The 144,179-nt window shown below is 48.9% G+C and overlaps 1 protein-coding gene across 1 annotated transcript; it reads right to left on the bottom strand.

Annotated features, from left to right (window-relative positions):
* Positions 1-49,515: 49,515 nt before the first annotated feature.
* On the bottom strand, positions 49,516-115,272 carry AJAP1 (adherens junctions associated protein 1). Its single transcript, XM_068985745.1, has 6 exons — positions 115,133-115,272; positions 112,664-112,801; positions 108,799-109,616; positions 53,769-53,856; positions 51,337-51,579; positions 49,516-49,588 (listed from the first exon to the last, which is right to left on the bottom strand). The coding sequence occupies exons 1-6, from the start codon at positions 115,270-115,272 to the stop codon at positions 49,516-49,518; spliced, it is 1,500 nt and encodes a 499-aa protein (XP_068841846.1).
* Positions 115,273-144,179: the final 28,907 nt, after the last annotated feature.

Consider the following 144,179-nt stretch of genomic DNA (forward strand, 5'->3'; position numbering starts at 1 on the left):
GAAAGAAATAGCAACCTACCCCAGTATTCTTGTCTGGAGGACCCCATGGACACAGGAACCTAGCGGGCTAGAGTCTATGGGGTCACAAAGAGTCAGACATGACTTAGTGACTAAACAACAACAGTGAATATAGTACATATGCTAGATGTGTTTAACTATATTGACTATATACAGATTCTTAAATATTTCACTTTGTTGATGCTATTATAAGCGACTATTTTTAAAATTTCATTTTCCATTTGTTTGTTGCTGAACTTTATTTTTGTGTGTTCACTTCAGATAACTTGCTAAATAGATTTAGCTACTTGTTGTGGTAATATTTTTGGAGTTTCCTTAGGATTTTTCTACATATTTACATGATCCTATCGTCTACAAATAAAGATGGTTTTATTGCTTCCTGTCTGATTTGTATGCCCTTTATTTCTTTTCCTTTGTTATTGCACTGGCTAGGAAGTTCTGTAAAATAGTGACTAAAAATAGTGAGAATAGACATTCTTGTCATGTTCCTATAAGTATGCAGGGTCTCATCATTAAGTGCTATTTTATCAATAAAAATTGCTTTTGCTTTTGTTTTGTTTTGGACTGTTTTGCTTCATTTTTTACCTGTCTTTTATCGATTGAGGATGTTTCCTCTATTTCTACTTTGCTAAGAGTTTTTAACGTTGGGGGCCTTTAATTTTGTCAGATGCTTTTTATTCATCCGTTGAAATAACTGTATGAATTTTTCCCTTTTATTCTCTTAATGTAATGTAATAGATAGTTGATTTTTGGAATATTTAACCTATTCATATTCCTGGGATAAGCATTAGTTATCTTTTTATATATCAATATACCTGAATTTGATTTGGTGAAATTGTATTGAGGATTTTTGCATCTAATTTAATAAGGAATGTTGGTCTGTATTTTTTTTTTTTAATTCTGTCTTGGTCTCAACTTACAAATGAGCTGAGAAGCATTTATTCTTTTATTTTGTGAAAGAAGTTGTGTAAGACTAGCATAATTTCTTCATCAGTATGAAGCCACATGGATCAGAATTTTCATTGTGGAAGGTCTTTAGTTGTGAATTCAATTGCTCTAATACATATGCAGCTATACCAAATTGCTTATTCTTGTATCGGTTTTAGTAACTTGCATCTTTTAAGCAATATGTGCATTTCATTTGAATTGCTGAACTTCTCATAAAGTTGTCCCTAACAACCTAGAGCATGCATGCTAAGTCACTTCAGTTGTGTCTGACCCTTTGCAACCCTATCAACAGTGGTCTGCCTGGCTCCTCTGTCCATGGGATTCTCCAGGCAAGAATACTGGAGTGGGTTGTCAAGCCCTCCTCCAGGGGGTATTCCTGATCCAGGAATCAAACCAGGGTCTCTTATGTCTCCTGCATTGTCAAGCAGGTTCTTTACCACTAGTGCCACCTGGGAAGCCCCAACAACCTAATATTTCCCTTTTATTGTCTGAATGATCCATATACCACCTTTATTTGTTGTCTGATTTGATGTTGTCTGATTTTGTTTTGTCTCCTTTTTATTAGTCTAGCTGGAGTTTATGCTTTTAATGGTTATTTCAAAGAATAGTTTTTTAAGCAATTTACTCTCTTTTGATATTTTATTCACTGGTATTTTCAATCCTGCCTTTAGTATTTCCTTAGTTTACTTGCTTTTTTAAAAATTTGCTTTTTTTCTTTCTAGATTCTTAAAGTGGAAAAAATAAATCAGTAATCTTGATCTTACAATTTTATTCTTTGTCATATAAACACTCACAGCTATAAATTTCACTCTAAGTGCTTTTAGCTATATCACCCAAAGTTTCATATGCTGTGTTTTCATTACCATTCAGTTTCAAACATGTTCTAATTTCTTTTGTGATTTCCTTCTTACATTCTTTTTATATTCAGCTTAAAATATGTTCCATTGTCTCTTGCAAACTTTTCTTAAGAATGTTTGTTGTTTGCTTTCTAAAGATTTGGATATAATCCAGATACCTTTTTGGATCTTTTATTTCTAATAAAATGTTACTATGGTCAGACACATGCTGTGTCTGACTTTAATATTTTAAATTTATTGACTTGTTTTATGGGACAACATAAGGCTTAAATTGATGAAGGTTACACATGCTCTTGAAAAGAAAATATATTCTTCTGTTGATTGGAATAACTTTCTATAAATGCCAAGTAGGTCAAAGTGATTGACAGTGTTGTTCAAGTCTTCTGTAGCACCCTGGTTTTCAATCCAATTGCCGTCCTGTCGATACAAAGAAGGGGCTATGGAAACTAATCTTGAATATATCTGTCTTTCAATTCTGTAGGTTTTGCTCAGTATGTTTTGAAGTTCTCTTATTCATTGCGTACATAGAATTGTCATTTCTTCTGGATGAAGAGATATTTTTATCATTATTAAATATTATTTTTTGTCCCTGGTAATATTTTTTGTCCTGAAATCTACTATGTCTGAAAATAATGTAGCCGTTTAAGTTTTCTTATGATTATTTTTCACATGGTATATGCCTTCCCCATTTTATTTTTCACTTTTAACCTGTCAGTTACCTTTTTTATCAGTCTTTACTTTGTGTATTGTGTCTCTTATAAACAGTACATAAAAAACACCTAGTTTTTTAACGAGTTTTTTAACCAGTGCTGGAATGAGCTCATACTAGTTCGTAAGAGTTGATGGTTAAGTTTATAAGAATTTTGCAAGCCAGTAGATGTCATGTCATAGCTTGAACTTGGCTATAGTGGGAGTATTTACGCCATGTAAATCAACAATTTATACAAATTAGGACTTGTATTCCTCCAGAGAGCTAGTGGTTAAACATTTTCCAGTAGACCACTGATTTTGCTTATTTCTATCCTGATTACATCTGCCCTTAATTTAACTACTTTGACTACTTACATTTATTGTAATTATTGACACAATTAAGTCCAAGTCTCTCATGTTTCAATTTGTGTCATATTCTCTCTGATCTCCTTTCCCCTTTCTTCCTGCCTTAACTTTAGATTATCTTTCACTATTTCATGATATCTCCATCCTGGGTTACACCTTTTCATTTTACCTTTTTTGATTTCTATATGTCTCATCATACACACGATAGTAAGGTTATGCTCAAAATCCTTCAAGCTAAGCTTCAGTATTATGTTAACTGAGAATTTCTAGATGTCCAATCTGGGTTTAGAAAAGGCAGAGGAACCAGAGATCAAATTACCAGCATTCACTGGATCATAGAGAAAACAAGGGAATTCCAGAAAAACATCTATGCCATTTCATTGACTATGTTAAAGTCTTTGACTGTGTTGATCATAATAAACTGTGGAAAACTCTTAAAGCGATGGGAATACCAGACCATCTTACTTGTCTCCTGAGATACCTGTATGCAGGTCAAGAAACAACATTTAGAATCTTGTTTGGAACAACAGACTGGTTCAAGATTGAGAAAGAAGTACAACAGGGTTGTTTATTATCACCCTGTTTATTTCACTTATATGCAGAGCACATCATGTGAAATGCTGGGCTGGATGAGTTACAAGCTGGAATCAAGATTTCCAGGAGAAATATCAACAACTTTAGATATGTGGCTGACACCAATTTAATGACAGAAAGCAAAGAGGATCTAAATAGCCTCTTGATGAAAGTGAGAGGAGAGTGAAAAAGCCAGCTTAAAAGTCAATATTAAAAAAAAAAAAAAAAAAAAACCACTAAGATCATGGCATCCGGTCCCACCACTTCATGGCAAATAGAAGGGAAAAGGTGGAAGTCGTGACAGATTTCCTCTTCTTGGACTCTAAAATCACTGTGGATGGTGAGTGCAGCCTTGAAATCAGATGATTGCTTCTTGGCAGGAGACCTGTGCTCGATCCCTGGGTTGGGAAGACACCCTGGAGAAGGGAACAGCTACCCACTCCAGTATTCTGGCCTGGAAAATTCCACTGGACTGTATAGTTTGTGGATCACAAAGAGTCAGACATGATTGAGCATATTTCACTTTTAACTTTCTTGGCAGGAAAGTCATGACAAACCTAGACAGTGTGGTGAAAAGCAAAGACATCAGTTTGCTGACACAGGTTGGTATAGTCAAGGCTATGATCTTTCCAGTAGTCATGTATGGATGTGAGAATTGGACCATAAAGAAGACTGAGCACCGAAGAACTGATGCTTTCAAACTGTGATGCTGAAGAAGACTCTTGAGAGTCCATTGGATAACAAGAAGATTAAACTAGTCAACCTTTAGAGGAAATCAACCCTAAATACTCATTGGAAGGACTGATGCTAAAGCTGAAGCTACAGTAATTTGGCCACCTGATGTGAACAGACGACTCATTGGAAAAGACTCTGATGCTGGGAAAGACTGAAGACAGAAGGAGAAGAGGGCAACAGAGGATGAGACGGTTGGATGGTGTCACCAATTTAATAGACATGAACTTGGACAAACTTTGGGAGATGGTGAGGGACTGAGAAGCCTGGTGTGCTTCAGTCCATGGGGTTGTGAAAAGTCAGACATTACTTGGTGACAGAAAAACAACAACATCATACTCATTTTAACTGAGGACAGTCTAACTTCAACTAAGATTATGCCCTTATGTCTACTATGTAGACTTTTTGTGACCCCATGGATTATAGTCCACCAGGTTCCTCTGCCCATGGAATTCTCTAGGCAAGAATACTGGGAGTGGGTAGCCATTCCATTCCCCAGGGATCTTCCTTCCTGACCCAAGTATCACCTGAGTCTCCTACATTGAAGATAGATTCCTTATCATCTAAGCCACCAGGGAAGCCCACATCTCCTATAGCCACTTTATAGTAGTAATTTTCCATCTCTCCTTTTCACCTTTGTATTAATATTGTCAGATATTTTACTTCTTTAAATTCCACAGAACACTGTAATTTTTTGCTTTAAACAGTAATTTATCTTTTTAAAAGTCAAGATGAAAAGAACCTATTTTAAATTGACCCACATATTTACCATTATTGAAGGCCTTCATTGCTTTGAGTAGATCTGAGTTTTCTTTGATATCATTGTCCTTCAGAATGAAAAACTTGAACATTTCTCAGTACAGGTCTGCTGACCAGATTCTCTCAGCTTTTGTTGCTTTTAAAAGTCTTTATTTTGGGAGGAATAGGACAGGGAGACCACTTTCTCCCCCACAAATTCATCAAAAGAACATTTGAATGCTGAGTAAATTCCACAAAACAACTTCTGAATGCTGGCAGAGGACATCAGGCACCCGGAAAAGCAGCCCATTGTCTTTGAAAGGAGGTAGGAAAAAATACAAAAGATAAAAAGAGAGACAAAAGAGGTAGGGAAAGAACTCCATCCCGGGAAAGGAGTTTTAAAAAAGAGAAGTTTCCAAACACCAGGAAACACCAGTGAGACTGACGAGTCTGTGGCAAGCCTTGGAACCACAGAGGGCAACATAACCAGGAGAAAAATTAATAGATAATTAAAACCCACAGATTACGTGCCCAGTGGTAACTCCCCCAGCAAAGAAGCAGCACAGATGCCTGCATCACCAGTAGCAAGTGGGGGCTGGGCAGGGAGGCACGGGCTGCATTGCTTAGAATAAGGACCAGGTCTGAATGCCCCGAGGGCAATCTGAGGGAACTAACTTGGGACAGCAAACCAGACTGTGGGATAGCTACCATGCGAAAAGCCCTAACTCAAGACACCAGCAGGCCCACTCATAGAACAAAGGACTGAGCAGAGCTAGCCAGCTGCAGGCCGGCCCATCCCCCTCCGGTGACAGGCAGGTGATGGTAGCCAGAGCCTGAAGGGGGCAATCGCGGCCCCAGAGAGGCATTATCTACCAAACTGCAAGCTGGCTTCATTGCTAACCAAGACTTCTTGGGATTCTGGATGGTCAACATCCACCTGAGAAGGTACACCGGTTGTGCACCCAGAAAATCGAGCAGCAGGGACGGGAGAGGTGATAAGTCGCAGCGACCGTGCTTGCCAAACACCTGGTCACCTGAACTGCTCTGACCTGGGAAGGGCACAAAATGCAGGCCCAGTCAAGTCTGCGCCTTTGAGGACTACCCAAGAACCTGAACCTGAGTGGCTTAGACTTGGAAAGTGCATACAACCCAGGGCCAGCCTCAGACAGTTCCCGGCAGAGCAACCTAGAGCCTAAGCAGTGTAGATAGGGAAAGCACACATGCCGTGAGCAGAGGCAAACCCAATGTGGCCGAGACACTGAGAGCACATGCCAGTGTTATTTGTTTGCAGCATCTCTCCCTCCCCACAGCACAACTGAACAAGTGAGCCTTAAAAAGTGTCCACCACTGCCTGGTTGCATCAGGGCAGAAATTAGACACTGAAGAGACCAGCAAACAGAAGAAGCTAAAACAGAGGGAACCTCCTTGGAAGTGACAGGTGCAATAGATTAAAACCCTGTAGTTAGTACCAACTACATAGGAAGGGGCCTACAGATCTTGAGAAATATAAGCTGGATCAAAGAACTATCCAAAAATGAACTGACCCCACACTGCCCAGAACAACACCAGAGAAAGTCCTAGATATATTTTTACTATTTTTACTATCGTTCTTCATTTAAAAATTTTTTTTAAATTTTTAAGTCCTTTATTATTCCTTTAATTTTCATTTTTATAACCTACTATTACTTTGAAAAAAAAAGAGACAGACCCTATTTTTAAAGCAAACTTGATATATATATATATATATATATTATAATTTTTGTGACTTCGTTTTTTTTCTTTAATATTGAATTTTTGAAAATCCAACCTCTGCTCTAGATTTTTAATCTTTGCTTTTTGGTATTTGTTATCAATTTTGTACCTTTAAGAACCCAATCTTCAGTACTCATTTTTACTTGGGAGCTAGATTACTGGCTTGACTACTCTCTCTCCCTTTGGACTCTCCTTTTTCTCCACCAGGTCACCTATATCTCCGTCCTCCCCCTTCTCTTCTCTACCCAACTCTGTTAATCTCTTTGTGTGTTCCGGATGGTGGAGAACACTTAGGGAACTGATTACTGGCTTGATCTGTTTCTCTCCTTTTGATTCCCCCCTTTATCCTCCTGGCCACGTCTGTCTCCTTCCTCCCTCTTCTCTTCTCTGTATAACTCCATGAGCATCTCTGAGCAGTCCAGACTGTGGAGCACACATAAGGAAGTGATTACTGGCTAGCCTGCTCTCTCCTCTTTTGATTCCACCTCATCTCATCCTGGTCACCTCTCTCTCCCTCCTTTTTATTCTCTTCTCTTCTCCATGTAACTCTGTGAATTTCGCTGGGTGTCCCTTACTGTGGAGAAACTTTTCATCTTTAACCTAGATGTTTTACCAATGGTGCTGTATAGATGGAGAAGTCTTGAGGCTACTGTAAAAATAGGACTGAAAACTAGAAGCAGGAGGCTTAAGTCCAAATCCTGAGAACACCAGAGAACTCCTGATTCCAGGGAACATAAATCAACAGGAGCTCATCAAACACCTCCATACCTACACGGAAACTAAGCACCACCCAATGGCCAACAAGTTCCAGAGCAAGACATACCATGCAAATTCTCCAGCAACACAGGAATATAACCCTGAGCTTCAATATACAGGCTGCACAAAGTCACTCCAAACCCATTGACATCTCATAACTCATTACCGGACATTTCGTTGCACTCCAGAGAGAACAAATCCAGCTCCACCCACCAGAACACCGACACAAGATTCCCTAACCAGGAAACCTTGACAAGCCACCCGTACAACCGCACCAACAGTGAGGAAACTCCACAATAAAGAGAACTCCACAAACTGCCAGGATACAGTAATTCAGTTCAATCACTCATTTGTGTCCAACTCTTTGCTACCTCAAGAATCACAGCATGCCAGGCCTACCTGTCCATCACCAACTCCCGGAGTTTACTCAAACTTATGTCCATCGAGTCAGTGATGCCATCCAGCCATCTCATCCTCTGTCATCCCCTTTTCCTCCTGCCCCCAATCCCTCTCAACATCAGTCTTTTCCAATGAGTCAACTCTTCTCATGAGGTGGCCAAAGTACTGGAGTTTCAGCTTTAGCATCATTCCTTCCAAAGAACACCCAGGACTGATCTCCTTCAGAATAAACTGGTTGGATCTCCTTGCAGTCCAAGGGACTATCAAGAGTCTTCTCCAACACCACAGTTTAAAAGCATCAATTCTTCAGGGCTCAGCTTTCTTCACAGTCCAACTCTCACATCTATACATGACCACTGGAAAAACCATAGCCAGACTAGACAGACCTGTATTGGCAAATTAATGTCTCTTCTTTTCAATATGCTATCTAGGTTGGTCATAATTTTCCTTCCAAAGAGTAAGCATCTTTTAATTTCATGGCTGCAGTCACCATCTGCAGTGATTTTGGAGCCCGTAAAAATAAAGTCTGACACTGTTTCCACTGTTTCCCCATGGATTTCCCATGAAGTGCTGGGACCAGATGCCATGATCTTAGTTTTCTGAATGTTGAGCTTTAAGCCAACCTTTTCACTCTTATCTTTCACTTTCATCAAAAGGCTTTTTAGTTCCCCTTCACTTTCTGCCATAAGGGTGGTGTCATCTGCATATCTGAGGTTATTGATATTTCTCCCGGCAATCTTGATTCCAGCTTGTGCTTCTTCCAGCGTTTCTCATGATGTACTCTCCATAGAAGTTAAATAAGCAGGGTGACAGTATACAGCCTTGACGTACTTCTTTGCCAATTTGGAACCAGTCTGTTGTTCCATGTCCAGTTCTAACTGTTGCTTCCTGACCTGCATATAAGTTTCTCAAGAGGCAGGTCAGGTGGTCTGGAATATTCCCATCTCATTCAGAATTTTCCACAGTTTATTGTGATCCACACAGTCAAAGGCTTTGGCATAGTCAATAAAGCAGAAGAGGATGTTTTTCTGGAACTCTCTTGCTTTTTCCATGATCCAGCAGATGTTGGCAATTTGATCTCTCGCTACTCTGCCTTTTCTAAAACCAGCTTGAACATCTGGAAGTTCATGTTTCACTTATTGCTGAGGTCTGGCTTGGAGAATTTTGAGCATTACTTTACTAGCATGTGAGATGAGTGCAATTGTGCCGTCATTTGAGCATTCTTTAGCATTGCCTTTCTTTGGGATTGGAATGAAAACTGACCTTTTCCAGTCCTATGGCCACTGTTGAGTTTTCCAAATTTGCTGGCATATCGAGTGCAGCACTTTCACACCATCATCTTTCAAGATTTGAAATAGCTCCACTGGAATTCCACCACCTCCACTAGCTTTGTTTGTAGTGATACTTTCTAAGGCCCACTTGACTTCACATTCCAGGATGTCTTGCTCTAGGTGAGTGATCATACCATTGTGATTATCTTGATTGTGAAGATCTTTTTTGTACAGTTCTTCTGTGTATTCTTGCCACCTCTTCTTAATATCTTCTGCTTCTGTTAGGTCCATACCATTTCTATCCTTTATCAAGCCCATCTTTGCATGAAATGTTCCCTTGGTATCTCTAATTTTCTTGAAGAGATCTCTAGTCTTTCCCATTCTGTTCTTTTCCTCTATTTCTTTGCATTGATCGCTGAGGAAGGCTTTCTTATCTCTTCTTGCTATTCTTTGGAACTCTGCATTCAGATGCTTATATCTTTCCTTTTCTCCTTTGCTTTTCACTTCTCTTCTTTTCACAGCTATTTGTAATGCCTCCCCAGACAGCCATTTTGCTTTTTTCCATTTCTTTTCCATGGGGATGGTCTTGATCCCTGTCTCAGGAACAATGTCACAAACCTCCATCCATAGATCATCAGGCACTCTGTCTATCAGATCTAGTCCCTTAAATCTATTTCTCACTTCCACTGTATAATCATAAGGTATTTGATTTAGGTCACACCTGAATGGTCTAGTGGTTTTCCCTACTTTCTTCAATTTAAGTCTGAATTTGGCAATAAATAGCTCATGATCTGAGCCACAGTCAGCTCCTGGTCTTGTTTTTGCTGACTATATAGAGCTTCTCTATCTTTGGCTGCAAAGAATATAATCAATCTGATTTTGGTGTTGACCATCTGGTGATGTCCATGTGTAGAGTCTTCTCTTATATTGTTGGAAGAGGGTGTTTGCTATGACCAGTGCATTCTCTTGGCAAAACTCTATTAGCCTTTGCCTTGCTTCATTCTGCATTCCAAGGCCAAATTTGCCTGTTGCTCCAGGTGTTTCTTGACATCCTACTTTTGCGTTCCAGTCCTCTATAACGAAAAGGACATCTTTTTTGTGTATTAGTTCTAAAAGGTCTTGTACATCTTCATAGAACCGTTCAACTTCAGCTTCTTCAGCATTACTGGTTGGGGCATAGACTTGGACTACTGTGAGATTGAATGGTTTGCCTTGGAAATGAACAGAGATCAATTTGTCATTTTTGAGGTTGCATCCAAGTACTGCATTTCAGACTCTTTTGTTGACCATGATGGCTACTCCATTTCTTCTAAGCGATTCCTGCCCACAGTAGTAGATATAATGGTCATCTGAGTTAAATTCACCCATTCCAGTCCGTTTCAGTTTGCTGATTCCTAGAATGTTGACATTCACTCTTGCCATCTCCTGTTTGACCACTTCCAATTTGCCTTGATTCATGGACCGAACATTCCAGGTTCCTATGTAATATTGCTCTTTACAGCATCAGATCTTGCTTCTATCACCCGTCACATCCACAGTTGGGTAATGTTTTTGCTTTGGCTCCATCCCTTTATTCTTTCTGGAGTTATTTCTCCACTGATCTCTAGTAGCATATTGGGCACCTACTGACCTGGGGAGTTCCTCTTTCAGTATCCTATCATTTTGCCTTTTCATACTGTTCATGGGGTTCTCAAGGCAAGAATACTAAAGTGACTTGCCATTCCCTTCTCCAGTGGCCCACATTCTGTCAGACCTCTCCACCATAACCCGCCCATCTTGGGTGGCCCCATGGGCATGGCTTAGTTTCATTTAGTTAGACAAGGCTGTGGTTCGTGTGATTAGATTGACTAGTTTTCTGTGATTATGATTTCAGTGTGTCTGCCCTCTGATGCCCTCCTGTAACACCTACCATTTTATTTGGGTTTCTCTTACCTTGGATGTGGGGTATCTCTTCACGGCTGCTCCAGTAAAGCACAGCCACTGCTCCTTACCTTGGATGAAGGGTATCTCCTCACAGCCACCCCTCCTGACCTTGAACATGGAGTAGCTCCTCTAGGCCCTCCTGCGCCAGCACAGCCAGCACTCCTTGGACATGGGGTAGCTCCTCCCGGCCGCCCCCCTTGACCTCGATTGAGGGGTAGCTCCTCCCAGCCACCGCCCCTGACCTTGGACTGCCTGCACTTATCCACACAACCCCAAACACAGCAATATAAACAAGATGAAGAGACAGAGCAATATCCAGTAGGTAAAGGAACAGGATAAATGCCCACCAAACCAAACAAAAGAGGAAGAGATAGGGAATCTACCTGATAAATAATTCTGAATAATGATAGTGAAAATGATGCAAAATCCTGAAAACAAAATGGAATCACAGATAAATCGTCTGGAGAAAAGGATTGAGAAAATGCAAGAAAGGTTTAACAAAGACCTAGAAGAAATAAAAAAGAGTCAATATATAATGAATAATGCAATAAATTATATCAAAAACACTCTGGAGGGAACAAATAGTAGAAAAACGGAGGCAGAAGATAGGATTAGTGAGGTAGAAGATAGAATGGTAGAAATAAATGAATCAGAGAGGAAAAAAGAAAAATGAATTAAAAAAAATGAGGACAATCACAGAGACCTCTGGGACAATGTTAAACACCCCAACATTTGAATCATAGGAGTCCCAGAAGAAGAAGACAAAAAAAGAAAGACCATGAGAAAATACTTGAGGAGATAATAGTTGAAAACTTCCCTAAAATGGGGAAGGAAATAATCACCCAAGTCCAAGAAATCCAGAGAGTCCCAAATAGGATAAACCCAAGGCAAAACACCCCAAGACACATATTAATCAAATTAACAAGAACAAATATTAAAGGCAGCAGGGGAAAACAACAAATAATACACAAGGGGATTCCCATAAGGATAACAGCTGATCTTTCAATAGAAACTCTTCAGGCCAGGAGGGAATGGCAGGACATACTTAAAGTGATGAAAGAAAACAACCTGTAGCCCAGATTACTGTGTGCAGGAAGGATCTCATTCAAATATGAAGGAGAAATCAAAAGCTTTACAGACAAGCAAAAGCTGAGAGAATTCAGCACCACCAAACCAGCTCTCCAACAAATGCTAAAGGATCTTCTCTAGACAGGAAACACAATAATGTAAATGGTAACGGGATCATACTTATCAATAATTACCTTAAACGTAAATGGGTTGAATGCCCCAACCAAAAGACAAAGACTGGCTGAATGGATAAAAAAACAAGACCCCTATATATATTGTCTATAAGAGACCCACCTCAAAACAAGGGACACATACAGACTGAAAGTGAAGGGCTGGAAAAAGATATTCCACACAAACAGAGACCAAAAGAAAGCAGGAGTAGCAATATTCATATCAGATAAAATAGACTTTAAAACAAAGGCTGTGAAAAGAGACAAAGAAGGACACTACATAATGATCAAAGGCTCAATCCAAGAAGATATAACAATTATAAATATATATGCACCCAACATAGGAGCACCACAATATGTAAGACAAATGCTAACAAGTATGGAAGGGGAAATAACAATAACACAATAATAGTGGGAGACTTTAATACCCCACTCAGACCTATGGATAGATCAACTAAACAGAAAATTAACAAGGAAACACAAACTTTAAATGATACAATAGACCAGTTAGACCTAATTGATATCTATAGGACATTTCACCCCCAAACAATGAATTTCACCTTTCTCTCAAGAGCACACGGAACCTTCTCCAGGATAGATCACATCTTGGGCTATAAATCTAGCCTTAGTAAATTAAAAAAAATTGAAATCATTCCAATCATCTTTTCTGACCACAATGCAGTAAGATTAGATCTCAATTACAGGAGAAAAACTATTAAAAATTCCAACATATGGAGGCTGAACAACATGCTGCTGAATAACCAACAAATCACAGAAGAAATCAAAAAAGAAATCAAAATATGCATAGAAACAAATGAAAATGAAAATACAACAACCCAAAACCTGTGGGACACTGTAAAAGCAGTGCTAAAGGGAAGGTTCATAGCAATAAAGACATACCTCAAGAAACAAAAAAGTCAAATAAATAACCTAACTCTACACCTAAAGCAATTAGAAAAGGAAGAAATGAAGAACCCCAGGGTTAGTAGAAGGAAAGAAATCTTAAAAATTAGGGCAGAAATAAATTCAAAAGAAACAAAAGAGACCATAGAAAAAATCAACAATGCCAAAAGCTGGTTCTTTGAGAGGATAAATAAAACTGACAAACCATTAGCCAGACTCATCAAGAAACAAAGGGAGAAAAATTAAATCAATAAAATTAGAAATGAAAATGGAGAGATCACAACAGACAACACAGAAATACAAAGGCTCATAAGAGACTACTATCAGCAATTATATGCCAATAAAATGGACAACATGGAAGAAATGGACAAATTCTTAGAAAAGTACAACTTTCCAAAACTGAACCAGGAAAAAATAGAAAATCTTAACAGACCCATCACAAGCACGGAAATTGAAACTATAATCAGAAATCTTCCAGCAAACAAAAGCCCAGGTCCAGACAGCTTCACAGCTGAATTCTACCAAAAATTTAGAGAAGAGCTAACACCTATCCTACTCAAACTCTTCCAGAAAATTGCAAAGGAAGGTAAACTTCCAAACTCATTCTATGAGGCCACCATCACGCTAATACCAAAACCCGACAAAGATGCCACCAAAAAAAAGAAAACTACAGGCCAATATCTCTGATGAACATAGATGCAAAAATCCTTAACAAAATTCTAGCAACCAGAATCCAACAACACATTAAAACGATCATACATCATGACCAAGTGGGCTTTGTCCCAGGGATGCAAAGATTCTTCAATATCCACAAATCAATCAATGTAATACACCACATTAACAAATTGAAAAATAAAAGCCATATGATTATCTCAATAGACGCAGAGAAAGCCTTTGACAAAATTCAACATCAATTTATGATAAAAACTCTCCAGAAAGCAGGAATAGAAGGAACATACCTCAACATAATAAAAGCTGCATATGACAAACCCACAGCAAACATTATCCTCAATGGTGAAAAACTGAAAGCATTTCCCCAAACTTCAGGAACAAGACAAGGGTGCCCACTTTCACCGCTACTGTTCAACATAGTTTGGGAAGTTTGGGTCACAGCAATCAGAACAGAAAAAGAAATAAAAGGAATCCAAATTGGAAAAGAAGAAGTAAAACTCTCACTGTTTGCAGATGATATGATCCTCTACAGAGAAAACCCTAAAGACTCCACCAGAAAATTACTACAGCTAATCAATGAATATAGTAAAGTTGCAGGATATAAAATCAATACACAGATATCCCTTGCATTCCTATACACTAATAATGAGAAAATAGAAAGAGAAATTAAGCAAACAATTCCATTCACCATTGCAATGAAAAGAATAAAATACTTAGGAATATATCTACCTAAAGAAACAAAAAACCTATAAATAGAAAACACTGGTGAAAGAAATCAAAGAGGACACTAATAGATGGAGAAATATACCGTGTTCATGGATTGGAAGAATCAGTATAGTGAAAATGAGTATGCTACCCAAAGCAATCTATAGATTCAATGCAATCCCTATCAAGCTACCAATGGTATTTTTCAGAGAACTAGAACAAATAATTTCAAAATTTGTATGGAAATGCAAAAAAACTCGAATAGCCAAAGCAATCTTGAGAAAGAAGAATGGAACTGGAGGAATCAACCTGCCTGACTTCAGGCTCTACTACAAAGCCACAATCATGAAGACAGTATGGTACTGGCACAAAGACAGAAACATCGATCAGTGGAACAAAACAGAAAGCCCAGAGATAAATCCATGCGCCTATGGACACCTTATCTTTGACAAAGGAGGCAAGAATATACGATGGATTAAAGACAATTTCTTTAACAAGTGGTGCTGGGAAAACTGGTCAACCACTTGTAAAAGAATGAAACTAGAACACTTTCTAACACCATACACAAAAATAAACTCAAAATGGATTAAAGATCTAAACATAAGACCAGAAACTATAAAACTCCAAGAGGAGAACATAGAAAAAACACTCTCCAACATAAATCACAGCAGGATCCTCTATGACCCATCTCTCAGAATATGGAAATAAAAGCAAAAATAAACAAATGGGACCTAATTAAAATTAAAAGCGTCTGCACAACAAAGGAAACTATAAGCAAGGTGAAAAGAGAGCCTCCTGAATGGGAGAAATAATAGCAAATGAAGCAACTGACAAACAACTAATCTCAAAAATATACAAGCAACTCCTGCAGCTCAATTCAAGAAAAATAAACGACCCAATCAAAAAATGGGCCAAAGAACTAAACAGACATTTCTCCAAAGAAGACATACAGATGGCTAACAAACGCACAAAAAGATGCTCAACATCACTCATTATCAGAGAAATGCAAATCAAAACCACAATGAGGTACCATTTCATGCCAGTCAGAATGGCAGTGATCCAAAAGTCTACAAGCTGGAGAGGGTGTGGAGAAAAGGGAACACTCTTACACCGTTGGTGGGAATGCAAACTAGTACAGCCACTATGGAGAACAGTGTGGAGAGTCCTTAAAAAACTGCAAATAGAACTGCCTTATGACCCAGCAATCCCACTGCTGGGCATACACACCGAGGAAACCAGAATTGAAAGAGACACGTGTACCCCCATGTTCATCACAGCACTGTTTATAATAGCCAGGACATGGAAGCAACCTAGATGTCCATCAGCAGACAAATGGATAAGAAAGCTGTAGTACATATACACAATGGAGTATTACTCAGCCATTAAAAAGAATACATTTGAATCAGTTCTAATGAGATGGATGAAACTGGAGCCTATTATACTGAGTGAAGTAAGCCAGAAAGAAAAACACCAATACAGTATACTAATACATATATATGGAATTTAGAAAGATGGTAAAGATAACCCTGTATGTGAGACAGCAAAAGAGACACAGATATATAGAACAATATTTTGGACTCTGTGGGAGAGGGAGAGGGTGGGATGATTTGGGAGAATGGCATTGAAACCTGTATAATACCATATGTGAAACAAATCGCCAGTCCAGGTTCGATGCATGATACACAATGCTCGGGGCTGGTGCACTGGAATGACCCAGAGGGATGGTGTGGGGAGGGATGTGGGAGGGGGGTTCAGGATGGGGAACACGTGTACACCCGTGGTGGATTCATGTTGATGTATGGCAAAATCAATACAATATTGTAAAGTTTAAAAAAAAAGTCTTTATTTCTGCCCCCCACCCTTTAAGGTGTTTTTCTACCATTTTCTATCTTGCATTATTTTTTGAGAATAGCAAAGATAAGTCCTATCTGTTCCCCTGAATAGACAGTGTCTTTTCTTTGAATATTTTTTTAAGATTTTCCCTATTATTAGTTTTCAAGAATTGGGTGGTAATGTGGCTTTTTGTGGTTTTCTTTATGTTTGTTCTCTTAGAGTCTCTGAGGCTTCTTGGATCTGTGAGCTATAGTTCTATCAGATTGGAGAAATTTCAACCATTATTTCTTCAAATGTTTTTCTGACCCCATTTCATTTTCTCTTTCTGGAACTCCAATTATAAATATGTTACACTGCTTGATTTTGTCCTCAGATTGTTAAAGCTTTGTTTATTTATCTTTTTTATTTCTATGTTTCAATTGGATAACTTATATTTCTGTATTTCAGGTTCATTGATCTTTTCTTCTTAAGCATTTAATCTGTTAAACTGATTCAGGGAATTTTTCATTTCATATATTTTATTTTTAAGATTTATATGCTTTTTAATATCTTTTTCTCCTAATTTTTATATCTCCCAGTAAGCTCTTAAGTATATTTATAATTACTGCTTTAAGGACTTTGGATTTAATGCCACCCATCTCTTGATATCTGGGTCTGTTTCTATTAAATGTTTTCTCCATGTAATTGGTCACTTAGTCTACTTTCTCATGTCTACTAATTTTTATTTGATGCTAACAGTTTGAATATTACAATGTTGAGTGCATGCATTTTGTTAACCTTTAGAATACTGTGAATTTTGTTTTGGGTGCAATTTAGTTGCTCGTCAATCAGTTTGATCCTTTTGAGACTTTTTTTTCATTTTTTTAAGGACAAGTGTAGAGTAGACTTTAATCAATGGTAGTTTAGCCCTATTAATAAGGCATAACTCTCTAAGGTTTCTCTGAGTGTCACACATGTTAAACACTGTAGCTGTTCAGACCTCATGATTCCAGAAACCCTGTGTGGATTTCAAGAGTTGCTTACTTTAAAACTCATTGGTAGTTCCTAACCAAGCCTTATGAAGTTTCATTCTATGCTACTCAGCATTTAGCAAGGTTCCTGAGAAACTCTATGTAGGTTTCTGGAGCTCTTTTTTTTTTTCACCATGATTCTCTCCTCTCCACTGTTGACTGCTATCCAAGAATATTGGAGTGGGTAGCCGTTCCCTTTTCCAACCCGGATCAAACCCTGGTCTCCCACTTTGCAGGAAGATTTTTAACTGTCTAAGCCAACAGGGAAGCCTAATTCCAACCTCAGAATCCCCAAATTCCCATCTCTTCTCTTCAAATCAATGACACTACCCTCATCTACCTATGTTCCCTCACCTTATACCATAGCATGAAAAGTACCTCCAGAAACAAGGCAATCACCTCATTTATTCTCCGTCACATGTTACAGTCCTATACTGCCAAGTCTCCAATGCTTCATCCAGTTTTCTAGTTGCTTAGATAGGAACATAGATCTGGTACCATTTTATCCAAGTTGATAGAAGAAGAGATGTATCCTCCTGTGACTTTCAAGTCAATAAATCCAACCCAGTCTTTCACTCAGTGTTCAGCCTCTCATCTCTAATTACCTAGAATACATCCTGCCCTGCCATTATCTCTGAGTCACTATGTTCCAAAGTAAACTCTTTATCTTCACTTTCCATCAACTCTTCCTTCCCAGTGCCCCTGTGTTTGCTAAGCTCAAAATTTTGGTCATCTTTAAACATTAGCTCAATTATCCATATCCTCTTGAAAATCAGTGCCAATTTCAAGGCATGCCACTTTTTCCTCAAGGACCTTTTAAATCGACTCCCTTGTCTCTCTTTCTACTGCAACCTTATTGGGACAGATCCTCATCAACTAAATAATAGCTTTCTAAATGACAGACTGAGGGAGGAAGCTGGATGGTGCCATAAATCCTGGAAGAACAAGAATACGTCTCAATGATCAACAGGGTTTTTCAGTCACATCCTGTCTACTCCATTTCCTGTGCCCTGGTTACCTGAAGAGATTTATTAATGCCCTCCATCATGCTCTCTCTCATCTCTGAATCTCCCCATACAACTTTTCCTTTTCTTGGTCCACTCTTCTTTACCACCTCTTCTTCTTCTTCTTCTTCTTTTTTTTTTTTGTCTAATTAAAATATATACATATATCTATCTCTTACTTCTAACCATATTTTGTCTCCATGCTTCTACCCATCCTTCAGTTCTCAAAGCAAACATTCCTCCCTTCACAAAAGTTTCCCTTCTCTACTTTTCCACAGATGAAGTTTGGTGGCCTGGGCTTCTTTCTCAATAGAACATTTCTCTTATTACATGGTTATATTTCACAAACTGTCTGTATCTTCCACTAGATTCTGGGATGAGGCTCATGAAACCCATGTATTCATGGTGCTGCTATAATCACCATCCTATGTTCCTGTATTTAGCATAGGACGTGGCATATGTGGGATGTTCACTCCCTTGGATGGCAAGAAGTTCAAACCAGTCAATCCTAAAGGAAATCAACCCTGAATATTCATTGGAAGGACTGATGCTGAAACTGAAGCACTAATACTTTGGCCACTAGATGGAAAGAGCAGACTCATTGGAAAAGACCCTGATGCTGGGGAAGATTGAAGGCAGGAGGAGAAGAGGACGACAGAGGATCAGATGGTTACATGGCATCACTGACTCAATGGACATGAATTTGTGCAAACTCCAGGAGACAGTGAAGGAGAGGGAACCCTAGTGTGCTGCATGCAGTCCATGGGGTTGCAGAGAGTCAGACATGACTTAGTGACTAAACAGCAGCAATAAATATTGGTTGCATACATGAATGTCCAGATGAAGAAATAAGGGTGATACTTACATTGTATGCTCTTGGCTCTATCAATGGAAACGACAGAATCAGAAAATTACAGGAAATCTGAGTTAGAATAGTCCTGAACAAACTTTGTCTAATTTTCCATTTGGTGCAACCATCCCCTTGCCATTCTCTAGTAAATGGTCAGCTAGGCTGTGTTGATCCAGTTTGATAGTGGGAACTTACTCTTTGTCGTGGCAGCCTGTTCCATTTCTGAACTATTTTACTGTTAGAAACTGCACCTGAATCTTCTGCATAGCTTCCATCCGTTGGCCTTGTTCTTCCCTCAGAATCTGTGTAGAGAAGAGTCCTACATTCCAGTGATAGCTGTTAACCATTCAAAGAGTTCCTGCAGGTCCCAAGTCTTCTTGATAATAATGCTGCTAAGCTGCTAAGTCGCTTCAGTAGTGTCTGACTCTGTATGACCCCACAGACGGCAGCCCACCAGGCTCCCCCATCCCTGGGATTCTCCAGCAAGAACACTGGAGTGGGTTGCCATTTCCTTCTCCAATGCATGAGAGTGAAAAGTGAGAGTGAAGTTGCTCAGTCGTGTCCGACTCTTTGTGACCCCATGGACTGCAGCCCACCAGGCTCCTCCGTCCATGGGCTTTTCCAGGCAAGAGTACTGGAGTGGGGTGCCACTGCCTTCTCCGATAATAATGATTGCCACTATATCACCTGATGTTTCTCAAGGATTTACCAGCTTATTTGAATTTGACAACAATTCCCTGAGATAGTTTATATCATCAGTACCATTTTAGAGACAAGGAAATTGGTGCACACAGGGAGATTTCATATAGAAAGAGGCAGAAGTCCCAGATGTTTGAGTTCCCCCAGTTCAGGCTCCAGACTCATGAGTGATAGAGCCTGCAGAGGGTTCCAGCCCCAAGTGCCCTCTGATTGCCACTGGGTGAGAGACTTGGAGGGAGAGCTGCCCAGCTGAGTCCAATCAACCACAGAAGTGTTTATACTCAGTCATGTCTGATTCTTTGCAAACCTATGGATATGCCCAAAGAGGGTAGCCCATCAGACTCCTCTGTCCATGGAATGTTCCAGGCAAGAATACTGGAGTAGGTTTCCCTTTACTCCTCAAGGGGATCTTTCCAATCCAGGGGTCAAACCTGCATCTCTTGCATCTCCTGCACTGGCAGATGGATTCTTTACCACTGTACCACCAAGACAAGAAATAAAATGACAATGCTTATTTTAAGCCACTAACTTTGAGGTGGCTTGTTATATAGCCAAAGACAATCAGACGACTGACCTCACCCCACACCAGCCAGAGTTGCTGCTGCTGCTGCTAAGTCACTTCAGTCATGTCTGACTCTGTGTGACCCCATAGATGGCAGCCCACCAGGCTCTCCCGTCCCTGGGATTCTCCAGGCAAGAACACTGGAGTGGGTTGCCATTTCCTTTTCCAATGCTGCTGCTGCTAAGTCTCTTCATTTGTGTCTGACTCTGTGTGACCCATAGACAGCAGCCCACCAGGCTCCCCTGTCCCTGGGATTCTCCAGGCAAGAACACTGGAGTGGGTTGCCATTTCCTTCTCCAATGCATGAAAGTCAAAAGTGAAAGTGAAGTCGCTCAGTCGTGTCTGACTCTTCGTGACCCCATGGACTGCAGCCTACTAGGCTCCTCCATCCATGGGATTTTCCAGGCAAGAGTACTGGAGTAGGGTGCCATCGCCTTCTCCGAGCCAAAGTTAGGGAAGATCAAGTGTGCACAAGCTGTATGCTCAGTAGATGTTGCCTGTTGCTCTACCATGGCCTCCAGTTCATCTCTTAGAGTGATAAGCCCTACACTTCAGACCAAACATGGTAGGAACACAGGGCAGGGGTGGACCAATCCCCAGTCAGGGTGTGTGACAATGTGAGGAGTTGGAGATAAGAACACTGAATGAGGAGAAATGAGAGTATTTTGAATGGAGAAATTTAAAGCATTTTTTCTGGGAGAAGGTCAATTTAGGGCTAAGCAGACTACTTAACCAAGGACTTCAAAGAATTAGCCATACCAGGGGACAAATGCTTTGGTCCCTGGGGTTGAAGCATAGGACAAATTGGGAGCAGGCCAAAAAGACTGGGAAGGGGAGGAGGAGTCCTTACAATCTGATGCCTTTTGAAGGACAAGTACAGCTTCCCACTGGCAGGATATATCCAGGTTTGGACCTTTCTTCATTTCATTCTCCTGTGGTTTATCTTACCCAAGTGTCAGAAACAAGAGGAATGGCCCTACCGTCTTATCTCAAGAATGAACTAGCATCATTTATGAGATGCCAGCGGAAGGGCTACAGCAGTGAAAGATAAAGCCTTGCTTTGATCATTGTGCCACCATATTTCCTAAAGTTGACATTGTAACATCTTACTTGGGCAGATGCTCCTTCTGGCTCCTTCTGTGCTCAGCTCAGCATTCCAAACTGCAGGTGGGGTACCGTGGGGTGCATGCCTGTACTTCTGGAACACAGCCAGAAAAGAATAAAAAGGAGGCAGACTGTCTCTCCCAGGTGCCCAGCAAAGGCCCACAAGTACCCAGCAGTTCGATCTGCATGCTTTCTGTGATGTTTGATCTTCTTACACTTATCACTGGTCAGAGTTCAAACCTTAATCCAAGGAAAAGAAAGAAATCTCCTTTGTGGGGAAGGGTTCACCTTGATCAACTTTCAAATGGGGCACAGATAACAGTAAACACCTGTTAATCACTAGTCTACCTGTAAAGTAAAGTTGACTGGATGCAACTGAGACTAAGAACCCACCTTCAAGGGAAAGTAAAATGTCCACTTAAGAGAATGAGGATTTGTTTTCCATTGAATTAAATAAACCTTCCTCTGGGTGTCAGTTTCCAAAGGTCTGCTTTTTTCTAGACCAAGAATAAATTCAAGGGCGTCTATCCTCTGGGTGGACAGATAGAATGAAAAGCCAGCCCTCCCTCCAGGACAATCACAAACGCAGACAACATACAAGTTTGGGAGCTCTGTGAAAGCACTGGAGCCAGTGGAGATTTTGTGCAGAAGATATCTGTGGTCAGATTTGTGATGGACAGTAAGAAGAGGTGAGAGGGTGGACAGAAGGTGATGCAAGTGGATGAAGGAAAAGGCAGTAAGTCATGACCAGAATTACATGGGAAGGATGGTCAGAGGGAGGGCTCTGAGCCATTGCTGAAGAAACACAGAAGAACTGTGGGGAGACTGGCTTCCCTAGTGATGGGGGCATGATTCTTCTGTGTCAGTTGCCTTCCTCAGCACTGGACAGCTCCCAGACTCTGCTCAGGCCTGCTATCTTCCTCCACCAGAACCCATCCAAAGTCCCTTCTTCATTCATGGTGTGTGTCTCTCTGGCCACCCTCCCATGGACAGAGACCAGCATCAGAGTGGGCAGGGGCTAGAGCTGAAGAGAGCTTAGGAGAGTGGTGCCCTCTGGTGTTGGCTTGGGTCCTGGTGTCTGCTTTCTCCTGGACCACAGCGTAAGACCATCCACCCCTGCCTAGGCACCTTTGGGACTTGTGCCTACAGCAGCCCTGTGTGTGGACATCTTCCAGCAAAGACATCTTCCTGGTGGGCCACCCCAGATGGTCGTGGAGGCAGCTCTGTGTTCTCTTCCTCCCATGGATTCACCCCGTGGATCACCTTGGTCAGCTCTGGTGGCCTCATGCCCTGGCTGTCAAGTCTCCTCTCTGACCACTGACTCGGGTCCCATTTCCCTCCAGCCCACATCCTGTGCTCTCTTTCTTCAAACTCTGATTGTTTCACATCATGCCTCTGCTCAGAAGTATCCATGGCTCTTCATCACCTGAGAAAATGTATCTGCTCCAGTGGAATACATAAGGTTCACTTGGGACACTTTCAAAACCAAACCCATCTCAGTCTGAACGTTAGCCTCTTGTCCAGCACTGAGATGCTCTGGACCCAACAGGACCCAATGGGGAAGACTGGAGTCTGGCTTGGGCAGGTCTTTTTCATATTTCTCTGGCCATATGCATCCCCACATGGATTGCAGGAGACAAGTCCTTTTGACTGTTGATGTTCAGAGAAAGAGCCCCAGGTTTGACATTTCTACCCCACCAAAACCCTTGGGTCTCCTCACTTTACAACCCTCGAAGCCTGCCTAGAACTGGCTGCTGGTTGGGCAGAACTCCATGTTCCCTATTATCTTCTCCCCCAGGCCACCTCCTGAGCTTGTTTCCTGTATCATTGATTGCAGAATGAGATGTTCATTTGCACTTTGAAAACAACATTCAGAATGGTTGAACAAGCCCCTTCGGCTCAGATAAATCACAGAGGACAGAATGCGAGCTCAGGGCTGTATTTCATTTACAGGAGGCCCACTCTCCCAGAAAGTACCCAGGGCTTCCCAATTGAAATGCAGCTTCCCCCTTAATTTCATTTCACAAACCCCCTGCCCACTGCCAGCTTGATTTAAACGGTAATTCAATTCCAAAGTGAGCAGCATCTTTCAACGGTTCTCATTATTTTTCTGCATAATGTTATCATATATAAGGACCTGGCTGAGGGATGTTCACACCCCAGCCATTACTCACCACAGTGCAAGGTCTCAAAGCCCAGTCAGAGTCTGGGCTACAGAATCAGGTGTCTGCTGCATCCCTGGAGTGATTGTGGTGTGATTTCTTTGATCCTAGGAAGAACAAAGTTAAGCAAGATGCCCATGACAATGCTTCATTATTATTTCTCCATGAATCAAAGCGATCTAGCATAATGGTGAGGGTGGAGGAACTTGCCGATATGGGGAGGAAAAAATCCAGGTCATAGACTGATCCACCTTGATGCATAACTTCAAGAGGAAAAAGGTGAAGTGTTCTCAGAACACTTATGTCCTCTCCTGACTCAGCTGTCTTTGGTGATGACAGCCTCAGGGAGTCTGCTGGTATGAACAAGACACACGGGAAGTGGTTTGGGATCCTAGGAAGGTCTAGCCCATGTCATAGCTCATTTGGTGCCATTATCTCCCCAAAAAGGAAAAAAGGAAAGCTATGACAAACCTAGACAGCATATTAAAAAGCAGAGACATCACTTTGCTGGCAAAGGTCCGTATCGTCAAAGCTGTTCTTTTGTCCAGTAGCCATGTATGGATGTGAGAGTTGGACCATTAAGAAGGCTGAGAGCCGAAGAACTGACGCTTTCAAACTGTGATGCTAGAGAAGACTCTTGAGAGTCCCTAGGACACCAAGGAGATCACACCAGTCAATCCTGAAGGAAATTAACCCTAGATAGTCACTGGAAGGGCTGATGCTGAAGCTCCAATACTTTGGCCACCTGATGTGAAGAGGTAACTCATTGGAAAAGATCCTGATGCTGGGAAAGATTGAGGGCAGAAAGAGAAGGGGGCAACAGAGGATGAGATGGTTGGATGGCATCATTGACTCAATGGACATGAGTTTGCGAATTGCCAAAGCAATCTTGAGAAAGAAGAATGGAACTGGAGGAATCAACCTGCTTGACTTCAGGCTCTACTACAAAGCCACAGTCATCAAGACAGTATGGTACTGGCACAAAGACAGAAACGTAGATCAATGGAACAAAATAGAAAGCCTAGAGATAAATCCACTCACCTATGGACACCTTATCTTCAACAAAGGAGGCAAGAATATACAATGGATCAAAGACAATCTCTTTAACAAGTGGTGCTGGGAAAATTGGCCAATCACTTGTAAAAGAATAAAACTAGATCACTTTATAACACCATACACAAAAATAAACTCAAAATGGATTAAAGATCTAAACATAAGACCAGAAAATATAAAACTCCTAGAGGAGAACATAGGCAAAACACTCTCCGACATAAATCACAGCAGGATCCTCTATGATCCACCTCCCAGAATACTGGAAATAAAAGCAAAAATAAACAAATGGGATCTAATTAAAATTAAAAGCTTCTGCACAACAAAGCAAACTATAAGCAAGGTGAAAAGACAGCCTTCTGAATGGGAGAAAATAATAGCAAATTAAGCAACTGACAAACAACTAATCTCAAAAATATACAAGCAACTCCTGCAGCTCAATTCAAGAAAAATAAATGACCCAATCAAAAAATGGGCCAAAGAACTAAACAGACATTTCTCCAAAGAAGACATACGGATACATGAAAAGATACTCAACATTATTCATTATCAGAGAAATGCAAATCAAAACCACAATGAGGTACCATTTCACACCAGTCAGAATGGCAGTGATCCAAAAGTCTACAAGCAATAAATGCTGGAGAGGGTGTGGAGAAAAGGGAACACTCTTACACCGTTGGTGGGAATGCAAACTAGTACAGCCACTATGGAGAACAGTGTGGAGAGTACTTAAAAAATTGCAAATAGAACTACGTTATAACCCAGCAATCCCACTGCTGGGCATACACACTGAGGAAACCAGAATTGAAAGAGACTCGTGTACCCCAATGTTCATCGCAGCACTGTTTATAATAGCCAGGACATGGAAGCAACCTAGATGTCCATCATCAGATGAATGGATAAGAAAGCTGTGGTACATATACACAATGGAGTATTATTCAGCCATTAAAAAGAATACATTTGAATCAGTTCTAATGAGATGGATGAAACTGGAGCCGATTATACAAAGTGAAGTAAGCCAGAAAGAAAAACACCAATACAGTACACTAACACATATATATGGAGTTTAGAAAAATGGTAATGATAACCCTGTATGCAAGACAGCAAAAGAGACACAAATGTATAGAACGGACTTTTGGATTCTGAGGGAGAGGGAGAGGGTGGGATGATTTGGGAGAATGGCATTGAAACATGTATACTATCAGGTAAGTAATGAATCGCCAGTCTATGTTCAATACAGGATACAGGATGCTTGGGGCTGGTGCACAGGGATGATCCAGAGAAATGATATGGGGTGGGAGGTGGGAGAGGGGTTCAGGATTGGGAACTCATGTACACCTGTGGCTGATTCATGTCAATGTATGGCAAAACCAATACAGTATTGTAGAGCAAAATAAAGTTTTAAAAAAAATGAACATGAGTTTGAGCAAACTCTGGAAGACAGTGAAGGATAGGGAAGCCTGGCATGCTACAGTTCACAAGAGTTGCAAAAAGTTGGACAAACTTAGCAACTGAACAACAATCCCCTCAAAAAGTGCAATATCTCACAGTTTTCCAGTGTTAGTTTGTGTTGAATGTTCTCAGCCACAGTGTTCTGGGGGATTGTCTTTAAAACCATCACGAGGATGTCTACACACTGGTTCTTCTCAAGATGTGTCTTCAAGACATTGAGAACAAGTAAACTGACCTAGCATCTCCAGCACCAAGTAGAGCTCCAGGGACCTTCTGGGCTGGGGTTTCAGTGAAGTTGTGAACACCAGCCTAGGACCACTACAGATTTGCCCTGCATCTCTGCATGTCTGCATTTTCTCACCTTGCCTCCTGCTTTAGCACCTTTGATCTCACTCCCAGGAAGTCTGACTGGAAACCGCAGCCTCAAAGATTGGAGGCTTTGCTGCCTCATTTCTGCCAAGTTCAAAGCTGAATATTTAGGAAACATGGAGAGAGCTGTGGGGAAGGGAGATCGTAAAGTGCTGGCTGCAAGGAGATCAGAAGGGAGAAGTGTCCTTTCCAGTCCAGACCCTCCTGCCAAGGGTAAGTTTGGAGAGACAAGCTGGGAAGAGCTGACTGGATCACAAGGCAAAGTCGCATAATGACTTTCTCACCGACAACAGCTGCCCAATTTCCTTTATCCATGCAGCAGACCCTAATGGGGACCCCACAGATGCTCCAGGCTGGAGGCACGGGGCTTCAGGAAAGACATGAAACAGAAATAAGGAATCACAAGAGGGAAAAAGGGCAAAAGATGAAAAAAAGAGGAAAAAATGGCAAATCTCTGCCTTTGCAGCTGCTCTCTGTGTAGGGAGTAATGTATTCTGAGTTCCCCTTTCTTCCAAGCTTTATTACCACGTAATCCTGACAGCTGCTTCACCTTTATCTGGCAAACCAAAACCAAAACAAAACACTATTCTGAGGACAGTCACTTTAAAAGGAAGTCACTTTTCCTTCCTAAGCCCAGCTGGGCCTCTAACTAGAAATCAGATGTCTCCGAATTAAAAGGTGATGCTCCCACCACTTCTATCATTTCCTGACCAGATCTTTCAGCTTCCATAAGGGGAGGAAAAACCTGAACCTTCCTTCTGGACTCACTCTTCCCTGACCCTAGATCCTCGCTTTTCTTTTGGCAGATATAGGACTGGGAAAAATGAGGTTGGCTTCTGTCTTAGTAAGGGTGTCTCTCTCTGATTCCCCAGTGCTCTTGACACAGACCGAGTGAAGGGATAAAGTAGGTGATTAAGCGTTTATTCCACTAGTGAATTGTAAGTAGAAAAAATATGGGAGACTCCTGTAAGTTAATGGTAACTCATGAAAGTAGATTTCAAAGTATGTGTACTTAGTCGCGTCCGATTCTTTGCCACCCTTTAGACTGTAGCCCGCCAGGCTCCTCTGTCTATGTGATTTTCCAGGCAAGAATATGGAAGTGGATTTCAAATTTTCATTCTCCAGAGGATCTTCCCAATCCAAGGACTGAACTGGTGTCTCCTGTGTCTCCTGAATTGCAGGCAGATTCTTTATCTGCTAAGCCATTGGAGAAGACGAAAAGCAGGTTTGCTTAACCACAAAACCAAGCAGATTTACTTAGCAAAAGAACCCATGCAGCAGAAGCACGAGATATGCCCCCAAAGAATAAAACAGTGGTGGTGTGAGACCCATAACCTGCCCAGTAAGTTAATGACCCCTAAGACATACTCTCTACACACATAAAAAAACAATAATTTGTGGACCTACCTTGACCATATAGAGGCAAGGAAATTCCCCTGCTCAACCTGGAGGAAGAACTGATGATTGAAGTATGACATCTACTTAAGACAAAGAATTTCTTCTCTCCCTGCCCACTTTTCCTTTGATTATAAAACTGTAGCCCAGTAAGTTCTCATGCTGCGGTACCCCCTTTTCCATCTACTTGTAAGCCTCACAAACATCTCAGCCTAATAATAACTTACCTATCACTCTGCTCTGGTTGAATTCTCTTCTGCACTGAGACATAAAGGACAGTGGTACTGGAGCGCTTCAGAGCCCCCAGTGAAGTGAAGTGAAGTTGCTCAGTTGTGTCCGACTCTTTGTGATCCCACGGACTGTAGCCTACCAGGCTCCTCTGTCCATGGAACTTTCCAGGCAAAAGTAGTGGACTGGGTTGCCATTTCCTTCTCCAGGGGATCTTCCTGACTCAGGGATTGAACCCAGGTCTCCTGCATTGCAGGAGGGAAGCCCAATACCACACTAATTGGTTTTACTCTGGGCTGAATTGTGTCTCCCAAATTAGCATGCTGTAGTTCTAAGTAACCTCCAAGACCACACCCCCAGACAATACCTTATTGGAAAATATGGTTGCTGAAACCATGATAAGTTAAAATGATGTCATCCTGGAAATGCACATGGCCCAATGTGATAGGACTTGTGTCCTTATAAAAAGGGGCAATTTGGACACAGAATCATACTCAAGGATTGGGGTGATGCTGCCCAAACCAAGGAGCCATCATAAGTCAGGACACAGGCCTGGGATGTCCTTCCCCAGAGCCTTCAGAAGGACCATGGCCCTGACCACAGCTTAATTTTAGACTTTCAACCTCCAGAGTGGTGAGACAATACATTTCTTTTGTTCTGGGCCACTCCTTTTGTGATACTTTGTTCCAGCAGCAAATAGTTGTTCATTCCCTAAAACATATCTGACTCTTTGCCACCCCATTAGCTTCAGTATGCCAGGCTTCCCTGTCCTTTTGGCAATCCACTTCAGTACACTTGTCTGGAAAATCCCATGGACTGAGTAGCCTGGTGGGCTGCAGTCCATGGGGTCTCGAAGAGTTGGACACGACTGAGCAACTTCACATTCAATTTTCACTTTCATGCTTTGGAGAAGGAAATGGCAACCCACTCCAGTGTTCTTGCCTGAAGAATCCCAGGGACAGGGGAGCCTGGTGAGCTGCCGTCTATGGGGTCGCACAGAGTCGGACACGACTGAAGCGCCTTAGCAGCAGCAGCAGAGCTTGCTCAACCACTTGTCCATTGAGTAGATAATGTCGTCCAACCATCTCATCCTCTGTTGCTCTCTTCTCCTCTTGCCCTCAATCTTTCCTAGCATCAGAGTCTTTTCCAATGAGTCAGTTCTTTGAGTCAGGTGGTCAAATTATTGGAGCTTCAGCTTCAGCATCAGTCCTTCCAGTGAATATTCAGAGTTGATTTCCTTTAGGATTGACTGGTTTGATCTCCTTGCAGTCCAAGGGACTCTCAAGAGTCGTTTCCAGCACCACAATTTAGAAGTATCAGTTCTTCAGTGCTCAGCATTCTTTATAGTCAAACTCTCACATTCCTACATGACTACTAGAAAAATCATAGCTTTGACTCTATGGACCTTTGTTGGCAAAGTGAGACAAAGCATTTCTTTTCTTCCAGGCCACTTTGTTTGTGATACTTTGTTCCAGCAGCCAATAATCCAGGTTAAGAAGCAAAAGCCAAATATATATATATATGTGTGTGTGTGTGTGTATGTGTGTGTGTGTGTATAAAAGAAAAATAATACAGCAGGGAAAGGGAGCCCACACCTTGCTATCTGGAATGCTGCTGGAGCACACCTTCTGTGTCTTTACACAGTTGATGTTTTAGGGGAGATTCTACAGTCAGTCCTGGGAACAAACCAGTGGCAGCCAGGATGGGTTTGGGGACCAACACCTGGTCTATTAGAAATTACTCTCCATGGAAAGAAGGTCAACTTTTAACTTCCCTAAAGCAGAGTTTTTCCATGCTGGCACTGTCAACATTTGTGTGCTCAGTCCCTTATTTGTGTCCGACTCTTTGCTAGGCCATGCAATGTAGCCTGCCAGGCTCCTTTTTTCATGGAATTCTCCAGGTAAGAATACTGGAGTGGGTTGGCATGCCCTCCTCCAGAGGATCTTCCCGGCCCAGGCACTGAACCCATGTCTTCTGCATCTCCTGCATTGCAGGTGGATTCTTTACCTATTGTCATTTGGGTCGGATCATTCTTTGTTGTGGGGGGCTGTCTTGTGCAAACCAGAAGTATGTTAGCATCCCTGACCTCCACGTGCCAGTGGCGCCCGTCCTTAACCATGATAGTCAGGCGGTGCTCCTGTAGATGGGGAGACCCATAGGATCTGGAATCCTGCGGTCTTTCCCAGCCTGGGTGGTCTGTGAGTCGCTTTTGTGATGGACCGGTGTGCATCTTTGGTGGCTAGACTGCTGACCTGACTTCCTCTTGAGGGAAGTGATGTAGATCCTCAGTTCCTTCCAAGCTCTTCCCCTGCGTCCTCTCCCCTCTCCACTGGAGGGACTGAAGAAACCCCGTGTCACAGGCCACACCCCTACAATAAGCTCAGGGATGGGGACATTCCTCCAGCCACCCTCCAGAGCCAAAAGCTTTCTGCTGGGCTTGCAGATTCGGACACACATCACGGTCAGCTCTGCCAAATGTATCCAGCCATCCTAGGCCCCCATATTTATGTTCTTGGCTTCAGTTCAGAGGCAAGGGCTCTATGCGGTAGCAAATGGATCCTAGAATCTCTCACTGGTGAGCAAATTGAGTTTATTTTAATGGCATCCAGGCTGTTGATTTGTTTAAATTAGTTAAATGACCAAAGTGGTATTGTTTTTTTGTTTTTTCTGCTTGTTAAAGACAGTTATGTATCCCATTCATCAATGTGTCTCAGGGCATTAAACCCCTCACTGATTGAGGAGAGGCTCTCCCTGGGGAGCCAGTGGTCACTGCAGCCATCTGCCGGCTCACAGCCTCAGACACCAGTGGGGGCTCCTGGGTACTGAGGAGCTGAGACCAAGGCAGTGCTCCAGGCTAAGAGGGAACAGAAGAGTGTCTCTCTGCATGGGTCCTGTGCTGAACTAGGTGATATGTACATACCCTGTGGGTCCTGCAGGGGTATGGGGTGAGGGCTGGGCAGGGGTGAGGGCTGGGCAGGGTGCCACCTCCTCTCCTGAGCTATTTAAGGGTGAGGAATACTCATTCAGACTTAAAAAGAATCCTCTACCCCCCTGCTTCCAGTTGTTGTCATCTCTGGACTTCCCTGGTGGTTCAGACTTTAAAGTGTCTGCCTACAACTCGGGAGACCTGGGTTCAATCCCTGGGTCGGGAAGATCCCCTGGAGAAGGAAATGGCAACCCACTCCAATACTCTGGCCTGGAAAACCCCATGGATGGAGGTGCCTGGTAGGCTACAGTCCATGGGGTTGCAGAGAGTTGGACATGACTGAGCGACTTCACTTTCACTTTTCACCTCTCTGCATTCTTAAACCCATTCTCCTTTTAGGGAAAGATGGTGAACACTTCATGTCTCTAACTCTGCAGATCTTCATTGGGATCCCGGGGTGTAAGTCAGCTCTTGTGTGTTGCCTGATCCCTGAGACCACAGTTCCCTGCCCCCTTCCTCCCTGTCTTTCTGATGCTAGTCAATGGCCTTGGCAATGGATGCACCCCTTGTACAGCAAGGAGATAAACCAGTCAATCCTAAAGGAAATCAATCCTGAATATCATTGGAGGACTGATGCTGAAGGTGAAGCTCCAATACCTTGGCCACCTGATTTGAAGAGCCAACTCATTGGAAAAGAACCTGATACAGGGAAAAGTTGAGGGCAGGAGGAGAAGCAGACAACAGAGGATGAGATGGTTGGACGGTATCACTGCCTCAACGGGCATGAGTTTGAACATACTCTGGGAGATAGCAAAGGACAGGGAAGCCTGGCATGCTGCCATCCATGGGATCGCAAAGAGTCAGACAGACAGATCTTAGCTACTGAGCCACAAAGAGGGTCCAGGAAACTTGGCAGCAGGTGAATTGTGCTGCAGAGACTTTTCTGGAGGCCTGTGAGGCTGTGGTTGGAAGTGGGAGGATGGAGTGAGGTTATGGGTCCACTCCGTGGGCTAGGGGCCCTTCAGAAGCCAGGGATGCTCACAGTAGCTTGGGCAGCTGATGATGTGCAGGACTTTTGCAGTCAAGGGATCCCCAACACGGGAGACCACAGCAGGTATGTGGACAGGCACTAACAAACAGAAGAGCAATTCACTGGGCTGAGGGCTAAGGACCAAGGGAGTGACTTTGCTGAAAAAGAAGACAGCCTTAGGGTCCTTGCTGTCTCAGACCTGACCAGAGAGCCCACTGGCCTGGGGGCCGGGAAACTTCCTCTGAGGCAAAGGCATTCGCGTTAAATCCACATCAGGGGAGCAAGACCCCTGCCTGCCACCAGGGCAGAGTTCAGCCTACATCCCTGAAGATAAGGGCAGGCTTTGCTCTCTGGGCGCTGTCGACATCTGGGTCTGACCATTGCTTTGGGGGCCATCGTGTGCATTTTATGATGCTTACAGCATCCCAGCTTCTACCCACCAGTGGCCAGGAGCAACACCTCCCAGTGTGACTCCCCTCAAATGTCTCCAGACAAGGCCAGATGCTCCCTGAGGAGTAAAACTGTCCCTGGTTAAGAACCGCTGGGCTGGGGGCAGGGCCACTCACACACCAGTGGCCTGCCCTGAGCCCATCTTCTGCCTCTGTAAACTCTGCCTATTCCATGAGTCCATCAACTCCAAGGAAGGGGGCCCTTTGGAATATCCCACCTCGGCACAGACAAAGAAGATTTGGATCTCTGTTCCTCCCGGGGGCAGTTTCCTCTGCAGGGAAATCTCCACAGATGTGACCTAGACTCAGATGGTCCACAAAACATCCTCCCAGGAAGCCCCCAGCCTGCTCTTGTGGGCCCTCGTGGTCTCAGCTAAAGTATTATGGGACCGTCCCAGTTAGCACAGACTTGGCTGCAAACAACCCTGGGACCCACACCAGAGACCTGGAAATATTTTCTTCATGGTTGAACTGGGAAAGAATTGGTTTGGAAACAATGAAGATCCAGGAGGAAATCTTAGAATCTGTGAACCATGACACAGACGTGCACATAGTCTTCGAGGAGGTTTCAGATAATGCTGGTAAAGGAAATAAATATACAAATAACATTTTGAAAAAGTCATGTTGAGGTCATGACCTGAACTAACGGTGATTCTTTTGTCTCTTTTTTTCATATTATGTTTTTTTTTTTTAATAGCAACATCAGAGTACTAAATATACAGCAAAGTTGATATAGCTGCTGCATTGACAATAATTTTTCAAATTACATAGCTTTGAAATACAGAAACAACTTAAAAAAAATCTGGAATAAAATTTCACCTGTATAGAAATCACACCCAGCCCCCCACCCCTACCCCCCGTAGCTCATGTCATGTCTGTTTATTAACATGATTATGAGATGCATTCAAAGAAAAACACAACAATAAACTACAATAATTGAGCTCTTTCAGGAAGATGATATATCCATATGTCTGTAAGGACAGCTGTGGCATAGATATATATGCATAACACGTAAACAGAGAAGCTTCTGTTTTTCTATGGAAAAATAACCACTGCTCCATGTAAAAGTATAAATAAACAGTAAACAGTTTATTGTATCAGAAAATAATTTAGAAAAATCAAAATAAACCCATTGTTGCTATACATGAGTTGGGGAGGGGAGAAAAATAAAGTTCTGAAATGGGCCTGTGTGGCCATCACCTTTGACCTTCTTGTCCTGTGGTTCAGGTTCATGATTTGTGAGTTTCCTAGTTCCACGGGTGAGCTGGGGAGAGGAGGGGGGAATGGGTCTGTGTTTAAACGTATGTGGTTAGACCTGGTAAATTCAGATGTGATTCAAGTACATGAGGGTCACACAAGGGCATGGAGCCTTCTGGTTATCAGATCTGTGACCCTCAGATAGATGCCCCATGTGAAAAACTCAGCCAAGAATTTGGATGTTTCTCTGAGTATCCTGTGTACCCCTGCTGCCCCCCACAACACCCAGATGTGCCCACGTGTGATGATGGATGTGAAAGCAAAACATCCAAATGATTGACTGCCTTTTTCACTTAGTCATGGAGACACTCTCATGATTAGTGAAGACTGTAGTTCACAACAAGGATGCCTTCAAGCATTAGTTAGACTAACTTTTTAGAAAACGTATGTTGGAAACAGATGGGTGTTTCCAACATGGGTAAGCAACCATGCTTACCATGGAGAGATCTCTGACCTGTCCTCACTCCCCAGACCTTAATGAACAGTTACCACTGAATTAAATAAGAACTGAAGGGTTTCCAATTTTGCCCTTCTTTCTGGTTCTATTTATGTTCTAAATATTTTGCGGTAAACATTTACTCCTTTTGAAAAAAAATGTAAAAGACTTGGAAAATACAGTCAGTGTGTGGTCTTCTGTTTCCTCCAATGTCCAGTTTAATACTTTCTGGATCTAACTCATGTTCAAGGGTTTAACTCATGTTCAGTAACACACATATAGAGAGACAGAAAATCAATAAATCTCTTGATCCAAATATGAATCATGAGTTAAGTAAAACTTAATCAGTAAAGTCATTCATGGTCAGGTGAGGCTTGGTTATTGTTCTGCTTTTCCTTTAAATAATTTTTACTGAAGAATAACTGTGTTCTGGGCTCCATCACCTGCCATCTTTTTTCTCCAAGTGAGACAAGAGGAAGGATTCCAATGGGGCTGCCAGAAAAAAAGGAAATTAGAAAACCCCACAAACTCTCTAGTTTTTAAGAAAACAATGATCTGGAACCCAAAACTGACTACAGTCTTTCCCTCAGTCTCAATGTTTTATTCCCAGACTATGCTAAGTCCCCACATCCTCTCTCCCCATGATAGGAGAATGTTTCAGGGAGAGGCAAATGCTTCAGATGGTGCCCATCTTACAGCCAAGGAAAACACGTAAGTGTCTTTGAAAGCTCTGCTGAATCTCAAGTCATTCCATGTCATCTTATGCCGAGGATTCATCTTTAAAGATCAAATTCATGGTGAGTCAATTTAGAACCAATTTTGGTCAAGTCCTTTCACACTTCTGGCTTCAGAGGAAGCAACCCAAATGCACGTGAAGAACAAACAAACAAAAATGATAAAACCAAATGTTTTCTGTAGGTCACAGCAGTTCGACTCAAGGAGTCTGTGGCTGTAGGTGGGTTCTGTAACTCCTGCTGACTTTTCAAAACCAACTATCCATCTTCATCTTTAAGGCCCTTGACTGGCCATCCAGTTGTGCTTATGTGCAGAAGTAGCACAATATTTAACAGCACCTTAGAAATCTCTCCTTTCCAGAACCTTCCTGTCGGTTCAGGTCTGCTGGCTGTAAGTCCATGAAGAAAACACTCATGTTGCCTTGTAGACCTTGAGTTGTCGGCAGTCACAACACTTGATGCTAGAAATCCGTACACATAAGGAGAGATGACACAGAGTGGAGTGTCCAGCCCCAAACAGACATTGGAGGCAGAGGGAGAGACTTCCTACTGGTGGTAACTGCTGTCACAAAAACCTTGTCAGGAACGACATTATTGGTTCACTATTCTACCACCATGTGAATTCCTACGACCTGAGACTTCAGTGAAGCCTGTCTCTCCTACTCCATTTAGTCCCCCAAAGGTTGGAAATTGAGTTTAGAGTGTCATAATGGCTTTGAAAGTGTCCCTTCTGGCCTGGCATGATTGCAGAGTGGAGAAGGATGACGTGGTTCTCTTGGGAGTTGAATCATTGGTCTAGAAGGTCAATACAACAGTCTTTGCTCTTATAGTTTCCTGCATAATTATTAGACACAAATGTACTGGGGGTCTTCCAAGGGTCTCCCACCATTGTAGCAACAAGTCTTCGTGGTACAAGATGATGTCAAAAAGTAGAACTTAGGGCTGTGTTTCTCCTGTGAAAAAAGTTCTCCTCACTTCTCTGGAAGCAATAGCTTGTTACATTCAGGAAGACTGGCATGAACTGCCAGTTCACCAATCCAAAATCTATAAATATCAACACTAAAGAATTTATTGCAGAATTTCAGAAATCCAAGAAAACCTAACCAGTGTGGACAGCTGAGTTTGGGTTCACACACGAATGAAGTTTCTGAGGAGTTATTTGGTGCTGCAAGTATCTAGGTGTTGACAAAAACCTAGGTCTCCAGGGGATTCTATTTTTAAGAGAGACTACAAGGGACAAAACTGATTAACTTTATAAAGAAGGATTTCCTACAACCTGATTCTCTCTGCATCCATTTCTGTATATATGATCAGCAGTTGTGTTACTTTGAAATTCAAGATTTGAGCAAGTTAATTCAGCCCCAGGGGATGTCTTAGCAACTCTCCTGGCTTATTCTATGAACCTATTTCATTTAGACTCTCCATGGTACATGTGTGTTCTGGTTTCAACCTACACAGAAGAGACAGCAGGGCCATTGGTAGGTTCACTGGCTCCTTCCCCTACTGCTCACTCTCTGTTTACCCTACCCCTGTCTATGTGCTTATAAACCTCTGTTGTCCCAGAGGGCAGGGCTGCCCCAGTTTATACTAGCCTCTTAAGCTCAGGCTGTTCCATATATGACTTAGATTTATGGATTCATTCAAAACTGCTCTGATTCTCTCTTGATTCTATGCTGCGTAACTCTTGGAGCATCTAGCAGGGAATCTATCAAGTGGGAAATGGAATGGGGCTTCTGGAAGGATGGATTTTAGCCTTCCAGTTCCAACACAGACGCACTTTATAACTTAGCTGACCACTCTCTTCAGCTGCCTTTACACTTGGGTGTGGGCTGTGTGTCTGTTAAATGTGGACTGTGGACCTGTTGCTGCTGCAGTGTCTGGGAACCCATGGAGAGAAGCCCCTTGCCCACATCGCTACCCTATCCCCCTCCAAGCACTACTGCCTTCAAGAGCCCACATAGCATCTTGCTTGCCTCTTCCTTCTCCTTGTCCTTTTCTATTCTTGGCCCCGTGTGTTCACGGCTTTCTCATCAGTACAGCCTAGGTGCTGAACCTCCCTAACCAAAGTGAAGTAGAATGGAGTGGGTACGTGCAAGCCCCACCCACCAGAGGCTGGTTGCTCTGGTAACACTGCTCCCTTGACAAAGGGCAAATGCTACAGCTGGCCCTTTGGCATAAAGAGAGACTGTGCCCAGAGTTAAATTTCTGACTTGCTCACGTGGTGACTGTTTTGAACTCTGGAGTTTGGCTACTGTGGGCTTGCTGGCTGTGCTCTTCCTAAAATCATTGGAAGTCCAAAGAAATTCAAATTTCCTGTTTGTTTAATGTCATGCTAAGTTGCTTTAGTCATGTCCAACTTTTTGCAATCCCATGGACTGTAGTCCACCAGGCTTCTCTGTCCAAAGGATTCTTCTGGCAAGAATATTGGAATGGGTTGCTGTTTCCTACTCCAGGGGACCTTCCCCATCCAGGGATCACCTGTGTCTCTTATGTCTCCTGCACTGGCAGGCAGATTCTTTACCACGAGGGCCACCTGGGAACCCCTTGTTCATTGGGTGGGGTGATATAAAAAGATTGATCCTCTGCCTTCGCCTCTGTTTATCCCATTCTTTACATTTAAGTGCGAACTCAAAACCTAGAAATGCAAAACTGCCCACCCAGCCTCACACTTTTTGAAATGAAGGGCTGGGAGCATATTTCAAAACATCAACCGATCATTTGAGACCTGGATGGGAGCCCCAGGAATAGTGCTCAGTGCAGCTAACACACACATCTTGGCTCAGAGCAGGCGAAGAAGAACAAGTTGGGAAGAATAATCAAAGATTCTCAGATGGCGAGAGTCTGGCTCGTTTATGTGGGCTGTGCTATTTACATCGGAAAACAAACAAACGATCAAAAAACAGTATGGCATAGCAAATTGACAAACTGTACCAAAGTAGCCACTCCAGAATTACATGAATCACAGCATGTTTTGGAATAAAAGCAGATGTTGTTTAAGAAGTACGTTACTGAGCATGATCTGTGTTGAGGTTGCGCATTGGGAAAGGCAGCTGACTTCTCTTCTGAGGGGGGATGGCTCTCCCTGGGGCCCCCGGTGTCCTGTGGGCTTCCTATCTCTCCTTGAGTTTCTTTGTCCTCCTTGAGATCTGGTTGACCTAGTGGTGACTTGACAACCTAGGGATGTGAGTAGGGAGGGGACCCGGGTTGGGGGGAGACAGCACCCCAGCAAAGATCAAGTCCATCATCAGGGTGATATGCCTCTTCTTGGTCCCATCTCTCTGCTTCCTTGGGTGTTTCTCCTAGCTAGAATGATTGGGTCAGGGGAGGGGGAGGGGTAGAAGGGTTGTAATGACTGGAACATCTTATTTCTTATTTCTTGGCACTTCACTTTTATCCTTCATTCCCAGACCAACCTTCAGGAAGCAAGTGGAGACGACTTCCCAGTTGGAGATGATGGCCAGATGAAGAAGCCCAGACAGCTCCCCCTTTTCTCTTTCCTGTCATCCTACTCTGTTGCTTTCCTACCATCTCTCTCTGAAATTTATTTTTTTATTTATAATTTATTTAAAAAATTTTTCCTTCATCCTTCTCTCTGAAAATTATTTTGTTCGCATCTGTGTTGTTTGCCTCTGCCTGTCACAGAAAGTTAAACCCATGAGGGCAGTACCTCACCAAACAACAAGATGAAGGTTTCCTTTGAGTACCTTTTTTGAAGAAGATAAAAAAGTTAAAGGAAATGTAAGAACTGGGGCCGTGTGACCTAAGAAGATACAACTGGGTCACTGGTGGACTCTGAAATCCAAAGAGCTGAGAAGAGGGATCACTGACTGACCCAGAGCATCACCCTAGGTCTGTGCAAGCATGGCCAGGCCAAACTCATCACACACAGATACATACAATGTCCAGACAAATGTACACATGTGCATTAGAAGGACTGATGCTAAAGCTGAAGCTCCAATACTTTGGCCACCTGAAGCGGAGAACTGACTTTTTTTTTTTTTTTTGAGAAAAGACTCTGATGCTCGTAAAGATTGAGGGCAGGAGGAGAAGGGGGTGGCAGAGGGTGAGATGGTTGGAGAATATGATGGATGGCATCACAGACTAAATGTACATGAATCTGAGCAGACTCAGGGAGATACTGGAGGACAGGGAAGACTGGCATGCTGCAGCCCGTGGGGTCTCAAAGAGTCAAACACAACTTGGCAACTGAACGACAATATGGGGCCTGAGTCAGAAAAAACCCGTGCTGTATCATTTCATAGACTTGACTGTGGAAGGAGCTTAATTTCGTAAGCCTACTCACTTTCATCTCCCTGTATAGAGATGATGTTTCCAGGTAACCATTTAAAAAATAAAGCATCTCTACACACATTCCCATCACCGTGATATGGTAGCCTTCCTCAAAGTGGATTTGTTTGGACAGATGTCAGTATACAGCTAGAATTCCCAGTGGGGAACATGCAGGCATGGCTCGTCTGGGGGTGGTAGACACATCTCCCAGCCCTGTCCTGAACTTGTGCCAAAGGGGTTTGTGTGTGTGTTGGAGGCAGAGGAAGTGGCTGTTATTTGAAGCTTCCTTTGAAAGCTCTGTGTCACCCAGTGGTCAGGCAGCCTGAGGTCCAGGGGAGAGGATTGAGCTACAGTTAGAGGTGATACACTGGCCACTGAGCCGCATCCCCGTCAGGAACCCTAGGCTCTGCTACCAGTGTTACAACAGACACCCTTGCCATCACCTTCATCTCACCCGACACACAGTGGGGGCTCCCATAGCCCTCACCTGTCGTTCACACTGCACAGTGCTCACCTGAGTCACAAAGGCCCCCAGGGCCACCCTCCAGTCAGGGAGAGTGACTGGAGGATGAACTGACTGTGCTGGGTGCCGGGCCGAGAGCAGTGTGGCAGGGAGCACCATGCGGGCGAGTCGGGAGCCTGGAGATGATGTGGACATTAGTGGCATCTTGTTTACGTACCAGAACTTTGGAAGGTAAGGGGATGACAAAATAAAAACCAAAAAACACAGTTTTCCCACTCTTGGAGGGGGGTATCCCCAAAACAGATCTTAACGGGCATTGTGACAAAATGACATTTTTCCCTCTGCTGGCATTGTCTGACTCTCCAATATATTAAAAGGTACCAAAGCCAAGTTTCCAAGTACATTTCAAGGTGTTGCGGAGGGAGCCTGGTGAAAGGATTGGGTTGCCTGCCTGGTCAGTGAGTGAGTAGGAGGGGTGAGCTTCCTGCTTGATGACCTTTAACCCATCAACTTAACCTGTCGCATTTCATGCCATACTGGTGACATCACTCACTGGAGACAGGCCCTGTGCATAGAATCTGGGGTCCCTGGGAGGAGGACATGCCCTCTGTCTGAGGCCTAGATGGATCCCCATCTTTTACAGCGCTCCCCTTGACAGTAGGAGGAACAACAGGGCGCCTTCATAAAGTGGGGGGTGTGAAGAGCGGGGTCTTCACTGAAGTGTGTGGTCGGGGTTCAGAGAGGCCCCGAGGTGGAATTCTTAACAGCAAAGCTCACAGGCTGGCCAACGGGAGCCGATAAGAGACAGCATCTTTGCCACCATCTCCACCAAGCTTCAAAGTCACTCTCAGGCTCAAGAAAGAGAGGGTGACCTTTGAGTGCCACTGTGTGGGAAGAGACACAGAGCATGCTGGCCTGGGACCCAGTGCTCCTGGCCAGATGAATGGGGCGCTCACGTATTTCTGAGTTATGCTCTGACATATGCGCACACACACTACGAGGATATATTCCTTTAATTCTGGGAACTGGAAAATTCCTTTAATTCGGTCTATGCTTGTATAACACAAGGATGGCCAAGAATCCACCAGCCAACCCCCCCTCCCCCAATCTGACGCTCAGGCCTGTTTGTAAGTGGCCGGCCACACACGTGTGCACATGGCTATTAGGTAGCTTCTCCAAACAACTCAATGAAAAAAGGTCGTATTTATATGTATAGAGATTATATATATATATGTATGTATGTATGTGGATAAAACCATGGCAATCTTCATTCTGGCCCAACAGAAGAAATCACACACCCAGTGCCACTCACCAAATACCCAGCAAATGCAGGACATGCCATTCGAGGGTGTTGTCTGCTCATCGTGGCCGCCCCAGGCTGGACAGTGATGGGACACCAGGTCACCAGAAGAATATGCTCACGCGTGGAACTGCATTTCCAGTGTATGCATATATATGTGCAGACGTGTGTGTATGCGCGTGTGTGCCTGTGTGTGAGCCTGCAAAGTAGAAAACACCAGTTCATCCTGTTCGTACTAAGCGTGTTAAAGAAATCAGATTTTGTAACCGAGAACACATTTTTTTTTAAAAAGGAACATTGAAGGTCTTCAAAAATTGCTACGGTACAAAAAAGGGGTGTGTGTGTGTGTGTGTGTGTGTGTGTGTGTGTGTGTGTATCTGTGTGTCTTTATATATTTATATATGTATATTAACCAGAAATAGCGACTCTACAGAAGAGATGCCCACTCCTGTTTTCTGTAAGTTTACTCCTTGTGGTTCGCTTGGCTTCGGCTTTGTCACCAAGTCTCTCGGGTCAGTACATGGCACATAATGGTATTATTGGCACAGGTTCAGAATCGAAGTACAAACTCCAGCTTCTGGTGCGTCCTCCTGCCTTTTTTCTGTCTCCGGTTCCTTCTGTTGGCTCTTCTTTCTGTTTCCCAAAGGAGCTCTGGGAGAAGGCAGTCCCCCATAGGCGTCAGCATTTTTATAAAAATATATTTGGCCTATAGCGTTCTGCTCTGAGAGTCCCCCACCAGCAAACAGAAGTGGTAGGGGTGGGGACCCTCCCCTTAGATAGTTTAGTTTTAGGTTTTGTGTGTTTTTTGTAATTTTTAATTTTTTTTTACAGGTTCACCAACGGAATCCTGTGTGGAAAGAAAACAAGAGATTAAATGGCAGCAGGCCAAATGTAGAAGGTGTCTATGAGGCCCCTCTGAGCCTCTGTCACCGGGACCTGGGTACACAGCTGCCTAGCTAAACGACACGCAAGTGTCACCCTAGGGGCACCAAAGCTATCTTGCTGGACCTGTCACCAAGGACTGCTACAAACTCTAGGAATCCCGAGGGGACCTCATGTTTATTACAGTAATTGACAGAGTGGTCCTCCTGCCTTTGAGGGAGGGGCTTGGGCTTCCCAAGAGGAGGCTGGGACTACCCCGACACTAACTCATGAGCAGGCATGGCACTCCAGGCCCGCAGGTGACTGAATGTATCCAGCGTCCTGCTCGCTCCCCTTCCAGCTCCTGATGCCAAGGGCAGAGGGGCTGCCAGCTATAGTCCTGGGCTGCAGGAAGCAATGGAATCCATTTCAATCCTGCTCAGCTGGAGGGGGCTGGGACCTGGGGAGGCTAATGGACTGCACCAGAATAACCACCCCTTGGTCTCCTTAAGAAGTGATCTCACTGGAGAGAGGAAGAACCTGAACTGCCCCGCATGCCAGCCAGGTCAGATGGCTACAAAGAAGCAGCTGGCTTTTACCCAGTTTGGGGATGCTGCCTCAGAAAGTTGGGACCCCAAAGTCATCCTGCCTCAGTGACAAACCCTGAGGTCAGCATCCCCCAGGGAGACAGAGCTACAGCCATCCTGGGCATGGCCAGGTAAGTCAGAATGCCCCATAGCTCAGCCCCGGGTTGGGGGAGGGAGGTTGGCTCAAAGCTGCTGTTGTTACAAGGGTGGGGTGGTGTGTCTCTCTGCTGTCACTCAGAGTCCTCATCTGCACTCCCACAATGACAGGAAATCGGACCCTCAAATGATACAAAGGGGATACCATGGCACCCTTCTTCTAAATGGACTCTGGGGTAAGGTTCTTTCTCCTGCATCAGTTAAGCCCCCCAGGGGAACCTCCACAGGATGGAGGGCTGAAGGGCGTCCAGGTGCAGGGACACACCTGCAGCCCTGAGGAGAGCATCTGGTCAGCACTGCATCTGTCATCTTCTCCGAGGGCCTCAGCACATGAAAGTCTACTCCATCAAGGTGGGGTGGCAGTGCCTGCTCCCTCTTCGGGACCCCTCCTGGTTTGGATAAGAAAGGCAGGGCATCGCCTTGCCCAAACAAATGACACCTGTTTGGGCAACCCCAGGAGGCCCAAATGGGGCGTCTACTCATCTCCTGTGGGATGGCCTGCCCTGCTGTGAGCAGGAGTGTGATGAAATGGACATCTGGTCAACTGTGTGCTGGACCACCCTCGGCCAGGTTACTCCAGCTATCTGCCCCCTCCCGCCCGCCCCCGACCTGCCGACACCTAGGCTCTCTAGGATTTGCACGGAGGGAGGGAGTGTGGTTTAAAAAGTGAAATCATTAAAGCAGAATGTCCCTCCTTGATGTCTACCTTGTTTTTAATCTTTAGAAAGTTAAAAAATGTGGAGACAAATCCTTGATGATGCCACTTATAAGAAGTCCTCAGAGTTGTCAAGTTCCTGGGGACAGAGAGTAGAATGCTGGATGCCAGGGGTGGGTGGGGGGAGTTAGTGTCTAAGGGGGGCATAATACCAGCTCAGGAAAAACAACAAGAGTTGTGGAGGTGGACAGTGGGGGCGGCTGCACAATTGTGGATCTACTTCAGGCCACAGAACTGTTCCATTAAAAACAGTTCAAAGTAAAATGGTCAGTTTTATGTTCTATATATTTTACTACAATTTTAAGAACTTAAGAAATATTTTGGAGAACTTCCCTGGTGGTCCAAGGGTTAAGATTTTGCCTTCCAGTGTCGGGGGTGTGGGTTTGGTCCCTGATCGGGGAACTAAGATCATACATGCCTCATAGCCAAGAAAACAAAACATAAAACAGAAGCAATATGGTAACAAATTCAACAAAAGACTTTTAAACAATGGTCCATATCAAAACATCTTTAAATATATATACATATTGAAAAAATATTGTTGCTATTGTTTAGTCACTAAGTTGCGCCCGACTCTCTGCAACCCCATGGACTGCAGCATGCCAGTCTTCCCTGTCCTTCACCATCTCCCAGAGTTTGCTCAAACTCATGTCCACTGACCATTGTGTTGGTGATGCTATCTAACCATCTCATTCTGTCACCTATGAAAAAATATGGGGACAGTAAAAGCCAGGCCTAGTGACCATCTGCCCAGATCTGGGGCAGTCTCTGGTTTGAGTTGCTGCCCACTGGCCCAGCAGGTTGACCACCAGGCCCTTGCCCACTCTCAGATGCATCCAGGTTGGGCCCTGGAGTCATAGGGCTTCCTTTCCTAAGAAGGGAGAACTGCAGCCTGGGGCTGCTCTCAGATCCTTCCTGGCAACCTTAACCAGACAGATGAGGGAGACACTGCTACTGCTTCTTCCCTGGGGCCAGCCGTCTCCTGAGGTTTTTTCAAACAGACATTATCTGCTAAAAGGCTGAAAAGTCTTCAGTGTTTCTGACAGTGGCTCCTTGGATCCTTGAGGACAAGGGCCCGGCCCCTCTTGCCCCATCTCTCCCTCCCCTCTTTCCGGGCGGTTGCCTGGCTTCAATAGCAAATCTCTGACGTGAAAACCCCCAGGTTTCTGCTGACTGTTACCTTCCTGGGGAGACCTTCATGGATACCCCTTCCTTTCCTAAGCGTGTTGTTTCATCTCTGTTAGAGCATCTGTTTCTGTGACTCCTTGGGCACTGCTTTGTACCTGAGTGTGTGTACATCACACGTCATCCAGGTGTCACGGGTGCCTGCCAGGTCTACCAAGGTTTGCCTGGGTACCAGCTCTGAGCCTGGCCCTTTGGAGGGAGATCAACACTGGATGAAATTCAGAGAAGAGGTATCTGTGTGAAAGAAGTGTTGTCCTCAGCCCTTATCTGTCTGGAATGACCTTCATATACTGCCTGCCTGGGAGGATGGCTGGAGGGGCTCTTGGGCCACTGAGGGGGCCAAGTGTCTTCCAAACTTACCAATATCTGCTTCTATCAGCATCTCAGGCACTTTCTTGTGACTGAGTCATTAAAGAATCTGCCTGCAATGCAAGAGACCCCGGCTCAATCCCTGGGTAGAGAAGATCCCCTGGAGAAGGGAATGGTGACCCACTTCAATATTCTTGCCTGAAAATCCTAGGAACAGAGGAACCTGGCAAGCTAAAGTTCATGGGGTAGGAAAGAATCAGACACAAATGACTAACACTTTCACTTTTTCAGAATGAAAAAGAGCTGGTATAGAGAAGGAGTGATGGCTCCAACTCTGCACCTTGAGTAGCTGTTGGAACAGCAGTGCTGGCTTCCTGAAGAGATGATGGTCCCCTGCAAGAAGGAGAGGTCTCAGCTGCCAGGCCACCTTCCAGGCTTGCCCCAGTTCCTGCTGAAACACTGCTGCTTGCAATCAACTTGAGGGGAAGGGCTGGTTTTTTTCTGATCCAAAGGCTCAGAGCAAGAGCCTCTCAGCCTGGCATTCACCCAGGGAGAAGCAGAGAGGGAGAGGCATCCTTTCTGGAGAAGGTCACTGGCGAGGTTGTATAGCCAGTGAGGGCAGGCAGGGGAGACTCTGAGCCAAAAGGAAAAGCTGTGGCTGGAGAGAGATCTGAGCGATCAGGGATCTAGAATGAATCCTGACTTGGGAGAAACCAGTGCCCTCTGCTGCCTGGAAGGGGATGCTCCGGCTCTGTAGCCCCCAGAGCTGCAAACCACACGGGCGTCCTGGGCTTCAAGATCCGCATCAGCTTCTGAGGAACAAAGAGAGCAGGCAGTTGGCAGCAAGGCCTCCTGGAGAGTGAGCCTCTAGTTAGTTTCTCCACATACCGAAAAAGCTTCTTGCACACCGGTTTCCTTGGTGCTGGCTCTCAGCTTCGGGAGAAAAACGGCTTCCAGAAGGGTCTGGATGTTGCTTTGAAGAAAATGTTCCTTTGAATTACAGAAGCTGGATATTCTGTTAATGCATTTTTCAGAACAAAGCAGGAAGGCTCAGGTGCACTTCTTGTTTTTTTTATTAGTTATCTCTTCAGTGCGTTTTTTGAAAATAATAATAACGCATGATTTATTTCTCACTTGCTTCGGATGCAAGAGCTTTTATGAGTTCTCAGGCTGGAATGAAGTGGCCTCGGCAAACGGGAAGATCTGAACACTGATGAGGTTTTTCTGAAGTTTACTTGCTGCATGAAAAATGACAGGAAATTAGCCAAGAGCCAATGACAGGCCTGTGTTCAAGGTCTCTTTCCTCGGAGCAGGAAAGGCCACCTCGTTTTGTCTTGCCCAGCATTCCATCAGGCTCCACTGAGGAGGAGGGTCCAGGTAGAGAGTTTGCTCGAATTTATCACAGAGGCTGAATCTAGGTAAACGGGACAAATTTCTGCCCAGGTGGGGTCACCTGTGTCCACGAGCCCTAGAATCACCATCCAGCTGCCCGCAGGGAAACGGGGTGGGCGGGGCTTGGGTCCCAGACATGCGTGTGGGTTAGCGTGAGCACACAAGACGGTGCTGTAACAAACTGCGGTAGCATCATTAAAAATGCATTTGGAGAGGCCTAACAGTTATGCAAGAGATAAATATCTTGCTGGCTCTTAAAGCTTAATTAAATGTTCCAGTATTAATTGCTATTTATTTAAGGGACAATAAGAATCCCAATAAATCTGAGCCGTCTTCCTGGCTCTCCACCGCTCCATCCTCACATCCAGGCATTAACTGTAGACATCAGGGACACTTCGAATGCGCATGCTTTCCTCCCAGTGAGTGATAAACAGCCCTTCTGACTCACGGCGAAGGGATGTGTAAGCATTTATCAAGGACTAACAAGGCTGCTCACATGGACCTCCTGGTCTGTATCTCCCGGAGGAGTCGGCTGGAGGGAGCCACTGCCCTGAGTCCATAGGTGCTGTGGCTGAGCATGGCCAGGCTCCGCTGAGTCCTGTCGCCTCTTCTCACCTCCCCAAAATGCCCACCTGAGATCCATGGTGGGAGGGTCGAGCTCTCCAGACACAGAGATGTCTTCCTGTAGATGGGGATGGTCCTGAAATTGATCCTCACGCAGAGTTGGGAAGTGGGGTCTGGAAACCTAGTGGAGAACATGGTCCCTGGGGCCTATCTGGGGTGGCACACTGGCAGAACCCACCTTTTAGCTTGTGCGGTCCTTCTATGTCCCAGGCTGCTAGAGAGAACTGGGCAAAAGGGACGGGAATGTCTTCTGGACCAGAGACGTGGATAAAAAGCACTTTTTCCTCCCCACCTGGTTTTCTTTTAAAGTCAGGTCTGCGGCTCCCTGGTTCAATCCTCGGCCCAGACTTTTGGAGGCTCTGGGGCTGGTCTCCCAACTGCAATGCCCCCTGCTCTGCAGAGTCAGGCTGGGTGTCCCCTGCAGGGATGCCAAATCAGCTGGAAACCCCTCCCTCCTCTCCCACTACCTGACTCCCTTCCCACTTAGGGTGCTGTCAGGGATGGAAAGGGGCACAGAGGCATTCCACTGGGGATAGCAGTTGAGGAAGTCTGACTGGTGGGCAGAGTGTGGCCCCAGAGTCAGGTGGCCTAGGATCACGTGGCCCCACCGCTTACAACATGACTGGCCTCAGGCAAGTCACATGACCTCCCCATCCAACCTCAGTTTCCCATCTGTAAGTGGGATTGCTGAGAAGACTGAATGGGTCTTTATATGTCAAAAGTGTGCCAGTGAGCTGCCATGTGAAGGTGCCATTAGGGCAGTGTCTCCCCCCACCCTCTCTAGATGGGGGCTACTTGGAGTGGAAGGTGTGTCTACCTCAGGCCTGCAGGTCCACAGCTCTTGGAGGAAGAGAGCAGAAGTCTTTGATGTGCAGGGCTAGGGTCTCCCAGGTCAATGCCTTACGTATTTATGCATTTGGAAATCCCAAAGGAGATGCAGGCACTCACCTGGCCGCCCTGCAGAAGCCTTGCCAGGCAGGCGGGAGTTCCACTGCTAACTGGGAGCTTCCCCATCACTTGCTGGGTTGAAACGCCAAAGGGAGCTTGTCCGAGGCCTTAATGAGATGAGTCTTATCCGGGCAGACAAAGGTGCAAGCATCTGACGGAGAGCTGTGCCCAGGGCGTGTGGCTCTTGAATGTCAGGCACAGCCCTCATCTCACCTGCCTGGCCTACACATCTCAGCAAAGGCCTCTGTGTGAATAGGGGGTCAGTTTCCATTTTAACCTCATTATATTCCTTCACCCATTGGCTAAACATAGTGCTAATCGGGTTGTTCTGGCTTCAGGACAAAAGCGAGGGATGGACATTTGATGTGGAAAAAATATACAATTCGCTAGGGCTGGGATTATGAACTGATTGATTGATACCTGCTTCTCCAAGCAGCTGGGCCCCCTGGCCCCTCAGAGGTGCTGTAAGCAGAGGCCTCTGAGGGTCCTGTGTGCTCCCTAAGAAGATGAGGTACACCTCAAGAAGCCCCGGGCACTCCTCCAATTCTGACAATGACATTTCCCACTCAGTCCCCACATCAGAAGGTGAGAAAAAGTAAAGGAAAAAAATTTTTTCAAATATAGATAACCCTAAAAACTAGATTCCCTGCTCCTGGAAGGGATGTGATGTCATGCTTAGAGAGAAGATCTGGAGGAAAAAAGATGTTCTCTGTGGATCAACAAGATGTCATCCTTTGAAAACCCTAGCATCAAACAAGAACAATGAAAAAAAAAAAAAAAAAAAAACCAAAAACCCCAGTCACCTCAATTGACTGTTCATCCAGAATGTGCAGTCACTAGGGGGGCGACGAGATGCTCTTCCCCCCACAGCAGCCTGTGTGTTCAGGAGGTTCAGCACAGAAGAAAGCAATTTAATGTCAGCATTAAAGTCAATATCATTGAAAGCAAACCAAATGTTCCTATCCAGCAGAGCGTGGCAAATTCATCCCTGTTTTGGTACCAGTCCCTGGCTTCAAATTAGTAGACGTCTCAACTCTTCACTTTCTCTTTTTATCATTTTCTTTCTTATCTCTTATTTTTATAATTCAAAATTGTATTTTAATTCCACTCAGTGTTCTCTCTCCCCACCCCCTCATAGAGACGGGGTGGCGGCATGGTGTCTGCCCACTGGGCTGGGGCTCTGATCTCCTCTTATTTGGGGAAGTGAGGGGTGTACTTATAGCTTGTTTCCAGAACTGGGGTCCCCTGCCCTACAGGGCTTCCTGGGAGATGGAGCGGCATGGGCAGGACTGAACAAGATTGCAGAGAAGGGGTTCCTGAGTGTCACTCCCTCCCACCGGGATGTGGGGGCATTTCTAACGAGTGCAGCAGAGAGACCACGCGCCCAGCCCTCTGGTTTGCTTCCAGGGCAATGATGCCCTTGCTGAGACCCACCTGCCATGTCCAGACAGGCTCCCAGTATTCCAGAGGAGAGATGGGGGGAGGGGTGTGGGGGTGGGGAAAATCAAGCAAGGTCCAGTAAGAGAGGTACGTACCATAAAACAGACACATGGCGTCTGCCCTGCCCCCAGGAGGTAAAAAAGATTTCGGCCAGTCAGCAGGAGATTTCAAACCATTTCTCAGACACAAAGGCCACAGGAATAAGATGCCGATCAGAAGAAGAGGGCCTGCAGCAAGCAGAAAAATGGGCTTGCAAGGGCTCATATGTAAAACCTGACAGGCAGGCTGGATGGGACCTGTTGCAGAAAACTGGCTTCTCCAGGCAAAAAGAACTCCCAGAAGGTGATGCTTCACCTGGCCTGGACGCACTGGCCACCTCTCCCTGTGTTGGCCTGTCCTCCCTTCCACTCTGGGAGGCTTAAGAGGACACACAGTGCAGGGGCTCCGTGCATAGGACGAATCCGGTGGAGATGCACAAAGATGCTATGTCTGGATTTCAGTCTTTGATTTGCAGTACGAGTGCAGAGCTCAGCGTCTCTGTCTCTGAGACCAGAGATTCCACCCACTTTACTGCACCTTCTGGAGAGGGCAGGGCCTGATGCCTAAAATGCCGCTTGCCCCAAGTTAGTTTGTCCCCTTTGAGACTGAGCTAATGTTTCCCAGAGCCAGTGAGAACCAACAGAGCATCACCTTTGGCCCCAACGCAAGAAGCAGTTCCCTCCAGGGCATTCACACCAGCCAGCTGTGCCCACTAGCACATGGACAGGGTTCTCCCAGGACATGGGAGCAGAGAGGGAGACACAGTGAAACACCAGGACCCAGCCACTCCCTTTTCCTCCTCCCCGCAAGCCTGAGGTTCTGGGTGGCCAAGATTTATATCCAAACAGGCACACAGGCATTCAATGAAATGGTTTGAAAGTTTTTTCTCCAATTCTTTGTGAACTCGGCCTTCTAGAAGGCTGGGATGCAGCCCATGGGCTCCCCAATGTGGTCGAGTAAAAGCAAAGTCGTTCAGAGGGAGGGTCCTGGGGTTTCTGCTCTCCACTCTTCTCCCCTGGGGAGGGAGTATCTCAGACAGAACTTACAGAAGAGTCCGACATGGAGATACCAGGACAGGAGCAGCAGGGCGGTGTCTAAGGAACACCTCCTTGCTCTCCAGGACAGGACAAGGCCAACATGAGTCACAGGCACAACAGTTGAAGGCTCCCCTGAGTCTCCTCGACCTGGATTCTGGGAGGAGCCCGGTAGGGCACCTTGGGCAGTGTCCCCGGTCACCACTCCTGTCACTGACCCCATGCCCCTCAAGTCAGCCTGCTGTCCTGCTCATTTCTTCCTAAGATCTTTAAGTCATTGGAGAATTGTTTCTCTTTTAATTTATAAAATGATGCATGAATGTGTACTCACTTAGAAAAAAAAAATAGCTTATTGATATTTTAATCTAATTCCGGATAAACCTTCAGAAGCTGACTCAAGGGTTTCTTAAATATTCCCAGGGATGGTTTTAGAGACATGTCTTCTTTGAGGGATTACATATGACTCATTAAAAAGAGCATTTAATAACCAGGAGTCTGCTTGGTGTTTGATATTTCTGTCAGATTTGCTGCTGACATTTTAGTGATGGGGTTCACAGATATTGACTGGGGAGGGAGGGACCCATCACGATTTGTTGATATTTTGGAGGCTTGATTGAGACTAAGAGGCTGGTTCTGGGCTCTGAGCTATCTGCTCAGCTTCCAACATGTGGGATCCAGGACCAAGCAAGACAGGTCCATCCACTGGCCAAGTGCAGGGGTCCAGATGTGAACTTTGGCACCTTAGTACATCTACTCTGCGCCTCTTGTCTCAACTCAGCAGATGAGCTGCCTGCATGTGCCCTGACCACATAAAGAGATGAGAAAGCTGCCTGACACCCATCCACAGACCCAGCATCCCCAGAAGGGGGCAGCGGCCAGCTCTGGCTCGCGCCTGCGCTTACCGGTTCCCATTAAATGTGGACTTGTACTCCCCGGCCGGGTGCAGCGTCTCGTCAGTGTAGACGGGCACGGATGCCCGGACACACTCGTGGGAACACTGGAGGGTCTCGTTGTAGGCCGTGAAGATGTCCAGACTGCTGGGCACTCGGGCAGGCGTGAAGTCTGTCAGGTTCTGGCAACTCTCCTCCTGATGGTTCGTCTTCCGCTGGTGGCTGTTCCTTCGTGGGTTCCCACTCTGCGCACAGCTGGGGGAGAGAGAGGTCAGGGTGGGGGTCGGAGTCGGGGTGGGGGACTCGCAGGTGCAGAGACCCACCAGCATCTCCCGCCGCCCTGACCCTAAGGAAACTTCACCTCCAGGCATTAATTAGACATCATCTAATAGTAATTCCCAGCCTCTTCAGAAAAATCAACCACAAGCAATGGGCTCTTTTTTAAAAATAAAATAAAATTTGAATTTTAGATGCTGCCATTATTGCAGTAAGGATTAAGAAGTGAGGAGTGGAGTTGTGTTATTGGGGAGCGGAGGTCTGGCTTGGCCAAGGAATGTCAGCCGGGTGGTGGTACTGACTCAGTTTCCCCAGGAACGCCTAGATGGTATGAAAATGATGATCATGGGGAAGGCTCTGTGCACAGGTTGGGGCGGCCATGGTTCTTGTGGAGTGGACTGCATAATTATCTCTGGGGAGAGATAAGACTGGGAACTCTCATCCTCAGCCTCTCCTCTGGCCAGGCTCACAAGCTGGAAATGAAAGCAGATCGTTTGGGTCTATGAAGAAGACTGTTTGTGCCCATGGGTACCTGCTTTTGTCCCCTGTTCTTTTGGACCACAGAGGCTTTCAGACACTGTGTAGACTGCACACATGGGTCCCACCCCTGTTGACCAAGGGATTTGATAGAAAAGGTGCACAGGGACCCTTCCCGGCTCCAGCAATCACCTCTAGGGCAAGTTCACAAGGATGGAAGGAAGTGTCATGCCCATGAAGGAGGAGATTTGAGGGGTCATGGTTCTCATCAGCTCATCAGTTCTCCTTTTCTACCCACTTCACAGCTCAGAGCCTTTGCAGAGTGAGTGGGCTGCAAGGGGCAGGGGTTCATGAGCCTGTCCCCATATAAATTGTGTTAATTCCCTGCCTCTTCTCAATGAGATATCCCTATAGCTGGCAGGGAAGACCCGCCCATAAATGAAGGTGAGAAGATGGACGTGAAAGCCAAGTGACCTCCCCCTCCCCCGCCACCCCGCTCACCAATGTCATGGAACCACTTATTCACCCTGCTGGACTGTCTTCCCCAAAAGACTCTTTGAAGGTCTGCTGCAAACCCCAAAGTGTGGGAAAACCAAGACGAAGCTTGTTGCCTATTACAGCATCACAGTCTGCCACCTCCTTGGTGGGGAGGGGATTTCACCATCAAGACAGCCAGTGGGATCGGACCTGCCGAGCATCCATGTGGTCCAGGGACCTGGAGCCCCTTCTCCAACCAGCCAGCCCTGCCCAAGACACGCTGCTGAGAGCTGACCATTATCTTCTCTATCTCCCCCAGAAAACACCCCAGGTCCAGGGTTTGCAGGCCATCAGGAGCTCTAAGACCTCCCTGGGCTGTTCCAGGGTGGTACCTCTCCACACTTTGATCTCTGTAATCCTGGAGGCTGGCTTTCTCTCACATTTCCTCAAGTCTCTGTTACCCAGAGGCTCGGGGCACTTCCCTCCCACAAACCTGTGACTTCCTACCAAGGTCGGCAGGAGGATGATTTGCATCCAAGGTGCTTTGGCCTTGATGTTAAGAGGAGCCTCGCTAGCTGGAGGAGAGACTGTAGGTGGACAGGGGCCCAGGAGGCGTGCGGGCAGTGGGGTCAGCTGGCAGCCCCCCGATTCTCCCAGGGGTGTAGCAGGTGTGTACACCCAGCAAGGCCAAGCTCAAAGTAGGCCAATTTCCAGGAGGAAATAGGCGAAGACGGGCTGCCTGGAGCAAAGAAGTAACCTAGTTCAGCAGACACAGAGTGACTGTGATAGGAAGGCAGGGGAAGGCAAGGGGCCAGCAGGGACCCCAGCCAGGCTGCTTGTATGAAATAAGGAAAACCAAACTGAGCTGTGAGGGGGACATTCAGAGGGGTGCTAGGATCTGAGAGATGGACTTCAGGAACAGGCTACCTGCTGCCTAAGGAATTAAGCAAAGCAGGCTGGGCTTGTGCCCTGCAGGGAAAGCCACTGGGAGGGCACTGTCAGGGAACAACCCCTCCCATTGGGTGGCCGAGCTGCCCTGGCAAAGGTGAGTGGGTTGAGCAGAGCAGGAGCTGTGTGGCACTCTCCACCCCAGAGAAATGATTCCCTGGTCTGTGAGTTGAGATGGGGTTGAGAAGCAAGAACTCTCTGTGTGTGCTTCCCCAGGGACCCCCACTGACCCCTGTTACCCAGCCAGAAGGGCCAAGGGTCCTTACCAGTTTTTTAAGACAAGAGTTGTAATCAGAGCAGCTATGACCATGATGAGGGAGACGGTGATGGTGATGATCTGATGGACGGCCAAACCTGGAAACAGAAAAGGAGGAGGGGAGCCGTGAAACCAGAGGCATGAGATGAAGGGGCCCAGGAAAGGACAGGGAGGAGGGACCTGTCCCATCAACTCAGCCCTGAACACGAGGTGCAGTCACATGTTGAGAAGCCCTGCAAGGGGGTCCGCGTCAATGGGGTCTCATGGGACCAGGTCAGATTGGTTTTCTGCCCACATGCAGGTGCTGCCAGATGCAGTGGGTACCAGGGCTGTTTTCACCTGGAGCCAGGGAAGGGAGGCCCCAGCCTGGCCTCTCTCAGGCCCTGAGAAGTGACTCAGCCCTTGGGCAGCTGTGCCCTTTCTTGCACCTGCTGAGCCCTTCACCTGGCACAGGTAAGCTCTGGCAACACTCCTTTCTCTCCTCCCAACCTGGGTAAGTTCTGTTCCTTGTGTCTGGGAACCAGGGAAGCTGGCCTGCTGGTGGGAGCAGGGTTTGCCTAGACGCAGGAGGAGCCAGGATAGCCCAGGATTTATTGGGAAGGGAGGGAAGATAGGCAAGTGACATTGTTGTAGATTCAGGCACTTGGGTCACTGGAGAGCATCTTCATCTTTCCAGATTCCTCTCCAAGAAGTTCACAGCCAGATGAGCTTCCATGGAATAAGAGATCCAGGCCCAGCAGGTGATGCTTCCTAAAGTCCCAGAGAAGGATCTGAAGTCTGGCCTCCAGGTCCTGTCTCTTCTTGTGTGTGTTATACACCATGGGGGGAGGAGGCAGGGAAACAGCAGACAGGGAGAGAAGGACTGGCCACTCCAGGAGCAGAGCAGCCACAGCCCCGAATGAGAGTGGTCTGAACCCCACACGAGGGCCAGGATGGCAGAGGACAAGAATGGTCTGTACTGTCCCTCTGTCCATCCACCCCCATCCCCTGCATCACCTTCCATCAACCACAGATGCAGGGGAAGGGAAAAAAGACAGGTTGGCACTTCTGATCCCTTCCCGTGTAACTCATCTTTACATCATTCCAGGGACACTAGGGTTGAATCCTCTGGTCAGTGAGGTCCACCTGGAAGGTCCAGGACTCTGGTCCTGCTCTTCTCCCATCATCAAGAACCATACCTGAGGAGCTGGGGGCTAACAGCCATAAGGGGCTCTGCAGAGACCCCTGCAGGTGCAGTACCCTGCCCCAGGGAGTGCTGACTCTCTGCCATTCTTACATCTCTGCCACTTGAGTATCTGTCTCTCTCCACTTCTGATGTTCAGGTGCAGAGGCCACCCATCACACCTGTGGACCCTGCCAGTCCTGGAGTGAGGACACAGCATGTGTGTGGTCCAGTGTGGAGCATCTCAGAGATGTAACACTTTTCTTTGGTGGCCTCTGAAGGACACATTCACACACAGATGTTACTTCTCCACTGAAGAACACACAGATGTTCCCCTCCACTGATCTTCGTGGGGGGAATTGCTAATAAATGATTCAAAGCTGGCATGACCAGAAAACAAGCTCTTCCTGGCCGCCTCTCTTCCAGGCTATTTCTGTTTTTTCCCCAGGAATTCCCTTCCTGAGCCCACAGAATAAGCAGCACTCAGAAAACCGAAGATGTCATGGGCCTCCCTTCACTCATTCTTTTAGCCACTGATTCAAGAATCACCTATTGAGTACCTACAGCATGCCAAGCAGGGCCAGTTTTGACTAACTCAGTCATGGTGCCTGCCTTCAGGAATAGCTGGTGTGGTGCCCATTTTTAAAAGTGGCAGTGTTCACTGCTGGTTCTGACCAGTGGCTTCCCATACCCCTGTGCCCAATACATGACATGTACTACAAAGCTCTGAGCTGGTGTGCCTTCCCTCTGGGTCTGACAGATCAGCCTGACAATGGGGTTGAAAGCTACATATACCAGTAAAGGACCACTCTTAATCTCACCACCAACAAAGTGTCCACCAGTCTCAGTAATCTCTATATATTCACCAGCTTTTTCCCTGAGACCCAACTCAGACTTTGTTGGAAGAGGGAGGTTGACATGGATGTCTAGTTTAATGGATGATCAGGAAAGATGGCTGCTCAGTCTTCCCTCACCCTCCATCTACACAATCCTTCTGATTCAGTCAAGAGATGAGGATGCTGTCATGAAGAGTATGAGCTCATCCTGCATCTGTGCTTCTTGTGAAGAGAAGGAGGCTGATGATGGTGATGGTGACTATGACGGTACTGATTTTGGTGGTGACTATGACAGTATTGATGATGGTGATGGTGACTATGATGGTACTGATGTTGATGATGGTGATGGTGACTATGATAGTACTGATGATGATGGCGATGATGGCACTGATGTTGATGATGGTGATGGTGACTATGATGGTACTGATGTTGATGATGGTGACTATGATGGTACTGATGTTGATGATGGTGACTATGATGGTACTGATGTTGATGATGGTGACTATGATGGTACTGATGTTGATGATGGTGATGGTGACTATGATAGTACTGATGATGATGGCGATGATGGCACTGATGTTGATGATGGTGATGGTGACTATGATGGTACTGATGTTGATGATGGTGACTATGATGGTACTGATGTTGATGATGGTGACTATGATGGTACTGATGTTGATGACGGTGATGGTGACTATGATTGTACTGATGTTGATGATGGTGATGGTGACTATGATGGTACTGATGTTGATGATAGTGATGATGATGATGATGGTGATTGTGCTGTTGCTGACAGTGACACTGATGATGGAAATGGTAATTGTGGAGATGATAATGGTGATGGTTACAGTGGTGGTAATGTTGGTGTTGTCACTGCTGATGGTCATTGTGGTATTGCTGTTGGTGATGGTGATTTGATAACATAAATGGTGATGGTGGTGGTGATGAGGACAGTAGAGTGGTGATGATGGTAATATGATGCTGGTGATGATGAAAGTGGTGATGATGGTGATGTGACGGTGATAGTGGTAATGATGATGTTCCTGCTAATGCTGATGGTGATTTGATGGTGGAAACGGTGATGGTGATGATGACGGTGATGACGTCATTGATGATGATGGTATAGTGTTGATGATGGTGATATGATGCTGGTGATGATGTTAGTGATGACGGTGGTAGTGATGATATGGTGATACTGATGATGATAATGAAGGTGATGGTGATTATAATGATGTTGGTCATAATGATGGAGATCACAGGCATGCTCAAGTATTAGAAATTGTCAGGTGTGTATTATCTCATTTATTCTTTGCAACATCACTCAAAGGTGCATACTGTCATAATAAATATGGAACTGAAAGTCATCTGGACAAGTTTGCTTAAATTCCTTGGATCACATAGAACCTGATGGCTACTAAACCCATACTAAGAGCTGTAGTATAATAGGATTTGATCTTAAACTTTATTCACTTCCATTTGGGCTTTGATCTCGGGTCCTTGCATCTTCCAAGACAGAGGCTGGCACCACTACCCTCTACATTCCTGGGGAGAATAATCTGCTAAATTATGGATGCTGGTGTTTAAAAGCTTCATCATCTCTTCCATGGATAGATCTCTTAAGGAGTGCTCCAGACCCATGTCAAGAGCCTCTCAGCCATCTTGGCAGGTCATATTCCCAAGTCCATGGCAAGAACTGAACCACTGTTTCTTGAGCTAAACCTGCCATTTTCTTGGGTAGGAGCATTCAACATCTATGGAGTATAAAAGAGCACACTGAATGGGAGTGAGCCAAAAGTAGTAGGGATTGGTTCAACTTCAGGCCAAGCCCAGCTAGAGTAGAGGCACTGAGAGCTCCCTTACAAGAGCAGAACACTTTGTGGTCCATGCCCCAATGTCTGCAGGGCCAGAGAGGCCCAGGCCACCACTGGATGTGGACCCCACATACCAAGGGAATTCTTCTGTTGGGTTGAACATCTGCAGTGACCAAAGTCCTTAGAAGGGAAGAGCTCAATGACCAGCTACATCTTAGATGTTTAATTCCCTTCCACTCCCTCTGTAACTGAGGATGGGGAAAAAAATATTCATTCTCTTCGTCTGGTGAATGGAAGAAACTGATGGTCAGAGGGGAAAATAGCTGGCTCAAGGAATGCCCTCATTGATGACAAGAAGACCAGAAGCCCAGCCCTCTGCCTAAGGTTCTCACGAGTCTTTGAGCCCCTGAAGAAAAAGCCCAATCTTCATCATCTTTATATCCACCCCACTCCCAACCATACACAGATTGCCTGACACAGAACCTTGCAACAGCACTGTGTGACATATTATGAAATTGATAACTGAAGACTAGAGAACAAAAAGCCAGGGGAACAGGGAGAAAGTTAATGACATAATTCTAATGTTTGCGTTGTTCTAGACGACCCTTTCCTGCCTTCTGTGTGAAATTTCTCCATAGGACTTGCCAAGTTAAAATTTGGAAAAAATGATATATGGGTTAATAACCAGCCAGGATCATCTGGGTTGAAGTACAACAATAATATCATGGCCATGCTCTTTGGAAAGACTGCTGTATGCCTGTCTTCACACCCATGGTCAATTTAATCCACTGCTGATCCTGCAGAGCCCAGGTGTAGGCAGTTCTCTACTCTGGAAAAATCAAACGTTAAGCTCCAAGTGAACAAATCTGTAACCACATTCTTGGAAATAAAGGTACTTAGAGGCAAACTCCTTACTGCTCCTCATGTATTTCATTTGCAAAGCAAACAGCCTTGTACTTCCATGCCTGCCCCGTGGGTTGTGATGGGTCACTAGGTTCAGGCATAAGGGACTGATGACTACAAGAAGACCCCACAGTCAGGATGGTTGACAAGGACCAGGCCTTTTGACACGTAGTGAGAATGATATTTGTAGGAAGCAGATTAGAAGATGTAAACCCAAGAAGGATGTCTCAACTTTTCTTCTCTTTGAGAGGTCACTCCTAAAAGGATGATAGAACTTCTCATGAGAGGCTGGGTAGTGTTTCAAGCATCTGTCTTATCATTCAGGTTCCCCAAATGCCAGGAGTTGTTTCCTCATCCATGTAAGTCACTTAAGTCTGCACAGATCCTGGGTAGGCAACGTTTGACATAAGGAGCCAGATGACAAATACTTTAGGTTTGGCAGGTAGCATGACCTCTGTTGCAACTTCTCAACCCAGCTGTGGATGGTATGCAACCAGTGGGCATGGCTGTGTGCCAATAAAACTTTATTTAGGAAAACACACAGCTAATTTAGGTGAATAGCTGAAGGCGATGTAGCTTATCAGTTAAGAAACAGACAATCGGTTTTGAATGGTTGCTTAAAGCTGGGACTCAAACTGCAAACTTCTGGTATTAGACAACCTTCCTGCTCTATCATCAAAGATCTGGAGTCTTCTGAGACCTTCACCGTAAGTGTCAAGCTGATTTTAAAGACAGTCAAGCATCTGTCTTATCAAGTGGGGCCAAAACTACCAGCAGTGGACAGCTTCGTCCTACTGGATACGTTCATGCAAAGCTGGCTTGAGAACAGATCACTCTGTGACACTCAGTTAAACAGGATTCTCAATTTTGGGAGACTAAAGATCAAGGAGAATCTTACCAGTTGAATCAATAGCCCTCAGGAATATTTCAGCCATGTGTCTATCTCAATTTTTCCTTTAAGGTTGAAAAGAAGCTTCATGGTGTGAATGATAATAAGGACCTACGTTATACAGAACGGAGAACTCTGCTCAGTGCTCTGTAATGGCCTATATGGGAAAAGAATCTAGAAAAGGGTGGATATATGTATATTAATAACTGATTCCCAAGTGGTTCAGTGGTAAAGAATCCACCTGCCAAGCAGGAGATACAGGTTTGATCCCTGAGTCGGGAAGATCCTTGGAGAAGGAAATGGCTACCCATTCCAGTATTCTTGCCTGGGAAATCCCATGGACAGGGGAGCCTAGAGGGCTACAGTCCATGGGGTCACAAAGAGAAATGACTGAGCAACTAAAAAACAAACAACATAACTGATTCACTTTGCTGTACAACAGAAACTAACACAACACTCTAAATCAACTATACTCCAACTAAAAAAAGCTTAGGGGGACCTTCCCTGGTGGCTCAGAGGTAAAAGAATCTGCCTGAAATGCAGGAGATGCAGGTTTGATCCCTGGGTGGGGAAGATCCCCTGGAGGTGGAAATGGCAACCCACTCCAATATTCCTGCCTGGGAAATTTCATGGACAAAAAAGCCCGGAGAGCTACAGACCATGGGGGTCCAGAGTCAGACATTACTTAGTGACTACAGCAACAAGAGCCAATAAATATTAATTTTTAAAAATAAAGAATGTTCAGAGCATAGAATCCTTGCATTGGGAGAGATCTTACCCCTGGGTCTGTGGACAGGGTTTTCGCTGCCACAAACGGGACTGTTCTTCGGGAAGCATTCACCCAACTTTTCTCCTCTCTGAATAATTTCTCTCAACACTCTCATCTTCAATGATGTTCCCTCCAGTCAGGTCTCTGGTACTCATTACATAATGCAAAAGCAGCAACATCTATGCCATAAACCTTACTGACCCTGAGCAAGGCCAGCTGTTGGGTGGGTTGTGGTTGGGTTGACAAGGATGTCACCTTAAGGGAACATACACTCTATATCCTCAAGAAAGGGAGGAAAAGACAACTTACTTTCTCCTCTCCACCTTCCAAGGTCAATCTTGAATCCATCTTCAAACTCTTTGCCATTCAGACATGGTCCCAGTGCGCAGAGCAAGCTGTGTGGGGAATCTTGCTTCCTCTTCCTGACAGGTGTGATTGTTCCTGCTAATTTAGGGGCTCTTTCTGCTCCTGGTAATTGCCACTGTATACTAATGTGCTAGGAATCAGCTGCCATCCGGATAATGAAAAATTATACCCGGAATAATGGATGGCGACAGATGGATTACCAAGCGCTGCATCAATCAATAGGGCTTTTATGGGTATATTTGTGGTGGTTTGTAATAAGATCAGGTCCTGAAGATTGATGGGGAAATTGGTAATCCATCTCTGGGTCCGGATGAGTTTCTTATTAAATGCAACTGAATCAACTGTCCATGGCAGGAACCAGCCCTTCCAGGACCTCCCTTCCAGACATGAAGGGACAGTGGGACTCACCTGTGGGTACCTAAGGCAGGAACAAGGGCCCCGTAATTGAGGTAAAGGATAGCATTTCTGGGTTTACACTGGCTCATTTCCAAAGCAGGGCTCTCATGCACCCACATTATGGGAATCAAGACTCAGTGACAAATGGATGCAAGGATGTCTGTCTCCAGGGGTTGGATAGGTGACTGTGGTACCCAATTCCACCACAAAGAGACCATTCCTTTACCACAAACACCACAAAGGACTGAATACACAGGACATCTTTGACAAATGGTTTCTGGCAACACTGCAGAAATTACAGCATCCAGGTGACAGGTGAGAGGCCAGCCTCACTTTCTTGAGGAACAGTAACCACAAGGTTGAGGCTCTTTCTGAGGCAGCTGGCCACCTGGAGGGGAGCAGGCTGTTGAGAGAAAGTGCACCTTCTAAAACTGGGGTGTTCACAGAAAAAGCTACCTGCTTTGTGGTGGAGACACAAAGGCACATCATTTTCTAACTGACCCAAAAGAGCCTTCCAAGGAGTGAGTGATAAGAGAGGTTTAGAGACAAGACTGTTGAGATGACATGTCCACCCATCCAAAGTCCTTCCAGCCTGGGGCAGGACGTCAGCGGAGAGCACAGAGGCTCACCCAGGAAACAGCTGTGCCGACACCTCAAGGAATCACCCCAAAGGACCTCAGAGCCTGACTGCAGCAGTGGTCCTGGGCCAGGAATATCAGGCGGGGTCCGGAGACGCAGGGGACATATGTGGTCCCACTAGCATCTAAAGGGTGGACATCAAAGATGCAGGCACAGATGCAGATGTAGAGAATGGACATATGGACACCACAGGGGGAAGGGGGTGGGACAAGCTGGGAGAGTAGCGCTGATGTATATGCACTGTGAATGCATACTCAGTTGCTTCAATCATGTCCGACTCTGCAACGCTACGGACTGTAGCCCGCCAGGCTCCTCTGTCCATGGGATTTCCCAGGCAAGAATATTGGAGTAAGCTGCCATTTCTTCCTCCAGGGGATCTTCCTGATTCAGGGATCAAATCGGTGTCTCCTGCAGCTCCTGCAATGCAGTGGATTCTTTACCACTGAGCCCTTGGAGAAGCCCATATATATACCACCATGTGTAAAATAGATAGCTAGTAGGAAGTTGCTATGTAGCACAGGAAGCTCAGCTCAGTGCTCTGTGATGACCTAGAGAGGTGGGGTGTGGGGAGTGGGGTGGAGGGTCAGGAGGGAGAGGATATATGCATACATATAGCTGATTCACTTCATTATACAGCAGAAAGCAACTCAACATTGTAATAACAATTATCCTCCAATAAAAACAACAATAACAACAAACCCAGAAGCCAGCAGACATCCAATAATGCACAGGATAGCCTCATGAGAAAGAAAGACCTGAACCCAAATGTCAACTGTGCTGAAGCTGTCTGCAAGGAGAAATGGGTGAACAAGACACAGGCATCCACCTCTCAAACCCCCAGCAGACCATCTGAACTGACTCCCGGGGACACCATCACTGAGGCAGCATGCAGCTAGCAGGTAAGAAACGTCCCAAGATGACACCCTCTGGGGCTGCACCATGAGGAATGTGGTTCTTCCCCCATCAAGTCTCTTCTCCCCCTAGTCTTGTCCCCATGCAGAGCAGAGATAGGACTGGCAGCGAGGGTGCAGGACTGATGTGGGGGCTGTAGAGCTGATCCACCCGGTGACTGTGCTGGCGGCGATACCACCCATGCTTCTCAGTGAATGAGTTCCCATGCAGCTCAGCACCCCTTCCCCTGCAGAAGTGGGCACAAAGATGCTCCCCATTTCCATGGGGAGATAGCACAGAGCAACCTGGGAGGTCCCCAAGGCTACTCTCAGATTCAATAACTCCCTATAAGGACCCACAGCATTGAGCAAAGCTATTAAATTCCAGTTACAGTTTATGACAGCTCAGTGCTACAGATTAAAATCAGCAATAGGAAGAGTGTGGGAGAGACCAGTGGCCTCCAACTATTCTGCCAATGGAGGTGTGGACAGCACGATGCTTCCCAGTGACCACGGTGACAATATGCACAGGGTATGCTCAGCCACTGAAGCTCCTCCAAGCCTGAGTGTCCAATCCTGTTGGGGCTTGGTCATGTCTACAAAGCTGACTTCCCATGACGCTGGCTGTGGTCTCCAGCCCATCCAGAGGTCAAGCTGACATAGTAGCCTATGGTCCCAGCCTAAATTACCTTGTTAGCATAGGCTATATGCTCAGTTCAAGACCCCAGGTAAACAAAGACCTTCATATCAGGCAGCACACTCCTGGAGCTGAAGGGTGACCTCCCAGGAGGTAGGACCAAGAGCTTTTCTTTGAGCAAGCTTAACCCTTTTTGCACATATAGCAGAGACTCAGCAAACACAGGACTCAGACCCCAGCAGGCTTGTTCTCAGCCTGCACTGTTAGCTGGTGCCCTGCACAGCCCGCTGGAGAATGGCAGTCCTCTCTCTGCATGGGAGGTCAGTGGCTGTGGAGACACAGTCCTGGGATGACACCCACTCTGCAGTCCAGAGTCTTCAAAAGGGACTTGACCTTGAATGACATCCCCTGACACTGGGATCAACTAAAACTGTTCCATCCACACTGTCCATATCTGGGAGCAAGTTTCTCAGTTGAGAACTTCCTTCATTTTTGGACTTGAACTAGAGAACCCAGTGCTGCAGATGGGGAGACAGAGGGAGCCTGGAACCTAACACGGTCATGCGGATGTCAGATCCAAACCCCAGAGAACACATCCAGCCACCTTCACTCTTCTCAGCACAGTCTTCTCAGCCAGGTCTCAGCTCAGTCCCTTCTCAGCCCCACGGCCAGCTCTGCCCATTCAGACCTGGGATCCATGCAAGAGTGGGGTTTGGGGCATAGCAAGCTTCAGGAGACCCCACTCACAGGCAGCAGGGTTTGCTCCAGGTTATGGGGTTGGCTTGTCCCCCTCAAGTGCAGATGTTGAAGTTCTGTCTCCCCCACCTCCCTACAATATGGCCTTGTTTGCAAATAGGGTCCTTGGAGATGCAATTAGTGACTTCATTCACACTGGAGTCAGGTGGGCCCTACTCCCATGTGACTAGTGTCCTTGTAAACAGGGGGCATGTGGACACACACAGGGGGCAGACTGCAGTGATGCTGCCAAGAGCCAAGGACCTGCTCGGGGCCAGGAGGGAGCCTGGAAGGGAGCCCGTAATGGATGCTACTGTGGTTCCAAGAGAGCCGCTGATGGATGCTTCTGTAGTGCCTTCAGAGGCAGCAGAGCCACGCAGACACTGGCCTCGACTTCTGGCCTGCAGGGTACTGAGAGGATAGATTCTGCTGTGTAAGCCTCCTCCTCCTCCTAATCTGTGGGTCTGTGTCATGGGGACCCCAGGAATCGACTGCACCTTCTGACCTTTGCGGCACTCAGGCAAACTGGGGAGGGAGGTGTCAGTAGGGTCAAGAAACCCAGAGCCCTCACCCTATGATCCACTTCACGGATGACTGCAAAGCCATGGTCTCAATTTCTTTTTTCCTCCCTTGCTTCATGCCCTTCAGTCAGTCCCCTGACAGGGCCATCACAAAGGGAGGGGACCATGTGCCCAAAGCTGTGATCGTTTTTTTTTTTTAATGTTTCTACTTTATTTATTTTTAAAGATCTATTTTTATTTATTTTCTTTACTTTTCATGCCACATGACACATTGGATCTTAAGTTTCCTGACAAGGACTTGAACGCATGCCCCACCCCACACACACACATTGAGAGTGCAAGGTCTTAACCACTGGACCACTGGGGAAGTTCCCAAGCCCCCATCTTAACCATACGCTTCACCAGTCCCATGATAGCCAACAGGGGACAGGTGACGTCTCTCTGTATTGGGTTGAATAGTCTCCCCCTAGAACTCATGCCCCCCAGAACCTCAGAATATGACCTTATTTGGAAATCGGGTCTTTACAGATTTAATGAATTACATAAGTATCTGGAGATGATGTTACCCTAGATTCAGGGCGGGCCCTCAACGCAGTGGCTGGTGTCCTTACAAGACACACAAGAGAAGAGGACACAGAACAAGGGAGAAACACATGTGAAGACAGGGGCAAGGGAAGAAGGGATGTGCCAAGGAGCTGTGGCCACCAGGAGCTGGAGCAGATGAGCAGCATCCTCCCCAGAGCTGTGGAGGGAGCAGGGCCCTTCAGATACTGGATCCTAACCTCCAGGCTGTTGAGAACACCTTTCTGTTACTTTATGCCCCAGCCTGTGCCCCAGGACACAGATACACTGGTTTTGCCTCAGTTTCCTCATTTACAAAACGATGCAGGAGGAAATGATGTTTCCCCAGTGGCTCAGCAGTAAAGAAGCCACCTGCAAAGCAGGAGCTGCAGGAGATGCAGTTTAGATCCCTGGGTCGGAAAGATCCCCTGGAGGAGGGCATGGCAACCCACTCCAGTACTCATCTGGAGAATCCTGTGAACAGAAGAGCCTGGCAGGCTACAGTCCATGAAGTTGCAAAAGAGTTGGACATGACTGAGCAAGTGATCACAGGAGGAAGGTTTATCCAGGGGATGTAGGCAGCCTTTACACTTCTCTGCTGGCTCAGACAGTAAAGAATTTGCCTGTAATGTGGGTGACCAGGGTTCAATCCCTGGGTTGGAAGATCCCCTGGAGGTGGACACAACAACCCACTCCAGTATTCTTGCCTGGAGAATCCCCATGGACAGAAGAGCCTGGTGGACTACAGTCCATGGGGTTGCAAAGACTTGGACACAACTGAGAGACTAAGCACAGCACACAGTACCCAGGCAGTCTTTAGCTGCTTTCTCCTTAAGGGCAGGTGTCTTTCCTGGCAACAGTGAGGGTGGTCCTCCTTCCACCCTGGAAACAAATTCCTTCCAGAGAGGGACTCAGCTGGCCTGCTGAGGGGCTGAAATCCTGTGCCCCTGCTCCTGGGGTCCCTGATACCACACCAGCACAACAAAGCCTTAGGGCAGAGGTCAGAAAACTGGGACACATCTGGCCCACTGCCTGACACTGTAAATAAACTTTTATTGGCACAAGGCCACGTCCATTCATTTACATATTGTCTAGGGCTGCCTTTATGCTACAATGGTAGAGTTAAGCAGTGTGGCTGAAATCCTAAAATACTTTCTATGTGCCCCTAGGGGACAGCTGAAATCCCAGAGTGGGCACCACGGTGCATGTGGCATGACTGGGGTGAGGAGCAGTGAACAGCTGGGGAAAGCAAGGGGTGACCCACCATACCCTTTTATCACGTGTCTCTCCTGCTGCATGACCACACGGGTTGGACGGTTGAGCCATAGAGTCGCCACTTTCAGAGGGTTTTGAACTGGATTCAATGGCTATGCACATGGGTTGCCAACGGAAGCCAGGGCCTATCCACCTGGCCGCTCGACCAAATTTCAATTCAGTGGGCAGCAGTGACCAGGATATTGTCACTGCTGGCCCAGGAAATGTGCCCCAAGCCTGGGGCCCTGGCCAGCCAGACACAGGGGTCAGATTTACTCATTCACAGGCAGGATCATTTCCCACAGAAAAGCCAGTCCCTTGGGAGATACAAACTGGAAAATTCTTAAAGAGATAGGAATACCATATCATCTTACTTGCCTCCTGAGAAATCGGCATGCAGGTCAAGAAGCCAACAGGTAAAACAAGACATGGAAAAACGGACTGGTTCAAAATTGGGAAAAGTGTACATCAAGGCTGTATATTGTCACTCTGCTTATTTAAATTCTATGCAGAGTACATCGCGCAAAATGCCAGGCTGGATGAAGCAAAAGCTGGAATAAAGATTGCTGGGAGAAATATCAATAACCTCAGATATGTAGATGATGCCACTTTAATGACAGAACAAGAAGAGAAACTAAGAAACCTCTTGATGAGGGTGAAAGAGGAGAGTGAAAAGCTTGCTTAAAACTCAACATTCTGAAAACTAAGATCATGGCATCCGGCCCCATCACTTCATGGCAAATAGGGAAAATGTGGAAATAGTGACAGAGTTTATTTTCTTGGGCTCCCAAATCACTGCAGACAGTGACTGCAGCCAAGAAATTAAAAGATGCTTGCTCCTTGGAAGAAAAGCTATGACAAACCTAGATAGCATATTAAAAAGCAGAGACATCATTTTGCTGACAAAGGTAGGTATAGTCAAAGCTATGCTTTTTCCAGTAGTCACATATGGATATGAGAGTTGGACCATATAGAAGACTGAGTGATGAAGAACTGATGTTTTTGAACTGTTACGTTGGAGAAGACTCTTGAGAGAACTTTGGATTGCAAAGGAGATCAAATCAGTCAACCCTAAAGGAAATCAACCCTGAATAATTCTTTGGAAGGGCTGACGCTAAAGCTGATGCTCCAATATTTGGCCATCTGATGTGAAGAGCCAGCTCATTGGAAAGGTCCCTAGTGCTGAGAAAGATTGAGGGCAGGAGGAGAAGGGGGCAACAGAGGTTGGATGGTTGGATGGCATCACTGATCCAGTGGACATTAGTTTGAGCAAACTCCGGGAGATAATGGGAGGACAGGAAGCCAGGTGTTCTGCAGTCAATGGAGTTGCAAAGAGTCGGACGTGACTTAGCAACTGAACAACAAGGGGAGACGCAAAACACACAGCTGGGATGGAGTCCGAAACTTCCAGGCAGCGTGCACACTGGGGCTGCTCAAGTGTGTCACTGTCCCCCCTTCCCGTGCTATTCCCTAATCCCCTCCAGAACCTGTGGACTCACAACATATACACATGCACAAGCACACAAGGCATTCTGTGGATACACACACACACAGGCACACACGCACGCATGCTGAATTTACTGCTCGTCTCATTGATGACATTCAGCTTTGAGCTCAGTAGCCAACATGGAAATGACCCATTTCCTTCATTGAACTCCCAACCGCATTAGAATATTCCAACAAAGGACAGCAGGCTGGGATGGGGTGTAGGCGGGCAGCCAGTATTGCCTGATGCTAAGGAGGGGTGAGGGGCCGGGGAGGGACACACACTAGGCGCCCATCAGCCAGCACTGCTGAGAGCGCACTGTGCAGCAGCTCTGGGTCCCACGTGTCAGCTGCAAAGTCTGTGACCGGATTACTCACCAGTGGAACCAGCACCCACCATCAGGATGGGGTCTATATTTAGCCCATAAAACAGTGAATGGCTCAAACCTCCAGGCAAACAGTGAGGCCTGCCTGCCCCTCCTTTCAGAACCATCCTCACAGGGTCACCTGCACATTCCTGTTCTGTAGACCATGTGCCTGGAACTCCCAGGGGTCCAGACCAGGAGGTGGAGCACAGTAGGTGTGCAGAGGACAGTAGTTTCCATCCCAGTAGGTGATCGTGACCGGGCAGAGGCTCAGGCCACGTTCCTGGCACAGGACAGGGCTGGGCGTGGCCCAGAGCAGACTCACAGTGTAGCACATTCCCAGTAACAGAAGGATGTGAGAACTGGACCATAAAGAAGGCTGAGTGCCAAAGAACTGATGTTTTCCAATTGTGGTGCTAGAGAAGACTCTTGAGAGTCCATTGGACAGCAAAGAAACCAAACCAGTCAATCCTAAAGGAAGTCAAACCTAAATATTGGATGGACTGATGCTGAGGTTCCAATACTTTGGCCACCTGAATTGAAGAGCCAACTCATTGGAAAAGACCCTGATGCTGGGAAAGATTGAGGGCAGGAAGAGAAGGGGACGACAAAGGATCGTATGGTTGGATGGCATCACTGACCCAGTGGACATGTCAGTCAGTCAGTTCAGTCGCTCAGTTGTGTCTGACTCTTTGAGACCCCATGAACTGCAGCACCCCAGGCCTCCCTGTTCATCACTAACTCCCGAAGTCCAACCAAACCCATGTCCATTGTGTCAGTGATACCATCCAGCCATCTCATCCTCTGTCGTCCCCTTCTCCTGCTCCCAATCCCTCCCAGCATCAGGGTCTTTTCAAATGAGTCAGCTCTCCACATCAGGTGGCTAAAGTACTGGAGTTTCAGCTTCAACATCAGTCCCTCCAATGAACACCCAGGACTGATCTCCTTTAGGATGGACTGGTTGGATCTCCTTGTAGTTCAAGAGACTCTCAAGAGTCTTTTCCAACACCACAGTTCAAAAGCATCAATTCTTCGGCACTCAGCTTTCTTTATAGTCCAACTCTCACATCCATACATGACCACTGGAAAAACCATAGCCTTGACTAGACGGACCTTTGTTGGCAAAGTAATGCCTCTGCTTTTTAATGTGCTGTCTAGGTTGGTCTAACTTTCCTTCCAAGGAGCAAGCATCTTTTAATTTCATGGCTGCAATCACTATCTGCAGTGATTTTGGAGCTCAGAAAATTAAAGTCAGCCACTGTTTCCACTCTTTCCCCATCTATTTGTCATGAAGTGATCGGACTGGATGCCATGATCTTAGTTTTCTGAATACTGAACTTTAAGCCAACTTTTTACTCTCCTCTTTCACTTTTATCAGGAGGCTCTTTAGTTCTCTTCACTTTCTGCCATAAGGGTGGTGTCATCTGCAAATCTGAGGTTATTGATATTTCTCCCGGCAATCTTGATTCCTGCTTGTGCTTCCTCCAGCCCAGTGTTTCTCACGATGTACTCTGTATGTAAGTTAAATAAGCATGACATGGACATGAGTTTGACCAAACTCAGGGAGATGGTGAAGGGAAGCCTGGCGCGTTGCAGTCCATGGGGTTGCTAAAGGTCGGACACAACTTAGCAATTGAACAACAACAATAGACAGAAGGACCAATGCTCCATCCTTTTCAGAAAGCCCCAGGGAGTGGGAAAAGGTGGAGGATGAATAAATTAGGAGCCTATGATTAACATATACAAGGTACTATATATAAAATAGATAAACAGCAAGGCCCTACAGTAGAGCATGGAGAACTGCACTCAATATCTTATAATAAGCTATAAGGGAAAAGAATCTGGAAAAGAATATATATGCCTGTATGTATAACTGAATCACTCTGCTGTACACCTCAAACTAACACATTGCCAATTACCTGTACTCCAGTAGAAGAAAGCAAGTCCATGTTCCTATGCAAGTCCAGTCCCAGAGGCCTCAGCTCTACTGATCTTTTGAGACTCTTCAAATTCCGCATGCCCTTGACACCTCTCCAAATCAGACAGACAGAAGCCCAGACTATAGGGCATTTACCTCCCTGTTGCATGTGCCCGCGTCCTCTTCCTACTTTTAGTGACATTTCAGCACGGTGACCATGACCCAGGACAGACATGGCTGTCCAGTGGCTCCAGCAGAGAGGAGCAGACCTGATCGTCAAGGCAGAGGCCAGGTGGAGGGCAGAGTGAGTGGCTCTCAGATGCCGGTCAAGCACGGGAGGGGCTTCAGCATCCTAGCCAGAATACCCCTTGCTGGTCAGTGTGTCACAGATAAAGACAATCACGGGACGGTGACAGACGTAATGTTAATAGCCCAGCAAGACCCTGAGGCCAGGAAAGACTGAATATAGGAGGAGAAGTGGGTGGCAGAGGATGAGATGGTTGAGTCACATCACCAATTCAGTGGACATGAGTTTGAACAAACTCCAGCAGAAACTCCATGCAAAGCAGGTGCAGCCACTGCTCCTGGCCTGGGGTCTCAGGAGGAAGAAAGAGCTTGTCTGAGATGCAGTTCTGAGAACATGATTTCAGATGGGAGCTGCCCACTGGCTGCTGCACCTTTGGGAGTCCCTCATGAGAATGCCTTCTGCACTCAAGATGTCTTGAGGGGGCGTGGGGTGGGGGGCATGTTCTCATCCCACAGAGGCATGTGAAGTGCTCTTTGATCAATGAGGCAGGGCAGGGACATGATTGTGCTTTGCCGACAGGACCTCAAATGGCTACAATATCATTTCCCTGGTCCCTGTGCACACTTGAGAGCCCCCAGCAAGACCAGATGAAGATGGATACCTCCTTTATGGAAGGGCCCTGCTAGATAGGAAAGTGTCACGTGTCCTGTCAGCAGTTGTTTATTGAGGACCTACTGTGTGCAGGCACCAGGCTGGACACTGAAGCTGCAGTTGGGGACCTAGGGGGCAGATGCCATCAAAAACGCTCAAATATAACTGTGCATTGTCTCTGTGACAAAGGCTCCAATGACAAGAGGTGCTGAGAAGGCCTGTCATGAGCCAATCTAGGAAGGCAGGGAAAGGGTCCCTGAGACCCTCAGACTAGCCCCCTGGTGTAATGTCACCATGGTGACCCCAAGTGTTCCCCCTCCCTCCCTCCCTCCATCCTTGGCACTTGGAGTGCTCCTGCCATCCCTACCCTAAATACGGTGACCTGCCCTGGCTCTCATCTCTGGGCTGGGCCAGTGGGGCAGCAGAGGCTGGACATGGTCTTGTGTGTGAGGTTGGCTCTTTTGCATGTTGCTGTTGCCGTGAAAACATACCCAGGCTACTACTGGGGGATGGGAGCAGGTGGAGCAGAACTGATGGCCTCAATCAGTGGGATGGAAGCCAACCCAGATCAGCAAGCAAAGCAGCCCCAGCCATGTGAGCAAACCCCAGGAATTCACTCATATGGTTGAATTCCCTGAGGTTTGGTGCTGTTTATTACGTGGCACTGAAAGGGCCATAGCTAACCAGTACACTTGGTGAAGAGAGCACGGGATGATGGTTCTTCCAGGGAAAGAGGAGGAACTGCATGGGTGAAGGTCAGTGTGGGACTCCCTGGAAGGCCTTGTGGCAGGAGGACTCCCCAGACACAGTGATGCAGGGAGATTAGGGCTCCTAAGAGGCATGGTGGTTTCTGGTCCAGAGCTGAGGGGACCAGTCATCCAGGATGCACATCTAGCTCCCCAACTCACTCACTGAGATCACGTCCCCAGTAACAACTCACACGTGGCCCTCAGGCTCTCCCTTCAGGAATGCCAGGCTCTGACGCACGGAATAAAGGGTGGGGACGTGGGACAGACAGGGTTTGATTTACTTGGTGGAGAGAGAAGGGTTAGGGAGGGGGCTGTGGGCAGCTCACCTGGAGGGACCACGCTGCCTTCTCCAAAGACCCTTCTCAGCAATCCAATAAAACAAGGGCTCTGCCCATGCACCCTAGACTCCTCCTAGAGATTCATGATGCACGGGTCTGAAAATCCTCCAGGAAAGGAGCCTGTTTCAGGAAGTTGGTTTAACCCAGCATTCCCCAGACGCTCTGGCATCTGCTCTCTCCTCCCTCAGAACAGACGCGCCTGAACCTCGGGGAAAACTGAGTGTCCATGGATGGAACTCAACAGCATGTGGGCTCAGGATAGGAGCATGACCCCCGCCTCCCCCGCCCCCTCCACCCCGGCTCGAGGTTCTGGTGCTTCTCCAAGTCCCACTCACTTCCTGCTGTATCCTCGGCCCTCAACAAACATCTGTGGATGGAGACAAGAAACTCGGTGTTGGAACTGCTCATCACGAGGGAACATTCTTGTTGCCTAGTCTTGGCTGGGATGAGCTTCTGCTTTGGAGACTAAAAAACAGCCAGAGACGAGCTGTCTGAAATTCCTGTCCATGACAGACCCTGCCCAGGGCATCCAGAGCAAGGGTTTGGTCCCAGCCTCCAAGTCAGGCGACCCCACCATGCTGGGGCAGCCACACCTTCAGCCCTGCCTTGTTGCCTGGCTAGTGCTCTATTTCTACACTCACTGATGAAGGGAACAAAGCCCCATCTGTAACAGCCTTCTGGAAGGTCTAAGCCAAACCTCCAGGGTTAAACTGAGAGCGAGGGGTGGGGTGGGAGGCTCCGGCCCAGCCTCCATGGAGCACAGATGCTCAGTTTGCAAACAGACTGGGAGGCACAGCTGGCTGTCAGCTCTGCCTTCAGAATCCACTGACAGTTTCAGTGGAGCCAGCAGGAGGGAGATGGTTATCCCCATGTCCCATTAAAACCTATCTGTAGCCAGAAAGTTTGGGGAAATTGCAATGCAATTTTGATGGGGGCAATGAGAGAGGGGGTGTTAGAGAGCAAGAGGAAGGCAAGCACTCCCAGCACCAGTTGCCCATTTTTGAAAGGCTTCCTGGTGGGGAATATCCTTAAATCCAATAGCCACTGCTGAGGTCTTTATGCTGCTAACTACCATTTTGTTAAAACAACAAAACAACCAGGAGGGATGGAGTGGGGAGAGAGGGGTTCAGGATGGAGGGGGACACACGTATACTTATGGCCAATTCATATTCATCTAGGGCAAAAACCATCACAATATTGTAAAGTAATTATCCTACAATTAAAATAAATAAACAAATTTTTAAAAAGCAATAAACAGACAAAGAGCTGCACTTAAAAGATTCCAGTACCACCATCTCCACCCAGCAGCCCTGCCTGGCTCTCCCACTGACCTCAGGTGACGGTCCCTCCCTCTCCTCCCACCAGGATGGGAGCAGACAGTGCAAGGCAGTGTCCAGCAGGGGCACCAGGAGAGAACCACACCCCCAAGGCAGAGCCCCCTGTCTGTCCTGCTGAGAAGCACCTGGCCCAGGTCAGACTGGACCTCCCCCTGCATCTTGGCCCCCTGAGCTTGCTGCAAAGTCAGCACATAAAGAGCCCAGGCAGTGATAGTTTGGGGACCTATCCCCATGACTCTAAGGGAGCCAGGAGAAAGACCTGAGGCTGGGAGGCACGGGAGAAAGGAGAAAGAAGGGAGACAATGGGGAAACAGCAACTCGTGGCTTTGGTTTGGGGTCCTTGCAATATTCAAACCCATGTTCTCCAGACAGGATTTTCAAGCACACGCTTGAGACCCAGTCCGAGAGAATAAGCAGGAAACAGAAAAATGTTCAAGTTCAGTCTGGGAAGTCAGAAGCCAGGAATTTCCTGCAGGTTCAGACACCAGAAAAGTTATTATCTTCCCACAGCTGTTTGGAGTCAAGGAGGCATCCATGGGCTGCAGACTCAGAAATGGGGGCTGAACCTTTCTAAGGAGGATGGCCTTCCAGAAGGATGAAAACCTGGCTTCCAAACTCATGGTTCCAACCTCTTTGTCTGAGGAACAGCCTCTAAGCAGGAGTCTGTAGATTCTTTCCGCAAAGGGCCAGATGTTAACATTTAGGCTTTGTGACCAATACAGTCCACTCGCCTCTGCCATTGTGGACTCTCTTGAGAGTCTCTTGGACCCGTCAGTCCTAAAGGAAATCAACCCTGAATATTCACTGGAAGAACTGATGCTGAAGTTGAAGCTCCAAGACTTTGGCCATCTGATGTGATGAGTCGACTTACTGGGAAACACCCTGATGCTGACAAAGATTGAGGGCAGGAGGGAGAAGGGGGCAACAGAGGATGAGATGGTTAGAAAGCATCACTGACTCAGTGGATATGAATCTGAGCAGACTCCAGGAGACAGTGAAGGACAGGGGGAGCCTGGTGTGCTACAGTCCATGGAGTTGCAAAGAGCTGGACACAACTTAGTGACTCAACAACAACAAATGGTGGCTCAGAAGCTGCCAGAGACTGATACAAGCAAGCAGGCGGGGCTGTGTCCAAAGAAGCAGTGGACACTGACATTCAAATCTCAAATAATTCTCACATATTATGAAATAGTATCCTTTTTATTTTTTCAACCATTTAAATGTGTAAAAAATTTTTTTTTTCTTAGATCGCATGATGTACATAAGCAGAAAACAGGCAAGGTTTGCACCACAGGCCATAGTTTGGCAACCTCTGGTCAACAACCTCAGATGATCTCCATAGGTTTTCAGATACAATGTCCAGCATCTAGCACATTACCAGACATAGCAAGGGACAAGACCCAGTGAACAAAAACCAAGAGAGCAAAACACAAGTAGACAGAAAAAAGCAGTCTCCAAGAATATCCAGGTTTCATAGTTATCAGGCACCAAGTTTCAAATAACGGTGACCTATCTCTTATTGGGCTTCCCTGGTGGCTCAGACAATAAAGAGAAAGTTGGTTAAATCCTGATATCTTATAAGTACGTCCCCTACACATGAACTTTTAAGTTGCAAACTTTCAAAGATGCGAACCTGCCTTCCCATGTCCAATCATGTAAGTTAGTACGCATGTCTGGTGTACACTGTCAAGCGCATGCCTCCTCGACAAGTGGTTGTGCATTTGGGTACCTTACTGTACAGTGTTGTACAGAACACAGCATCTTTATTTCAAGCCTACGATGGCCAGAAACTAGCATAAAAGGAGCAGTATGGAGTCGATCATGTTATTTGGATACCTAGGCTAACTCTGTTGGACGTATGAACAAATAAGGACTTACAAACAGGCTCTCAGAACAGAACTCATTCTTATGGAGACTTACTGTATATAAACAGTGTATATGACTAGCTTATATATTTATGTATGAATAATACATGGACTGTATCCTCTGTCCATGGAATTCTCAAGGCAAGAATAATGGAACAGGTAGTCATTCCCTTCTCCAGGGAATCTTCCTGACCCAGGAATAGAACCTGGGTCTCCTGCACTGCAGGCGGATTCTTTCCAGTCTGCGCCACCACAGGCGCCCCATATAATGCATATGAATAGCTTTTATATTAATGTCTGAATAATACGTATGAATTTTTTTTCAAGAAAATAGAATCTATTCCTGCCAATTCCTATGTGACCAGCCTTGGGAAGTTCTTACTTCTTTCTGAGTTCTTGGTTTCCCCATCTGTGTCGTGGGGAACTAGGCCTCCATTGTGGTCCCCAGTGAAATCTTCTGAACCTGACATTGTGCCTTCCTGGGGGTCAGGAAGGATGAAGGAGGTGGCTCTGGGGTCCTCACTTCTGTTCACTGCATCGTCCCCTTTCAACCTGTTCTCCACACTGGAGATACAAAAGTTCACCAGAAAGCACTTTGAAAATGTTGGATCCATTAGCGTGTGAGGGCCTTTCCAGTAGCAAAGATGTAAGATTCTGTGAAAGAAGGAGATTCATGGGTCTTCAGAGGTGGGGATGTGATAAGCAGGAAAGGCCATGGTGGGGGGACCTATAGAGTGGCCAGGACGAAGTCCAGGGGCCAAGGGGCCCTCAGGTCACAGTCGGGAGGATGTCTGTGCACAGGCACAAGGAGCCTTGGGCAAAGCAGGATCCACCGGCTCCCCTGGATCAGGATGTGTCTTCCCCAGCCCCACAAGGCCTCCCTCCCCTTCTCCAGCCCCAAGGACCCAGCTTTTGTCTTGTGACTTGAATTCCACCCTTCAGCTCCTGGTTTTATTCTTGTCTTTGAGGGGCAAACCCTCCTTGGAAGACTGAACCATTCAGGTAACTGTGATTGGGTGGGGTGTGGAGAGTGTGGGAGGTGAGGGTCATTTCTTAATGACACGAGGGATGCAGAGAAGTGAGAGAGTCCTGGGTGTGCCTCACATGTGATGTTGAGAAGCTGGGGTGCAATCTCATGGAGAGCTCTCCACCAGGAGCTACACCAGCTCCTTTCTACTTAGCCAGTGTAGACTCCACCGCATGACAATCCTACTTGTTCTGACCTGCTGCATGCCGGGTGGAGCACGCAGTCTTCCCGGCCTGGTAGGACAGCAAATAAGGGATGCACAGAAACTGCACGGGGGCCCTCCCTGGGCAGTCCTGGTGGCTCTCAACCTATGATTACTGTCTCTACACTGATCATGTCTGTGGCATCCTCTCCCACTGAGACCCCTCACCTTCTACATTCTTGCCTCTGTTGCGATCTCCCTGGGGAAGTTCTGCACCCCCTCAAGCCTGCCCATTTTTCACGCGTCCATCTTGGTGGACACCCCCAGGGTCTTCTGCTCCCCCCTCCTCCCTGCCCTCCTTTGGTGAACGATGCACTCTGGCTCTCGTGTGTTTGAAGGCGTTTCCTCTGCCCCAAGCCCTGCACTCTGTAGAACCTGTAACGAAGGTAGGGAGAACGCTTCCATCCATTCAGGTGGTGTCTACCACGTGTGCCGTCCATTCCAGGTTTGTTGTTGTTGTTGAGTCACTCAGTCATGTTTGACTCTTTGAAGCCCCCATGGACTGCAGCACGCCAGGCTCCCCTGTCCTTCAGTATCTCCCAGAATGTGCTCAGATTCAATCAAGCCGGTGATGATACTCAACCATCTCACCCTCTGTCACTCCCTTCTCCTCCTGCCCTCAATCCTTCCAGCATCAGTGTCTTTTCCAATGAGTCGGCTCTTCATATCAGGTGGCCAAAGTCTTGGAACTTCAGCTTCAGCATCAGCCCTTTCAGTGAATATTCAGGGTTGGTTTCCTTTAGGATTGACTGGTTTGATCTCCCTGTTGTCCAAGGGACTCTGAAGTCTTCTCCGGCACCACAGTTCAAAAGCACAAATTCTTTGGCACTCAGTCTTCTTTATGGTCCAGTTCTCACATCTGTACATGACTACTGGAAAAACCATAGCTTTGACTATGCAGACCTTTGTCGGCAAAGTGATGTCTCTACTTTTTAATACACTGTCTAGATTTGTCATAGCTTTCCTTTCAAGGAACAAGTGTCTTTCACTTTTATAGCTGCAAACTATTTTATAAGTTACAAGGATGACAAGGTTGGCTGTTGGGACCCTTTGGTCACCTTCTGTCTCCATCTTTAGCACAAAAGCCTGAAGGACTGTGAGGCCACCAGGCAGTCCTGCCCTGATGACTTGAAGTGGGTCCACACCTCCAACTGCTTCCCTCTGGCACACGTGGGTCCACATGAACACTCACACATGGGCAGATAGACACACATGTGCACATGCCTTTCTGAAACACCTGTCTATACAGAGCCGCTTACCTGTGGCCTCAACCATCCAGCATCTGGGTTACGGTGCCTCTTTGTGCACACTCTCCTGGTGATCAGACAGACTCCCCAACTTTGGCTCCTTCTGGTCCACCTCTTATCAGTTCACAGCCCCCTCTCATGCATGTGGAAGGGTCCATCTGAACTCTGAAACCTTGCATTAGAGTTGGGCAGACAGAAATGCTCAGAACCTGGGATTGCAGCGTCTCTTGCCTTGGCTCTTTGCAGAGACCCACGGGGTGGTGATGTGGTCTCACTTTTGTGGATAAGAAGCCCTACTGTCTGGGGACAAGGCAGCCTCTTCAAGGCACGTTCCCAGGAGGCTCAGCACAGCTTGAAAGTGGTGCCAATGCCATGCCCTGCATGGGGCCCTTATCCCTAGAGCCTTCTTTGATCCCACGTGACCTGGCAGGGTGGGGTAGGGGTGTGTCATCGTCTGTTTAAACTTCTGAAGGGTACTTGACAATCAGGCAGAGAATCAAAGTTAAAGGGGTTGAAACCACAGAGCCCTCCAGGCTGAATTGCATGGCGGGTTGGGTGTGCCGGGAATGCGATTTCAGGTTGAAAAACTATGCTACAGGTTGAACTGTGACCTCGAATGACAAGGTGAGGTCTGAGCCCCCAGTGTCTCAGAATGTGACCTTACTGGGAAAGAGGGTCAGGGCAGATGTAACCAACTATGAGGGCACACTCAGCAGGGTGACCTCTGACCCAGTGTGACCCGTGTCCACAGGCAAGGACACACAAAAGGCACACAAAATGGAGAGGAGACAGCCACGTGACCCCGGAGGCGGCAATTAGAGTGATTCAGTCCTGAGCCAGAGTCACGGTCCTGAGCCCGGGAGCACGCCCCTTGTGCCTCCTCAACCTTGATCTTGGCCTCCAAGCTGTGAGAGTCCATCTCTGGTGTCTGAAGCCTCTTAGTCTGTGGTGCTTTGTCACGACAGCCACAGGAAAGTAACACAAACGCAAAAGGCAGACTTCTGGGCTCAGGCAGCCCAACCTCCACAGAAGGGGCTTCTGTAAAGAGGCCTGGATGGACGCAACACAGACAGTCTCATCTGCCGGTGGCAGGGAATAAGACTCTTCTTGGCAGACTGCTATGGTGCTGTGATCCTTGACCTCGTGGGCAGACCATCCATCCCAGCATCACAGTGACCACAGGGACACAACCCCTCCCAACGCAGCGTGGGGCAACCGCTGGTGTACTGCTGTCTCACCTGGGATGCCCAAGGCCACCAGCTGCCTTGTCGACTAAACTCCCAACGTGAGGAGGCAATTTCTCGATCTGGGGAGCATCTTGAGAAACCAAGCTGTGAACAACCAAATGAACAGGCAACACAAAGAGCCTGGGGTTCATTCCATTCAACCACCTCCAGCCAAGCTGGTGCTCGCTAAGCAGAAAAAGAAGGGAATTTGTAGAGAACCAGTGTATGGACATCAAGGGCGGAAGGAGAGGATGGGATGAACTGGGAGATTGAGACTGACGCCATACACTACTGTATATAAAATAGGTAACTAATGAGAACCTACTGCATAGCACAGGGAACTCTCCTCAGTGCTCTGTGGTGACCTAAATGGGAAGGAAATCCAAACAAAGAGGAGATATATGTATATGCATAGGCTTCCCTGGCGGCTCATAGGTAAAGAATCTGCCTGCAAAGCAGGAGATAGGGGTTTGATCCCTTGGTTGGAAAGGTCCCTTGGAGGAGGGCATGGCAACCCCCTCCAGTATTCTTGCCTGGAGAATCCCATGGACAGAGGAGCCTAGCGGGCTACAGTCCATGGGGTCTCAAAGAGTTAGACGTGACTGAAGGGACTTGGAATGCACACACACCTACACTACACACACACGCACATGTATATGTATAGCTGATTCACTTTGTGGTACGGCAGAAACTAACAACATTGTAAAGCAACTATCAGTTCAGTTCAGTTCAGTCGCTCAGTCTTGTCTGACTCTTTGTGACCCCATGAATCACAGCACACCAGGCCTCCCTGTCTATCACCATCTCCCGGAGTTCACTCAAACTCATGTCCATCGAGTCAGTGATGCCATCCAGCCATCTCATTCTCTGTTGTCCCCTTTTCCTCCTGCCCCCAATCCCTCCCAGCATCAGAGTCTTTTCCAATAAGCCAACTCTTCGCATGAGGTGGCCAAAGTACTGGAGCTTCAGCTTTAGCATCATTCCTTCCAAAGAACGCCCAGGGCTGATCTCCTTCAGAATGGACTGGTTGGATCTCCTTGCAGTCCAAGGGACTCTCAGGAGTCTTCTCCAATACCACAGTTCAAAAGCATCAATTCTTCGATGCTCAGCTTTCTTCACAGTCCAACTCTCACATCCATACATGACCACGGGAAAAACCATAGCCTTGACTAGACGGACTTTGTTGGCAAACTCAATATGCCAGCAAATTTGGAAAGCAACTATAAGCCAATAAAAATTAATTAAAAAAAAAAAGTTAAAAACCCACAAAAAATAAAGAGGGGAATTTGGTGAAAATAGTTGATGCTAAACATGATGACTGTCATCCTAAGGCATAAATCTATTTTCAGCCATGGTGTGAAGTCAGTTTACAGCAGACTTGGAGTAGTCACCATGGGACAGTTTGGGTCCTTCTGCAGGGGACGGTGACGAGCTACCTGCCATGTGTGGGATAGTGGCCATAGCCAGGAGCTGGCAGGCCATGACACACAATAGTACTTATTCTTATATCAGTGATCTTACAGAACAGGTACAGAGGGTTGAACAGCCCTGCTCAAAGATGTCACCTTGCTTGGAAACAGTCTTTGCAGATGTAGTTTGTTAAGAATCTCTGTAGTTAAGAAACTCCATTATCCTGGACTTAGGGGTGGCCCTAAATCCAATGCCAGGTATCCTTAAAGAAAATAGAGGGAGATATGGGACAAACAGGCGGGGGGGTGGGGGGGAATGCCATGGGAAAGCAGACGCATTCTGAGAGTGGAGAGAGGCAGCCACAAGCCAGGGAATGCCTGGAGGTCCCGGCAGCTGAGAGAGGCAGGAAGGACCCTCCCTGGAACCTCCGGAGCAAGCACATCCCCACCCACACCCTGATGTAGGACTTCTGACCTCCAGAGCTGTAGGGAAAAGTGAAAGTGAAAGTCACTCACTCTTGTCCAACTCTTTGCAACCCCATGGACTACACAGTCCATGGAATTCTCCAGGCCAGAATACTGGAGTGGGTAGCCATTCCCTTCTCCAGGGGATCTTTCCAACCTAAGGATTGAACCCAGGTCTCCCGAATTGCAGGCTGATTCTTTACCAGCTGTGGGATGGAACACTGCTGTCGTGTTAAGACCCTCGCTGGGCTGGTGGTGACTTGTCACAGCAGATCCGCTGTCCTTGGTGGTGACTTATCACAGCAGACTTTGCTATCCTCACTCTATAAGGAGGGAAGAGAGCTGAACCCGGCTGCCAGGTGCCTGGTACGTGGCAGAGCCCATGTTCAGATTCAGCTCAGCCCGATTCCAAAATCCATGCTCTCTCCACTCGTCCTTAAATTCCAGCTGAATACCCACCAGGTCACTCGACCAGCAGAGGCACCTGGGACCAGGACTTTCTGTAAGAGAACAAGTTTCCCAGACTCCACCTGAGATGCCCCAATGACCCACCTCTTGCTGGAGCCAAAAGCGGAAGGGACGCTCATACTTTGCACTTTTCTGAGGCTGCCTTTCATCTCCCCCTCTGCGCTCCACCCCAGGCTCCGAGACGTGCATAATTCATTCCAGGACACCAATCAACTGCGAGGTACACGGCTGACTGGCAGCGGGAGAGGCCTAGCAGAAGGAGGGGGACCCCCAGAGGGGTGAACCCTCACACCCCTTTTTGAGGGCTGTACTTTATTATTTTCTAATCAAAGCATCCAGATCTGTACCTGCTGTCAAGGTTGGAAGGCGGGGGCGGCAATGCCCCCAAAGCCTCAGAGAGCGGAGAGAAAACAGAGAAGTGGAAACATCTACTGCAGGCTGGGAAGAAGGAGCAGCAATCATCCCCGAGCCCCTTCCGCACCCGAGCACTGAGCCGAGGCCCCGGAGCAATTAATTTAGGAAATTGTCATCCTAGGCTCTCCAGTCGACTCCAGACCTTGGAGGGGCTCCGACGACCATTTGTTATCATTACACATTGTTATTTAGTCTGATTGCCTGTGATTATTCTGATTATTTCAATTCCATCAGCAGAGGGGGCAGGCAGCTGCAAGTTCCACCGGGATCAGCTCCTTCGCTCCTTCCTTCCTTCCAAGGAGACTTTGAAGGGCTCTTTCCTGGTGTGGTGGCGTCAGCTCGAGGTGAGGGGATGGGGTCTCGGTCCCCAGGCCCAACACCTGGGACCCAGGCCCCCCTCCCTTGAAGCCCCCATGACCCACCTGCTCTATCTCCTTTGCTTTCTCGCCCCTTCAAGGTGGTGTCCTCACCCTCTGGCACACAGATGCACTTGGTCTGAGGCTGGAATCTGTGTGGGCATGGTGTATGTACACACGTGTGCCTGCATCTGCCTTGAGATCCACCCCTTCCCTGAGCAGTTCGGGCAGGCCCTCGTCCTTCTCGTCAGGCCCTCAGCATCACCCTCTCTGATAGAGTTCAATAATTGCTCTGTTGATTGATTCATTGACCTTGGGCAAACCACTTAAATCCTCAGCCGACTCATCTGCCAGAAGAGGAAACATGTGAGAGGTCCTTTAAAACTCATGAAGCATTGTACAGACGTAAGGATTATCTCTGGAGCTGGAAACAGGAGCAGTGGCTAGGTTCATTGTTTGGGAGACAAGACCACTTCTGGGTCTAAACTCGCACGCACGTGACTGCCCTGGGCACAGTGACTCAGGCACTCAAAGGGCCCATTTGGTCCAAGCACTCCGCTGTCCTGCAGAGGGTCACAGTGGCATTGACAGGAAGCCATGAGTCTCTGCTATCCTCTCTCCCACACTGTTCATACGGATCCCAAGGAAAGACAGCGATCACTTCACCTCCCATCCAGAGCTGCAGTGCAGCCTCCAGAGCGCCTGGGGGACCGTCCAGCATGCCGCAGCCCCGCCTTCTCCCATAATTATACCATCAAGACTGAATCAGCACACGAGCATTACCGAAGTCAGGAGGCCAATTATCCCCCAATCCATTTTGAGTAGGTAAGTCAGGAATTGTTCTTGGTGAGACCTCCTGTGGATGAGGTTGAGCCAACCTGACCTTCAATATGCAAATCCGCTCCAACTGCCCAGAGTACTTAAGGGTTCAGGTCAAAAACTAAGAGACAAACTCCTTGGGGAAGGCTGGGGGGAAGAGTTGGAGGGAATGGTTCACATATTGTCCACATATCCTGAGCTCCCTGCAAAGCCTCAGCACTTGCCTGATGACCTACCGCTAATGAATGAATGAATACACAGACACCTGGGAGTGTGAGTAATTGTGGAGAGCAGACAGATACCTGCAGTTTCCAGTTTGTTTTCCCTGTTTCTCCAGCCGTGCTGAGGCCTCTTCCTGTTATTCTCTACAAACTCAGATGCTGTCTCCTGACCCCATCATGGCCTTCCTCCCCTAGTCCCTGCCTCCCCACTGCACACAAGCTCCTGGCTAAGTAGTGCTGGGTTTACAACCTTTGCTTGTTTAAGACCTCGGCCCCACATCCTTTTGCCCCAGAGCCTCTGATGACATTCTTGTAACCTAACAACAAGGAGCCCAGATGACCCCATGGGTCCCACAACAGAGAACACATTTCCTTTTTAACAAAAGCCTCTCACACCTGGCCCAGGGCAGCCGTCCGTGTGGATGGGGGCTGCACTGCAGCCACCCTGGAACCACATTTCAGGACCCCCTCCCCACAGTCACATTCTGGAGGCAGTTATGGAACCGGTACGGGGTCTCCAGGCACAGGGGACCTGAGGGGCATCTCCCAGAATGTGCCAGCACACCCGATCTACCTGTTCAGGTAACTGGAAACTAGAATGCCATTCAGAGGGACAGTCATCATTCCCATCACTGCCTCACGTTTTCTCTTTTTTCCTACAAGGAAACAACTCATGTTAGGAATGGCCTCTGAATTCCAGGACTTTTAGGGGGAAAAAAAAGCGCAAGTATTGTCCCTGAGCTGTGCTTTAACTGACAACGGGTCACAATGTTCCCCTTATGCCTTATGTTGATTCCAACAACGGAAACACTTTTGTTGTCTGTGTCTGTGTGCACATATGCAGGGAGAGGCTTAGGGAGGGGCTGCAAAAGGTGAGAGGCTTTTATATTTAGCTATTTCACTTCTCATTTTGAAACAATTTCAGACTTAAGAGGAAAAGGGCAAGGACAGGACAGATGCCCACACGCCTGTAACCAGAGGCCCCACTGGGATTTGCCAGTGGTCCTGCCACAAGATCCAGTCCTGGACCACTTGTCCCATTTGGCTTTGACTCATCTCTAGTTTCCTTCCATCGGGAAAAATTTTCCAGTCTTTCCTAGACTTTCACAAGCTTAGCATTTTTTAAGAAAACAGAATAATTAGGCATTTTGTAGCATGAAATTTTGATTTGACCAACATCTTCCCCAATTTGTGGATTCAAGGGGAAATCACAAAGTGAGGCTGTGTGGTCTGTGACTCCTACTGGCATGAGCAGGTCACTGTGTCTCCTCCCTGGTAGGGCAGCAAGGACCACTGGGCCCAGATGGTGTCCACCAAGCATCTCTGCTGCAAAGTTACTCCCCCTACCTTTGTGAAAATCAGCATTTTCTGGGAGACAGCCTAAGATGTAAAGTCCTGTGGCTCTCCCAACATTCACGCACTCTTTTTATGGTCCATCAATGTTTCTTGTCTGAGTTAATTATCACTATGAATGTGCAAGTTGAGTGCATGCCTAGTCCTCAGTCCTGTCCAATTCTTTGGGACACCCTGGACTGTAGCCCACCAGGCTCCTCTGTCCATGGGATTCGCCCAGCACGAATACTGAAGTGGCTTGCCATCTCCTCCTCCAGGGGATCTTCCCAACCCAGGGATTGAACCCGCGTCTCCTGCGTCTCCTGCTTTGGCAGGCGGATTCTTTACCACTGAGCCACCTGTAAAGGTAGCAATTGTTTAATGCCACCGTTCCTTCTGCCTTTATTAGTTGGCATCCTGCCATCAAGAAGAGGGGCCTTGGGATCTTCCTGGTGGTACAGTGATTAGGACTCCTCATTTCCAACGGAGAGAGCATGAGCTCAGGCCCTGGTTGGGGGACTAGGATCCCACATGCAACACAGCCAATAAACAAACAAACAAATAAATAATTTAAAAAATTAAAAAAACAAAAGATAGGATCTCTTTATTTCTTTATCCACTCAGGTAGCCCCACTTTATTCATCTGGTTATGTCCTCCTCTCTTGTTTTGTACCTGGAATTGTCTCAGGTTTGGTTAGCGGGAGTCCCTTCAAGCTGGCTTCTCAATCTCTGGAACACATCCCTTCAGTTCTGGGAGTACATTCTTACCTCTAGGTACAAGGAGTTCCAGGTCTGGCTTGTTCCTTCCCAGCCCTGGAATCAGGCTTCTCTTCAAGGAGGCCTCAGCCCTCAGCAGAGAATGCAGGCTAGGGTCTTGCTGCTCCTGGGCCCCAGAGCTGGGGAGACGTCTTGATGATCACAAGGGAAACCGTGAGTCTGCACCAATCACTCTGCAGGAGGTTGAACAGCCCCCACCATTCCTATCTACCCAGAACCTCAGAATGGGACCTTATTTGGAATAGAGTCTTTGAAGACGTGATTAAGTGGAGGTCACACTGGGGCCAGGGGGTGCCCTACATCCAATGACTGGTATTGTTAGGGGAACCACTGACCAAAACCACCTACCCTGGCCAGGTACCATAGTAACCACTTGCATGAGTCATAACAGGAGGTCCTGATCAGAAATGCAGAACTAACAAGCTACCACCAACTGAAACAATTAGAGAAAGGTCCAAAAGAGTGAAGGGGCATCCCAGGTGACTCGGTGGTAAAGATTCCACCTGCCAAGAAGGAGACATAGGTTTGATCCTTGGGTAGGGAAGATCACCTGGAGAAGGAAATGGCAACCTGCTCCAGTATTCTTGTCCGGACAGAGGAGCCTGGTGGGCTACAGTCCATGGGGTCACAAAAGAGCTGGACATGACTTAACGACTAGGGATGCCAGTCTGTATGTCCTACCAACTTCCCAGAATCCTCCCTGCCAGAATCCACCAGCAAGTGATGCACATGCCGTCAGGAAGGATCCTGAGTCAGAGTGACTGGCCAGAGACAATCCAGAAGTGAGCCCAATTACCGTAAAACCCGAGACTGAGAGCCACGAATAAAGCCTCTTGCTTTGTCATCAGGTGTCTCCTCGGACAATTCATTTCCAAGTGCCAGGTAAGAATTCACTCTTGGGCCCCTGAAGGGGTCCCGCTTCCTGCAACAGTACCTTAAGAAGAGAGACACACAACACACTCCAGGAGATGCTGCCAAATGCACAGAGAGGCAGAGATTGTAGGAAAGCGGCCACAAGCCAAAGAACAGCCTGACCCCAGAGCCCGGAAGAGGCAAAGAAGGACCGTCCCCTAGAACCTCCGGGGGGAGCTTGGCCACGCCCACACCTTGATTTCAGACTTCTAGCCTCCACAACTGGGAAAGAAAGAATGTCTGCTGCTGTAAGTCCGCCTCCTACCCCCAGTTTGTGGCACTTTGTTGCAGAAGGCCCAGAAAACCAACACAACTGGCAAACACAACCCACCCCTGCAGCTAATCCTCAGTTTCCCATTCTCATATCCCCGGGAGAAACCTTGCCTGTCTGCCCAGCTCCGTCCCCTGCAGGAGGCCAATCTCTCAATCCCACCAGCCACTGCCCTGCTCTGAAACCCCCTGGAATGGCCCCAGTCACGTGCATCGGCAGAGAGACCATGCCTTCTCTGAAGTTGTAGAGTCTGATGGTGATTCTACAGTTAGAACTCCCAGAATGCCTTTCTGCTCCCAATGCTTCTGATGAAGATTTGAGGCCAGAAGCAGGATGCCTTAGTCCTCACCCTGTGAGTCCTTTTTTTTAACTTTAAAAAATTTACATGTTACAATGCTATTGTCTCAAATCACCCCACCCTCTCCTTCTCCCACTGAGTCCAAACGTCTGTTCTTTATATCTGTGTCTCCCTTGTTGCCCTGCATGTAGGATCATTGGTACCATCTTTCCAGATTCCATACATATGTTTCGATAAATGGTATTTGTTTTTCTCTTTCTGACACTTCACTCTGTATAACAGGTTCTAGGTTCATCCACCTCATCAGAACTGACTCAAATGTGTTCCTTCTTTTCGCTGAGTAGTATTCCATTGTGTATATATACCACAACTTCCTTATCCATTCATCTGCTAATGGACATCTAGGTTGCTTCCACGTCCAAACATATACATTATTTCAGTTCAGTTCAGTTCAGTTCAGTCGCTGTCGTGTCCGACTCTTTGCAACCCCATGAATCACAGCACGCCAGGTCTCCCTGTCCATCACCAACTCCTGGAGTTCACTCAGACTCATGTCCATCGAGTCAGTGATGCCATCCAGCCATCTCATCCTCCGTCATCCCCTTCTCCTCCTGCCCCCAATCCCTCCCAGCATCAGAGTCTTTTCCAATGAGTCAACTCTTCGCATGAGGTGGCCAAAGTACTGGAGCTTCAGCTTTAGCATCATTCCTTTACTATATGTAAAATAGACATCCAGTGTAAAACAGATATCCAGGTGCTCTGTGACGACCTGGAGGGATGCGGTGGGGGAGGGAAGTGGGAGGGGGGTACAGGATGGAGGGGACACGTACACCTATGGCCAATTCATGTTGATGTATGGCAAAACCATCATAATACTGTAAAGTACCTTCCAATTAAAATAAATAATCTAAAAATGATAAAAATACACATAAAATCTATCTTCATCTTCCTCAAGCATGCAGCTCAGTGGCATTAAACACGTTCACACTGTCCAGAAACCATCCCCACCATCCATCACCAGAACTTTCTCATCTCAAACTAAAATTCTGTCCCCATTAAACACTAACTCCCCTCCTCTCTCCCCCCAGCCCCTAACTCCCACCCTTTCCTGTGTCTCTGAGTTTGACGACTTTAGGGGCATCATGTAAGTGGAATCACATAGGATTTGTCTTTTTGTGACTCGCTTATTTCATTAAGCATAGTGTCCTTGGGGTTCATCAGTATTGCAGCAGGCATTCTTCTTTTTATAAGACAAAATTATATTCCATTGCATGGATGGACCAGTTTGTATATCTGTTCATCCATCCAGGGCCACTTAAGTGGCTTCCACCTTTCAACTGTTCTGAATCATGCTGCTATGAACATATGTGGACAAATATCTCTTTAGTCCCTGCTTTCCATTCTTTGGGGGTCTATGGCCCATCATATCCTGTCCACCTTCCATGGTGAGGACATCTGAGCTCTGCATGGGGACGCCCAACCTGGGGGAGGGTCTGTACTAGCAGATCCCTGCCCCTAGTACGTAGGGATTCCCTGGTGGCTCAGACAGCAAATGCAAGAGACATGGGTTTGATCCCTGGGTCAGGAAGATGCCCTGGAGAAAGGAATGTCTATCCACTCCAATATTCTGTGAGGAGACGACTCATTGGAAAAGACCCTGATGTTGGGAAAGATTGAAGGCAAAAGAAGAGTGCAGCAGAGGATGAAATGGACAGATAGCATCACTGACTCAATGGACATGAGTTTGAGCAAACTCCAGGGGAGATGGTGAAGGACAGAGGAGCCCAGAGTGCCGCAGTCCATCGGGTCACAAAGAGTTGGACACAACTTAGCAGTTGAACAACAACAACCCCTAGGAGATACTCAGTGGCTAAGGATTCAGGAAGAGATGCTGAACTCTGGTGGAAAAGCAGAAGCAAATGCTCCTCTGACCAAACACACAACTCAGAGACAAGGGCCGCTGCGACCCTCCGTGCCATCAGGAACAGAAGCCACACATACAGAAGAACCTGCTGCCTCCTTCCCATCTTCAGATCGCTTCTTCTTTTAAAAATATGCTCGGAGGGTCATTTCTGTGCAGTGAGAGAACACGGAAAATACCAACAACTCGTGTGAAATACCAGCCAAGATGACTCAGTAGGAAAAAATAAAATGCAAATTGATCTCTGCCTCTTGGGAACTGATTTAAGAATCTGTTCAAAATCAAATTAACTTTTTGACTTATTTCCCCAGAAAGCTCGGCAGGCAGCAATAAGACCTCAGGTGAACACTCTCGCCTGGGAAACACAAGAAAACGGGGGGATGGTCACCTGGCTTCCAGGGGGTGTCACCCAGCTGTCGTGTTGAATCCCGTGGAGAGAGGAGCCTAGCGGGCTACGGTCAATAGGGTCGCAGAGAGTCAGACACGACTGAAGCAACTTAGCATGCACGCTTGCACAGAGCACCACAGGTACAATTACTTTCCATGTTCTACACGAAGGATGAAAAAAGAAAGCTTATCAGGGCTCAGCTCAGATGGGGTTTGGGGCTAGCTAGGGAGGGAGGGTCTCATTCCAGTCTTATTTTGCAGTACTTTCTGTAGACAAGCACAGCAGGGAAGGGAAGGAAGAGATCACTTCCTGCTGCAGGGGATTAGAGAGAGATTTGTGCTTGGGGAACATTTGTGGCCAGAGCCTCTAGAGCAGGGTGCCTCCTGCAGGCAGAGACCAGGCCTGGGAAGGAGGAGGGTCCCTGGAGGCCATGTGCATAGCTGACTGCAACCTTGAGCCCAGCGTGCTCTTTCTTCATAGCAATGGGGAGCCATTGATGATTTTTGAGCAAGGGAGTGGTAATGTCAGATCTGGTCACTGTGTGCAAGCTATTTTATGAACTGTATGGAATAAACCCTTTATAGTTCTTCCCATGTGCCAGGCATGTTCTGAGCCCTTTACAAGTATTGATTCCTTTTGCCCTCACAGCACTACGAAGCAGGCATTTTTCATATCCCCATTTCACAGGTGAGAAAGGTGAGACACAGAGCAGTCAGGCAATGACAGCAAGGATCTGGCGGAGCTGGGTTTTGGACTTGAGGAGACTTGTCCCTCTTCTCCTAAGCCTGGTCCGCTGGATTGGCCAGGGGTGGCCAGGATAGAGGATAGAGAATTAGGACCTTCAGGAGACAGCTGAAGCAGAGCCGGCTGCTGACCCAGAGACGCAGGGATGGGTGGCCCCCAACACATCATGCCTGCCCTTGAGTACCTCCCAGATTATCTACAGGCAGGGTGGGGGTGGGGGTGGACAGACTCCTCTAAGGCAGAGCCCCAACCCTGGGACCCTGTGGGCCTCACACCATCCCTCCAGCTCCCAGAAGAGAGAGTCAGGATGGCAGACAGGCTGCCATCCAGTTTGAAGTGATCTGAACCCAAATGGCTCTTCTCAGCTTCTCTGTCTAGCAGTGAGGACCCCTCCCCTTTGGGGAGGCCCCCACCTCTACTGACTAGCCAAGCCCCCGTCCATGTACCCGGTAAAGATGGGTGGAGGCTCAGACAGCAGACATGGACCAGTCAATATGTGATGGGGACACAGGAAGGTAGGGGAGGCACCCCCGTGGGCTCTGGGAGCAGAGGAAGCCCCTGGACCTTGGAACCTGTGCAGAAGGAGGTGAGAAAGCTGCCCCACGCTGGCCCTTCCCTGGGGCTGCCTCTCTTCTTCCTTCCAAGAATGCTCACAGAGAGCTCATGCTTCATATGGGGCATCAGCCCTGTGGGTCCCTCAGCCCGGAGGGACGGGGACTGAGATAACATGCACTGGGGCTGTCATTGGTTTTGTCTGCCTGAGGATGTGCAGCTGGTCCCTGGGCAGCTAGGGAAAAGGTCTGCATTTCCCAAAGGTGCTACAGGGTGCTGCAGTGTTGGGGTGTGGGGGCTTTCCTGCTCCTCTCATGCACTGTCACCCCCTCCCATTCTTCAGATGCTCTAAGCGTCTTTGCTGGGACCTCCTGGGGCCACACCTCTGGGAGAAGCAACAGAAGCTGGGCTCTAGCCACTGAGAACAGAGGCTCCCTGAGAATGGGTCTGAATGGGCCAAGAGGAGAGGGCAGGCCAGGGCCCCAGGGTGAGAGGATTCAGGAGAAGGAGGCTTAGGTAAGGTTACCCAAGGGATGCCGGGCTCCACGTGTGTGTGCTCAGAGGCCCAGGCACTGGGAACAGCAGGCCTTTGGGGCCAGGCCAGCACTGGGGTCAAATTCAGTGATGGTCACAGACTCCTTAATCTCTTCTAGTCTCCATTTCCTAGTCTGCACTATAGACTCCAAAGAGTTGCTGAGAAGATTGAAGTAGAAAAGGCCCAGGCTCGTGCAGTGCATTAGGCTTCCCTGGTGGCTCAGTGGTAAAGAATCCTCCTGCAATGCAGGAGATCTGGGTTCAATCCCTGGGTTGGGAAGATCCCCTGGAGAACGAAATGGCAACTCATTCCAGTATTCTTGCCTGGGAAATCCCATCTGATTTTAGAGGAATCTGGTGGGCTACACTCCATGGGGCTGCAAAGAGTCAGACACGACCTATCGACAAAAAGGTGCATTGCATTACAATGTAATCCCTGAAGTCCAGAATCCCGACTCCAATCCTTGTAGGCTGTGTGACCTTGGGCAAGTCACTTAACCTCTCTACGCTTCTGGTTTTGCCACTGCTGAATAAGGATCAGAGAAGTGTCTGTCTCCTAAGTCTGCTGTGAGTTCAACAAGATTTAATTCAAGCCAAGCACTTGGCTCTTGGTGGGTACAAGGTACATGTAAATTACTAATATTGAAGGCAGGAGTTGTACACTGGACACCCCTTCCATTTTCGGGGGTTCACATAATGTGTGGCTTTCTTCCAAGAAGGTGCAGCATCCCAGCTGGCACCTTCTGGGCTTCCCCCATGAACCAGCACCCGGGGTTCTGGAGATCTTCGAGTCCCTATGTGGATTTTCATTGTCATGGTTGAAAGGGCCTTTGCAAACTGCTCCCGTTTTTCACCCTGGGCTGAACCCAGTCGATTCTTGGACGTGATGGGTTACAAATGCAGCTAATTGGCGCTTCGGGGAGGCCAGGCGATCGCGGCACAGCCCTCGCGGAGAACCACTCCGCTCTGCCCTCCCCATTCCCACCCTGTCTCCTTTGATCCACATTTCGTAAGGGCAGCTTGCCCTAGAATTATGAGCGCAGAAATCAGAGCAAGACTCTTCCGCGTTCTATTTCTGGCTCTGACACAGACGATAGCTGTGGGCAGATCACAACACTAGAATCTTCTCTGGAATCTGGGAAGTGGCACAAGTCACAGTGGCCTCGTCCTGCTCCTGCTGGGCCACGGAGGGGACACCCAGGAGCAGGTCAGAACACCCTGGACCTTTCCCGCAGGTCACGCCCAGTGGATTTCCTGTGCTTGGGAGCAGGGCCAGCCCTCCTCGCCGCACTTCCGGAACAACTAGAACGGCCTCTCCGAACAGGGCAGGCAGCTGCCCAGTTGTATTTGGTTCCCACTGGGCTAGTCACGGCTCCCTGAAGACCTGAGGGCCTGGCAGAATCTATTCTGATGACTGTTAAAGCCCCATCTCTGATCACAGACCGGGGCACTCCATATATTCCCCTTGGTTCGAATGAATGAATGAACAAGCAATAGGGATTCCCCTGGGCATTGTCTCCCTCCCTGCTTCTACATCAGGGATCTGGAGATGATGGTTCTCAGGGCCACCGGAGCCTTGGGCAAATACGGTCTCCCTCATGCATGCAGTCCGAAGGGAGCATTTCATTTCTATAAAACAATGTCAGTGACGTCCATGGTGGTCCCGTGGCTAAAATTCCACATTCCCAATGCAATCGGGCCTGGGTTTGATCCCTGGTGAGGAAATTAGCTCCTGCACGCCGCCACTTTGAGTTCCCAAAGAGATCGCACATGCTGCAGCTATAAGAGCTGCATGTGAGACCCAGCTTAGCCAAATCAATAAACAGTCAAAAATGACTAAATCAAGTGAAACTGAGTCAAGCCCGGTGAGCTCAACTCAGCAAGAGCAGAAGGGGAAAGACTGGGTGGAGAGCAGCCCACAGCAAGGGGGCCAGGCCATCCCATGAAGATTCCCGAGGTGAAAGTTTTTCAATTGTTCTCCATGCTAACATGCTCTGAAATGCTCCGCTGGGCAGAGAAGAGTCCCGGGATCCTATTCAGTTCATCCATGAGGACACTGGAGCGGGAGAGGCCACAGGTAGATGTCCAGGCTGAGATGGATGCTTGGGAAGGAAGTTCTCCAAGGATCTACTGAGGATGCTCTGGAAAGGATGGCAGTGCAGCGTATCTCACTAGGAGCTCCAGCATCCACTACCCTCATGCCAAGGGAGGCCTGGCAGGGAGGTCACCCCATTTTACAGGAGTGCACACTGAGGCCCAGGGCTCCTTGCCCATCCCAGGTCCTTTGGGGGAGCAGTGAGCTGCCTCGCTCCTGAGCTGCTTCTACTAAGCTGCTCTGTACTGGATGGCACTACGCACCATGGGGCACCCAGAGCGAGGGTGACGCTCTTGTTTATGGAAAGTGCAATGCAAGGACACTGGTTCGATCCCTGGTCTAGGAAGAGTCCCCATGCCATGGAGGAACTGAGCCCGTGCACCACAATGGTTGAGCCTATGCTCTGGAACCCGGAGCCACAGCTACTAAGCCCATGTGCCAAAAATACTAAAGCCCGAGTGCTCTAGCGCCTGCGCTCCACAACAAGAGAATCCACGGCAATGAGAAGCCTGTGCACCGCGACTAGAGAGTAGCCCCCACTCACTCCAGCTAGAGAAGAGTCCCACGCAGCAACAAAGACCCTGACCATCCAGAAAGAAACAAGTAAATAAATAAGATGGGATGACATTAGAGTTCTCTGGACCTGCATGGCCTCTTCTGTACACTCTCACCCCCAGGGTCCTACCTTACCATGCAACCCCCTTCTCAGGCTTTCTGGGGAAGAGGGAAGAGGGGGACATAGCTGTCCCCAGAACTGTGTGTCAGGGGCCCTCTGAGCCCCTGATGTATGGCTGAAATGCACCGTGAGGGGCTGTGGAAATTCACTCCATCAACCCTTGGGGCAGGGGAACATACTCACATCACTCTTTCCCTGAAGCCTTTCTCCCTGGAGGGCATGTCCATTCCTGGCCACCCCAAGGCTTTGGGGGTTCCCCCTCTGTTGCTATCACAGCTGAGGTTAGACGGGGAAGCCCTGGCCTCCAGGGAGGGATCTTGGAGGATGGGCAGCTTGGAGAGGACCCTGCTGGAGATGCCCCCCAAAAACCCCTTGGCAGATGTTGAGACCCCAGTACCTCAGGAAGGCTCAGACCTGAGACAAAGAATGGGGAGAGGGCACCATTCCAGAGCCGATGTGGCTTTGTCTCTTTTTCTAGAAGCTCCAGGCTAGGAGGCCACTGTCTGAGCTCATTTGCTGCTGCCCCAGGGAGGCCGGGACGCTGCAGGAGCTGGTCCTTCTGGAAATCCATACAAACAGCACCCCGTGTTGGAGCGAGCTTGCCCCATGGCCTTCCATACACCACCAGCTACACTCTGGGGCCGTGGTCCCTTAAACCACCTGCTTCTTCCTTCTTCTCAAGCTGTCCCTGCAACTCTAACTTGAGATGATGGCAGGCTGACTGTGCCCATGGTCCCTCCGCCTGCCTGCCTGCCTTGTCATGAACTTGTCTTTTCTTTCCCTTCAGCTTTATTCAGGTATCACTGACAAAGAAAGTCAAATATAAGGCCTACAAAAGGATGCTTTGATATACTTTTTTAATTGTCTTAGCTCTTGGAGGTGGGCGGGGGGGGGGGGGGCATTTAAAATGCCAAGAAGAGGCTGCAGCTCTTCCCCAGAGATGACATCTGGAAAGAGTCTGAGCAAATGTCAGCTCTTCAGTTACTTCCCAAAACAACAACAATAAAATGATCTTGTGGTGGAAGCATCTGCAATTGTCTTTTAATTTCAGGAGCTGAATCTATGAGTGAAACTAAAGAGAGGTACCCAAGGAAGAGGACAAAATTTCTCCTTGGAGGAAAAGGAGTGCAGGCAAAGTTTGATCCAGTCACTCAAGGGACAAGAACTGCTCAAGGACAGAGTGTGGGAAGGAGGCTGGAGTGTTTGTTCTTCTCTGTACAACTTTGGATGCCCAACTCCACCTGCACTTGACAGACGCTCCAGAAATGCCTGTTTCTACAGGAGCACAGGGCTGCCTCCATCCAGCAGGTGTGGGCTCAGCAAGGGAAGGTGTTTTCCTCCTTGGAGGAGGTGTCCTCCCCTTGGGCTCTGGCTCTGGCCCAAAAGAGGGGTCCCGTGGTACTCTCTCCAGCTGCAGAGTGAGGAGGCCCCACATCGTTCCTGTGTCTGGACCAGCAGGTAGCACAGCACGCCTGCCAGGGATTGACATATCCAGTAGGAGAAGCTGTAGCTCATGTTTTTGCTTGTTTTTAAAATGTGTAAAAATGAAATGAGATCAGGAGGAAGGTAAGTGGTTCCCACCCCCCACTTCTTCTCCAGGCACTAGGCTAGGTGAGCTGAAACATTAATCCTGGCTTCTGGACTGGCTGTGCCAAGCTCGCTGCCTAGAATTCTCTTTCAGTATCTTGCAGAGTCATTTTTTCCCCAAAGCCAAAGTCAACAACAGCAAACTTTACAAGAACCTCTGCCGCAAACATGTAGCAGACATGCCTCTCTTCTTTCCCATCTCCTCCTCCAACAGGTTGGTAAACAATCCACGTGTGGTCAAGGGAAACTTCTAGAAACTTCTGTTCTTGGTGATAAGGAAGCCCTTCCCTCTGCAACAGTCTTACTAAACACCCACCTCCTCAAGGATTTGCTCTAGTGGGGCCACAGAGACAAGAGTGCCTGTGCATGCTAAGCCACTTTAGTTGCATTTGACTCTTTGCAACCCCATGGATTATAGCCCCCCCCCAAGTCTCCTCCACCCTTGGGATCCTCCAGGCCAGAATACTTGAGTGGGCTGCCATTTCCTCCTCCAGGGGATTTTCCTGATGCAGGGATCAACCCCGTATCTATGTTTCCTGTATTCTCAGGCGGGTTCTTTACCATTAGCGCCACTTGGGGAGCTCATACAGACAGGAGAGGGGAGCTGTTTTTGGTTGGCAATGGAAGAGCCAGAAGAAGGGGAAATTTTTATGGGTTGAACTTTGCCCCTTTATAAAGATGCAGGGAGCTCAAACCAGTGCTCTATGACAACCTAGAAGGGTGGGATGGGGTGGGAAGTAGATGGAGGTTCAAGAGGGAGGGGACATAATGTATACCTATGGTTGATTCATGTTGATGTATGGCAGAAATAGCACAACACTGCAAAGCAATTATCCTCCAATTAAAAATAAGCAAAAAACTTTTGAAAAGACATGAAAGTCCTAGTCCCCAGTGCCTGGGAATGTGAATTTCCTTGGAAAAAAAGGGTCCTTACAGACATGATTAAGTTAAAGGTCTCGAGATGAGATCATCCTGGATTATCTAAGTGGCCCTAAATCCAATGATAAGCTTTTCAAGTTGACTTGTGTCTCCCACAAAAGCTCTGTTGGAGACGTAACCCCTAGGACCTCAGGCTGCTCCCTCGTTTGGAGGTCACTGAGTTACGGAGAAGCCCAGTCCACATGCTCCAGCTGGACCACCTGAGTGCCCCAGTGAATGTATGACACCCAGGGGGACAAAGACCCTGTCCAGCATCCCTCCCACTCTGACCAACAAAAGGGAGATCTTGTCAGCACTGAGGTCAGGAACCAAGCCACTTATTCATTCACTGGAGGTGCTATTTACGGGTAGGAAGCCGAGACGGCTGAGTGTATTAATTAATGATCCATCTCTAGCTGTTGATGTGTAATTTATATCAATGATTTTTTTTTCCTGGGACATGGGAGAACAATGGTCTCTGAGCTGGGCAGGGGGAGAAGAGAGTGGGAGCAGCAGTCCTGGGGGTCCACAGGCCTCGTGACCATCGGGGTTGATGGGGAGACTGGCGGGGGTCTGCAGCCAGGACAGAGGTGACAGGTCCAGCGGGGCTGGTTCTGGTGACAGAGAGCCCGCAGGAGGGTGGGCTAGGGGAAGTGGGGGTCCAGGCCCAAGGTGGAGTGGGAAACTCCGTGAGAAGACGTGGCCAAGACTGACGTTCGCAGGAAAGTGGCTTCTGTGGCCAGGATGTGCGCTCAGTCACTCTCGGCAAGTCCTACTCTTTGTGACCCTATAGACTGTGGCCTGTATCTGAGGACAGAAGGACAGGGGGCACGAGTCTTCAGGACACCCTGAGGATGTAAGCCACCCTGCCCCCTCCACCTGCCCTGCATGGTGCCCACCCCACAGAAGGTCATGGCAGTGGCAGGACAGACTAAAGTGTGTTCATTGCCCAGATGCTTCAGTTTTCCTAATAATGGGCTGGAGGCACCAGCCTGTCCTCAGCTACTGCCAAGACACCAGAAGAGCTGGCCTGCTGCTGGTCGTGCATCATCACCCATGGCGGCTCATCCTCTCCTGAGCCTCTGGGAACAGCACCCAGTCTGATGTCCACTAATGGGTCAGTCCTCCACTGGCCAGAAGTGTGCCTCAGTCTTGCCAAATAGGCAGCTGACCACTGGCCACATTTGTGGATGTGGTGCCAGCCCTGGGGCTGGGGTCCCCACCTCCTGCATGTCCACCCAGTCCCCATGGGGGCAGAACATCATTTCCAATAAAGCCTGGATCTCCTAAGAAAGAGTGAGGGGCTCATTTCTGAGTCTGAGTCTCTGCCAGGAGCAGGACCAGTTCTGGTGTGCCTTAGAGACGACTGTTAAAGGGTGTACTCCAGATGGCTGTTCTCTGGCCCAGCAGTGCCTCCAGCCTCGGGGAAAGGCTCTCACAGAGGAGAAACTGATTTCCATATGTGGAAGGGGCTGCCATTGGTATCAGCTTACAGATGGAAGGCAGCACAAAGAGCCTGGGATGCTCTGTGAATTTGGCAAGCGTGTGTGTGCTCAAGTCGTTCAAGTCATGTCTGACTCTGAGATCCCATGGACTGCAGCCCACAAGGTTACCCTGTCCGTGGGATTCTCCAGGCAAGAATACTGGAGTGGGTTGCCATTTCCTTCTCCAGGAGGGTCTTTCCAACCCAGGTATCAAACCGACATCTCCTGCACCTTCTGCAGTGCAGGCAGATTCTTTACCACTTAAGCCATCAGAGAAGCCAAGAACGGGCTCAACTGGGCAGGTGGGGGATGCAAGGCTCTGGTAGAGGGGATGCAGCTGGAATGGACTCTTCCATGCCTGTTGCTCTACTACTTAACCAGGCGATGATGCCAAGCTCACCCCACCAGGTGAAGGGCCACAGGTGAGGCCCTCGTCATTGCCAAGACCAGCATGGACAGAAGCTGCAATTTCCTTGCTTCTACAGGAGAAAATCCCCTGGCACTGCCAACCGCTAGCCAGAGCCAACCAAAGTTCCTCCCGCTGCAGTGGACTGAATGGCAGCCCCACCAAGGCAGCCATGTCCTAATCCCTGGAACCTGTCAATATGGCCTTATTTAGAAAAAGGACCTCTGCAAATGTAATTACATTAACAGTCTCAAGATGAAACCATCCTGGTTATCAGGTTGGACCTTAAATCCAATGGCAGGTGTCCTTACAAGGGGACACAGACACAGAAGGAAGAAGCTTATGAAGACAAGGCTGAGACTGGAGAGGCACAGCCACAAGCCAAGGATGCTGAAGCCCCCAGAAGTTGGACAAGGCAGCAAGGATGGTCTCCCAGAACGTCTGGAGGAAGCACAGCCTGTCTGCACCTCCATTCTTGTCCTCTGCCCTCTAGAACTGGGAGAGAAAGAACTTCTCTTGGCTTTTGGGCCCCCATTTGGGTTGATTCATTGCTCTGGCCCCAGGACACTCAAGCTCAGAAGAAAGCTGGCCCTTCTATCTGCAGCACGTGGGTGGGGGTGGGGCCTGGGACACACGGGGTACAAGGCTACCTCTGGGATATCCAGGATTCTGAGGACTGGGGCGTCTTGGAATGTGGGGACATGTTTGGTTGTCACAACGACTGGCATTAGCTGGGTGAGGCTGAGATGCTGCCCGCCCTACAGGATGTGGGACAGATACACATCCCCTGACGGCCCTCCGTCCTGCATGACTACAGATGCCCTGTCCTGCCGCATGTTTGGGCTCTCAACTCTCTTGAGCCCGGAGCACCTCCTTAGGCTCCATGCACAGACCCACCATGTTTCTGCATGATGTTAAGAAGCACCGAAGTTTCCAGAACTTGACCACCAAACATATCCGAAGGAAGCTGTATTAATCTGTCCCAGCGAGCTGCTCCCCATTTCAGAAAGTCACTGCCCTCAAGGCCCAGAAAGACACACCCATCTCAGCTCATGTGGCATCATGTTCCTGGTGAGGCCAGGGGTAGGGGGGTGGGGGGCCCTTCGAGCCTCCCAGTCGTGCACAGACCAGCATTTATTCTAAGTAACCTTCTGTTGTGCTCCCTCTGAATCAGTCAGGGCACTGCATGAGTTTTTAGAACCAAAGATTTTGGCAAGCTGTACTTTCTATGAAAAGGTACATCAGAGGTGAGTTAAAGGAACATTGGCAAATGTGTACCAGGAACCCAGGCTCTGCGTCCGGATGGGGCAGGGGTCCTAACCTCGAGCCCTGGTCTTTCTTTCTCCTGCCCCCAGCATCCTCCACCCGGCCCAGCTTCCTCCAGTCACTACTGCCCCCTGAAGTCATTCCTCCTGCCCTGTCTCCACAGAGGACACTGGCGTCCTCCCATGTGTGCAAGTGGGTGCAGAAGGGGACCCAGGCATGCACCTCGCAGGGGCCCTGCTCTTGGCCCCAGGACACACCCCCAGAGTCCTGGCTGGGGCCTGAGCTGCTGGCCTTTCCAGACAGCATGTGAGATCACATCATGTGGGCATGTGACCCTTCCATCCACCCTGGCTGGGCTCTGATGGTGAAGCCCCCCACCACCACCACAACAGAGTTTCTTAAAGGCCCAAGAGGCCATGGAAGGTTCTTTTATCACTGGACCTCACACATGGGCCCAGGTTATCCTAATGAATAAGGCAGTCAGCTTCCTTGTGGACTCCGGACCTGACTCCCGCAAATCTCTGCCTACCAATGCAGAAAACACAAGAGACAGGGTTCACTCCCTGGGTTGGGAAGATCTCCCGGAGGAGGGCACAGCAGCCCATTCCAGTATTCTTGCCTATAAAACCTCATAGACAGAGAAACTATAGCCCAAAGTGTCGCACATGATTGAGCGACTAAGCACACACATCCCTCTAATCAGGATGTCCTGAAGCTTCAGGGGTATGTGGGGGGAGGGCCCCCAGAGTCATGGAAAGAGCCCTGGCCTGGGGTGAGGAGAGCGGGGCCCAGGCCCACCAGCCTCCTTCAACACCAGCATCACTACCCCTACCCCCAGGCAGTTTAAGAAAAAGCAGAGTGAAGCCAAGCTTGGAGCATGGAAAGTGCTTCCTGGCTACTTACTGGGGCGGTGGGGAGGTGTACAGGGGGTGTCTGGAGAGAAGCAAGCTGCCCTCATGAAAGGACAGTCCAGCCCCTGATCTCCCCCAGGTAGGATGACCCCCAAACCACACATGAGCTGCTGATGTGCCTCATTGGCGGGTTCTGCTGGGTTTTTAGGGGGCACGGGGTAATTCTGGCTGCTGAAAGCCTTCCAGGGCAGAGAAAGGTCACTGGAGAGCTGCCATAGAGCTGGCTGGGCACCTGAACACCCTCCTCCTCCTGCTAACATCTTTGGGGAGCATTTGAAGGACATAAAATAAGCAGCATTCTCCTAGCACTGGCACTGTTCCATCCCCCAAAGGAGGTGGACTCCACCACGTCAGCGCTACCCAGGCCCTCCCAGGAGCTCCACGCTCCACCAGGGTCAACATGGTCAAGTCTCAGGACGGCCTCACCAGGCGGAAGGCATTTTCCAGCTCTGCAGGCAGGGGAGCCAGGACCCGTTGAGGTCACGTGTACTGTTAAGGACACACCAGCAGCCTGCAGGTGGGGGGCCACGGCCCAGGGCAGGTCTGGTCAAATCAGGGGCTCTCTCTGCTGCACACCCCAACACCCCCCACCTCTGGCTTCATCCCCTATGCAGCTCCCTAGACAGACTCAGCATCCCTGCTGCTGAAGAAAACTTCTAGAAAAGTAACCTTCCTCCTCTACCATGGCAGATCATCACCTCCTAACAACAGACTTTGCCTTCCCTGGTTGCTTAGTGGTGAATAATCCGCCCCCAATACAGGAGACTAGGGTTCGATCCTTGGGTCAGGAAGACCCCCTGGAGTGGGAAATGGCAGCCCACTCCAGTATTCTTGCCTGGACAATCCCAAGGACAGAGGGACCTGAAGGGCTATAGTCCATGGGGTCGCAAAGAGTCGGGGTGACTGAGTGGCTAAACAACAACAAATAGCAGCCTTAAGTTGCTGAACCTCGTGGAAAGCACAGACCGAAGGCCTGGTGACCACAAGGCATGTCCAACCCCCAGAGGCAGCCGGAACTGGGTCTCTGGATCTGGGCGGGGGCTCTAGGGGGCCCTGGGCTTCACTGGGAACCTACCTGCTGCAGGTGAGGGCACAGCTTCTCCCCAGATGTATTCACCTGGGCCATTTCACCTTACTCACTGTAACCCAGGGCCACACCTGGGCTGGGGTGGGGGTGGGAACAGGAGGGGTGACATCTCACCCCAAATGGTGGCTCTGAAACCCCCTTCCCAGCATCTGCCTGTTGACCCTGGAGCTCGCCTGCACCTGAGAACTGCTGGGCCCACTGCTCAGCCCCTCGGCTGGCAGGCTGTTGAAGCTAGAAGCCGGCAGGCCGAAGCTCCTCAAGGCCTTCCTTTCACTGATGACAAAATGGGAGGGAAGCAACATCAAGGCTGTAGCTCCAGCTCTTGGCAGAAGGACACAGGGCTGCTCATGGTCCTGTCTCAGCTGTGAGCTAGCCCAAGGCCCTCACAGGTTTTCTCTTCCAGCAGTTCTAGAGGCAAGAAGACAGTCCTGGTGTCGGCCCTCACCCCCTCAACCACAAGGCTCCCTCTACCAGGTAGGCCACCAGGCTTCCAGGAGCACCAGGCTCCCCAGCCTCTGCCCCTGTTCACCCTCCCAACCCATCAGGACTCACCTCATTCTCCTCGATCCGCGTTTGCAGAATAACAACTGAGCTGCAGCCTACGTGGTGTTTGTGACATTCCCGCTAGTGTCCTTAACTGTCATTTACCTCTCTTGTGCCCTTCCCTGTCTGGCTTTCCCAGAGAGATTTTTAAACTCCTTGAAAAGAGGGCACTGGGATGGGTCTTCCATTTCCTGGCCCCTCTCTACCCTGAGGTGCAACATTTAATGTCAACTAAGGAATGAACGGTTTCCTGAGCAATTGATCAGAAGCTAGAAACTCTGAGACCGGTTCCCTTAACATAGTCAAATAAAAATGCTAAAAATGATGTTCTATCTAATATTTAATCACAATGCTTAGAATCATTCCCCTGTGAGCAGATGAAACCATAAATTCAATCCACCATGTATCAGATGGATCTGTGAGTGCAGTTCCCATGGAGCGGACACATGTCCTACAGGGTGTGTCTCTTGCAACCCCCAGGCCCTGAGTGGCCGGCAGCCCCAGGAACACCCTTAGAGGACACTGCTTTCCAGGGTGAGGAGGCATCAATCCAGGCCTCCTCCTGCAGCTCCCCAGGGCCTGGCGAGGACAACAGCCCAGGGGTGTGGAAGGCCCTGGTTTCCAGACAGAAAGTGCAGTATAGGCACCTGCGTTCCACAAGAATTGAAGAACCTTCCAGATTCCAAGGTGCTCTTAGAAGGAGAATGAAACCCTGAGGGAAGCAAAGAACTTAAGAAGCACTAATTGCAATACGTTGGAGCAAGAAGCATGTGAAGGGAATAAAAGGAACCCAGTGACAGTCATCTCCAGGAGAACCCGAGGTCGGCTTTAATGAGTCAGAGCTCATTTATCCACTTGGTGTGAACACAGCTTTGCTCAGCAAAAGCAAGGAAGTGCCTGGGGAGGCTGGACAGGTCCAGGAGCTGTCGGCAGACACATAGGATCCCTGCCTGTGGCCAGGACGGGTCACTGCAGAACCACAGCCAACAGGACAGGCCACACCCCATCTACCCCGGAGGGTCCAGTGAAGACCCAGAAGACCAGCCTCGTCATCTACAGACTTTAGCATGTTTAGCAAAGCTCCACATGCTCATTTGTCCTTTGATGCTCTTATACCAATTAAGCCACTCCAAACTTTTGAAGTTCATGAGTCATTTGCTTCAAATATCTTTAAAGGAAGGACACATTCATTTCCCTGGTAGCAAACACCCAGCAAGTTAATTAAAAGGGGTTCAACATTTAAACCGCCATCATGGCTTCAAACAGAAGGGGAGGACCACATCTCTGTCCCTTCCATCTGCCTCTCACTCCCTTCTCCTCCAATTCGGGCATCCAGAAACTACTCCATTGTTATACAACTTGGTCCCAAGGTCTCCCCACTCCCGGTTCAAGTCAGCTGACCATCAGGGTGAGAGAAGATGACAACAGCCCATCCCACAACAAGGACACTGAAGGCCCCTGGTGATGAGGCCAAAGCAGCCTGGAAATCACCCTTGGAAACGCATGAGTGGCTTCCAATGTAAAAATCACCAGGCAGAGCTGGGAAGACGTCTGCGCCACCGCATCACTGAGCTGCCGGGTGTCACGAATCTGTGATTGATCCAAATGGGTTCAAAGCTTGAATGACGATGGGCACCCTGGCCTCCTGGGCAGTGCCCCTTCCCAGAGCTGTGAGTGTGGGCCGGTAGGGAAAGTGTCAGCTGTATCTGTGCAGGCAGGGGGCCAGGGGCCGGCAGGCTGGGTCAAGGACTGGCAGGGCTGGGAAATCTTCACTGAGTACTAACTGTAGCCATGAATTTGAACAAACTCCAGGAGATGCTGAAGGACAGGGAAGCCTGGCGTGCTGCAAGCCAGGGTCACAAAGAGCCGGACATGACTGAGCAACTGAAACAACAACAACAACTGTAGCCAGTGCCCAGGAGATACCATAGCAGGCAAGGCAGGGACTGAAACCAGCTGGCTTCAATTCCCCACGGCTCCCTTTCCCAGGGTTAAGACTAAGGCCTGGGAAACGATTTTCCATTTTTCCCCCAGGGGGACTCTGGGATTCTACACTCGGAACATGACCAGCAAGAGGGCTGTCACGGGAGGAAGGTGCTTTGCTGTGGGGAGCCCTCCCCTCCAGCCTCGGGTGAACTGCTGACCGTCTGACACGCAGCCTCTCCCAGCACCATGTGAGGCTGGAGCTCAGTGCCTCTGTGAACCTGAGCCAGGTGATTTTCCATCCCAAGCAGCTCCAGGTAAGCATCATCTACATCTTTGCTCGAAGCACCAAGGTCAGGGATGAGAACATGGGGACCTCATCTAATGACCTCATCAAATGAACTCACCATGAGAAGAGCAAGTGGAGCAGAAAGCCAGTGATCATTCAAGAATAATAACCATCATTGTCATTACCATCACCACCAGTACCACCAGCATCACCATCTCCATCATCATGATTACCATCATCTACATCATCCCTATCATCAGCATCACCATCACATCCCAGTAGCATCATCATCACCACCATCATCACTACCACCACCATCACCCCATCACCACCATCATCACTATCACCACCACCACCATCATCCTCACCATCATCCCCACCTCTATCATCACACCACCATCATCACTATCACCACCATCACCCCATCACCACCATCACCACCATCATCACTATCACCACCACCACCATCATCCCCATCATCACCATCTATCACCAGCACCATCATTATCATTACTGTCTCTATCATCACACCACCATTGTCACCACCACTGCCATCACCCCATCACCACCATCACCACCATCATCACTATCACCACCACCACCACCACCATCACCCCATCACCACCATCACCACCATCATCACTATCACCACCACCACCATCACCATCCCCATCAACACCATCTATCACCAGCACCATCATTATCATTACTGTCTCTATCATCACACCACCATCGTCACCATCATCACTATCGCCACCACCATCACCATCATCCCCATCATCACCATCTATCACCAGCACCATCATTATCATTACTGTCTCTATCATCACACCACCATCGTCACTATCACCACCATCATCCCCATCATCACCATCACCACCATCATCACTATCACCACCACCACCACTGCCATCACCCCATCACCACCATCACCACCATCATCACTATCACCACCACCACCATCACCATCATCCCCATCATCACCATCACCACCATCATCACTATCGCCACCACCACCATCACCATCCCCATCATCACCATCTATCACCAGCACCATCATTATCATTACTGTCTCTATCATCACACCACCATCATCACTATCGCCACCACCATCACCATCATCCCCATCATCACCATCATCACTATCACCACCACCACCATCCTCACCATCATCCTCACCTCTATCATCACACCACCATCGTCACTACCACCACCATCACCCCATCACCACCATCACCACCATCATCACTATCACCACCACCACCATCACCATCATCCCCATCATCACCATCTATCACCAGCACCATTATCATCATTACTGTCTCTATCATCATCACCACCATCGTCACTACCACCATCATCATTATCACATTAACAGCAGCAAACACATCCTAAGGAGCTGTTCTGTGACAGGCATTGTGCATGCATGTGCAGCTCCTTCAGCTGTGTCTGACTCTTTGCAACTATTTGGACTGTAGCCTGCCAGGTTCTTCTGTCCATGGGATTCTCCAGGCCAGAATACTGGAGTGGGTGGCCACTCCCTCCTCCAGGGGATCTTCCCAACCCAGGGATGGAACCCGAGTCTCCTGCTTCTCCTGCATCGCAGGCAGATCCTTAACTGCGGAGCCACCAGGGAAGCCCCGTGACAGGCACTGAGCACCTGGCACATACTGTCTCACTTAATTTCTACAACATTATGAGATGGTTTATTCTGTAATTCCCACTGATGCACAAAGAGGAGAGGCAAGTTGTCCTGGTCCAAACAACTAATACAAATGAAGCCAGGAACTGGCATCAGGCTGCATCACTCTTAACCATCACAGTAAAAGTAGGAGAGATCTCCCAACCACTTTATGGCCCTTGGACAATTCCAGTAGTGTTTCTATAAAATGTTACCTTCTGACAGATTTCACAGGGCTTCAAATCACCAGCCACCTGCCCTTTCTATGCCCAACAATGTTTGTGCTATAGAAAGAGAAGAAAACATAACATTGCCTTTCTAAACATTTATCTACAGAAAGAAAAATAAAACAACTCCTCAGGGCTTCCCTAGTGGCTTGGTGGTAAGAAATCCACCTGCCAATGAAGGAGACACAGGTTCAGTCTCAAGAAGACCCCACATACCTCAGAGCAACTAAGTCCATCCCCAGCCTTTGCTCTAGAGTCTGTGCTCCACAACAAGAGAAGCCACTACAATGAGAAGCCCATGCATCGCAATGCAGACCAGCTCCATTCTCTGCAAACAGAGAAAGCCCTCACAGTAACAAAGACCCAGCACAGCCAAAAATAAATAAATAAGGTTATTAAAAACATAACTCCCTAAGTCTGATTCCAGAGACACTTCTTTGGACAACAGAATTGACTTAGCAAATTCTTTGTATTTCTTCTTAAAGCCTTAATTCCAGACTTGGGGTGCAGTGAGTGGGCAAGCCTGGGCCTGTTTGCCCTCGACATCTGTAACTCTCTCCTTGGAGTCACTCCTGCTGGGTATAAAAACAACTGGTGAAAATGGAAGATTCTTGGTTGCCAGGCACTGCATTTTGTACTCAGGGTTGATTTACGGAGGCCTCACAGCAACCTTTTAGGAGAGATATTTTGAAGCTCTAATTATGCTGATGAAGAAAATACAGTGAAGAGGGAAGGGAACTTTCCCAGAATCATCCAGCTATGTTCAGCCGATCTGCAGCTTAGAAGCAGGTACTGCTCACTGCAGCTCACACAGGCCCGCAGACCACTGCTCTGGGATCCCCAAAGCCACCCTTGCTGGCCAAGAAGTGTGAGTAGTGGTCATACTCGAAACAGCTGGTGGGGGAGAGGGGGCTTAGGTATGTATCTGACCACTAGGGGGATTCTCAGGACCCCTGCTTGGGCTCCTGATGCTCTGGGGCTTGGGTCACTTTTGCAGGACCAGTTGAGCATGGAGGAGCCCAGTTAGGGGAATCATCTCTGCATTTTCTCTTTTCTTGCCTTGAATTCGAAGCTGAGGATGGTGGGGTGCCCCTCCTCAGCATCCAGCATCACTTCCCAGAATGAGCATTTCTCTGCATTAAAAGCAAACACACATATTTTCCCCCATTTAAATTTGTTGTGCTAAACAAATTAATCTAGCACCAGATTATATTATGAAGAATCATAAATCTTTTCCAAGATAAGCATCTGTCGAGTTGGATTAGCAATATCCAATGTACTGTGAATTAATTTGCTAAGCCTTATAATGGTGTCCCGGGCATTTAACTTTAGTAATAACAAATGTAATTTGGAAGAAATGGGAACTCGTTTTCTCATCCATGTCTATATAGTAAGTGACGTAGGCAGGGAGATGACAATAAATGAACGCACCACTAGATTCTATTATGATGATGGCTTGGGAGTTTATTGAGGTAAAAACTAATGCTTTGTAAACGGCCGCTTGGGTGCCTGGCACAGAAATGAATGGCAGGCTCTGTGTGTCTGTGGATTCCAGAAGGAGGCTATAGGAGAGATGATTGAAGCACAGTCCTGCAGACCCTCACCCATGATGCTCCCAAGCTCACGGCCTCCATCCCTCCATCCTGACCCATGGGCCCCAGCACTGAGATGGAGCTTGGCTTTGCGTCCATAGATATGTCGCTCTCTAGGGAAGAACTGCTCGGAATAAAAACTGCAGCTCTCTTGTCCAGGTGAAGGGAGGAAGTAGGTCATGGAACAAAAGCCACCCACTCCTTTCCAACTAATGACCATAGCCTGCCTGCCGGCCAGTTTGCAAAATCTAATGCAAACACGGAGTGCAAGGGACAGCATGGTAATCGGGTTGCACAGGGATCCTGAGGAGCAATTCTCTCTGTCCTCTGGGTTCTGAAGAGGACCCGTATCAGCTCCAAACCCCAAGGAAGTAGAGAGGCAAGCCAGGGGTGGGAGAGACTGAACAGTGCCCCCATCACCTTCCTGCTTATGCCCTGGAATTTGTATCCTGTATTACAAGTTAGCAAATACTGCTACTGGTCAAGAATGTGCATGGACAGTTCCAAATTAAACCTGAAAGTAGTGATGGGGTCTGGGGCCATGGCCTGTTCACAGAAGCCAAGGATGCTAGCAGTGGGTGGGAACAAATGGGTCCAGGATTCTGGGCTGCCCCTTTGCTGGCCTGAAGCCATGTATATACAAGAGGCTACTAGAGAAGGGAAGTGCTTTGGTCTGGGAGATTTCCAAGGGCGACTCCCTTTGAAGCAATTGGAGGAGTTGAGAAAGAAAAAATGACGATGCAGTAGATGTTTCAAAACCAGGAAATGCTAATTGTGTGCACGCACCTAGAATGACACAGGCAGAAGAACCAAAGCCACCTGTCTGATCTCCATCCTCCAAACACCTCTCAACCTGACTTCAGGGACAAGATACCCCAGAGCCTGAGTCAGTGTGCAATGCCTCAGCTAACACTGAAGGGAATTCCTCCTGATAACCTGGCCTCCGTCTCTCCTGCTGTTTAAGGTAATTCCTAACTCTGGGTGGGTCTGGTAGTTGCCCCTCCAGAGGGCTGCACCCTGGAAGGTTTCTGAAGATGCCACACACCCTATCTCCATCAGCAGATGTGCTCACACCTGATTCCCAGGCTGGTTCAGGAGATTAAGTTCTGGCATTTGAGAAGATGCTGCTCAATGTCTGGTGGGGTTCACAATCCCCTACAAAGTCAGGGCGGGTACATGCCCACCTCTAGGTCACTACTAGGGAGAGACCCTCTCCCTTCTTGCTTAATCTACTAGAAGAGCCTGGCCACTCCTCGTAGAGCATAACCCTTTTTTGCCAGGACGTGGACACGTGCAAGTTCATGGACACAAAGTTCCCCATCTCGCCCTCAGGTACTATGGCTTTAGGTGCTCCTGCTAGAAAACAGACAATCCCAGCATTACTTGTTAGCCACATCCTCCCAAAGCACCCCACAACGCAAATCCAACCAGAGAAGAGGTGGGCGTACCTGAGGTCTCCCCCAGAACCCGCGGGGGCTGGCTGTCTTGGCCACTGTCTCTGCTGGGACTGGTGGAAGGCTCCGTTGTGCTTACCCCAACTGGGATCCTACTCCTGGGGTCCAGGGGCTCAGTGACCCCTTGAGTCTGCAGTGTCACGGAAGTGGCCGTGGTGGCTGTGGCGGTGGTGGTGGCGGTGGCCACAGTTGTCTTCCGCGTTTGGAAGATGGAGACCGTGGTGGGGCCGTAAAAGCCCGGGAATGTGTTGGATTCCAGGGCCTCCTCCTCCCCCGTGGGCCCCCAGGCAATGAACTCCGTCTCCGTGGTGGGCCTGCTGCCCCGGAAGTCAAAGCTGTGGAAAGCGGGCCCCTGTAGGTGCCTCTTGCCCCGCCGCAGGAGGGCCTGCTGGTCCGTGGGGGCCCCGCTGGCCCCTGCAGAGGAGGGGGAGGTGGGGGAAGAGCTCAGGGAAGGGCTGGATTTGGCAGCAGCTGGGGGCTTGGCCAGCCCCGCTTTGGGCCCAAGAGTGGCCTCCTGATCCCTGGGTCTGTGTGCCCGTCGGGCCCGGGGACTCGGCATCTGTCCGTGACTGTGTCCGCGTTCCACGCGAGGCGGCCGGGGGCTCCACACAGGAGCGGGGATCCGGGCGGGCTGTCCACTCTTAAAACTCCACAAGCGAGGTGGCCGGTGGGGTGGCCGAGGCAGTAGCCGGAACTCGGGGCCCGGGCCCAGGGACTCACACGCGGGCAGATCCAGGGCGAGCTGAAACATGGCTATAAGGATCCAAGCATGGCTTCCTAGGGAGCAGCCGGGCCAGCGGATGAACATGGAACTGCATGGGAAAGAGAGAGGAGGGTCAGTGGGGGCCTCCACCCGGGGGGCTCTCTCCACCCCCACTCCAGGTCGAGGAAACACTCTCCTAGTAACGAGCACTAATCCCAGCTTCCAAAGAGGAATGAAACCCTTCATTAGTCCCCTTCAAAGGCCAACTCATGTCCGCTCTGCTAGCATCGCTGAAGGACAGGCCCAGCCTCACTTGTCAGGACCCACTTCTCCTCCCAGGAGCTCTCCCATATATGGCCAGCTGATGACAAGCTGGTGTCAAAGAATCCGCTTACAGGAGGGACACTGAGTCCCCAAAGCCCCCAGAGAAATGATGACCTCAGGGGTCTTCCATCCCACTTTGGTTTGACCCAGAATAAAACAGAGGTACCAAGAGGAAACCAGGGAGGGGACAGCAGAGCCAGGAATGTGTCCACACACCGCGCCCAAGGCCCGGCACATCGCTCTGGGTCACAGAAGTCCCCACTCCAGGGTGAGTGATGCTGAGCCCACAGCTGCCAGTCCTGAGGTCTGGATGGATGGGGGTTTCAGACAGTGGGGCTTCCCATGGGGCACAGAGTCCCACACCTGCTGCTCCGGCTGGGCCCTGGGCCCTGCCACCCCCACCCCCTCCACCTCCTATTTCAGTCGGAGACGTCTATTTGAAAGCAGGCTTGTGGCCTCAAATGCCGTGATGTGTGCACAGGGAAAGCTGCTGACTTGCGGCCACCTCTGGATCTCACTCATGCGAAGAGTTGACTCATTGGAAAAGACTCTGATGCTGGGAGGGATTGGGGGCAGGAGGAGAAGGGGACGACAGAGGATGAGATGGCTGGATGGCATCACCGATTCGATGGATATGAGTTTGAGCAAACTCCAGGAGTTGGTGATGGACAGGGAGGCCTGGCGTGCTGCAATTCATGGGGTTGAAAAGAGTCGGACAGAACTGAGCGACTGGACTGAACTGAACTGAACTGAACTGGATCTCGCTCAGAAGATGTGCTGCCCGGAAGTGGAAAGTTCATCAAGGCACCAACTCCACCAAGTGCTTGCTCTGCTGACACTGACCTCCCATGCAGGTGCACTGCAAACCCTGCGTCAGCGTGGGGAGGCTGGAGAGGGCACACCCCTCAGCCAGGGCACAGGGCTGAGCATGCGCTGGGCCTGGGCAGGATGGAGCCAGGTCAGGATGCAGCCACACACAGGGCAGGGGAACCCGGCCCCCGGGTCCTCCCACCTGCTTAGTTAGGTAACTGAGGGCCGGGGACAGGTGCCCTTCAAAATCAGAGCTCAGCACCAACGTCAAATCTGAAAATTGACACAAAGCCAGAATTTAGGGATGGTGATGGGCAGGGGTGGGTGTGTGTGTTCAGTGAGCTGAGCTGCCAACCCAAACGCTGCTCGGAACCAGGCCTGTGGAAGCGGAGTTCGACAGCATTTCTTAGCCAGGCTGTGATATGACTTTAAAAGTGACTAATTCAGCCCCTGAGTGAGTATGAGGCTGTCCATGTGCCTGGGGCTGACCTATGCTCGCCAGCACCCAGGAAGGTGCTGTGCCCCTGGACATCCGTGTGTTGAAATAAACAAACTTGTATTAATGAGTGCTAATTGCCAAAAAGGACAGATTCCAGAATAATAAGGCCTTGGTTTTTTAATCAGAACAAGAAAGTGCTTGGCTGCAGAAATTAGGAACTGCTCATTATGCTAATGTTTCCGCATCAAGAGGCTGCCGGTGTGCAATTTCTGTGCATGGCCAGCCCAGGGCAGTGCAGGGACCAGGCCAGCTTCACACAGAGATTCAGGTCAGTGAGGGGTCCCCCAGGCACACACCGAAGGCAGCTGCTCTGTGGACCCTTGAGGTTTAGAAGCCCCCAGCGAAGTCCAGCCCCCAGGGAAGTGAGACACTGCTTCCAGCAGGTGTGATCTCAGCTTGGAGGATGCCACTGGCCACCCCCAGGCATCCACAAGGCAGTGCTGAGCACCCTCAGCCTCACAGACACCCCCAGGCCTTATAAGGTATCACTGGGTTTCACCAGGCTTTACCAGGAACCCCCATGCCTCATCTTGTAACCTGTCTTCACTGGGCACCACCAAGTGCCACCACCTTACCAGGTGTCACTAGGCCTCACCAGATCCCATCAGGCACCCCGAGACTCCACCAGGTACTACCGGGAGCCCCCAGGTCTCAGCAGGTCTCACCAGGCTACACCAGGTACAATCAGGTCCTGTTAGGTACCACCAGGCCTCAGTAGGTGCCACCAGGTACCACTAGGCCTTGTCTTGTAACCTTAGGCTTCACCAGGTACCACCAAGTACCACCACCTCACCAGGTCTCACAGTACCCCACCAGTCACCAATAGGCCCCTCCAGGTATGACCAGGAACCCTCGGGCCTCCCCAGGTACCTGCATACCCAGGCCTGTCCAGGCACCCCCAGGTACCACAGTCACATCGGGCCTCACCAGGCTGAATGAAGAGCAGCTATATACAAACCCACTTGCCACCTCTACCTGGAGAAGTATCACCCCAGGAAATTAAAACAGCAGCCCCTGAGCCTGTGCCTGCCTGCCCGGCATAACTTCACACGCAGGATATTTCTGCCATTTTCCACCAATCATGAGCTGTAATTGGTTACCATGGAAACCCTCTTTTCCATGCCACCCAGCTGTTATGTAGAAAAGCCAGGCCATCACAATGGCAGGGAGAGCTGGATGTATTTTTCCTCTTCCAGTCCAGTCTCTTTCTTTTTGAACTGGTGGACTTGTTCACAGGGAAAACAGGAGGCCAGGTGAACAGGTCAGGAGAGAGACTCCACCCACCCTACCCCCCAACCCCCAGCAGCCAGGAAATGCAGGGCTCAGGGTGGGGACAGAGCAAGCCCCTCAAACAAGGAGGTCAGCGGCTGATCCTGCGGCCTCTTTACAGGGGACCCATCATCACCCATCTCTTTACAAGGGTCAAAGGCTCCAGCCCCTGCTCTATCAGCAGGCCTGCTGCCTCTACGTGAAATCTGGACCTTCCTGGACTGGTGTGGGGACACGCTGGGCTGAAGACGCACCTTGGCATGAGGGGATTCAGCCAGGTCTGCAAGGACCACGTGAGGGGCAGCAGGCCACCTCTGTCCTCGTCCCTCAGCTGGTCCTGAAACCAGTCAGGACCCCAGGAACACTCTGCTGTGACACTGCTCAGCACAGGACTGGGAAGCCCCCAACACCACACCCAGTTTATGATGAAGGGGTTCTTGGAGCACCACTCACATATCCTCTCACTCAGGAAGGCATCCACGGTGCCATCAGCCTATTCTCAAGAGGACCCCACACATCTGTGGGGGCTGGGAGCACCTGAGACTGCTGCTAACACTGCTGAGGATGCCACTAACCATCAGGGCCGGCAGGTGACACACCAAGGTCAGGTCACAGTGCAGGCAGAGGTGCGGCTAGCTCCCCCTAAACTCTGGGGCCTCCACAGACCCCTTAGAAAATACCACCACTTCACCCTCACACGGATGGCTGCGAGCAAAAAGACAGACCATTCCAAGTGTTGGCGGGGATGCAGGGTAGACAGGAAGTCTCATGCATCATTGGTGAGAATGTGAAATGGGGCAGCCATTAAACAGTTTGGAAGTTCCTCAAAGACTGAGAGTTACCACTGGACCCAGAAATTCCACTCTTGGGAGCAAAAATGTGTACCTGAATGTTCACAGTAGTATTATTTCTAACAGAGGAAAGGGGAGACAGCCTCAGTGTCCATCAGCTGATGAGTGGATAAAGAAAGGTGGCCCAGCCCTACAGTCCATAACATGGAAAGAAGTATGGGGCGGGATGAACTGGGAGATTTGGGACTGACATATACACACTACTGATTCTATGAATAAAACAGATAACTAAGGAGAACTGACCGTGTGGCACAAGGAACTCTCTTCAGTGCTCTGCTGCTGCTGCTGCTGCTAAGCCGCTTCAGTCGTGTCCGACTCTGTGCGACCCCATAGACGGCAGCCCACCAGGCTCCATCGTCCCTGGGATTCTCCAGGCAAGAACACTGGAGTGGGTTGCCATTTCCTTCTCCAATGCATGAAAAAGAAAAGTGAAAGTGAAGTCGCTCAGTCGTGTCTGACTCCTAGCGACCCCATGGACCCCATGGATTTTCCAGGGAAGAGTACTGGAGTGGGGTGCCATTGCCTTCTCCGTTCAGTGCTCTATGGTGATCTAAATGGGAAGGGAATCCAAAAAAGAGGGGACATATGTGAACACACTGCTGATCTGCTTTGCTGTAAGTAGAAAATAACACAATATTTACCAGCTGAGCTACCTGGGAACATCACTGTACAGCAACTACACTCCAATCAATTTTTTTTTTAAAGGAAGTAAGTGCTGATACACGTTACCACATGGATGGACCTTGAAGACATCACAAAGAAGTTACAAAAGGCTGCATGTTGCACGATTCTATTTACATGAAATGCCCAGAATCAATCAATCCACAGGGACAGAAAGTAGACTGGTGGTTGCCAGGAGTTGGGGGCAGGGAGGTTGGGAGTTACTATCTAAACTCTAATGATTACAGGATTTCTTTTAGGGGTGATAAGAATGTTCCAGAATTATAGTGGCAACAGTTGTACAAACTTGTGAATATATCAAAACTACTAACATCTGCACTTTAAAGGAGTGGATTTTAGGGTATGTAAGGGTGGGCTGCCATCTATGGGGTCGCACAGAGTCAGACACGACTGAAGTGACTTAGCAGCAGCAGCAGCAGCAGACTGGATCTGAAGAGGTGGTGTGTGCCAGGGTAGAGAAGACAGGCCTGGGGGGGCACTGCACTGAGGCCCAGTCCTGCTCCCAGTCATGGCAGGCAGGAGGAAAGAAAGGATGCTGGGGTCCGAGGCGGCCTTGGCAATAAACTTGCGGCTGAGACTTCAGGTTCGTCCTCATGATCCTTGCCTGAATGTCCAGCTGCCCATCTACACTCCATGGCAGACGGCTCCCCCACGGCAGCATCCCAGCCCAGACTTTCAAATGAAGAACAAACGCCCCAGTCACCTCCACTTGACTGCTGCAAAATCTGGAACTACGGCTCCATCTCACTTTACTTTCTAGTTTGCAGGCTTTTTGCTTCTCTCCCTTTTAAATTTTTATTGAGATCTTTTTTTCCCCAAGAATGGTTTAATAAGATTCAGCAAATTGAGATTCAATTCGATATCTTCTGTGTATTTTCTTCACTGAAGAAAATCACTGTCAATTAAGGGAGACAAAGACGTCTCTCCTGTTTAAGGGCGCACTTTTCTCGAGCGAGGCGTCTGCAAGGGTGCCTCCTGCAAGCAGCTGGCTTCCACTTGCTTGAGCATCGGGCCTGGACCAGAAGTTCATGCAGGAGCCCTGAGTCTGCATGGCTCAGAGGCCATACCACAATCTCCAGGATGAGACAAGACCCTAGAGGTGTCAGGTAGGTGGCCAGCCTGTCCCAGCCCTGCCAGTGACCAGCACCCTGTGTGCAATCTCAGCACCAGATGACTGAGGGAGACCCCCACCTTCCATGTCTGCTCTTGGGCTTGTCATCAGCTGGCTTGAGGGACAAGTCACGGTAGGAATAATTCTGTTTGAGGTTGGCCTGAATGTGGGCTTGTTGCATCTGCTTCACAGGCCCTGGACACGTTTGGAGCAGTGGCATGGAGGACTCCACACCTTCTAAGAAGAACCGTGCGTCTGTGATCAATAATTGACAGGGTACAACCTGAAATGACTCCAAAGATGCATGTGCGACAGACACAGATGAGCTTCCTCCAGCACAGAGCTGGCTCTGGGGGAGTCCATGTTCCTAAGTGGACACTCCCAATCCCCTGCAGACTCGAGCATCTCTTCACCTGGGACCCCTGTTCAGTCTACCTGCCCCACTTTCAGCATGACCCTGCATGCAGATGCCTCTCCATCCCACGCCACTTATTGGTTTGTTTGTTTAAATAAGCTTTCTAGAGCAGTTTTATCTTTTTTAAATTTAAAAAACCTTTATTTTGTATTCAAGAATAGCCAATTAACAACATTGTGATAGCTTCAGGTGAACAGCAAATGGACTTAGCCATACATATACATGTATCCATTCTCCCCAAAACTCCCCTTCCATCCAGGCTGCAACATAACACATAGCAGAGTTTCCTGTTCTATACAGTAGGTCCTTGTTGACTACACATTTTAAACATAGCAGTGTGCACATGTCCATCCCAAATTCCCTAATTACCCCTCCCCATTCCCCCCCCGTCCATCCCCCTCCCTGAACCATAAGTTCCTTCTCCAAGTCTCCGACTCTGTTTCTATTTTGTAAACAAGTTCATCTGCATCATTTCAGATTCCACATAAAAGGGAAGTCATGTATTTCTCCTTCTCTGACTTACTTCACTCACAATGACACTCTCCAGGTCCATCCATGTTGCTGCAAGCGGCATTATTTCCTTCTTTTCATGGCTGAGCAGCATTCCATTGTGTATATGGACCACATCGTCTTTATCCATTCCTGTCGATGGACGGTTAGGTTGCTCCCGTGTCTTGGCCATCGTAAACAGTGCTGCAATGAACACTGGTGTGCGTGTATCCTTTTGGATCATGTTTTCCTCTGGTATACACCCAGGAATGGGATTGCAGGGTCATATGGTAGCTTTTGGACTTTCCTCATGGCTTAGATGGTAAACTGTCTGTCTACAATGCGAGAGACCTGGGTTCAGTCCCTGGGTTGGGAAGATTCCCTGGAGAAGGAAATGGCAACCCACTCCAGTACTCTTGCCTTGAAAATCCCATGGACGGAGGAGCTTGGTGCAGGCTGCTGTCCAAGGGGCCGCAAATGGTAGCTTTCAGAGCAGTTTTAGATTCACAGAAAATTGCACAAGGGCACAGAGAACTCCTGTGTAGTCCTTCAGAGTCCTCTATGAGAACATCCTACATCACCAACATGAATCCATCAAAACTAGGAGAACACACGGGCCCATGACCAGGAACCAAGTTCCACACTGTCTTAGGGTTTCCCCAGTTTTCTCTTTCAGGATCCCGCTCAGGCCCCCATGTGACATCAGTCATCATGTTTCCTCAAGCTCCTCTAGACTGTGATGGATGCTCGGACTCGCTTTCTCTGGACGACCTTGAAAGTTTTGAGCAGGATGGGTTGGGTAGTTTGTAGGATGGTCCTCTACTGGGATTTGTCTGGTGCTTCTCTCAAGGTTAGACTAGCCTGATGGGTTCTTAGGAGGAAACACAGAACTGCAGCAGCCTCCTCATCACATGATATTGGGGGCACCTGCTGTCAGCACAACCCACCACTGCTGATGACCTCAGCCCCCTGTGATGTCCTGTCAGCCAGGAGTCCCCACTGAAAAGTAATGACTGTCCCCTTTCCACATGCTCATCTCAGGAAGCAGGAGGCCAAGCACAGCAAACACTCGAGGGAGAAAACCCACTTTGTTTTTAATTCTTCAAATCTCATCCATCCAGCAGCCAAGCCATGTTGTTGTTCAGTTGCTAAGTCATGTCCAACTCTTTGCAATCTCTTGGACTGCAGCACGCCAGGCTTCCCTGTCCTTCACGATCTCTTGGAGTTTGCTCAAACTCACACCCATTGAGTCAGTGATGCCATCCAACCATCTCGTCCTCTGTCGCCCCCTTCTCTTCCTGCCTTCATTATTTCCATGTTATTCCAAATATTTCAATATTTCCCAGCATCAGGGTCTTTTCCAATGAGTCAGCTCTTCACATCAGGTGGCCAAAGTTTTAGAGCTTCAGCTTCAGCATCAGCATCAGTCCTTCCAATGAATATTCAGGATTGATTTCCTTGAGGATTGACAGGTTTGATCTCCTTGCAGTCCAAGGGACTCTCAAGGGTCTTCTCCGACATCACAATTTGAAAGCATCAATTCTTCAGCACTCAGCCTTCTTTATGGTCCAACTCTAACATCCATACATGACTATAGGAAAAACGATAGCTTTGACTATACAGAGTTTTGTCAGCAAAGTGATGTCTCTGCTTATTAATACTCTGTGGAAAGGGACAAATCTGAGCAAGTCATTGTCCCAAACAGAGAGGACAGTGGTGACAGGCAGGATTTTCTCTTCCTTTCAAACCTACCTTCCACGTGCTTTGGGGGTGTGGGCTGGCAGGAAGGCACTGGGGTGCCCAGCCATGGGATCTCCCCCTCAGGGAGCTGGAGGGAGGCTTGGGAGGAACAAGTCATGAGATTCTCTCTCAGGATATTCAGAGCTGCCCTCTCCTAGAAACTGATGGCAGAATTCTGTTCTTCGAAAAAGACCAGAGACCATGGAGCGCAGGCTTTGGGTCCGGGGTGGATGGAGGTGGCAGTGAGTCTTCTGAGGTCATGTCCCAGATCGCAAGGCTGGGAGAGAGGGGAGAGGATAGTCACGCTTAACGCTGCCCTTTGGGCAAAGTGAAACTCCAGGTGGACTCAGCACCCTCTCCTCCTGGTGGAACACACATCCCATGAGGAAGCAGCAGCATCGGTTCTAGCTGAGGCGGGAGAGCTTGGTACCTAGGGCAGGAAAAGCTGTGTCACCTGATTCAGTGTTGCCCCAAGTTCTCTGCCCTGGAGAAAGTGGGACAAGGACTTCCAGCACCAGGGTATGTCCATCTTCCCCCTCCATACGGGACCCTCTGGTGCCCAGATGCACTCGAGGGGCCCCCTTCCACCCTGTGTACCCTGGATCCCCAACAGCAACAATAGAGTGCAGCAGCTTCTGACTATTTTTCTAGAGCAGAGACCCACCCTCCCTGCTCATGGACACAGGTGCCTCAACTTCCATCCCTCCATACCGGCTCCAGAAGGGAACACACACTTTCTTCTGGAAAGTGTCACAGGTTCAGTTTTCCTAATGAAACAAATGCAGCCTTGATTCATTCAAACAGTGCTCCCAGCCCGATATCACCATGATGTCCTGTTGGAGCTGCTCCGTGCTCAGCCCCAGGACTCAGGGGATTAAAGCCTCCCAAGGAAACGGCAACCCACTCCAGTACTCTTGCCTAGAAAATCCCATGGATGGAGGAGCTTGGTACAGGCTACTGTCCATGGGGTCGCAGAGTTGGGCACGACTGAGCGACTTCACTTCACTTCCCTTCCCTTCCCTTCAGGAAAGGTGCTCACGGTGCCTAAGCTTTCGTACTCCATGGCCCCCGTGGATGCCGGGCACACACATGTCGAGAGGGAGCAGCCCTGGAAATAAACCTCCAACACAACAGGCAACAGGATATCTCTGGCTACTCTCCTTCCCTGGAGAGTGGGATCAGTCCTGGGTCTGCGGGCCCTTCAGCACCCTCCACTTGGCACCCTCGCACTCCTGGTGCCTCACAGTGAGTGAAGCACATTAAGATCAGTCTCCTGATAGACCCCTTTGTCCTGCAGCATCTGTGTGTAGGTGCCCTCATCCCAAACCATCATTACCCAGGTGTGGGCAACAGGAGACCCAGGAATGAAGGGGCCTGCCTGGGGTCACTGTGAGTCCAGGACTCAGGGACTCATGATCTCTGTGCTCAGAAACTAGGTCCCAACAGCCCTAGACCTCTGGGACCGGGGACACACTAGAAGCAGTAGAGCAAGAACAAACCCATGATAAGCTGTAACCGTGGCAACTCTACTCCCTGGACCATCTGCACAGAGGCTCCACCCATAGGGAGGTGCCTGGGTGGGTGCCGAGCCTGGGCAGGTAGGACTCCACATCCCTACCCCAAACCTTATCCAGCCATCAGGGCCCTGCGGCTTCCAGGGAATCATTTCACGAACTCTCGCAAAAGATAACAAGCCCTCGTGTGAGTGACGCCTTTCAGATAACTCAGTGCATTCATGCCGTCAGTGTCTCCCCAGGGGAGTCACGCCCCCACAGGATGTTCTGCAAGGTCTGGAGATGTTCCTGGGCACCAGGAGCTGGGGAGGGAGGCTCTGCTACTGGCATCTAGTGGGCAGAGGCTAGGGAGGCTGCAGGACATTCCACGTGCACAGGACAGGCCCCCATCACAAAGCCCTGGAGTTCTAGAAGTGGCCTGGTGTGGTGCTGACACAGGGGCTCAGGGCTGGTGACCTGACTTCCAACCTCCTAGCTGTGTGAGCACGGGCAATGAGTGGAACCTCTCTGAGCCTCAGTTTCCCCACCTATCAAATGGGGTGAACATGGGTGCCCGCACCATGGTGTGTCAGGGACTCCATGGTGAGTACTTCAGGCTCGGCCCCCAGACGTGGTCCCACCACTCCCCACCATGGCTGAGGATGGCACCCAGGAACCCATCCTCCTTCCCTGGGTGCTCCAGAGCAGGGCGTGTACAGAACTCTGAGGCACGGGGGCTGTTGCTCGACAGGCTTCGCAGGTGCTCAGAGGAGACTGAAGGATAGCAACGCGCTGGCATTCTGGTTGCCTGGGCAACGTGCCCGCAAGCATTCCGGAGGAGTGAAGCGGTGACAAGCGGTGGGTGGGGAGCCCTGTGGGCGGGACGCTCTCTCCCTGGGAGTGGGAAGCAGGGTCTCTGCGTGTCTCATGTTACAGCCCCTGCTGCTGCGGCCAGGCCCCCACTGCCCTCCTGCAGCCGTCATGCACCCAGAAAGCAAGTAGGCCATGCGAGAAAGGTGGCCCCACCAAGTGCCCCCCAGCCTAGTCAGTCCCCTCGGCTCCGCTACCGTCCCCCCAGCGTAGGGTCAGTGCCCTGTCTGGGCAGCACCCAGGATGTGACCAGCAGCTGAGCAGCCTCCCCAGATCTGCCAGCCCATCTTGCCAGGTACCCAGGGCCATCCTCCCATGCTTCCTCTTCAGGAAGGAAGCAAAGGTCTGAGATGGGCACTTGTCAGGAGCTGGTCCATCCCCTGGTCAAGCCTGTCTTCTCCATCTCTCTCAGGGCAAAGGCAAACCTGAATAGGAGTTGGAGGTGAATCTGATGTCTGGTAAACCTTCATCATCACCAAAGCCAACTCAGAACAAAGACTAGAACTCCCCAGAAAGGCAAAGTCGATTCTCCAAACCCCTGGCAGTGGTTCTGAGCCTCGGTTTCACGTGAGAACCATCCGATTGGGAGAAAGGATGGTTACAAAACTCTGAGCTCCAGTCCCACCACAGTAGACTCACCAATCAGGATCTTTGGGGAGGGAGCCCAGCATCATAACATTTTGGAATGCTCCCCAGGCATCCAGGGTTGAGAGCTGGGGAACACTGCCTGCTTTTCACCCATGTGCTCAGTCGTGTCAGACTCTTTGCGACCCCATGGACTGTATGTAGCCCGCCAGTCTCCTCTCTCCATGGGATTTTACAGGCAAGATTTCTGGAGCAGGTTACAATTTCCTTCTCTGGGAACTCTGCCCGACTAGGGGGATCGAACCTGCAACTTTTGTGTCTCCTGCATCTCCTGCATTGGCAGAAGGATTCTTTACCACTGAGCCACGTGGGAAACCCTGCTCCTCCGTAGGGCTCAGTTTAATTCTACGTTTTAATTCTATCCATTTTCAACAAGAGACATAGGATGATACTTCCCAGGTGGCTCAAACGGTAAAGAATCTGCCTGCAATGCAGGAGACTCAGGTTTGACCCCTGGGGGTTGGGGAGATCTCCTGGAGACGGCAACCCACTCCAGTATTCTTGCCTGGAGAATCCCATGGACAGAGCAGCCTGGCGGGCTACAGTCCATGGAGTCACAAAGAGTAGGACACGACTGAGTGACTAACACGCCACAAGATGGGGTGGGGGGGAAGGAATGCTGTAGGCCAGCTGACTCTTCAGCACAGGGGTCCCAGGCACCACGTGTCAGGCCTGCCAGGCTAGGAAGATGCTCACAAGAAAATTCTTATGCAATCATGTGAAGAGATAAGGACCACGGCACAGATGCGTATTTATGGAAAACTGCTCTGAACAGAGCTGATCGAGGACAGAAAGGGCGGGGCGGGCGCCAGAACCATCACGCACACAGACGGAGCACCAGCTCCACGTGGGGCTCTGGGCTCAGTGCTCAACACGAACTGTCTCATGCCGTTCGCACGGTAACCCTCCGAGAAGAACGGCTGTTACTCTCATCTTGCAGAAGAAAGAAAAGCACAAAAATAGTAGCTGTGTTTTTCTCTGGAAAGAAGACTCTTAAAAATACAACTGAAAGCAGCTGACGCTGAAGGAGGTAAATATTCAGCCCAGAGGGAAGCCGGTTCTGGGAAGGATGCATTCCTCCAGGGTTTCAGGTCTGGAGAACCGTCCCATCACCTCTCTGGCACTGGGGAACACACAGGTTCCCCGTGGAGAACATTCCGAGTAGCCGACGCTGCTCCTGGCGATAGATGGCTCCTTAATGCTGATCTTGTCCCCGGAGAGTGGACTCAGAAGGATAAATGATGTCAGCTTCCACAATACCCAGTGAAGTCCCTCTGTCCTCATGGGAAATATCTATTTCAGCTTTGTTGCCATCGTTATGTCGCATTTACGAAGTCCAGTACAGGTGCCTGGTACTTTGTAAGCCAATCAGGAAGGACAGGGGCGAATGGTGGAGGCGTCTCTGCCTCTCAGAGTCACAGAAGCAGAGCTGCCGTGGGCCTTGCAGAGACAGGAAAAGGACGACAGTGGTGGAGGTGGCGAGGGTGGGACACGAGGAAGGAAGAGTGAAAAGGCTGAGGGAAAGCTTGGGGGTTAGGCAGACGCGGCCTAGAAGTCCAGCTCCGTCACCAGCTCACCAGGTGTATGGCCTGGGGCAGGTCACCCCACCGCCCCTGCACACCATCTCCCGAGGTGTGCATGTGCCCACTTTGTGCGGGAGAGGGTGACAATGACAAGACACTGGGAGAGCTCTCAAGAAAGGGCCCAGCTACACTGCTGCCTAGGACTGAAGAGGAGGCTGGGCTCAGGCCACGGGCGGTGAAGGCAGAGTATCTCTGTGTCCAGCGACAAAACGGGTGGACGGCTGGAGGAGCGCAAGGACCAGCTTAGGCTGCAACCCTCTAGTTCTCTCCAGTGGTCTCCAGGCCAACCCCAAGCCCTAGGGCCCGTGGGACCATCCCTTAGGGAAAGCTGCAGCCTCTGCTCAGAGGGGCTCAGTGTGGCTGACCATGGTGGGCTCCTGAATATCAAGATAAACCATGAGGAAGACAAAGACGCTAGTTGAAGAGCTCGCAGTGAGCGGTGTGAAGGAGGTGAAATTGCAGAGGAACCTGCGGAGGTTCAGAATCTCGTGGGTGCAGCAGTGTTGGAACAGGAGCATCATACAAACGAAGGGCGACCATTCATCAGCCGCCAGCGGAGAAGCCCCTGAAGCCGACCAGGGTGGGGGGAGGGCAGACGACCCTGAGGGTCCTCCGGAGTCTGTGATGGGCAGATTTCAGGTCGGAGGGAAAAGCAGGGTCCTCCTCTCACAGCGAAAGTAGACTCAGCCCACCTAATGGGACCAGGGAGCACGGAAGTCCAGAGGCAGCCATCTCCACGCCCAGCTGCAACCACATGACCATCCTCAGTCTTTTGTACCTGAGTGTAAGTGAGGCTGAGATGAAATGGCGCCTTTGCAGGTGGCTGAGGGACCACACAGTGGCCTCCACGAGAATAGGGCTCCTGTGGAGAGGGGATCTGGGGAGCAGGGAGTGGTCAGGGGCTCCTCCTTGGTCCATCTAATACCACAGTGCCCATGAGGGAGAGAAAGAAAGTGCTAACTGGAAAACAAGCTGGCATAGCCGGAAGTCCATGAAGTCATCTGTGCAAATCCTACAATGTCGGTCACCATTCTGTCTCTATGACTGCAAGTTCCCGTGTCCCTGTCAGGAGGACATGAGGAGGACAGAGGCTCTGCTGCTGACATCCCAACACACTCATCCCCAGTCGAGGTGGGGAGGGGCCTGGCATGAGTCCCGCAGGACCGGGGAATGGTGCCCCCAAGTGCTGGGAAAGATACCAGACAAATAGGAGCCGAGCGCTTGCCCGAACAGTCCCCCAGTTCCCATTTACTCCGTCCACACCCTCCGAGAGACGCAACTCCAGTCCTCCCACATTGCCAATGAGGGGATGGATGTTTCAGAGATGTCAGCAAGATGCTTGGGGGACCGGACACCCGCCTACAGGACTCAATCCCACTTTTCAGCTGCCTGGTCCCATCTTATGTTGGGGCCTGCGTACAGAGTGAGGAGGGCCCAGCCACCAGCTGGCCAGACAGTGCCAGGGGACATCCTGCCTGATGGACATCTGTGCTGTAACCACCACCATCCATGGCTTTTTCCAGCCTCAGCTTAAATACAAACGCTGACAGGGAACTCACTACATACAAAGAGCACTGAGCGGGTCTGGGTTGGGGGCTCAAGTAGACAGCCTCCCCGGGGCACTTCCATCTCACCTCGTAAGCTATCCTGCAGGGACTCTGGACTCATCCAACCCACGAGAGGTGCTCCCCCTGCAGGCCACACGAGCCTGGACTACATGTGTGCATACATACGGTCACACATGGACATAGGTGCCCACACACCTGCAGTCACTCCACTTCTGGTTCACCCTGCATCCCCTCCAGGGGCCGCGCCATGAAGCCCACCATCCTGGGCACAATGTCACCCGAGTCTGCAAGTGGGGTGTCCAGAGCTTGGCCGCAAGACAATTTGGCGTATAGCTAATGGGATGGTCACCACCACCCTGGGGATGAAACACGGGAAATTCTTCCCCTATCAGCCCAGCAGAGCTGAGCATCAGACCTGGGAGATAGGCTGAGGGGTCATCAGTCATGAACCCTTGGCAGTTCTGAGAGCAGCGTCCCCCGAAGCAATGCCTCCTCTTGGGGTCAACCTTCCCTCCCTCTGAGGCTCTGCTACAGACTGTGCCATGTCCCCCCAAATTCATATGTGAAGTCATGACCCCCAATATCTCAGAAAGTGACTGTTTGGAGGTGAGGTCTCTACAGAAGTAATTAAGGTAAATGACTCATAGATGTGGGATCTTAATTCTCTGACTGGTGTGGTGAAAGAGAAGAGATCGGAACACAGACACACACAGGGGGGTGACCATGTAGAAACACAGGAAGAAGCTGGTCATCGACAAGCCGAGGAGAGAGACCCCGCGTGAATCCAGCCCCAGCCGCACCTTGATCTTAGACTCTGGCCTCCGGGATCAGGAGAGGACAAAGACCTGCGGTGGCTGTCACGGCGCCTGAGCCGACCAGGACAGGGTGCTCTCTCTTGCTGCTCCCACCACGGGGGCTCAGGGCTCAGTGACTGCTGCGGGTCCCTGTCATCACTCTCTCCTGGGACCCGGCACTGCAGCTCCAGATGCTGTCCCCGCAGGGGTCACTCACAAGCACGACCCCAGCTTACCGGTCCAGACTTGGCTCTCCAGTCCCGGGCCTGACCATCCTCACAGCCAGCTCACAGCAGAACTCAACCTGAGCCCTGTAAAACCCCTGCCATCAGCATAGCCATGGGGCACCACCACTTACCAGGTAGCACAGCCAGAATTCTGCCCTCAGAGCCCCCCGCCCCTTCCCCACCACCTCCACTCTGAACAGCAGTTCCATCCATGCCTCCCTCCCTCCCACACTGGGGTTCTCAGCCTCCACACATGGACATCTGGGTTGGACCATTCTTTGGGGCAGGGCAGTTGCGGGGGGGGGGGGGGGGGGCTGTCCCGGGCACTGCAGGACACCTGGGGGCTTTGCCATCCTCCACCGAGAAGATGATAATGGCACCCCCCAAGTCGTGACAAACATTCCTGACATGATCACATGTGCCCTGGGGCCCAGGAACCTAACGCAGGTAGGCAACTCTCTCCCTCAGCTCCTCGGTGCCCAGCGCACTTGTGGTCAGCCTCACTTGTGGAAGGAAGGCCCCCTTTGCAGACAGTGGGGGTGGCGGCTCTGGCACTTCCAAGGAAGGTGTGCTTTAGCCCCTATCACCTCCTCACCACCTCCAGGAAGCCACCCATGACTAACTCCCACCCCCACCTTTCTCTCTCCCAGGTCTCCTTTGAAGCTCAGAGTCCATCTCCCCCAGCGCCTACCCATGACATTGGTGGCCACTGCCTCTCCTCCCACCCCCATCCCGTTACATGCGTCTCCACATCCTGGTAGCATCACAGAGGCTTCTTGGGTTTGCTCAGATGCTTTCTCCTGGGAACCGGAAGAGGAATCCAGCCCCACCAAACTCCCAGAACTGGGATGAGGGAGGAAATCTGCAGCCTAAGGTGGATGCTTATTGAACCTGATTCTTATTTAATATTGATAACACTTTGCTTCCTAATTCTTGTTTTAATCCAATTATTGCACAAACGTTGATTAAGCAGCCACAGTGACGGGCTCTGGGGATCTGGAAACAAAGAGACAACATCTCCACCCTCTTCTGTTGACAAGGATGACCTCTAACCCTTGGAGAGGTGGTGGCGAGGAGATGCCATGACATGTGCAGAGCTGGCCCCCAGGAGCACCAGTGCTGTTGTTCCTATTATCGCCTGTTGCCTTGATAATGCAGAGGACAGGCCTCCTGAGATGGGAAATCCAGGCTGCCCACCCACAGCCCCAGACCCTGCTGACCGACCTGCACCCCCCACAGCCTCTGAGGGCTGAGCCCTACTGCCCAGAGAGGGACAAGGAAGGTGGCTGGGGGCCCTGCCCAGCTCCAGCCTGAGAGGGATGGGGGAAGGAGGCATGGCTACAAAGAGCAGCTGGACTCTCCCAGCCCTAGGGCATGTCCCCCTGTAGAGGACTGGGGTTGATACACACTGAGGACTTCCCTTCCACTAGAATCAGTTCAAGGGCCTCGAATGTCCAGAGAACTTGCAAAGGCCTATCTCTTTTTATGGACCATGCAGCCTTGGGCAGGGGTTTAAGCTGTCAGTGTTCTCACCTGTGAAATGGACAGGATGCCTTGGGGCAAGGAGTAAATGAAACAAGGTCAATCTAGGACCCAGTGTGGGCAGATGCTCCATGAACCAGGAAAGCCCTGCCCCTCTCAACCAGGCCTGCAGCCCTGAGGTGCAGACACAGAGCAACAGTGATGTTCCTGCTCCCAGGGGCCTCCTCGGGGAGCCCAGGGCAGCTCCAGGTTGCAGACCCCTGAGGACAAGCAGCAGCAGCCGTGCAGGCTCCGATGGCCACTCGCTGGGTCCCCGTCTTTAATACAAGAAGTCACACATGTCGTGAAGGGAGGAAAGCTCTGGATGCCTTTGCAGACCCAGCTCAGCATCCCAGACCCCTGAGGAGAGGGCAGGGCAGTGGCCAGCCCTGCCCAGGGATCAGTGACAGGGGCTAGAGCCTGGAAAACCTCCTGTGGGGTCTCGCTGGGAGAAGCCCCTGCACGATCCTCCTGGGGAAGTTGGGCACATGTCTGGCCATGGTCAGTGGGGAGACCCCACCCTTGACTATGCTCCTCCAAAGAAGGGCTGGGCCTTGTTTGTCTTATTATATACATCCATCAAGTCCACATGGATGCACTGGAGCTGAGCAGGTCCCGTGTTATAACCTGGGGATGCTGCCCTGGGCCAGGCAGCCCACCTGAGGCAAGTACCCCCTTTCCCTTTGAAGGGGAGAAAGAAGAAAGCTCTTCTCTGACCTGTATCTACCGGGGGCTCCCATCCCCTCCAGCGATGCTGCCCGCCAGCCTGCTTCTCCATCCCTCCCCCATCTTTCACAGACACCCTTCACAGGAGCCCAGCTTTCCATGGAGTGGAAAGAACATGGTACTTCAAGCTCATTCCAGGCGCTCATAGCCCTATCACATCTCAAGGGTGAAATCCAGACTCTTCTAGGCACATGCATGTGTCTAAGTCATTTCAGTTGTGTCTGACTCTTTGTGACCCTATGGACTATTAGCCCACCAGGCTCCTCTGTCCATGGGATTCTCCAGGCAAGAATACGGGAGTGGGGAGACATTCCCTCCTCCAAAGGATTTCCCCACCCAGGGATCGAACCTGGGTCTCCAGCATTGCAGCCTGATTCTTTACGGCTAAGCCACCAGGAAGCCCCTTCCAGGCACAGCCCTCCTTAAAGGAGCAAATCCAAGCCCCAGGTCTCAGGACCCTATCTTCAACCTGCATCTAGTCCCGGCTTCCCGTGTTCACCCCTTTCAGCAGAAATCTGCTGGAGGGTCTCGGGCAATGGAGTCTGGTCCTCACCCTGCTATGTGTATAAAATCCTCCAGGAATTCCCTTTACCTTCCACAGGGAGGGTGGGCTGGGCCTCTGGTCCAGGCTCTGCCTGCCTGGGGGCTCCGCCAGGCTCCCCTCAATCTGCTATCCGCTCAGAAAGTAGGAAAGTGGGCATTTCAGGTGTATCAAATTGCTTGTTTGGCTGTTAATCGGGCCACCCTTTGACAAGAGCAAACGATTTAACCACCTCAATCAGTTGAATTCATACTGGGAGCGCTGTTCTGATTTATCGGTAATTGTGTCTGAACCCTCTCTGGGATAGAAGGATGTAGGCATGTCTCTCTCTGAGCTCTGCCAGGAGCTGCTCTGGACGCCCCGTTTCCTCTGGCGGCCTCAGGACACTCCATAGGGAACAGAGAGTATTCTGGATGAGGGCCAGCATGCCAGGTCAGCCAGGAGCCCGAGTCCCCCACCCCACAGACATGGTCACAGAGAATGGGACCTCGCCTCCCCGCCATTCACCAAGAGCCTCTTAAGCTCCCCTGGGCTGAGCCCCAACGGGTCTCTCCTTCAATGGGCGTGCTGCCTGCATGGCTACTTGCCTGATCTGAGCGGGGGTCCTCAGGGCCTGTAGTGCCTCTGGAACTCAGTCTCCCCATCCAAGGGGGTGACGATACTCTCAGGGAGTCTGTGCATTTTGTGAGTTGATCCAATTCGAGTATGTGGATCATCTCCAGGGTGAGATAAACGACGAGAGAAAACGTCGAATCGGGCTTTTTTTTGTTCCAGAATTCTATTTCCAAGTTAATCACTTGTTTGTTTTTAGTGAGAAGCTACACCTTGGGTGTTTTCACTAAATAAGCCTATGTTTGAATGTATATTTACATTTCTCACATGTTGCATTTCACCTAAGGACATCAACCTCTCTCTCCCTCTGTCTGTCAATCTCCCTCCTTCCCTTCCTCCCTCCTCCTTTCTCTTTGGACCCACAGCCCACTGAAGAGCTGACAGACCCCGGTCAGGCCAGCTTGCTGTTGGACCCTCCCAGGCCCCAGCTGAGACCTGGGCCCACTGAGCTGGCCCGAGGTCTGACCAAACAGTGGAGGAATCACCTCCCTGGACCCTGGGAGAGATAGGGGATGGGCCCACAGAGCCTCTCAAACTGCGCACCTGTGGTCACTCCGAGTGCACGTGCATGCTCCCACGGCTCGGCCAACCCCTGGGCCAGGCACCATCGACCCCAAACGGTGCCCCCACATCCCACATCTGACCCCACGGGGCTCACAAGGCCAGTCTCGGCCCCACCCAGCACGCCCCTTCCCCAGCCCTCTTCCCATCTTCACAGCAGCTCCTGCCGGCCTTGAATGACCTCCTATGTCCCACGAAAGGTGGGCCCAGAGAAAGTCTCTGGGAGCCACAGCCTGCATCAGCAGCCCCTTAAAGCTGCACCCCTTTCCTTGGCTGGGGGCCCTCGAGGCTGTGGGCTCTGCCCTGGTCTGTATCCCAGTCTCCCTGGCAACACCCCACATGCAAACATGGGGCGGGCGAATGGATGCATGGACGGACAGACGACACCTGTGTTGGTCCATCTGTGGGGTGCCTCCCTCCATTCTCTATCTGCACTGACCACCAGGTCTTGGGTGCTCCGCCTTCTCTAAATGACAGCCACGTTCATCACATAATTCAGCTCAGGGTTTCACAGCCACAGCCCGAGTGGTCGTAATTCCCTTGTGAACATCTTCGTTTCTTAAAGAAGCCTTAGTCATGGAGGGCAGAAACTCCCCCTACCATCCCTTTGAACTGTGTCCATTCCCTGCCCCAGCTGGTACCATGCAACCCTTGACCCCCACCATCTGATGACGAAAGCAGACAAGCTGTCAGGTACTTTTATTTCCAATCAAAAAGAAAACCAGGACCTCGCGTCCAGCATGTAAACCCCAGGGGTTCCAGCCCCAGTCCAGAGGCTGCCCACCAGGCTGTGCCTACGTGGGTTGACCTCACACTGGACACAATGTTATGGCTAGATCGGTACATTGAGGCCAATGGAGGGAATGCCCATGTTACTATACTTTTCTGTGCGGGGCTTAAGGAGAGCCAATTTCTGAATTTTCAGCTGAGACAACAAACGATCCTAGGAAATTGCAAAAACCATCCACAGCTTCTCTAAACGCCCCCAAGATTGCACTACATGGTGACTGCCCACAAAGATCTCCTAAGTTTTCAAGCCCTCTACCCCACATCCTCACTATGGTCGTGGCTCTAAAAATCAAATACTTTCCTATGTTTGTTGAATGGATTCTACAAAGAGTGTTCTTGGTCCTGATAATCCAGGGTGGAGGGAATGGGAGGTTCCCTTACAGGGGATCACAATGACGATAGCTGCCCTGGTCAGCTCGGGGCAGGGTGTAGGCAGCAAGGATGCCAGTCCAACTCGGGAACACTAACTCTATCCACCCTGAGCCCTCTGCAAAAGCAATGACTACCTTCTGCTTGGAGCCTGAAATTCTAAAAGCAGGACTGACACAGCCAGTGAGTCATGCCAATGGACCAGAGGGACTGGTGACTGTTGGAAGGCCAGGGGACACACAGATCAGGGGCTCACTTGCCCAGAGCCAGGTGGTAGTCCTGACCACAGCTGAGAAGAGTGGACAAAACATTTCAGAAGAATGGTTTGTCCACATCCACATCTCAGCTAATCTCCTTTTTTTATCTGCAGGCTTTGAGATGGCAGAATAGCAGCAAGGGGATAAATTCCTACTGGTGCCTCCTGACCAGAGAGGCTCACTGGGGACCTGGCCCAGGCTTACCTGCTCCCTCGGCACCAGTGAGAGATCCAGGAGGATTGGGGTTTATCATTTCATTTACTTACTGAAACTGAATATTTGTGAATAGGGGCACTCTTTTGGAAAAGGGGTTTTGCTGGGGGCGCAAAGGAATTCAGGGGTTTACACTCTCAGAGAAGAAAGAAAACTTAACCCCAGGGCCCCTCAAGGTTCCAGCTTGAGGAAGGGAGACAGTTATCAAGGTAGAAATCTGGACCTTGAAACCCAACCATCCTGGGTTGAGGGCCAGTTCAACCACTCACTCCCGGGCCGTACCTTTGTGCATCGGGCCCACTGTGAGCCTTGGTGTCCTCATCTGTAATTTTCAAAGGACAGAAGGTGTCTGGTGGGATCTCAGAAAGGTCAGGGACAATGGATGCAAAGTCCCCAGCTCACAGCAGGAGCTTGGTGTTCCAGAGCTGCTACACAGGCCAAACGGTGTCCCCGCAAAAGAGATGGCCACCTCCAACCACCTGGACTTGAGCCTTATTTGGAAAGGGGGTCTTTGCAGTGTGATTAAGTTAAAGATCAGGAGGTGAGGTCATCCTGGACTCGTTGGGGGGACATATGATACAGTGACAAGTGTCCTTACAGCAGAAAGGCAGAAGGGGATTTTGGACATGGAGGAGGAGGACATGTGGGGTGGAGAGATGTAGCCACCAGCCAAGGGATGCTGGGCCACCAAGAGCTGGAAGAGGTGGGAAGCATCTTCCTGCCCCTCCCCCAGAGCCTCTGGAGGGAGCATGGCCCTGCCCACACCTTGATTTCAGACGTCCAGCCTCCAGATCTGGGAGAGGATGTATTTCTGTTGTTCTGAGTATCCCAGCCAGTGGTACAGCTGCCCCAGGACATTTGCACAGGTGTGATCATTTGCTAAGGCAGCCCTGAATGGAGGACACCCTTCCCACCAAGGGCTTTCAGGAGGAAGTAATGTTGTTGCCATTCTGTCAGTAAGCTGTGTCTGATTCTTTGTGACCCCGTGGACTGCAGCATGCCAGGCTCCTCTATCCTCCACTGTCTCCCACAGTTTGCTCAAATTCATGTGCACTGAGTCAGTGATGCTAACTAACCATCTCATCCTCTGTTGCCCCTTTCTCCTCCTGTCCTTAATCTTTCCCACCATCAGGGTCTTTTCCAATCAGTTGGCTCTTTGCAGCAGATGGCCAAAGTACTGGAGCTTCAGCTTCAGCATCAGGCTTTCCAATGAATGCTCCAGGTTGATTTTCTTTAGGACTGACTGGTTTCATCTCCATGTGGTCCACGGAACTTTCAAGAGTCTTCTCCAGCACCACAACTCAAAAGTATCAATTCTTCAGCACTTAGCCTTCTTTATGGTCCAACTCTCACATTCGTACATGACTCCTGGAAGAACCATAGCTTTGACTACATGGACTTTGGCGACAAAGTGATGTCTCTGCTTTTTTAGCAAGGAGGAAGTAAAGAGGAGGCTCAATTGTCTCATCACTTCAGTAACCATCAACCATCAGCTCTCTTGTGCCTGGCACATGCTTTTGAGGGAAAGACCTCAGAGAAGTAGAAAAGACCCTGACATTCAGGCTATAGTTCGGGTTGCCTGGCAAAACAAGGGGCAATCCCTAAAGAAAGGGATTCTGTCAAATTTGGAGAGTGTTTCAATGGCTGCCTGGGTCCCTGTGTCTGTCATCTGACTCTTCCCATCATCCCCATCCTGGTAGAGGCTGCTATAACCAAGCAAACAGACCTTCAGCCCTGTGGCCTCAGGTTGACCAGATGGCTGATGGCAGGCTGCCCACAGCACCTGCCCCTGCAGTTGGGGGTGTTGCTGGGGTGGGGGGGGGGGATGAGGGGAGGCCCCACAGTGCACGTTAAGAAGGAGCCAGGGTATGGTCTTCATCCAGCCTACCTATCCCTTGCCTGGGAAGAGGGCTGCAGCCCCAAGTTCCTGCTCTCAGGAAGCAGTGCCTGCCGACAGCAGTTTGAAGACAAAGATGCCACATTGATGACCTGTCAGTGTTATTAGTTAGGACCCTGGCTGCTACCAGGCCCCACAAATTGTGAAACACAAATTGTTAGCAGCTTGCAGACCATTTGCAAATAAACCCCAGCAGCGAGGCATTAAAAGATCCCCTAAATAAGCATGAAGGCAGTGTCATAGCAGCTCCTCGATACCCTTTTCTGCTCGACACTCATTTCATCAAAGGGGACCCTGCATAGCCCGTGGAGAGGCCATGCAGGCAGCACTTAAAATGCAAAGATCTGCTGATGTTTCCTATGGAATTATACAAATGGAACCACTCTTCCATTTTATGATTGAATTAGGTAATGTATTGATGGTGCAGAAAGAAGCAAGGTTATGTCCTTGTTTTTCATGATTTATGGGCTGGAAGCATTTCACAGTTCCTGATTCTGGACATAATCGGACTAACAGAGACTCTTGGAGCCCAGGAAGGCTGGCTGTCACACAGACATGGGACAGCGTGGACAGTCTCTCAGCCACTATCACATCCGGCAGAGAAGGCCTGCTGAGAGGGGATGCTCCGGCAGCAGGAGGCTAGAATAGTCTTCCTGACTTTTCAGAGAGCTGAGGACAATGCCTGGGACCAGGTCTGAGTCCATCCTCTGAGGCCACCATGAGGCCCTGCTATCCCGGAAGAAACTGGCTGACCCTCCAGGGGTGGGTGAGCTCACGAGATGGTCCTATCCCATCTCTGTGTTTACTAGCTGCCCTTGCTGCTAAATCACTCAGTCGTGTCTGACTCTGTGCGACCTCAAGGACTGTAGACCACTCGGCTCCTCTGTCCATGGGATTTTCCAGGCAAGAATACTGGAGTGGGCTGCCATTTCCTTCTCCAGGAGATCTTCCTGACCCAGAGACTGAACCTGTATCTCTTACGTCTCCTGCACTGGCAGGCAGGTTCTTTACCACTAGCGCCAACTGGGAAGCTGCCCTTGAACAAGTCGATATCCGGTGCTTCAGCCTTCCCATCTGTGAAATGGAGAGATGCCAGACTGTCTCTGATGGTTAGGATGCAGCTCTATTTGAAAGCCAGTGATGACCCCTAGGTGACCTGCAAAAACTACTCATCCTAGGATTCCACCCAGAGAAGCCACGGATCTGGGATGTCTGAGAAACAGGAGGTAAACAGTTCCCTGGAATCAGGATGTGCAGAAAATTTGCTCAGGTTGCTGCCTCCCCTCCCCTCCCCACAGCTTCTCCACACCCTTCCACCCCACCCTATGCCTCTCCCAGGCAGCCAGGCAGGCAGGCTTCTGAGCTGCCCTCGGTCTCATCTCAATTCCCTGAACTCTGCCTCCTTCAGTTCATAAAGCTAATAGCTAGAAAGTCATGCTCAGAAATGGCAGACAGCTCCAGGTGCGAGAGGGTCTCCTGGCCCACTCCTTCCTGCCGACCTGCACTGTGCACTCTTAAACCTACGAGAAATGCTGAGCCAGCAGCATATGAAATGGAGAACAATTTCTACCGAGGACAATTATCAACTGTGTAACAGCTGTCCTGAAACAGCCGGAACGCACCCCTTCTTCACTGCCCTGCACATACTGGAGCTTTGCAGAGACAGGAAATTGGATCCGCCCAGTGAGCCAGGCCTGCCTGCCCTCGTACACCTGAGGGGCTCACCCTCCCTGGCTTTATAGCTGCTCCCCGGCCTCCTGCCTACCTTGGATGCCTTCCCCAGGCCCCCAGCCCTGTGTATCACGCTCTCCTAACCCTTCTCACGAGGCTTTCTCAGGCAGGGGTGACGTTCCCTGCCTCCATGGCCCAAAACCTCACTCTGGAGCCGGCACAAGGAGAGACCTCAGATGGAAGCAAACTGAATGACACAAAGAGTGAGTGACGACTTTATCTCATCCTGAGTCTCAGGGCAGTTTTCCAGCTCTGAAGCCAAAAGACGTGTTAGAGTTCCCTGAGGCCCAGTGTCGAGGGCACGTGGTACAGGAAGCCATGCCCCCAAACCACCGAGAGGCACCTCCCACATCACTGCCCCCCGATGTCTGCAGAGTCCCTTTGTCTTCCACACACCAAAGTCACAGAAGAGCCACTGAAGCAGAACAAACTGGCTCTGAGGTTCTCAGGGCGAATCCAGGGCCAGCAGCACCAGCAACACCCAGGAACTTGAAGAAATGCACATTCTCAGGCTGCAGTTCAGACCCAGGAAATCAAGAGGCCCTGGGCCCGGGAATCTGCATTTCCACAAGTTCTTCAGGGCTGTGGTTCCCGGGCTCTGAGGCTGAGTGGGAATGCCAGTGGCCCTTCACTGAGTGAGCACCAGGGGCAGGCATTGTGCACAGCACTTCAAAGGCCTTAATTTAATTCCCCCGAGCCCCTGACAAACAGATGCAATTATTAGCTCATTCTACAGATGATGGGCATGAGGCCCAGAGAGGGTGAGTAATGCATGGAAGGTCACACAGCAGGTAACAGTCCAGATCTGAGACGCAGACATCTGACTCTTGCCAGTAACACAGCGCTGGGGCTCTGGCAAGTGGGGCAGGTGGAGCCCACACACCACCCACTGAGCTCCACGGGGTAGAAGGGTCCTGGCCATGACAATGATGCATCCTCACTCCTTATCAAGGCATCATCATCACCATCATCGTCACCATCACACCCACGTCCAAGGCCCCACAAAGGCTCAGCATGGCTCTGCATGTTGTGAGGGTGGGGCTACAGGAAACACAGAAGACACCTTGGGTTTGAAATCATACAAAACCAGGTAGATGCTCCGCAGGCACCAATGAGCTGCCTGGTACAGGGAGCTGGGACGCCCCAGGGCTGAGGCAGTGGGGGTGCGAGCTGGCCTCTGAGGGCTGATGTGGTTGGTCTCCAGCCAGGAGATCAGAAGAAAAGTGGTCCAGGTGCAGACACAGATGGGGGTGGGCCCAGGCAGGGTCAGGGGAGGAAGCCCCACAGGGTAGGTGGAAGCCAGACAGGTGGTCAGGCTGGACAAGCATGGAGATGCTTTTGTAGTAATGACAACCTCAGTAGTGACAATGGGTCACCACTCACAGAGACCCTCATCAACCATCCCCACAGCCCCATGACATCAGCACCTCTGCTTCCATGATCCTAAGACGCGAGCTGCCTGCACGCTTAGCATCTCTGAAGTTACGATATCCCAATCCACAGCATCAGAGCCCCAAGGGACTATGGTGTTATCAGACCATAGTCTGATAACAGACCCTCAGCCAGACTCCAGAGATTAATCCCAGCTTTGGGCTCTCTGGGCTGTGTGGCCTTAAGGATGTACTCACCCTCTCTGTGCCTCAAGAGAGTAACATGAGCATCACTGCAGGGGTGCTGAGGACTGACCACCGTTTGGTGTCCAGCATGTAGCAAGCTGAGAGACGCTGCCACCATGGCTAGTATCACCCTTGTCATTCTGCAGGTGGGGAGACCTGCATCATGAGCTGAGCAACATCCCCATTCGGGCCCATCGGATCCCAAGCATGCAGCTTCCTGCCCACGGCCTGCCTATCCTGTGTGGGGACACAGCCAGAAGTGACAATTCAAGATGCACTGTTTCTAGAGAGGCCTTCTCCTCCACACCCACGATGGGGCACAGAGATTCCCAGAATGAGGAGCCGGCTTCTGCCCTGGGACCACCTCTGTGCAGTCAAGTCCCCTCTGCCCCAGATGACTCGTCTTAGGAGTGTGAGCCGAGAGGCCCAGAAAGGACAGCACCCACCCCTGCCTCGGTCCACCCCCAGGGGCCCTGGCACCTCGTGGGTCTTCCTGGAGGCTGGCCAGAGGGGCAGGCATGGCTGGCATCCCAGTCTGCTCTGGCAGGCACTTGGGCCACTCTCCTCGGCCTGCGGCTGGCAGACAGGGACGCCAGCGTGGCCCAGCGCACACCCCTCTCCATCGAGGTCTGCGGTAATTCTGCACACTGTCCGTGGTGCTGAAAACACGAACATCCAAGGGGCTTTTCCAAACAGTGTGGGCATTCAGCGGGCTGCGGGTTAACAGTGGGCATTTCATCAAAACGTCTGAAATAACACTTGACGTTTGTCCAGTCTAGACAAAGGGATTTTGTACGAGTTTGGCTGTTTAATCTAAAAACTGCACCTGTCTCGTTGATTTATTTAACTCTTCCCCTCAGGATTTTAAGCCAATAACAGGTGCTGGAAAGCACTCTTTTTCAAACAGAACTTGCTCAGAAGTTTATCTTCACAATATTTCCAAATCCACCCAAATTCTAATGGCAAAGACCTGTTATTTAGCTCATATATTGTATAGGTTATAAGACATAAGACTATAATCCTGCAGAGAAATGGCCTATTTAGACTCCCCTTCAGCCAAAAGTCCACATCAAAACAAGTCTGGAAAGAGGCTTGTGCTGGAACCTAAGCACCTAAGTAGCAATGCTACAGCGACTTTGCCATTCTTATTGGGGAAGAAACAAATTTTATTTGTCTAGATATAAAAACTCCAGCACACCTGAAGATACATCTGTAATTCTGCCCAGCAGTTGTGCCAGCCTCAAGAAAGGTTTTGCAAGGGAGTAAAGAGAACAGCCATGGCCTGCATGGTGCCCAGAGCTGGGGCCAGCAGGGTCAGGCCTCTGTGCAGTCCCGTGACATTCATTCACACACAAGCATCTACTGAGGAGAAGGCTGTGGGCCCAGTGGACACACAACTGAACTCCTTCCAAGCCTCTGCCTCCCATGGGTGTATAGTGAAAGTGAAAGTCGCTCAGTTGTGTCCACCTCTTTGTGACCCTGTGGACTATACCATCCATGGAATTCTGCAGGCCAGAATACTGGAGCGGGTAGCCTTTCCATTCTCCAAGGGATCTTCCCAACCCAGGGATCACACTCAGGTCTCCCACATTGCAGGTGGATTCTTTACCAGCTGAGTCACAAGAGAAGTCCCTGGGTGTATCGTAGGGGAAGGGAATAGCATCCTCCCAATCCACAACCCCCTGAATCTCAGAATGTGACCTTATTTAGAAATAGGGTCTTTGAAGATGTAATCAAGAAGAGGTCGTACTGAAGTCTAACAACTGGTGTGATGTGTAATTTTATGTGCCAACTTGTCTAAGCCATGAGGTCCCCAGACATCTGGCCAAATGTTATCCTGACCGTGTCTGCGAGGGGGTTCCTGGATGAGATCACTATTTGGATCTGAAACTCAGTAAAGCAGATTGCCCTCCCTGCTGTGGGTGGGCCTCACCCAATCAGTTGAAGATTTGAAAAAGACAAAAGGCTGAGGAGGCAGGACCTCTTTCTACCTGATTGCTTTGAGCTGGAACATAGGGCATTTCCTGTCTTTGGACCTGAACTAAAATCTTAGCTCTTCTCTGGGTCTCAAGGCTGCTGTCTTTTGGACAGCATAGTCTGTTTAACCATTCACCTATCAAAGAACATTTAGGTTATTTCTACATTTTGGCTACTGCAAATAGAATTGTGGTAAAGTATAATGTCTAGAGTTTTGTGTAAGCATAAGCTTCATTCTTCTGGGTAAATATCCAGAGACATGATATCTGGGTCACTGGGGTCCTTTGTTATGACAGCCCCGGAAAACTAATCAGCTGGGGTCACTTATTATCTCAGGTGGCCCCCACCTAAAAGTCAAAGACATGAGGATCTTTCATTCATTCATCCATTGACCCATCAATATTTACTGAAGGTCTGCTCTGAAACATCTCTGTTTGGGGTCTGGGGACACAAGGTACAACCCTCTGCCTTGTGGAGTTTACATTCCAGGAAGGGGAGACAGGCAAGACACAAATCAAGTAAAAGAACAGCAGACGAGACGGCAAAGAGGGCCGTCGAGAGAAGTGGCTGCATCGGGAAGTGGGGTACAGAACACGCACGAGGGTGCTGTCTGAAGTTGGATGATACATTTAAGATGGGGAGGAGCTGGGGGTGCATGGCACAGAGCTACCCACCAGGGCCCTAGTCAGCAGCTTGTTCTTGACCTTCAGGGCTCAAACAGGTATAAAGTATCTCACCATTTCCATTGTTTCACTGTCTATTTGCCAAGAAGTGATGGAACTGGAAGCAATGACCTTAGTTTTCTGAATGTTGAGTTTTAAGACAACTTTTTCACTCTCCTCTTCACTTTCATCAAGAGGCTCTTTAGTTCTTCTTCTCTTTCTGCCATAAGGGTGGTGTCATCTGTGTATCTGAGGTTGTTGATATTTCTCCCGGCAATCTTGACTCCAGCTTGTGCTTCATCCAGTCTGGCATTTCGCATGATGTATTCTGCATATAAGCTAAATAATCAGATTGACAATATACAACCCTGATGAACTCCTTTCCCTATTTGCAATCATTCTGTTGTTCCATGTCCAGTTCTGTTGCTTCTTGACCTGCATACAGATTTCTCAGGAGGCAGGTAAGGTGGTCTGGTATTCCCATCTCTTTAAGAATTTTCCACAGTTTGTTGTGATCCACATAGTCAGAGGCTTTGGCATAGTCAATAAAGCAGAAGTAGATGTTTTTCTGGAAATCTCTTGCTTTTTGGATGATCAAACAGATGTTGGCAATTTGATCTCTGGTTCCTCTGCCTTTTCTAAATCTGGTTTTGTTCAAATCTGGAAGTTCATGGTTCACATACTGCTGAAGCCTGACTTGGAAATTTTTGAGTATTACTTCGCTAGCGTGTGAGATGAGTGCAATTGTGTGGTAGTTTGAACATTCTTTGGCATTGCCTTTCTTTGGGATTGGAATGAAAACTGACCTTTTCCAGTCCTGTGGCCACTCCTGCCTTTTCCAAATTTGCTGGCATAATGAGTGCAGCACTGTCACAGCACCATCTTTTAGGATTTGAAATAGCTCCACTGGAATTCCATCACCTCCACTAGCTTTGTTCATCATGATGCTTCCTAAGGCCCACTTGACTTCACATTCCAGGATGTTTGGCTCGAGATGAGTGATCACACCATCATGGTTATCTGGGTCATGAAGATCTTTTTCATATAGCTCTTCTGTGTATACCATTTCTGTCCTTTATTGTGCCTTTCTTTGCATGAAATGTTCCCCTGGTATCTCTAGTTTTCTTGAAGAGATCTCTAGTCTTTGCCATTCTATTGTTTTCCTCTATTTCTTTGCATTAATCACTGAGGAAGACATTGTTATTTCTCCATGCTATTCTTTGGAACTCTGCATTCAATGGGTATATCTTTCTTTTTCTCCTTTGCCTTTCACTTCTCTTCTTTTCACAGGTATTTGTAAGTCCTCCTCAGGCAACCATTTTGACTTTTTGCATTTCCTTTTTCTTGGGGATGGTCTTGATCACCGTCTCCTGTACAATGTGACAAACCTTTGTCCATAGCTCTTCAGGCACTCTATCAGATCTAATCCCTTGAATCTATTTGTCACTAGCACTGTATAATCATAAGCGATTTGATTTAGGTCATACCTGAATAGTCTAGGGGTTTTCCCTACTTTCTTCCATTTAAGTCCCATTGGGGGTTGCTAAACCCACCACTTACTGGGCCCCAGGTTGATCCACACTCAAAAAGCTGTCTTCTGGGAGAAAACCCACTACTCAGAAAAACAAAAAGCACCCTACTCCATAGTTCTATCTTGTATTTATAATATACAGTTACTGTTTATTTTGGGGGCTGGGATATGCAGCTTGTGGAGCTTCCCCAGTGGCTCAGTGGTAAAGAAACTGCCTGCCAATGCAGGAGACTTAAGAGACGTGGATTTGATCCCTGGGTCAGGAAGATCCCCTGGAGAAGGGCATGGCAACCCACTTCAGCATGCTTGCCTGGAGAATCTCATGGACAGAGGAGCCTGGGGGCTACAGTCCATGGGGTCACAAAGAATTGGACACGACTAAAGCAACTGAGCACATGCATCTCGTGGGATCTTAAAGCAGGGATTGAAACCGTGGCTCTGGCAGTGAAAGGGTAGAGTCCTAACCACTCAAGAGCCAGGGAATTTCCTAACATCTCTTCTTAAAATTAGTGAATCGAGGAGCTTCCCTGGTGGTCCCGTGGTGAAGTACCTGCATTCCAGTGCAAGAGCTATGGGCTTGATTCCTGGCCAAGAAACTAAGATCCCAGGTGCCACGGAGCAACTAAGCCTGCACATCACAGCTACTGAGCCTGCAGGCCACAACTAACACCCAATGCAGCCTAAATGAAAAATAGACATTAAAAAAAAAATTAGTGAATTGACATTCTGATTTGAACCAACAGTTGGCTCTAAAACCACCGTGGACAGACAAATACAGTGGTTCATTTTCATCATTCATGGTACGTATTTACTACAGACTCTTAATGAGCTGAGCACAGGCTCACACATAATTTTTTTCTTAATTTATGTCATTTTCATTTGGAATATTTGCTGGTTCCTTTGTATGAGGCAAGTCTCTCCCACCCCACATGAATCTCGGCTGACTAACTTGAAAAGAGTCTCCCGTAAACCAGGGCCTCACGCCCACTGCACGGCCAGGTTTGGTTTCAGATGTTAGTGTTTTGTTTGTTTTCTTTTTAATCCTTCTTTCCCTTCTTAATCCCCTCTCTGCCATCCACTTGGCATAGCAGAGTGAGCCAGGAGACAGTGGGGTACCCTCTGGAAGAGGAGAGAAAAGCCACTGGCCAGCTCTCATGGAGACCCTCCTCTATTTGAACAGCTCATTTATGACCAAGAAAAGCAATTAATCTCTGCAGCAGGCTGGGCAGGGGCTGCACACACCACATCGGCAGCCTCTCTATTAGAAGAAGCAGGTTGTGAGGTTAGAGTCCTTAGCCTTCAGAAGCCCGACAAGCTAGAAAGCACCGTAGATCACAGCCCACCCCAACTTTCCACAGGCGTGCCCCTCTGTACTGTCCCTGACAACTCAGCTTGGGCTTGTATGCCTCTTCTGTCTGGGAACTCACTCTCTCTATGAGCCGTTCATTGCATCACTGGACACCTCCTGCAAAGATTATGTCACTGTTTACCTTGAACTAATCTCAGCCACCCTGTGAGCCCTGCCCACTTTTCCCATCCCATCACAAAGTCCACACCACCCTCCATCCCAAACAGCCCTGCTGACTGAAAGACCTCAGCTCACACGGCCCAGGTTAACTCCTGATTCTCCCAAGACTTCCCTCCTCCTAGACACACAAACATCTCCCGTGTCTCTGTGTATTCAGCCCCTCCATCACCCACCCGTCCATCCCTGAGTGAATTAACCCCATGGCAGACAGCCGCTGGGGATGCGCCAGGCCTGTGCTGGGTGCGGGGATCCAGCAGGAGGGAGACTGGCAGCCCTGCTCTCTTGGGACATCTATCTGTCCCCAATGAAGGACATGAGAGTCAGCAAGGCCGTGTCACATTTCCCCAGTGTCCTCCAAACAAGGAACTGTCTCGGGGGGACCCGGGGGGTGGGCCTTTGAACACAGGATGGCCAGGGACATACATAGAGGCCTGAGGGTGAGGACAAAGGAAAATGCTGGGCACCGGGGCCCTACCGATGGTCACTTCTACTTCTGGAGTTCTCTCCATGGCTCTGAGTGGGACTGGTCATCTCTGCCAGGGAATAGGAAGGAGGATGGTGATATAGATTAGGGTGTCTGAGTCACCTTCTGACCTGCCCCCAGGGGTTGGGCAAGACCACCAGTAGGGCTGCCGGCCTCTCCACAAAGGGCTGGGCCAGGCAGGCAGGGCTGGGAGGGCATCATGGTTGGTCCCAAGGAGTCAGATGACTCAAGGAAAGGGGAGTGAGCTGGTGCTCCTGCAAGAGGAGACTCTTACCTCCTCCCTTCTCCATCTACAAATCAAGCTCCAATACCCACAGCTGGGTGAAGGCCCGACCTTCTATTCAGACCCAATGAACAGCAACCTATCAGCGGACGTTTTGTCCACTGCTCTTTTTGAAAAAAAAACTTCTGGAGCCAGCACCGCTGCATCTCTTTTCCCTACTCTTAGCTGTTCAGTCACTCAGCTGTGTCCAACTCTTTGAGACCCCATGGGCTGCAGCACAACTGGCTTCCCTGTCCTTCACCATCTCCTGGATGGAGCTTGCTCAAACGCATGTCCAATGAGTTGGTGATGCCCTCCTACCATCTCCTCTTCTGTCACCCTGTTCTCCTCCTGCCCTCAATCTTTCCCAGCATCAGGATCTTTTCCATGAATCAAATTTTTGCATCAAGTGGCCAAAGTATTGGAGCTTCAGCATCAGTCCTTCCAGTGAATATTCAGGGTTGATCTCCTTTAGGATTGACTGGCTTGATTTCTTTGCTGTCCAAGGAACTCTCAAGAGTCCCTACTCTTAGCAAATTCAACAATGCCATACCCCAGTTGGCATCTAGAAATCCTCACAGTGCCCTTTTTTGGTGCCTGACCCTCAGTGAGACACTGGAAGACAAGGTCTGCCTGAGCACTGTCAGCCCCAGAACCTGGATGACAGACAGGAAGGGCACCCAAAATTCCCATCTCCCTCCCTCAGCCTGTCTGCCTCCACCCCCTCGTAAATGTCCAGAGACCCTGTGGGCTGGAGTCCCCAAGGAACCACCTTCTCTTTCTGATGTGTGCATTATTTGAAAGAGAACTTTCCTGACTCTGAGAAGGGGCGGTGCAGAAGTTGACCTCAGGGACCCTAGGAGGACAGGAGTGAGGGTCAGCGTCTCACTGGCCAGCTGGACCGGAAACATCATGCACAATGATGATGCAACCAGACACATCTCAGGAGCCAGTAGCCTCTTCTGGAATTCTTCGCCGAAGTTTGAATTTGTCGTAAATAAACTCAATTTTCACTCCCTTCACACAAATCATCTTTTTTTGGAACTGGTTAAAAAAAAGAATAAGGAAAAAAAAAAAAAACAACAAAAAAAAACCATGAGCGAGTGCCTAAGAGATGAGGAAATCGGAGCAGCGTGACTAACACACAGGCACCGAAAATGAAATGAGGAGGCCAACGCATGGTGCCCACCGATATCTGCAGCTTGAGAACCAAGCAACACAGAGTCCTCTTCTGAGAGAGGCTGGGTGTCCAGACCCAGAGGAGGAGGAGGGGCAGTGAGTGGCTGGCAAGGGCTGCTGTCCCTGGGCAAGGACACGAGCCTCCTCTCCAGTGAAGGTGTTTGAGTCCCGGCAGGAAACGAAGCAGCTCTGATGCTGTTTCTCGAAGCAACTCCACTGCACACCCAGGATGTCATGCTGACTCAGGGAGAAACCACTCTACCTTCTCCCAGTTCCTCTGCCCTGAAGGTTTGCAGACCAGCATTTAACCAGCGTTGGCTACACCTCCATCCATAGTGAGACTCTGCGAGACCCTCAGACCCTGGTGTAAAGGACACTGTGTAGTAAAGGATTTAACCTTGACCTGAGAGGTCTGGTTTTGCCCATGGCTCCTGGGAGGTGGGTCCAGGCCCTGTGAATGTCCTGCCTGATCGGAATGCCTGTGTTTTTTCCTGGGGGCTTGGCCACCAAATAGTTCAAGAGTATGACTCAGGGGTGTGTCACATGGTATCTGCTTGACCTTCAAGGGATGGAGATGGAGGCCAGTCACCTGGGCAGTCAACCGAGCCCCAATGAAAACTTTGTGGACACCAAGCCTCACTCGGGTGAGCTTTCCTGGGGTCAACGCTGCAGGTGCACCATCATACACTGTCCCCAGGAGAGGACAATGTCCTGACTGCACAAGGAGGGGCCCACTGGGAGTTTGGGTTTGGCTCCTTCCCGGGCTCTGCCCATGTGTCTCTTCCCACTGCCAATTTTAATCTGCATCCTTTCCCTGTAATAAATCTTAACTGTGAGTGCAAGAGCC

The sequence above is a fragment of the Capricornis sumatraensis genome, chromosome 14 (genome assembly GCF_032405125.1).
Source record: "Capricornis sumatraensis isolate serow.1 chromosome 14, serow.2, whole genome shotgun sequence".
NCBI lineage: Eukaryota > Metazoa > Chordata > Mammalia > Artiodactyla > Bovidae > Capricornis > Capricornis sumatraensis.

Excerpts from the sequence above, each read along its gene's own strand:
- AJAP1 (XM_068985745.1), bottom strand. The coding sequence starts at position 115,272 with ATGCCACTGCTCCAAACGTGTCCAGGGCCTGTGAAGCAGATGCAACAA. Across the intron at positions 112,802-115,132 it reads CCCAAGAGCAGACATGGAAG|TCCTGTGCTGAGCAGTGTCA; the intron begins GTGGGGGTCTCC and ends GGGGCTTCCCAG. Across the intron at positions 109,617-112,663 it reads CTGAATCCCCTCATGCCAAG|TTCCATGTTCATCCGCTGGC; the intron begins GTGCGTCTTCAG and ends TTTCCCATGCAG.